Consider the following 144,179-nt stretch of genomic DNA (forward strand, 5'->3'; position numbering starts at 1 on the left):
GGTCCCCTCAAAGGCACATTCTGAGTGACAAACTTCTATCACCATGTTACAAAGATGATAAATTTCACTACTTCATCAAAGCACCCAAGACAGGAGACCTTTGGCACATCTCATGTGCTAAAGAGGAACCCAAGCTCAGGGTACAGTTTCTCTGGTAATTATTCCAATAAGTCACTGGAGTCAATGGTGTCGATGTACTGTAAGCACTCTGTAGGCACAGTGTGGGCACACTGTAGGTGCACTGTAGGCACAGTGTGGGCACACTCTAGTTTTACCAACTGCTCTACATTGATAAAAGGCATAGGGTAAACCCACTAAAACCTCTCAGTCAACCTGGCAGTAGTGATGCATGCTGTTTGCCTTTAATCCCAGCCTTGAAAGGCTGAGACAGGTAGGCCTTTGTAATATTGAGGCCAGCCTGGTCTACAGAGCAAGCTCTAGAACAGCTAGGATTACACAGAAAAACACCTGTCTTGTAAAACAAAACAAAACAAAAGCAGACAATCAAGAACCCCAAAATGTCCCACTCAGAAAAAGAAAGACACAGGGCTATGGCTGTTTCTTAGAGATGGTGGCATTTGGTGGGGCAGGATTGGACTAATGCCACTGTGGAAGGGCAGACATGTTCCGTGCAAGCTAGCTTCAGTAGCTTAGAGGGAATGGCTTTATCCTTTATTCTGGTCCTACAATTCTCCCCTGTCCACTTTTCTCCCAGGAGTCATTGGAGATGGAAATTAGGCAGTGTAGAAACTTGTACGAGAAAAGACGGAGGCTTATGTCTGGTTTAGGCTCATGCTTACAGTATCTTGACCAACACAGAGAGCTTTGTGGGTTTCTGAATTTCTGCTTTCAATCATTCTTTGTGGCTGGAACTGTCCAATAACTTACACCCAAGCTCTTTTACAGGTTCAGTTCTTAGGTCTAATTTATTTTGCACCCTAAGTTTAATGTTCTTCTTGAACACTTTAGGAATGACTATTTTAGAACTACCTAGAGCCATGGGAAAGGATCCCATCACAGACTAGATAAGATTCAGTAAAGACAGAATTTTTTTTAAACTCATTCTATTTAAGAAGTGACAACTTCAGGACCTGGAGAATTAGCTAACTCAGTGACATCCTCGGCCTGGTGACCACACTCCTGAAAGATAGCTGGGCAACAACTCACTTTATAACTAAAGATCAAGTTCTGTTTCTGATGGTCTGCTTATTCCAGAACTCTGTCCTTCTTCAAACTCAAAATATACAAGTCAGGTCATGTTGTGCTCATATCCGCTCAAAAGTACAAGTCTTTCATAATTATCAATTAATTAAGGTTTTGTTCTTTGGTTCATATATTGAGTGGTTGACTCTTCTACTGAATGCTTTCAGTGTCTTTAGGGAGCTGAAAAGTTTGCAAAGGAACAAACCTCAATCACAACCCTCCTTTATCCTCTTAGGTCTAGAGTAGTTAGATTTTACTGCTCATGGTGGTAAAGGTTTTAGACCTTCCAGACATATTTGTTTATCTCTTATGCTCAACTTGGAGGCAAGTGTTGTGTTACTTGAGCTTTTGTTTGCCACCAACTCTACCTGATATGGACTTCCTTGGCAGTGTTAGGATAATTCGGCTTGTTGTTTGACACAACCTGTCCCCAAATTCAATAGACATACAGTACCGTCTGCTCCTCACTCCCCTTACAGTGTTCTGAGGTCCAGTGACTTCTCTCTGTGTCCTTCTGCTCTGTGTCATAACTCAAACCTTCCAGATCCCTCTATCTAATGATTTTCCCATGGGGACACCTCCAGGACAGCCATATTAGCAAGAGAAATTTCATATAAAAATCTTGTGTGGTATCTTCGGGATCAGGAATAGACTTGAGGATCATCTGATCCTATTTTCTAAGGGAAAGGATGTAGTTTTCTTGCATGTCGAGGAAAACAAAAGAGAATGACAGGATTAGAAATGTTTACACATCTCTAACAACTAAGATGCTTAGGCTTCTCCTTGGGTCTCATGCTCCTCGTCTTGGTGTTTCAGATTTCAGGCTTGCTGTTTGACAGGGCAAGCACCACAGTCTTTTCTTTGCCCTCATAATACTGCTTGCCCTTAAGAAACTTTCTTCAAATCCATTGATTACTTTCTGATATGCAGGGAACAGTGTAGATCACATCAGTATGAGGAACTGAACGGACCCTTTATAATTACTGTCTAAATTGCCACCAGGAAATGTTCCAATTTAGCATTGTTCTTAGCCTAAAAACAGAGGGAGTTAAAATTCTGTGATGTATTCAGGCAGAGTACTTGAATGTCTGCCAAAATTTTCATTATAATCCTTATTTGTTGGAAGTTGATATTCTGCCATATTGAGTTTAGCTGTAAATTGGAATATGATGCCTAAATATCACTTTAAGGTTAAAATTTATTATTTCTAAACTACTATGTATGCCATTAGAACACACACACACACACACACACACACACACACACACATACACAGAGAGATACCCAAAGACAGAGACAGAGAGACAGAAAATGAAAGACAGAGAGAAACAGGGAGAGAGAAAGAGAGAGACAGAAAAAAGAGACAGAGAAACAGGGAGAGACAGAGAGAGAGAGAGAGAGAGAGACACACACACACACACACACACACACACAGAGAGAGAGAGAGAGAGAGAGAGAGAGAGAGAGAGAGAGCAAGCACTACAAACACACATTTCTGACAAACTTTTCTCTATAACCCCAGCTAGTGTTCATGACCACAGGGATAGTTCACTATCTTCATGCTCTTGGCCTTCTGGCCTCTTTATAAAAAACTATCTGTACACCTATTTGCTAGTGTTTTAACAAGCATCTACTCAACAGGATGGTGGTATAGCTCAGTGGATAGAGTAATAGTCTGTCATGTGCAAAGCCTATGTTGTGTCACTCATCCTGCAAAATGTGCAACAAACAAACAGACTCTAATACGTATCGGCAGCTATGGTCCATGCTGGAGTTACCTGTCGGGATGGCAGGTAGCTCTCCGCTAAAGCCTATGCTGCAGTTTTACTCAGGTGGCCAGGATTTGAGGCCCAGCTACACAGTGCATTTATAATATTTGAATCCCTTCTCTATGAATAGCTATATTCTTTCAGGAACCACACCAGTACATAACTGAGATGCACTTTGAGTGTTTTCTCAAGGTTATATGTTGCACAATAAGAGTACATCTGGCATGCTCTTTTTCTTCAATTAAATTTCTCTGGTGGATTTCAGAGAGAATTCACATGGCCACAACCCACTCATCTAAGTAGGATGTAACTCCTTGAATCTGTCTGCTTTTTGTCACTCTTATAAGCAGCATGACAATAATCAGCGTGAAGAGAAAAGGGTTTATTTGGCTTACACAGCCCAACCAGAGGTGGCCATGGAGGGAAGGCAGGGTGGGGGCAAAAGCAGAAACCTAGAGGCAGAGATGGAGGCCCAGACCACGGAGTGACAGAGCTCACTGGCTTGTGCTTTAGGCTCATGATCAGCAGCTACTTTTCTTAAACCTATCAGGACCATGTGTCCAAGGAGTTGCCAACCACAGTGAACCGGGCCCTCCCACAGCAATCACTGGTCAACCACACACTCCACAGACTTGCCTGTAAGCCAGTGTGCAGAAAGCACGCCTTAACTGAGGTTCCCTCTTCCCAGATGATCCTAGCTTATGCCCAGTTGCCAACAAGAAAGAAGCAGCCACACTCCTTGCCCTCCAGCAGTTTCACTTTATATTAAATTGTTTGTTTTGCACTGATTTAGCTTTTTATTTTTTTAAGGTAGGGTCTTGCAGTTAGCAAAGGAGAGCCTTGAACCCACAACCTCATTCCAGAGCCTCCTCTGTGTTATACATGAGCGTGCGCTAGCATACTGAGCAAGGTCAGGGTGATTCTGAATGAGAGGAGATTTGTGCTGTTCTTTTCCTGTGCTTGCCAGAGGGAGGCAGAACCCACTTTATCATCCATGGTTGGTTTTTCTCTGATGGTCTCAGCCCTGTGAGGCAGATAATATGTTCTAAATCTGTAAAATAACTTAAAATCTTTCCTTAGAACTTGAATAGATAATTACCTTTGGGTATTAGCTATCAATTTGCTTATCAAACCCAACCCAGCTTAGCACTTAGAGTTCAATAAATATTGATCACACAAAGGAAGGGATGATCTGGTGGAAGGACCACTCTCAGAGATCAACAGAGGTGCAGTAAAAACTTGAGATTCTAAGCATTTTGGAGACTGTCTTTCCCACCCCCTCATTTGAGCTTGAGAAGATGAAGGCTGACTTATTTTCTGTTTTCCCAAACATTCTGTGCACAGTGGTGAGGTCCAGATGGTGTACATAGCTCTCCCTTCATGTTCATACACTGACAGTTCTAGTCAACCAGTGTCCACCAAGCATCCTGTAAGTATCAGATGCTGAGGATAAAGTAGCAGATGCTGCTGTTCTGCCCTAGGAGAGAGCACACTGTGAGTTGGAAGCCACATAGGTGAGGGAATAAAGAAGAAGGGATTATAAACTAAGAGCTTTGAAAAAGGACTCTACAAGAAGACCTGGGAACCTAGTACCCTCAGCCTTGGTACCCTCAAGTAGCTTCTGGGAGGTTGAGACTCTGATATAAAAGTCAAACCAACCAACCAAAAACAGGTGACAGTCAGGTCAAGAAAAGAACAGGAATGCCCCACCAAAACTAACAAACAGAACTGAGGCAGGAGAGTAGAGGCTTTGTGCTAGAAGTAGACCCAGTTACAAGGTAACAGATCTCTAAGTCCAGCTTCCAAAGACCACTCTGAGGTCATGCCCCATGCCTCAGTAGCACATTACCAATAAAATGTGGTGACGAAATTGTTGGTAGTTGTTGAAAACTTCTGTGTGCCATTTCTTTCTTCCATGTAGTCAGCGATTTTGCTGAGAGACTCGGATTGGCCAACTATGATAATGTCATTCGTGAGGAGACTGGCAACTCTGTTGTAGTTCAAAACAACAAATGTTTAAACAATGACATCTGAAGCTTGTAGTGATTTGTGTTTTATTCTTCTAATGATTTGTTTAGCAAATAGCTCACTGGGCGTTTTCTGAATGTCATGTGAATGGCAGAGATCTCCAAAGACTGAGTATTCCTTGGTACTGGCCTGACTTTTTATGCTATTTTAACCCATCCTTTCCCAGAATCACACTACTCAGCCAGCATATGGGAGTTAACTACCCTACCATTTCCTAAGGAACCAGAGACATGTTTTAGGTGCTGTCATCACAAAATGAAAGCACACACTCTTTTATGTTCACATGGCTTTCCACTGCATTTGAAACTTATAACTGGGTATTTAAACAGTCACAAAAGAGCAAGGTCTCTCTCTCTCTCTCTCTCTCTCTCTCTCTCTCTCTCTCTCTCTCTCTCTTTTTAAGAAACTTGAGTCCACCCCCCCAGCTTCTAAAAATGAAGGGACTGCATTAGTCAAGCTATACAAAGTTAACTGAAAGAAACCCAAAGTCTCCTTTAGACATGTTTAAAATGCCTTCCTTGCTTTGAGGTAGTAACAAATGGTGAAATTATATTAAGGAATATGTCCTGAGGCTTAGAGCCACTCTGTAGAGTAAAATGCATTAAACAAAACCTGATAACTGTTGAAAACTGTCCCTTCCCCTTTCCCTGACTCCACAGGATACCCCCATATTCTCACATCCAACAGCCCTTGACAGTAAAAACTGTCTTCTGCCTGAAAGGATCTGGTACTCCTAAGTGGACAGAATTCAGATACCCACAGGGGAATGGCTTCTACGGTCCCTCACAGGCCCGTGTAGACCATATAAAGGACATTTTCCTGGTTCTTTCTTTTTTTTTTTAAAACAATAATGTCCATATGTTTGTTTGGCAAGAAGTCAAGTTTCATTACATACTCCTATTTTTCCACTGTACAACAATTTTACTTACTGACCATTTACATGAGAACTAATTTCTTTGCTATAAGAGCTGCTTATACCAATTTAAGCTCAATATAATAAAAGCAATATTGTTAATACTCCAAACAATGGCTAGACAATTGCAATCTAATAAGGTAACTACACATTGTCAGCCTTTTTCCTTGGCTCATTACCCAAACGTGAAAGGGGATAGAAACATTATCAAATGGCAAAGACTCCTATATAAAGTAAGGTAAATGTACCCAATTCTGATATTGGCAATGATAAGTCTTCCCAGTATAAGATTATACTTAAATTCAGGGAATCACATACATAATAAATGTATCTTAGAAATTATACAGGAAGTAAGCAATATTCTTTCAAATCACAGTGCTAGTTTTCTGGCATACATGTAAAATGGTATTCTTGATTTATTTCCCTATGACTGCAAAACATTTTGCTCACAACACATACTAAAAGATTACATATAAAATTCATCTTCTAAAGTATTAAAAATTCACCAATTTTGCATTAAATGCTGAACTATTTCTTCACATTGATCTATAGGTAATTAGATTATGTTCCATAAACAGCAGGCTGGATTCATGGCCTTGCTTCAATTTCAGTGGGGTCTGGTAATAATCAAAGATGCTTCCATATTAACTTTAGAACGTTTATACTTCAAGTGAAAGGAGTTTTCTGTTTCAAGAATGTCACCTCAGTGTTTCAAATGTTTACATTTTTGCTTACAGATGTAGCCATGAGCAAATACATGGGCTAGCATGGGATTTCATGGTGTGGTTACTCCGGCCTCTGCAAAGTGTCCTGTCAGCAATCTAAAACCATATGTTTGCAGTCAAACCCAATAACATCTAATTAATCTTCTCCTTGGAACATCACTGTCAAAGTGAGTTACAACGCATGCAAGTGAAAGATCATGTGCTATCTAAGATACATGTCCAAAGACAGCGTGAAAACATCTTGTTTTAAAATCATTTTAAGTGACTCTGATTTTTGTTGTATTCATAAAATACAGGGATAAAAAATGAGTAGCTTTAAACATCTGAAGTAAAGTAATCTTCCCTCTCCCTAGAGGCTCCACATACATTATCCTCTGTCTGTTTGTAGTCCTAAGTTAACCTCAGGGGCCATTCCAGGAGAGTGTTCCTCAGCGATGGAAACAGCTCAGACTTTACATGCTGTGTCTTACAAAAAGCTTTATAATTAATAATGATATGTTCGCACATTCCTTGTTGTAGGCTGAGTATTAGATACCCAATAGACACATTTATTAATTCAGCTTTACCTTAAAATAATCTTGGCATGTATATGTATGTGTGTTTGTATATTTGTGTGTTTGGGGAGTACAAGTGTGTACAAATGACCATGTGCATGTGGCAGACAAAGGGCAATCTCAGCTCCTATTCTTCAGATAAAATCCACCTTGTTCTTTTGAGATGGGGACCCTCATTGGCCTGGAGCCAGTGGTGACAAATAGGCTAGGCTGGTTGGCCAGTGACCTTCAGGGATCTGCATATCTCTGTTCCCAATGGCTTCAATTACAAACATAAGCCATGATAGTTGGCTTAGTTCATTTTAAATGTATGTTCTGGAGGACTGAACTTAAGTCCTGGAACCTGCAAGGCAACCTAGTTACTGACAGAGCCATTACTCCCTCCCCACTCAAACTAATCTTAAAGGTTAATATATTGTCTTCACATAATAGAGAATAAGGGACTTAATAGAGAAATAGTTCAGGTCTAAACTAGTGTAAATGTTTACCCCAAAGCCACCATCCTCCTACTGTATGATTTGCTGCTACTGTACTGTTTGCTGCCTTGGTCTCTCTTTGGGGATGTCTACCCTAGCTTCTCCTTTCCTATGTGTGGCAGAACATTCACAAGGGGATCATCATTCCACAGGAATAAGTTTTTCACTCTAGGAAGTGAGCAGCACTGTATTCCCCTCTTTACTTTTTTAAGAGTGGTAAAGTAACACACAGCATAAATCTAAGCATCTTAAACATTTCAGTATATAGTTCAGTAGTTGTAATCATATGTGTAGTGTATGCTTTTCATACTGGAAAATTAAAACTCAGTATCTGTTATGTTTGTATATAAAAATCCACCCCCACCAGAGCTTGTCTGTTGAAGGTAGTTCTCCAACATGAAGATGGGTTCTCAATATAAAGTAAGATGACAGGTTGTCCAGGAATGATCACATCACGAGAGCTTTAATTCATCAATCCACTGATGGGTTTTATGTTTGGTCTTCATTGTCAACCTCCTGTGATTTGGAATGACACATGAGACACACCTCTGGAAGTGTCTATAAGGATGTTTCTAGAGAGGCTTAACAGCACTGGGGAGAACCGCCTTGAATGTGCGGGGTTCCAACCTATGAGCAAGTGATTGAGGATAGAGAAATGGGGAAGGAGAAGGGAGGACAGAATCTGACATCTCCACTGCTCTGCTTCCTGGTACAGTGAACAAGCAGCTGAACATCCCCAAAATGCCTTCCCGACCAGAGTGAGCCTTAAGTCCTCAAACCATGACTGAAGCAAACCTCTCTGTCATTTAATTGCTTTTTCAACCAGTCCAAACTTGAAATTAGTAAAATGGATTCATTATTTAATGAGTCATTGGGGGTGGTGCAGACATTAGAGTCATGTCCTAGTTGGAGGAAATAGATCACCTGGGGAGTCCTTCAAGGGGGGGGTAGATTTTGTCCATAGGTATCTCCTCTCCTCTTTCCCCTCTTTTCTCCCCCTCCTCTTCTTTCCTCATTTATCCCCACTCTATGTTTTTGCCTCCGTCCCTCTGCATCCCCTCCTCTCTCCTGTCTACCTTACCCTGCCATTATATTACCTGCTTTTATGAGTGTGACTACTTTGGTTGTTTCCCAGAGTGGTTGTCTCTTTGTAATTGGATTCATTCACTTATGATAACTAAGTTTTATCCATGTTGGGTGATTTATCAGAATTTCCTTCTTGGCCAATGTTGAAAAATACGTATATACACCTAAAATATAAAATACTGCTTTCTATTCATCTAGTGGATAAATATTTGGGTCATGATGACTGGTATGGCTATGAACATGTGTATACAGGTATTTCTCAAAGACCCTATTTTTAATTTACTCAGATATATACCTGGAAGAACCACCAAACAGTAGAGCAAGTCTACTTTTAGTTGTCTGCAGAACTGTCAGGCTGCTTTCCATAGTGATTCCATTAGTTTGCATCCTGATCAACAGAGCACGGATTCCCACTGCTCTGCAAGTTTGCAACATGTGTGCTATGGAGAGCCTGGGTAAATAGAGAACAATATCTAGTTCTGGAAGGACTGATTATTTAATTAAAATAAGATAGCTACATGCTTGATAGAAAGCAATTACACACTCAAATTAGTAACCGATGCAACCTTTGTCTTTCTGGGAACATATGAATAGTCTATGCATAGTGATGTTCACCATGTAAGGGAAGTGTGCCAGGCTTGTCAAGGCATGGCAGAGAGTCCACAGAGAACTTGATGCAGACAAAACATTAGTCTGGTTGTACTTCCCTAGAGAGCATTTTGCCATATGTTTAAAAAAATAGTGATCATTTCCAATTTTGTATATTAAAACCTTGGGACTACTGTCAATAAAATTAGAACATACACATAGAACATACATAGAACAAAATATCAATAATGGATATTTTTCTTTTATTATAAACTAATCATATATACCCCTAAAAACTGTGGATATATAAATTCACATATATATATGAACAAAGTATAAATGCCTATAATATGTATATTAACATAACAATTTGTATGAATATAGTCATACTTTTTGGCTAATCTCTTGTAATATAAAATACAGATGCTTTTATTTTAGAAAGATTGACTGGGAATATTGTGTATTTTGGTATCTCTACCTGCCTGCACTCTTTGAGTATTTATGTTCCTTGTCACATTCGACAGTGTTTGGTGTGCTCAGTGCCCTCCTTTGTTGTATTTCATACAATCTTCTCCTCTGTCTCCTCAGATGGATATCATTCCCGTGCATGCAAGATATTCACCCATGAAAGACCATTAAGTGTCTCAAGAGGATGATTTATTTAAAATTCCAAGCATTTCAAAATACCTGCAAGAGGGACTCTCTAAAAGTAGGGTTATATTTCCTTCACCATTCCCTGTACAGTAAGTTGTCATTGTCAGTCATTTTATTAGCTCTTTTCAAAGATTTATGTACTTAAATTCTGACAAATATTTTTCAAAGCCATCTGAAATTGACTTTTGAATCAGAGACTATCCTCTGGGATGGCTGAGTCTGGCTTCAGGGTGGGTGTGTTTACCTGTAGAATCCAGTTTTCTAGTTAGAACTTCAGTTTATAAAAATACCTTCCTACGATAATTATAAAAACTCATAGGCATTTAAACTAAGCAAATGTGCACTTAAAAGCATGTCAGGCTCCTAGATAAACTGAGGCACTAAATAGAGTCAAATGAGGTCCATTCAAAGAAGTATTATTACACTTGGCAATTAAAGAGTTTCTGCTAAGCTTTAGCTATAATTATAGTTACTGAGGTCATGAATTAAACTCATACTAACTTGAGTCTTACTTTTGGATATGATTGGAAGCATTATGAGTCATAGGAATATAAGAATAATTGAACCAATATTGATTAGTGAATTAGCTTCACCAAGTCAGTCAATAGCAATAGGAACCTCGTAGGTAGTTAAGAAAGGGAGTGATAGAGACAGTTGTATCTTTCAAATGAACTGTGTTTCAAAATGGACTGTGTATGAAATAGTCCAGGGCACTCCACAAGGGCAAACCTGATAGGTTATCTAGAGGCACTGATAAAGTTATAAACCAGAGGTAAAAGCCACCAAGCATGGAACAGATTTCTCTGAAACATTGAAGCATGACCACCACATGCCATTCCAGGGACTTAAAGTACTGAGGTGACTCATGCATCTCTCTTACCAACCACAAAATGCTCTCACATATGACTTGGTTACAATTTTATTAAATGTGCTTTACATTCACTAATGTATAAAATAATGTATTCAGTAAATGTAAAATGTACTAACATTTTAGTGTTAGAATGTTCACTATGGGAGATGCTGGTGCTTCATAGCTTGCCTATTTTATTCATGAGTTGATGTGATGGTTTGAATGAGAAATGCCCCCCAGAGGCTCAGGTATTTGATCATGTGGTCCACAGCTGGCAGCACTCTTTGGAGAAGCTTAAGACTTATAAGCCTACTGGAGGAAGTATACCACTTGAAAGTGGGTTTTGGGAGTTTGGGGCTCATCCCACTTGCAGTTAACTGTCTGCTTCTCTGCTTCATCTTTGCTGTTGAAGAAATGGTCTTTCAACTTCCTACTTTCTGGCCACTTGCTGCCATGCCACCTACCAAGACAGACTTTTATACCTCTAGGGTTATAAGCCAAAATAAAGTATTTCTTCCATAAGTTACTTTTAGTCATGGAGTTTTATCACAGGAACAGGAAAGTAACAACTACAGTTGGTATTTAGCTACACAACTCTATGGGAAAATATAGAAAACATGTGCTTTGGCTTCTACATCACTTTCTCAGGGAGGGAGAATGGATATAGTTTTTTAATATTTGTGGAGGTCTGAACAGGGATGGCCCCCATAGATAGACTCATATGTTTAAATGATTCACCATTAGGGAGTGCCACAATTGGGAGGTATGGCCTTTTTGGAGTAGATACCACCTTGATGGAGGAGGAAGTGTTACTGTAGAGGTGAGCTTTGAGGGCTCCTATGCTCAAGCTCTGCCAATGTGGAATCTAGTCTCTTCCTGCTACCTTGGGATCAAGAGGTTGAACTCTTGGCTCCTTCAACACCATGTCTACCTGCTTGGTGCCATGTTGACTACCATGATAATAATGGACTAAAACTTTGAAGCTGTAAGCCAGCCTCAATTAAATGTTGTCCTTTATTAAGAGTTGTCTTGGTCATGGTGTCTCTTCACAGCAATGAAACCCTAACTAAGACAATACATGGTCTCTTATTTACAAGTCATTACCTCATACATGTGCTTTTCTTCTCTCAATTTCTCTTTTCTCTCTTTCTTTCTATTTTATTGGGACATAACAGCATTACAAGTCATGGGCTAGTTTTGTGTATATTTTTCTCAGCAAACACTGTTGCTATTACTATATAAACTATATAGAGACTTGCAATATAGAGTCTTTTAGGGTTAATGTTTCTCAACTGTGTAATTTTAGCTCCCTGTAATTAATACTACCTCATTTACCTGGGTGTGGTGATCTAAACCTGTAATCCTAGCACTAAGGAGAGACTTAAACAGGAGGATTTAAACTTCAAGGTCAGTCAGGTATAGAGACACAATCTGGGTCTATAAAAAATAAGTTTACTTATTACTTCGTTTGATTGTTTCTTTTGTATATACTTACCATGGATGCAATTCTATAGCTCTCTCAATTTATGTTCATCATCTGGGTGTACATTGGATACATATTATGGAATCCTGTACACTCCTATTTAGAAAAGCAAGTTAGGGACATCTAAGAATACTTGGTTTCTCTTTGCATTTTCTCAGAATGAAAGCTTGTGGAAGCACACCAAGAGAGCGGGATAGATTCCACGTCACATGTTGTTAGCAGTTGCTGCATTGTTTGTTTTTGGCTTCTCCAGCCAGGAGTGAGTTCCATTAAGTGGGAACCAGGTTTGGGTGCCATGAATAGTGTCTCAGACACCTGCTGGAGGAAGTGACCTAGAACAGATGTACAATAACAGTCCTGGCACAGAATGCAGCAATTTCTAGTATGGTGATTTCTTGAACTAAATGGTCTCATTCTAATGATTCTTAGAGCAACCACCAAAAGTGAAATGGGAATCAATGACCCTATAATGTGAATAGGAAAAACTGAACTATGAACATAAACTAATAAACAATTGTGAACATATGAATTAACTTTTAACTAATTATTTAAGTAAATAATTTAAATATTTTAGCTAAATTCCTAATAAACTATTAAAGCACTTGACTGTTAATTATTGATGTACACAGCCATTATTCAAAATGTCATTGCATGTATCTCAGGGTTTTCAACAACAATTCTGGACAAAAGTTTGGAATAATTCCCTATTCACTCTGATTTATGATAGCATGCCATCCCCCAAAGTTTCATACCGGCTTCAAACTCCATTTGATTGGTATCAGCTGCTGAATGGGATTGTACTTATCAGCATCCTTCAAAGAAAATGTTTTGAGTGATAATCTGTGTTTACCTGGAATAAGGTGGAAGCAGAGTTATGAATTCTGTACTTGGCTGCACAATAATGCTTCCACAAAAATAAACTTTAACCAAAAAATTAGGACTGTATCCCTAGTTCTTATAAAAGAAAGACTAATAGAGAATGAAATAAATCCAATTGTCTAAGTAATCCAGAAAGAAATAATAATGTTGGCATTATCCATGACTGCATGTCTAGTGCTGTCTAGTGTGTGCTACTCATGAGGCAGACACTCAGAACTCCAATTCCTGCCATCCAACTCAATTTGGAGTGAATGCATATTGATATGAAAAAGATAAATATAGAACAAAAAACTTGTCATTTCTTCTCAAAACAAGTGGGTATCAATATCCGTGTCTGAAATATATGAGTTTTGTCACTTGGAGGAGATGACATTCCTGTCAGAAGGTATAATATGCTATTGGGAAAGCTGTAAAGGGGTTTGACATTTCTCAGGAGGGAGAGAAAGAGGCTGCAGGGGCAGGGTGGAAGGCTGGGGTCAAGGAGGAAGAGGAGACTTACTGTGTCCATGTGATGTTACAGGAAAGGCTGAAATGGACAAGGTTCAGATGGTGAAAGGTTTTTGCCAAGAATATGAATGTTTTTCTGAAGGCAGACAGACTGGAAGTGTGCAACACTTGTTAGGTAGTGGCACAGGCCACTAGCTTCGATGGTGTGCCATAGACCAAATAAAAGGAATGGTTGAGAAAGCAGAGGCAAAGGAACCACTGGACCCAGGATACAGGAACCAAAACCATGGGGACAATGAGTGGAGTTTAGAGGTCATAAGAAAAGGTCTCGGTGAAGACCAACATTGCCTGCTAACTTAGACAAAGAAAGCAAGAGAGGAGGGATAAAAGAAGGTATAGAGATGCAATCATGAAAGGACAGTGGAAGCATCTCAAAAGAGAAAGATTCTTCAGAGCAACCTACTAAAGCAGTAACTCTGGACTGCTGGACCATTTTATTTCAGTCTCTACAGACCCACTGGAGTTCAGAATTTACAACGCTAAGAGAAACAAGGAATAAGATTTAAGAATACCTACAAGGACTGTAAACAGGGATTAAAACTGCTTTGATTACACTGGGGCACATGGAGACCAACCCACCTCATCCATCTCACATAAACTTTTAGTCATGCGTTCCATCATGGTAAGTCGCATGGGTGAAACAGTACCACCCGGGGGAACTATATGCGGGTCCCTCCTGTTCAGGACCACTATGCTGCTTTGTACCTCAAGTTTCCACACCTGAGAAGTGATCATCTCTGAATTCCCTTCCAGCAATAAAATACTCTTGGCTTCTATGGCAGAAGTAAGACATTCTTAACCAGTAGCCCTAAAATACACTTGACATTTTATAGCATAATTGAGATGCTAAAATGTCATGTCAGCTACTCTTTGAAATCAATAGATTTTCAATTTGCTGCTTTAAAAAAATTTTCCTGGGCGGCGGCGGCGGCAGCAGCGGCAGCAGTGGCTGCTCCAGCTGAAGGGCCATCAGCAGTGGAACCAAGGCGTCACAGGGACCAGTTAGGCCCTGCGCCCACGACCACTGACCTTCGCTGACCAGCCGGACAGCAAGCAGCTGCAGTTGTGCGGCGCCTTTCCTGCACAGAGGCCACTTCAGAACTCGGCCTCCCACCAGTCAGGAGAGGAGGATCCATCTTGGTTCCGTACTCCAGGAATCGGACAGACTGAGGTACACAAACATAATCCGAGGCCAACACCGCGGTGGTCTGAGCCCGACGGGCGTTGGCCTGCACCCAGGCCCTGGGCGGGTCGGGGGGCCATCGGGGTGCCAACCCAACCAGGAGGTTTTTTGCCCAGGCCTGCGAGCGCGCCGCCGCCATTTTGCCTGCAGGACGACAGAGAGCTCAGGCGGGCAGACCTGTAACAGGCATAGCCTAAGGCTAACAAAGCGGGGGTCCAGGCCCCAAAAGGCACAGGACTGACCCCAAGAACTGGGCGGCTTGGTGGGCCATCTGTGAGTCAACCCGCCCAGGTGATTGTTAGCAAAGCAGACTCTCCCGGCGCTTTCAGGGAGCGCGGGCGCACACGCCCGCCATCCTAGTCACCTGGCAAACCCAATTAACAGTCAAAGCCGTAGGGGAACTTTGCTCGGACCTTGGCCTCCCAGGCTTTTGCCTGGACTCAGGGACTGGGCGGCCAGGCTAACCTTGTGTGCGATAGCCCGGTTGGCAGATCGGCTGCCCAGCGGAGTGAGCGGAACTCAGGGGAGGTCACAGTAGCATACACCGTCGGCACTCCCCTGGGAGTGCACACGGGCTCCATCTGCTCCACAGACACAATCTGGGGCAAGGCCTCAGGCAGAAGCCCTTAGCTCTACTCTCTCCGCTTCCGGATCCAGATCAGTCTGGGCGGCAGCATTACATCTCCAAGTCCTGCAAGTGGCTAGCTGGGCTTCCGGGCGGCCAGCTGGGAGAAGTCAGTGTGCTCCAGTGAATCCAGCGGGGCCCCAGCGGGAGCCTTCGGGTGCCTGCTTTGGGATCTGAACAGCCTGGGCAGCAGCACACTGTCTACAAGCAGTGCAGGAGGTAAGCTGTGCACCAGAGGCCAACTGGGAAGGGGCAGCTTGCACTGGTGAGTCCAGCACTGACAAGATAAACTAACACCAGTGAGATCTAGATGGCAAAAGGCAAACGCAGGAACGTCACTAACAGAAATCAAGGCAATATGGCAACATCTGAACCCAATTCTCCTCTACCAACATGTCCTGGATACCCCATCACACCAGTAAAACAAGATTTGGATTTAAAATCACTGGTCATGATGCTGGTACAGGAACACATGAAGGTCATACATAAAGAAATTCAGGAGACAATGGATCAAAAGGTAGAAGCCCTTGCAAGGGAAACACAAAAATCATTGAAAGAAATCCAGGAGAATACAAAAGCCAACAAGGAGGAAATGCAAAAAACACTTAAAGAAATACAGGAGAACTTTGCTCAACAGGCTGAGGTCATGAAAGACGAAACACAAAAATCTCTTAAAGAAATACAGGAGAACTTTGGTCAACAGGCTGAGCTCATGAAAGAGAAAACACAAAAATCTCTTAAAGAATTACAGGAAAACACAAACATGCAAGTGAAGGAGCTAAGCAAAACCATCCAGGATCTAAAATCAGAAGTAGAAACAACTAAGAAAACTCAAAGGGAGACAACTTTGGAGATAGAAAGCCTTGGGAAGAAATCAGGGGACAGAGATACAAATATCAACAACAGAATACAAGAGATAGAAGAAAGAATCTCAGATGCTGAAGATTCCATAGAAACCATGGACTCAACAGTTAAAGAAAATGCAAAATGCAAAAAGCTTGTAACCCAAAATATCCAGGAAATCCAGGACACAATGAGAAGACCAAACCTAAGGATTATAGGCATAGAGGAGAGTGAAGATTTACAACTTAAAGGGCCAGCAAATATCTTCAATAAAATTATGGAAGAAAACTTCCCTAACCTAAAGAGAGAGATGCCCATGAATATACAAGAAGCCTACAGAACTCCAAACAGACTGGACCAGAACAGAAATACTTCCCGTCACATAATAATCAAAACACCAAATGTTCTAAACAAAGAAAGAATACTAAAGGCAGTAAGAGAAAAAGGCCAAGTAACATATAAAGGAAGACCTATCAGAATCACAGCAGACTTTTCACCTGAGACTATGAAGGCTAGAAGGTCCTGGGCAGATCTCTCATGCAGACTCTAAGAGAACACAAATGCCAACCAAAACTACTATATCCAGCAAAACTCTCAATCACCATAGATGGAGAAACTAAGATATTTCATGACAAAACCAAGTTTACCCAATATCTATCCACAAACCCGGCCCTAAAAAGGATAATAGGAGGACAACACCAATACAAGGAGGGAAACTTCACCCTGGAAAAAGCAAGATAGTAACCTTTCATCAAACCCAAAAGAAGTTAAGCATTCAAATTTAAAAAATAACGTCAAAAATGATAGGAAGTAACAATCACTATTCCTTAATATCTCTTAACATCAATGGACTTAATGCCCCAATAAAAAGACACAGACTAACTGAATGGATACGTAAACAGGACCCTACATTTTGCTGCTTACAGGAAACACACCTCAGGGTCAAAGACAAACACTACCTTAGAGTAAAAGGCTGGAAGACAATTTTACAAGCAAATGGTCTCAGGAAACAAGCTGGAGTAGCCATTTTAATATCAGATAAAATTGACTTTCAACCCAAAGTCATCAAAAGAGACCCTGAGGGACACTTCTTGCTGGTCAAAGGAAAAATACAAAAAGAAGAACTGACAATCCTGAACATCTATGCCCCAAATGTAAGGGCACCCTCTTTTGTAAAAGAAACTTTATTAAAACTAAAAGCACACATTGCACCTAACACAATAATTGTGGGTGACTTCAACACTGCACTTTCCTCAATGGACCGATCAGGAAAACAGAAACTAAACAGGGACACAATGAAACTAATTGAAGCTTTGGACCAATTAGATTTAACAGATATATATAGAACATTCTATCCTAAAACAAAAGAATATACCTTTTTCTCAGCACCTCATGGTACCTTCTCCAAAATCGACCATATAATTGGTCACAAGACAGACCTCAACAAATATAAGAAGATCGAACTAATCCCATGCCTCCTATCTGATCACTATGGAGTAAAAGTGGTCTTCAATAGCAACAGAAACAACAGAAAGCCCACATACACGTGGAAACTGAACAATACTCTACTCAATGATACCTTGGTCAAGGAAGAAATAAAGAAAGAAATTAAAGACTTTTTAGAACACAATGAAAATGAAAACACAACATACCCAAATCTATGGGACACAATGAAAGCAGTGCTAAGAGGAAAACTCATAGCCCTGAGTGCCTCCAAAAAGAAAATGGAGGGAGCATACATTACCAGCTTAATGACACACCTGAAAGCCCTGGAACAAAAAGAAGCTATTTCGCCCAGGAGGAGTAGAAGGCAGGAAATCATCAAACTCAGGGCCGAAATCAATCAAGTAGAAACAAAGAGAACCATACAAAAAATCAACAATACCAGGAGCTGGTTCTTTGAGAAAATCAACAAGATAGATAAACCCTTAGCCAGAATGACCAAAGGGCACAGAGAAAGTATCCAAATTAACAAACTTAGAAATGAAAAGGGAGATATAACAACGGAAACTGAGGAAATCCAAAAAATCATCAGATCCTACTACAAGAGCCTATACTCAACACAACTGGAGAATCTGGAGGAAATGGACAATTTCCTTGACAGATACCAAATACCAAAATTAAATCAGGACCAACTAGACCATCTAAACAGTCCCATAATGCCTAAAGAAATAGAAGGAGTCATAGAAAGTCTTCCAACCAAAAAAAGCACAGGACCAGATGGCTTCAGTGCAGAATTCTACCAGACCTTCAAAGAAGAGTTAACACCAATACTCTTCAAACTATTCCACAAAATAGAAACAGAAGGAACACTACCCAATTCCTTCTACGAAGCCACAATTACGCTGATACCAAAGCCACACAAAGATCCAACAAAGAAAGAGAACTTCAGACCAATTTCCCTTATGAACATCGATGCAAAAATACTCAATAAAATTCTTGCCAACCGAATCCAAGAACACATCAAAACGATCATCCACCATGATCAAGTAGGCTTTATCCCAGGAATGCAGGGTTGGTTCAATATACGGAAATCCATCAATACAATCCACTACATAAACAAACTCAAAGAACAAAACCACATGGTCATTTCATTGGATGCTGAAAAAGCATTTGACAAAATTCAGCATCCCTTCATGCTTAAAGTCTTGGAGAGAACAGGAATTCAAGGCCCATACCTAAACATAGTAAAAGCAATATACAGCAAACCGGTAGCCAGCATCAAACTAAATGGAGAGAAACTTGAAGCAATCCCACTGAAATCAGGGACCAGACAAGGCTGCCCCCTTTCTCCTTATCTTTTCAATATTGTACTTGAGGTACTAGCTCGGGCAATTCGACAACATAAGGAGGTCAAAGGGATACAAATTGGAAAGGAAGAAGTCAAACTATCATTATTTGCAGACGACATGATCGTCTACCTAAGTGACCCAAAGAACTCCACTAGAGAGCTCCTACAGCTGATAAACAACTTCAGCAAAGTGGCAGGTTATAAAGTCAACTCAAGCAAATCAGTGGCCTTCCTATACTCAAAGGATAAGCAGGCTGAGAAAGAAATTAGGGAAATGACCCCCTTCACAATAGCCACAAACAGTATAAAGTATCTTGGGGTGACTCTTACCAAACATGTGAAAGATCTGTATGACAAGAACTTCAAGACTCTGAAGAAGGAAATGGAAGAAGACCTCAAAAAATGGGAAAACCTCCCATGCTCATGGATCGGCAGAATCAATATAGTTAAAATGGCCATTTTGCCTAAAGCACTATACAGATTCAATGCAATACCCATCAAAATCCCAACTCAATTCTTCACAGAGCTAGAAAGAGCAATTATCAAATTCATCTGGAACAACAAAAAACCCAGGATAGCTAAAACTATTCTCAGCAACAAAAGGAAATCTGGGGGAATCAGTATCCCTGACCTCAAGCAATACTACAGAGCAATAGTGTTAAAAACTGCATGGTATTGGTACAGTGACAGACAGGAGGATCAATGGAACAGGATTGAAGAACCAGAAATGAACCCACACACCTATGGCCACTTGATCCTCGACAAAGAGGCTGAAAACATCCAATGGAAAAAAGATAGCCTTTTCAACAAATGGTGCTGGTTCAACTGGAGGTCAGCATGCAGAAGAATGCGAATTGATCCATCCTTGTCTCCTTGTACTAAGCTCAAATCCAAATGGATCAAGGACCTCCACATAAAGCCAGACACTCTGAAGCTAATAGAAAAAAAACTGGGGAAGACCCTTGAGGACATCGGTACAGGGAGAAAGTTTCTGAACAGAACACCAATAGCGTATGCTCTAAGAGCAAGAATTGACAAATGGGACCTCATAAAATTACAAAGTTTCTGTAAGGCAAAGGACACCATCAAGAGGACAAATCGGCAACCAACAAATTGGGAAAAGATCTTCACCAATCCTACATCAGATAGAGGGCTAATATCCAATATATATAAAGAACTCAAGAAGTTAGACTCCAGAAAACCAAACAACCCTATTAAAAAATGGGGTACAGAGTTAAACAAAGAATTCTCACCTGAAGAACTTCGGATGGCGGAGAAGCATCTTAAAAAATGCTCAACTTCATTAGTCATTAGGGAAATGCAAATCAAAACAACCCTAAGATTTCATCTTACACCAGTCAGAATGGCTAAGATTAAAAATTCAGGAGACAGCAGGTGTTGGAGAGGGTGTGGAGAAAGAGGAACACTCCTCCACTGCTGGTGGGGTTGCAAATTGGTACAACCACTCTGGAAATCAGTCTGGCGGTTCCTCCGAAAACTGGGCACCTTACTTCCAGAAGATCCTGCTATACCACTCCTGGGCATATACCCAGAAGACTCCCCACCATGTAATAAGGATACATGTTCTACTATGTTCATAGCAGCCCTATTTGTAATTGCCAGATGCTGGAAAGAACCCAGGTATCCCTCAACAGAAGAGTGGATGCAAAAAATGTGGTATATCTACACAATGGAGTACTATTCAGCCATTAGAAACAATGAATTCATGAAATTCTTAGGCAAATGGATGGAGCTAGAGAATATCATACTAAGTGAGGTAACCCAGACTCAAAAGGTGAATCATGGTATGCACTCACTAATAAGTGGATATTAACCTAGAAAACTGGAATACCCAAAACATAATCCACACATCAAATGAGGTACAAGAAGAAAGGAGGAGTGGCCCCTGGTTCTGGAAAGACTCAGTGAAACAGTATTCAGCAAAACCAGAACGGGGAAGTGGGAAGGGGTGGGTGGGAGGACAGGGGAAGAGAAGGGGGCTTGTGGGACTTTCGGGGAGGGGGGGGCTAGAAAAGGGGAAATCATTTGAAATGTAAATAAATTATATCGAATAATAAAAAAAAATTTTATAATTTAAAAAAAAAATTTTCCTTTTTAACTTACCACAGGTTTATTACTCTTGAAAGTATTGAAGAGGGATGGTTACTTGCTCTTATCTGTTAGAGCTTTCTGTGGAACACCCCTAACATTTTTGTCACATAATTAGAGCATGGAAGGATACCTAATATCCAGGGAGGCTCCATGTCTCCTGAAAACTTGCATCCCAGAGTTTCAATTTCAACAAATCATGGTAGAAGAAAGTAGGCCAAAAACTTCTAGGCCTAACATGCAGGTAGTTAAAACAGTAACTGTATCTTTCTTCTCAGCTGGACATTTGAACGACTGACTAGGAAAATTGGGGTTTGCCTCCAGGAGACTGAAAATGAAAACAAAGTAACTTTCTAATGCTTTAGAATTTCATACATTCATGTAATATGTTTTTATCAAATGTGTACCCAGTTTCCTCCTGTCTACTCCCTTCACTACTTTCCCCTCTTAACAGCATGTACTCTTATTTTAAAATTAGGTACTGGTACAGATGCATTGTAGATGTGTAGGATATGCCTAGAGCATAGGTAGCCTCTCAGGGGCTGCATCCCTGAAGAAAGCTTCATTTCCAACAACTCTCAGTTGCTAATATCCCTCATCCAGGCGTGGAACCACTCCCCATTTGTGCTGGGATTTTTGCTGGCTTGGTTTTAGGAATGCTTGGCTATGAGTTTGCAGACAATGGTCCTTTCATTTCTAGCAAATACTGTTTCACTGCAGATCCCCACTTCTGGATCTTACAGTCTTCCCTCTTCTCTTCTAACAAGATCCCTGAGTCTTGTGGGGAGAGTTATTGTCCGAAGCCTTCTAGAAAAGGCTATGGCAATAGAGTTGTCTGGAGATAGCCAATCATTTTGCGTGGCTGTGATGGGTGAGCTGTGAGATGCAAGGTCCTCAGAGACTTCATCCCAGGATTGCTTCTTGCTGCTGATATACTTTTCCTGTCAGTATTACATAATCTAATGATTCCAGGGCATCAGCCCACTATATTGGCAGATTTCCTACAGATTAACATGAAGATGGACATTCCTAAATTAATGCTGTTAGAGAAATTAATGACTTTATAGCATTCCTGAATTCATTAAGATAATTTTAGGAAGAAATTTTAAGGAGATGATTTTAGTTATTTTGCCAGAAAGATATAATAAAGTTAGAATCAAGAATAGAATCTACCCTCTCCTCATAGAATATTAACTAAAGGCTGCATAATAGGAAATACAATGAACTTCCACAAATATCACTAAGGAGAGAAATAGGCTTGGGACAAATTTGTGACCAGGGAAAAACATTCATTTTAGGTGAGGTCCAAGGATAAAGGCATAGGTGTGTGCTATGATAAAGCAAGGCCATGTGAAACTATTGCTTTAAACTTATAATGAGTTTATAGAATGAAATGCTGCTTTGGCCATTGGCACCAGGGAGCTGAGAGACTCCACAGCCTTCTGTGCATAGTCCACCAGGAGAGAGTGATCGCCCAGCAGCATTTTCACTTCTGAACTCAGAGGTGAGCTCTCCACCTTCTCTCTGGAGGGAAACAGCTAGGAGCATACAGGGCATAAGATCAGTGGAGCAGCTGGACAGAAGTCTTCCCCCCTCCATTTGCACCAGGGAGCAGGGGAACTCCACAGCCTTCTGTGCATAGCCTTCCAGGAGAGAGTGATCTCCCAGCAGTGCTTTCACTTCTGAGCTCAGAGAAGTAAGGACATAGGCTTACAGGCCCACAGGAGGAGCAAACCCCAGCCAGAGACAACAATACCAACTAGCACCAGAGATAGCACCAGAGATGGCAAAAGGCAAGCACAAGAACCCTACCAACAGAAACCAAGGCCACATGGCAACATCAGAACCCAGTTCTCCCACCACAGCAAGTCCCAGATACCCCAACACACTGGAAAAGCAAGAGTTGGATTTAAAATCATATCTAATGATGCTGATAGAGAGCTTCAAGGAAAACTTAAATAATTCCCTTAAAGAAATATAGGAGAACACAATCAATCAAGTGAAGGAACTGAAAAAACACCCAGGATCTAAAAGTGGAAGTAGAAATAATAAAGAAATCACAAAGTAAGACATCTGGAGATAGAAAACCTTGGAAAGAATTCAGGAGTCACAGATGTAAACATCAACAACAGAATACAAGAGATAGAAGAAAGAACCTCAGGTGCTAAAGATACCATAGAAAACATTGACTCAACAGTCAAAGAAAATGCAAAATGCATAAAGCTGGTAACCCAGAACATCCAGGAACTCCAGGACACAATGAGAAGACAAAACCTAAGGATTATAGGTATAGACGGTATAGACAAGAGCAGGGATTTCCAACTTAAAGGGCCAGTAAATATCTTCAACAAAATTATAGAAGAAAACTTCCTTAACCTAGAGAAAGAAATGCCCATGAACATATAAGAAGCCTTCAGAACTCCAAAAAGACTGACCCAGAACAGAAAGTCCTCCCAGCACATAATAATCAAAACACCAAATGCACTAAACAAAGAAAGAATATTAAAAGTAGTAAGGGAAAAAGGGCAAGTAACTTATAAAGGCAGACCTATCAGAATCACACCAGACTTCTCAAGAGACGATGAAAGCTAGAAGATCCTGAGCAGACCTCATTCAGACCCTAAGAGAATACAAATGCCAGCCCAGGCTACTATACACAGCAAAACTCTCAATCATCATAGATGGAGAAACCAAGATATTCCATGATAAAACCAAATTTACACAATATCTGTCCACAAATCCAGCCCTACAAAGGATAATACATGGAAAATGCCAACACAAGGAGGGAAACTACACCCTAGAAAAAGCAAGAAAGTAATCTTCTTCCAACAAACCCAAAAGAAGATACCCACACAAACATAAAAATAACATCAAAAATAACAGGAAGCAACAATCACTATTCCTTAATATCTCTTAACAACATTATACTCAACTCCCCAATAAAAAGACATAGACTAACAGAAATATTTCTCATGTAAATCTTCAATTTCATCAGAAAATGTTTGTAATTCCCCTTTTAATTAATTTAGTAATTTTTTACATCTACCATTTTATCTGCATTATTTCTCATGATAATCTTCAATTTTAATGTCTTTCTATATATTTCCTCTATTTTATCAGAAATGTTTTCAATGTAAATCTTTGCTTTTATCACAAACGTTTCTAATTCCACCTTCAATTAACCTAGAGTTTTTATATCTACCATTTTATATGTAAAATTTTCCATGAAGTAGTCAATTTTAACATGTTTGTCTATATATTTCTTGAATTTTACCAGAAATATTTTCCATGTAATTCCTCAATTTTATCTGAAAATTTTTATAATTCCACCTTCAATCAACTTAGAATTATCTTTATGCCTATCAGTTTATCTGTATAATTTCCATGATCATCTTTAATTTTAACATATTTTTCTATATATTTCTTCAATTTTACTAGAAATATTTTTCATGTAAATCTTCAAGTTTATCAGAAAATGTTTATAATTCCACTTTCAATCAACTTAGGAATACTTTTATGCCTACCATTATTATATCTATATAAAAATTTCCATGATAATCCTCAATTCTAACATGCTGTTCTACATTTTTCTACAATTTTATCAGAAATACTTTCCATGTAAATCTTCAATTCTGTCATAAAATGTTTCTATTTCATATTTCAATTAATTTAGCAGTGTTTTACATGTCTACCACTTTACTCTTTAATTTTCCATTAAAATTGTCAATTTTAACGTGTTTTTCTATGTATCTCTTCCATTTTATCTGAAATATTTTCCATGTAAATCTTTAATTCTTTCATAATGTATTTTTATTTCCCTTTTCAATAAAAAAGTGTATAATAAAAGAAGAAATGCTGCTTTGATAGTAAATTTACTATCAACCTTCTGTAACTCCCCTTTTTATGAAACATTTTATCTATGAAGTAATTTGATAAAGGACTTTTGTCTAAGGATATATAAATTGCCAAAGAGAAGAAATAAAGTGTGGCTTTTGGGCCTCCACTCCGTCTATCAAATGTATATATGTATATGTCTGTCTATATGTATTTACATACATAAGTATGTAGGTATATGTGTATGATAAATATGCATGTGGACTTGTGAAACTGATCAGGCCCAGTCAGAATGTCTCTCTCTCTCTCTCTGTTTGTCTCTCTCTTTGTCTCTCTCTTTCTGTCTCTCTGTCTCTCTGTCTCTCTCTCTGTGTGTGTGTGTGTTCATGCGTGCACTTGACTCTCTTCTTCCATTTCTCTTCTCTCTAGCTCACAAAGAGTTAATGAACTCTGAGCCTCTTGCCCTTCCAGAGAGAAGTCCTTGAGTCAGAGGAAAAAAGGGCCCAGATAACTAAATCTATTTTCTTAATCTCCTGCTATCATCAGGAGTTAGATTGCCAGAAGCCAGCAGCCTTTGGCCATAGAATAGTTAAAGTGTTAAAGAAAAGATAGATTACCAAAAGTAAATACCCCCATTACCAACACCACCCTCGCTGCCTGCCTCAGGTAGCTGTATGAAGCAGGGCTGGACTCCATCAAGTTATGATACAGATGTCGCTGCATTTAGAGCTGAGAACTCAACAGTCTCTCATTCTCTACACGCTGGCTAGTGAAGGCTCTCTGCATTTATCACCATTCATTACTTTTCTGTTGCTGTAATAAATCACCATGACCAAAAGTAACTTATAAAAGAAAAATGTATATTTTGGCTTACAGTTAGTGAAGAAGAGGAGTCTACCATGTTGGTGAATTACAGCAACAAGTGGCAGGCACTGAAACAAAAAAAAACAAAAAAAAAACAAAAAACAAAAAAAACCTCTGAAAGTTTACATCTTCAAACCAGAGATGGTGACCTGAACGTGACTTGAGGCCTTCAGTCTCAAAGCTTACTCCCAGTGAAGTAGCCACTCCAGCAGTATATAAAGTACCACAAACTGTGCCACCACTTGGAGACCAAGTGTTCAAATGCCTGAGACCAAGGGTGACATTTGTTATTCAAACCTCCACAGATACTGCAAAAAAGAAAAAAAAAATACTTCCAGTGAGGTTTGAGAGATGCATTTATCCAGGGGAATAAAGATAATACAGGGAACAGTTTCATGTCATGCCCATTTAATAGATTAATAGATTAATAGATTAATGAGTGGTATCGGGTCCTTGCCTAGGGCCTGTGATCTTGTAAGCCATGGGTTTGTGGCCCACTTCACAGTATCAGGCATGAGTTCTATCTTGCAGAACAGGGCTTAAAACCAGTGAGAAACTGGTTGGTCCTTATCGTGACATCCATTCTGCTCTAGTGTACCAGTGAGCATGGCCTGCGTGCCAGGCCAGTTGTCACTGTGATTTGCAGAGATCAGAGTTGGGTCAGACTTTTTGTCTGTGCCATACATGGAATCTTCTAGTACTCTGAAAGCTATCCAGTGGGGTGAGGCTTTATGTGAATACACGCTTGATTTTTTCCCCAGGCCCTGTCATCAATTATGTGTTCTCTTCAAAATATACAGTCTTACCATCAAGCTCTGGAGACTCATCAAGAGCAACAGCCCTAGTCTACGATGTTTGCTGGGGAGTCAATGGGACGTCACTGATGACAGCTTGGAAAGGGGTGGCCTATCTGAGCTCCATGTGTATGTGTATACATATATGGATTTATATGAATATGACTCTGGGAAGGTTTTCTGGTAGTACGTTTCCATATGACTTCTTCAAAACCCTCTAAAGTAATTTTTCTACCCATACTCCCTCCTCTAACCTATCCTTCCCCACCACCCAAATGATTTCATCTTTCCTGTTTAATTTTTCAACTTTCTTCCTATAACATCTGCATTCTAGTAACTTCCCTTGAAAACTCTACCTATGCTCCCTTACTAGTTACCTAACTCCGGTGTGTACTCCAGTGTAAGCATGCTGAGAGAGAACATGCAGTCTTTATGTTTCAGGTCTGAGGTACCTTATTTAGAAAGATTATTTTCAGCTCCATCGATTTGCCTGTGGTTTTGTTTTTTTTTTTTTTTGAGTTCCATGTTTATTTATAGATGAATAGTATATTGCACACTGCCTGAATTACTTTTCTATTGTTGTGACAATACAGCCTGGCCAAGGCAACTTATAAAACAAAGCATTTAATTTGAGGTCTTACAGTCTAGAGGTTTAGTGTCTATGACCATCAGGTGGGAAGTATGACAGCAGGCTGGCAGGCATGACACTAGAACAGTGGCTGAGAACTTATGTGGACTCCATAGCGTAAGGCAGAGGGGAGGGGAGAGGGAAGGGATGAGGGTTAGGGTGAGGGAGGGGGAAAGAAAGAGAGAAAGAGCAGTAACTAGAGATGGAATGGGCGTTTGAAACCTCAAATCACATCCCCGATGACACACCAAAAGTATCACATGTTCTTACCCCTTCTCAAAATAGATAGATAGATAGATAAATAGATAGATAGATAGATAGATAGATAGATAGATAGATAGATAGATAGATAGATGGATGGATATTTAGAGCCGCTAAACTTGACTATTTGCCTAATGGGCAAAACATGAGCTTATTAGGGACATTTTTGCAGAGAACACGATTTCTTCAATGTTCAACAATCATCACAGAAACATGTTTTTTTATTTCTGATGTGAAAAAAAATATGTGGTTTTTACGATAAATCTACAAGATGTCTACATAGCATCACAAGACTGTAAAAATATTTTATACATCTTTGTAAAAATCTAATCAATGTTACAAATGGAATTTCCTAACCAGTTTCTGGAGAGCTTGAAATATTTGAGGGGAAAGACTAGAGCCCCTGCAGGGGATTAATGAGATTTGAGGGAGCCCCAATGGAGAGCTGTAGTGAGTCTTACATGAATGGTCTTACTGGAATTTTTTCTGTTTTATTTCTGCTTAATGAGGAGAAACCAGGGAGGTGACTATAGACTGAGACAAGAGTCCAAACAGCTGTCCAAGGGTGCTGTTGTTAATTCCCCCTGGAAGGAAGACCTCAGCCTGTGTCACCCAGGGGCCTACCCTTCAGTAAAGGGTATGCATAATCATCCCAGATGGGTATCATTTAATGCTAAAGTATGTAAATTCCTCTAAAATTCTTATTTTAAACATTAAACTCCGGGGTGATAGATTAGTACCATTATAAAAGAGGTAGGATGTCATCCTTTTATGGCTTGGACATGAACTGGCCTTCACCAGATCACATGTTTGAACACTTGGTCCCCAGCTGGAGGTGCTGCTGTGAGAGGTTGTGGTACCCATAGGAGGTAGAGCCTAGCTGGGTATCAAAGGCTAGATTTGACATCAGAGGGTTAAGGAGGCAGGCAGTGAAAGGGGGTAGGGCATTGGTGACTGAGGTCCTGCTGATAGCTGACTGAGGGCCCACTGACAGCAACAGGCGATTTACAGGGTCAGCACTACTAGGAGCAAAACTTAACTATCTGAGGCTGGCAAAAATGCCCAGTGAGAAACTCTGAACTCTTCTAATTCTTAAATATACATACATATAGACAGACATATTCATATATATTTGGATGAATGAGGCAGAGTCACCCAAGCCACCACTTTGTTCCTTCTCTCTGGCTTTTTTGTACCGTCTTAGACAAAGGTTCTATGGAAAATTACCTCATAGATAAAATATTACTTGAAAGTGGAGTTACAGAAGGATGTTAATATTAAGTCCAAAGCTGTGCTTCATTCTATAAGCTCATTATAAGTTCAAAGCAACAGTTTCACGTGGCCTTGCTTTATCATAATGCACACCTGTGACTTTATCCTTGGGCCTGATCTAGAATGAAGATTTTTCCTTGATCACAAATATATCCTAAGCCTATATCTCTTTTTAGTGTAATTGTAGAAGCTCATTGTGTTCCTTATTATGCAGCCTTTACTTCTATGAGGATAGAATAGTATTCTATAAGGAGTGGGCACATTCTATTCTTGATTGTAACTTTATTATATCTTTCTGGCAAAACAACTAAAACCATCTCTTAAAAATTTCTTCCTAAAATTATTTGAATCAAATCAGGAACTATATGAAAAACATTAATTCATCTAAACAGCTTTCATTTACAAAAGTTCATCTTTTTGTTGATCTGCAGAAAATCTGCCCAATAGTGTATCATTAGGCTATGTAATAGTGACAGGAAAGGCATATCAATAGCAAGAAGAAATCCCATGATGAAGTCTCTGAGGTCCCTGATTTTTAGAGTTCACCCACCACAGGGCACACAAAACAGTGAACCATCTCCAGAAAACTCACTTGCAGGCCTTCAGCCTTTCCTAGATGGCTCCTGGCAGCTGAGGAAATAAGTCATACAGGAAGGGCACTGGGGTTTATAACCCAGCTCAGTATATTTTCTTATGCTGGATTTCTTCCTAATCTTCCCAGATAGTAGCAAGCAGCACTGTTCTGTGTAGACAGCCAACAGCTCTTTCTGCCACCATGGATCCCCTACTCACCTCAAGCTGTGAGCCAAAATAAATCCTTCACCCATTAAGTTGTTTCTTGTCAGGTCCAGTAAAGAAACAAGTACCCAATACAACTCCTGGTACTTGCTGTCTCCCCAGTTCTGTGATACAGTAAGGTTCCATCTTGAACCAAGACTCAGGTTTTTATCAGACATTTAATCTGTCTGTGTTTTGATCTTGGACTTTCTAGTCTCTATACCTGTGAAAAGTAAATTCAGTTCTCTATAAATTTCTAGCCTAGGACATTTCGTTATACAGTAGAAATGGACTAATGGCACATACCTAATATTTCATGTGCAAATAGGGGAATTCACACCCCTGTTACCTAGACCAAGAACAACATTTGTAAGCCATCTGGTTTACCTGATAAATATGAGAGCGAGGATATTACACAGTGATCCCAAAGGAAGAGGGTCACCAACTGTGCCCCGTTTGTCATCTGTCATGCCAACCAGAGATCATTCGAAGATGGTACAAGGGGCTTAGCATCTTTAATTTGTCATGTTTCTGAAAGAACAGCCTTGACTGTTTCCTAAGAACTTTGGTCTTTTCAGAGAAAGTTCTGAGATGGACTGTCATGAGAAAGCACAAATGATATGACTGTCTTAGGCAGGGTTTCATTGCTGTGAAGAGACATCATGACCACAGCTACTTTTAAAAAGAAAACATTTAATTGAGCTGGCTTACAGTTTCAGAGGTTCAGTCCATTATCATCATGGTTGGGAATGCATGACTGCATGCATTCAGACATGGTGCTGGAAAAGGAGCTGAGAGGCAACAGGAAGTGGCTTGAGACACACTTCTTCCAACAAGGTCACCTCTACTCCAGCAAGGCTACACCTCCTAATAGTTGCCCTCCCTACAGCCTATGGGGTCCATTTTTATTTAAATCACCACACTAATATTACCTTCTGCCCAAGTTTACAGTGGGGATGAAGCTGAGCCTCTGAAAAGGAAGGAGACTGCATCTCCCACACTTGAATAATTCTTTTAAGCAGCTAAAACCAAGATCAGAATGGAAATATGGTTTGCTTCCTGCCTGGATCTGCTCCAGTGCTCTGTGATCCTGATCTGTCCCTCTCCTCTCAGAATTTAGCTCTCTGAAGGAGAAAGATTATCAGGGACCACAAGGGACAGAAAAAACTTGCATCTGTTAGTAACTGAGGGAATGTTGAGAAAGAGGGAATCTTCATTTTGCCGAGCTTGCTGGGTACAGGTATTTGTTGCATAGCTCCATGGAGTGATGGTATACCCATATTTAATTGCTAGGGTGGAGGTAGGCTTCACAGTCAGGGAGAGGGGAGGATAGGTATGTCTCTCTTGGGTGATTTTACTGCTATTGTTTTGGCTTCTACAGCTAAAGCTAGAAATGCTACTGTGGATTTAAAAGCCTCTATTGAGAATGCATGTAAGCAGCCAAATGGTGTTGCTTGAGAAGACCTAGGTATAGCCAAGTGTTGAGACCCATGTGTCTTCACATCTTCAATGAGTCCTTGAGTCACAAAACCCAGTATCTGAGAAAGTTATCAACTTTCTGACAAAAGGAGGAGGCTTCCTCTCTGAGGTATCCCTTAGAGTTTCCAAGTGTATGTGGGCTTTCTATTATTTTTGTTGTTATTGAAGACCAGCCTTAGTCTATGATGATCTGATGGGATGCATGGGATTATTTCAATCTACTTGTATCTTCTGAGGCCTGTTTTTTGACTGATTATATGGTCAGTTTTGGAGAAGGTCCCATGAGGTGCTGAGAAGGTATATTCTTTCATTTTAGAATAAAATATTTTATAGATACCTGTTGAATCCATTTGGTTTATAACTAACTTCTGTTAGTTTCACTGTATCTCTGTTTAATTTCTGTTTCCATGATCTGTCCATTGATAAGAGTAGGGTGTTGAAGTCTCCCACTATTATTGTGTGAGGTGCAATGTGTGCTTTTGAGCTTTAGTGAAGTTTCTTTTATGAATGTGGGTGTCTTTGCATTTGCAGCATAGATGTTCAGAATTGAGGAGTCTTTTTTGGTGGAATTTTCCTTCAATAAGTATGAAGTGTCCTTCTTTATCTTTTTTGTTAATAGGTTGAAAGTTGATTTTTTTTTATATTAAATCACTACTCCAGCTTGTATCTTCGGACCATTTGCTTAGAAAATTGTTTTACAGCCTTATTGGTCTTTGCCACTGAGGTGGATTTCCTGTATGCAGCAAAATCTTGGGTCCTATTAACATATACAGTCTATTAGTCTATGTCTTTTCATTGGGAGATTGAGTCCACTGATATTGAGATATTAAAGAAAAGTGATTGTTGCTTCCTGTTATTTTTGTTGCTAGAGTTGGATGTTTATGTGGCTATCTTGTTTTTGCTTTTTTAAAAAGATTATTTTCTTGCTTTTTCTTGGGTGTAGTTTCCCTCCTTTTGTTGGAGTTTTTCATTTATCCTTTGTAGGGCTGGATTTGTGGAAAGATACTGTGTTTCATTTTTGTCATGGATTATTTTGTTTTCTCTGTCTATGGTAATTGAGAGTTTTGCTGGGTCTATAGTAGTCTGGGCTGGCATTTGTGTTCTCTTATGGTCTGTAATGACATCTGCCCAGGATCTTCTAGCTTTCATAGTCTCTGGTAAGAAGTCTGGTGTAATTCTTATAGGTCTGCCTTTATAAGTTACTTGACATTTTCCCATTACTGCTTTTAATATTTTTTGTTTTGTGCATTTGGTGTTTTGATTATTATGTGATGGGAAGAATTTCTTTTCTGGTCCAATCTATTTGGAGTTCTGTAGGCTTTTTTGGGGGGGGGGCATCTTTTCTTTAGGTTAGGGAAGTTTTCTTCTATAATTTTGTTGAAGATATTTACTGGCCCTTTAAGTTGGAAATCTTTGATTTCTTCTATACCTGTTATCCTTGGGTTTGGTCTTCTCATTGTGTCCTGGATTTCCTGGATGTTTTGTGCTACACATTTTTTACATTTTTCATTTTCTTTGACTGTTGTGTCAATGTTTTCTATTGTATCTTCTGCATCTGTGATTCTCTCTTCTATCTACTGTATTCTGTTGGTGATGCTTGCACCTATGACTTCTGATCTCTTTCCTAGGTTTTCAATCTCCAGAGTGGTCTCCTTTTGTGATTTCTTTATTGTTTCTACTTTCATTTTTAGATCCTGGATGGTTTTGTTCAATTCCTTCACCTGTTTGGTTGTGTTTTCCTATAATTCTTTAAGGGATTTTTGTGTTTCCTCTTTAAGGGCGTCTACCTGTTTATCTGTGTTCTCCTGTATTTCTCTAAGCGAATTATTTATGTACTTCTTAAAGTCCTCTATCAGCATCATGAGATGTGATTTTAAATCTAAATCTTGCCTTTCAAGTGTGTTGGGGTATCCAGGAATTACTGTTGTGGGAGAACTGTGTTCTGATGATGCCATGTAGCCTTGGTTTCTGTTGGTAAGGTTCTTTTGCTTGCCTTTCACCATTTGGTTATCTCTGGTGTTAGTTGGCCTTGCTGTCTCTGCTTGAAGCTTGTCCCTCCTGTGGGCCTTTAAGCCTGTGTCAATACTCCTCGAGCCAGGGAGTAAGAGTAATCCTCGGAGACCAGCTCTCCCCTGGCAGGACCTGTGCACAGAGGGCTGTGGAACAGCCCCAGCACCTGGGTGAAGATGGTGACTGGGAGGACCCTGTCCCACCTGCTCTATTCTCATGTTCTCTTATATGACGAATCAATATATCAGATCAATGTGAGAGCATAACAGGAGTGTATGTAAGGAAAAAGGAAGATCGCTGAGAGGAAAGTGAGGAGAACTGGAAAGGAAGATGAGGGGGAAGATCAGTGTCACATTGTCATGGGTTCTCTTATATGCACACACAAACACACACACAATATACACACAAACATGCACATAAAAATGAAAGCAGAAAATCAAAACAACACTGAGATTACACCTTACACCAGTCAGAAAGGCTAAGATGAAAAACTCAGGGGACAGCAGATGCTGAAGAGAATGTGGGGGAAAAGGAACACTTCTCCATTGTTGGTGGGATTGCAAGCTGGTAAAACCACTCTGGAAATCAGTTTGGCGATTCCTCAGAAAATCAGACATAGTACTACCTGTGGACCCAGCTATACCCCTCCTGGGCATATACCCAGAAAGTGTACCTACATGTAATAAGGACAAATGTTCCACTATGTTCATAGCTGCCTTATTTATAATAGCCAGAAGCTGGAAAGAACCCAGATGTCCCTCAACAGAGGAATGGAACAGGAACTGTGGTATATATACACAATGGAGTACTATTCAGCTATTAAAAACAATGAATTCATGAAATTCTTAGGCAAATGGATGGAAGTAGAAAGTGTCATCCTGAGCAAGGTAACCCAATCACAAAAAAAACACACATGGTATGCACTCACTAATAAGTGGATGCTAGTCCAAAAGCTCAAAATAAACAATTACAATTCACCCAGCATAGGAAGCTCAAGAAGAAGGAGGACGACGAGAAGTGTGTACCAAAAGGAGCATGCCATGGCTGTCTCCTGATGGGCCCTGCCAGAGCCTTACAAATACAGAGGCAGAAACTAACAACCAACTATTGGACTGAGCTTGGGGTCCCCAACGGAGGATCTGGAGGGTGGTCCAGAGGAGCTGAATGGGTATATAGTCCCATGGGAGGACTTCGGACACCCAGATACCCCAAGATTCCCAGGCACTGAACCATCAACCAAGGGGTACATATGGTTCCAGCCAAAAATGTGGCAGAGGAATGCCTTGTTGGGCATCAGTGGGAGGAGTGGTCTTTGGTCAGGTAAAGGCTCAATAGAGGCCACAACAAATGGACGGGAGGCGGGGCAGTTGGGGGGAAGTTGGAGTGTGTCGAGTAGAGGGGCATATACATGGAGGCAGGGGGTGGGAGGAGGGGTAGGGAATCGTTGGGGAAATTGGGAAAGGTTTTACCATTGGCAATGTAAATGAAGAAGATACTCAACAAAAAAAAAAAAAGAAAGAAAGAAAAAGAAAAATATTATGTTAGGAAAAAAAAAAGAATGAAAGCAGAAGGGTAAGTGGACCAGTAGTAAGAGGTATAGGGAGGTTTATGGAAATGTATAATACACATGTGGGAAAACTCCAAAAGACCTATAAATATACACTCATTTTAAAATACTTAAAAGAGCTTTAAGTGTTTATAACCAGTTATCTGAAACATAATGCACAGCCATTGATCTAATTTAATTCTACCCGCAATAAGATTAAATTATTCATTACAGGACTAGACAGTTTAATAAAAAGTCTTTAAGTCAGTAAATTATTTGTCCATATTTTATTTGTCATTATAACTTGGCAGTAAATAGGATAATCTGTGAACAGATTGGAGAGGGCAAACTCATTTTCACAAATTTGGAAAACCCTTTAGTGTAGGATTCTGTATCACATCATTGGCACTGAGAAAGTGGAAATCAAATGCTACATGAACACTACACTGCACTGGAATGGACAAGATGAAAGTCTGGTGCAGAAGTGGGCATCAGGGGCCACAACACTGCTGACTGGAATGGAAGATGCTAAAGCCACATTGAGAAACAGCTGGGCTATTTCAGGTGATGCTACAACTTGTCACATAGCTCTCCTCCTTAGGATGGATGTTTACATACTTCATAGCAGCCTTATTTATGATAGCCTCACACAGGAAGTCACCCAAATCTGTGGTGCATGGACAAGCACATTTTAGTGTGCCTAATCAATGGCACCTGTGCAGGGACAAAACAAACAGTTGGCATTCACTACATGATGACTTTCAAGACAATCTTGTTGACTGAATGAAAATAGACAGATATGCAATTTCATTTCTATAATATAGGGATGCTGGCTGTTTCAATGATATTAATTTTTGTGAGGATCAAATAAGAAAAATGTTAAATGTAAGACAATGAACAATCAATATACTGGTCAGGTGTCATTCATTCTGCCCATCTGTCTCTTCTGGCAGCTTCATGAGAATCCATGACTTGAGACTCTCCAGCTCAGTTTTGTTCAGCTCATGGTAAACATTTGGAAGACTGTAAAATGTTGTGCTCACTCCTAGAGATTTCAGTTTGGAGTTTGTCTCCTCACCCCAGGCATGAAGAACTAGTTCATCTGCAGTGCCATGGCACTGAAAGAGCTCAGGGAGCGTGCGGTCCCCTTGCTGAAGATCCTAAAGGAAGATGTGAGACAACCCAGTTAGATAATCAATCAGAGAAGACCATGCCTAGTTCATTACAGCTCCCGTATGTAGAGGAAGAGGGTGTGGAGGTGGTACAGAGCGAAGTGTGCATCCTATGCCACTGAGCAGGCCTCTGTGAAGGACATGTAGGTATGTGCTCTGTGTTTCCACCACTGAGGACTCTTCAAAGGCCACACTTCAATGGCCAGTGAAGCATTCCCTCAGGAACCAGACAGAAATTCAAGGACAGACTTCACTGTTCAACTTTTGGTCATGAAGCTGTAACATCAGAGTATTAGCTTTATAATTGATTTTTTGAGTAGACTCACAACAAGCAAGTCTGACTATAGTCTTCTACCTTCTAGCTCGGTATGAAGGGTCATACAGTACTGAGCATATTCTTCCTCTCTAGTTGTCCTTTACATGGCATACTTGCTGAACACCGAGGCCTCCTGGACTTGACATCCCTCATTTGGCCATGAATTTCAGACACTATTAATTTGTATCTACGAGGCACTCCATTTTCTTGCTTAATTATTAATTTCATTTTAGTTTCATTGTATTTGTGTTTCATGTTACATTTGTTTATCTGTTTTTTAAATCTGGAACTTACCTGGTAAACAGCAGATGCTTTATTCAGAAAACCAGAAAGAACAAATACTCCCGCCACATCTGGGTGATTTCTATATGCTAAATGCATCGCCATGCAGGCTCCCATAGAAAATCCGCCTAAAGGAAGCAACACATGTGCTTATCAGAAGAGTATAACACACACACACACACAGTCCCAGGGTACTTCAGAATAAAACAGGTCAGTACCAATCTTTCACAAGCATTTTAAAGACTCTGGAGATATGAAGGAAATATACTCCTAAGAAGAACTTCAATCTCATTTTAGGCTGAAGAGACAACTGGCCATGGCAACTCTTATAAAAGAAAGCATTTAATTGGGGCTCGCTTACAGTTTCACGGCGTTAGTCTGTTATCATCAAGGTGGGGAACATGGTGGCAGGCAGACAAACATGTCGCTGGAGAAGTAGCTGAGAGCCACACTCTAATCCTCAAGCGGAGAGATGGGGACAGGGTGTGGGGGAACATGCCTGGGCCTGGTGTGGACACTTGAAAACTCAAATCCCACTGACAGTCCAGGGATACTGTTCCTCCAACAAGGGCACACCATCCACTTCTCCTTATCCTTTCAAACAGTTCCACTCTGTGGTGACTAAGCCTTCAAACCTATCTGTGGGGGTGATTCTTATTCAAACCACAGGTCTTCAGGTCTCATAGAACACATCCTGTTGTGAATGAATAATGCCAAGACATCAGATGCATTATATAAAGAGACAAACTTAGGAGAGAAATCACATACATCAAGAAAAGTATTTATTGTAATTCAAAATATGAGCCAGAGCATAAATCTGACACAGTTATACTTCTAGTGTCTCCTTAAGTTTGGGTCTTATTTATAGGAGCCCTCGCACCACTCCTGGGATTAACACCATGTTCCTCTCTGTATCAGGTGCTGTGCCATGGGCTCCACCAATAGTCATGTTTCTGCTCTCTTCCCCATAACAGAGCCTAGTAATGTCTGCATTAGGAATGATGGTTAAAAACATTGGTGAGCTAGGTAAAGTATTTTTGGAATATGGTATTATTTTGCAAACTGACAAAACAGAATAAAACAAACTCACCTATACAAGAAAAAAATCATTTACTCACTTAACAATTTTAATTGATCCGAGGGCTGAGATAATTAAGGCAGCCCTTGGTGTTTGGAACAGTCTTAATAGGTGGCCCAGGCTGGCCTGGATCTCATGGTTCTCTTGCCTTAGTCTTTTTAAGTGTAGAATACTGCACTAGTGGCTAGAACTAGGGAAATTAAGACACAGAGACCCTGCTATTCAGGAGCACGACTGAGAAAACGTGTATCACAGATTAGGGATGGTGTGTGGGGAAAGAACAAATAGCTGGTGATACCACACATGGCCGGAGCTCAGAGCTCCGCAAGGGGTCCTAGCCTGTAATGAGAATTGAAATCATCTCATTTGTATCCTATGAGAAATAAGTGAAAGTAAACCACACATTTACAGGCTTTAAAATTACATTCTGGCACAAATTCAGTCTAATTTTCAGCCTACTGCCCTACATCACATCATAAAGTGCTGTCTGAAACCTGTCAGAGACCATCATGTGAATTTATAAGATACTCCCTCTCTACATCAAGACCGAGGCCTGAGGAGACAGGTATGTAAGAGTACCTTTTATTTGCTTGAAGCAACTTTTGTCTCAGGCTTATTGCCTCCATCTGCTAACCTAACCCTAGTCCTGGAAGCTTCTAGCCTCTATACAATCTTATTTAGGCTTAGAATGTTTTCAGCCTCTGAGACTTACTATTGAATAAGCTCACCCTTTCTTTTTCTTTCTAGCTAGCTAGTTCAACTCAGCCGTTCTGGTTCAGACTCCTCCCCCCCCCTCTCTCTCTTTAAAAAGATATATATATATATATATATATATATATAATGTATATGAGTACACAGTAGCTGTCTTCAGACACACCAAAGAGGGCATCAGATCCCATTACAGATGGTTGTGAGCCACCATGTGGTTACTGGGAATTGAACTCAGGACCTCTGGAAAACAGTCAGTGCTCTTAACCTCTGAGCCATCTCACCAGCCCCTCAAACTCCTCTCTAAGCTTATTCAGACTGGCTTCTCTTTGGCCTCTAACTTTTTGCTTGGCTACCAACTAACTCAGTTAATCCATTCTGATCTTTTGGCTCCTTCTCACTCTCTAACTCATTCTGTCTTCACCTGTGTCTAGCTTGTTCTCACTCTACAGCTGGTCTCTACAACTCTCCCAGTAAAACTACCTCCTCCTCTCTCTGTATTACCCCTTAAGTAGCTTCCCTTCCCTTTCTTGTCTCGTGAGAACTGGGCATATCCTGTCAAATCTTCCTCTGATTTGTCACTTTGTCTGCCACTCAATTTGACATCACTTCCAAACATGGTGTTTCCTTCTACAAACTAACTTTACCTTCATTGTTCGTGATTAAAGGTGTGTTGGGCTGAGCCATATCACAACTAGAAACAAGTTTTTTTCTAGTTCACATTCTTGGAGTTTACAATGTAATCAAACATCCAATAGCAACAGGTGGCCTGCTTAAAGGTATGTCCTTAATTTTAGGTATAAAGTAAAGACTTCTGGGATGCAGATCACTGTGACAGAGCCAGTATACTTTCAGTTAGCCTTTGAATATTTCCTTCCACTGGGAAAGGCAACTGCTATTAATTAGGGCCCAGGATTCAAATATATACAAGATGACTAACAGATTGCAAGGTTTAGATTTCTCCTAAAAGGCACAATTTGTAAATAATCATGCATGATAAGAATTAGTATTATGCCTGTAATTTTATTTCTCCAGAAAAAAATGACAGGGGCTCACTGGTAGCACTATAATCTAGAGGTTTAGTGACTAGACCAATGTGGACAAGAGACACCTTAAAGGATAATATATACAGCACCATCCTCGGACACAAGACAACCAAGGAAGGTTCTGGAACACCTTAGTGCAGGAAGAGGGAATTTGCCATCTCAAGACACTTAAGTGTAGCTTGCTTCTATGTGTGAGCCTTCCCAGATGGATGAGCTGGCGGGCTACAGCTGTGTGTCTGTACAATGATGCATCCTCCATGTGTCTCCTTTGGACATATAGAACTCAGTACAGACGAGATCAGTATCCCCAGCAGTTGAACGTGCATGTATACAGAGTGGAATCTCAGACTTATTATTTCATACAACTTTGCTGTGATTCTAGCTTCAGGCCTCTTTCTTCTGAAGTTTCTATGCAGGAGCTACACACAGTAGCTAAGCAAACTTCTCATTTTCATTTGCTGAAACACTAGTCTGCTGGAGGTTACAAACCTCAAGAGGAAGAAGCTGTTCTTTCTTTGTCAGAAACTGAACTGGCTGAGAATCAACAATCAGCTGAGTGACATCTCTGTCCTCCTTTGCATATATTCATTAGCTAGTTTATCTTTAATCATCCAGCCCAGTACAGTGTCTGGCACATGATGTCAACTGAATACTTAAGTTATATTACCAAATCCACTTTTGGTGGTATACCTCTATATTGCCAGCACAGACGAGATGGAGGCAGGATGGTCAGGAGTTCAAGGTCAATCTAGGCTATATGAGATCTGTCTCAGAAACAACCAACCAACCAAAAATGTAGCAATATTTTAGAAACTGATATATTAGCAAATATGTATAAGCTTCTTTTAATATTTTTCTAACTTAAAATTTAAATTAGAATGAGGATTAGATTGAAAATATGAGAACCTTACTTCTAGTCTGCCTGAGACATATCCTACCTAAACGTCTGAATAAATTCATTAAAATCTAGGACTTAATTTCCACGAACGCTGAAGAGCTAGAGCAAATAGCCTAAACCATTTCCATCAGGTTTCTAAACAGCACTATGTGGTAGGTTGGCAGTAAAGATTCAATCTTCAAAGGCTTTCCAAGTTTACATTTTTCATAACTACAAATCCATTCTTCACTGGGGAGGAAGAATCAATATATGTCAGCAGAGAATTACAGCTCTCCCATCCTCATGGATGGATGCTGGGAACTGCCAGTTCTTCTAGCTCTTCCTTTGTCTCTTATCCAGTTATATACATTGTAAAGGCAAACACACTGTTAACCACAAGGTATGCCTCTAAAAGGGATTCTGTGGTGTGTATGTAGGGGATCAAGAGGAGAGACACACTCAGAAACAGTGGGGCGCGCATGCAGCACACACACACACACACACACACACACACACACACACAGAGGGGTGGGGGGAGGAATCTGGTGGTCACGCGAGGCTCAGGAGAAGAGGGAAGAAGACAGGCCATCACACTGACACAGTGGTAATTCAGCCATAGTTGGAGGTTTAACAGTTCCTCTCTAGTAAGGCAATCTTCTTTCACAGGAGGAATCATAATAAATCATACTAAAAACTGTTCCTAGCATTTAATTTCTTGCTGGAATTTATTAAGTGGACCTTTATTAAACATAAAATTCAAAAGCCAGACATTGTACACGCAGCCACTTTTGCTACTGACACTTTAATAAGGTCTTCAGTAGAGAGCATAAGGACTTAGCATTCACTGGAGAAGAAAGATCTCCCTGTGCTTAGACCAGGGCTGGGCACAGCAGGAGCTTCATAAATATTCACTGGGTAAATGAAGTCAATGTAAACTGAAGTTCGAAAAAGATACTTCTGCAAGGAGACAGATTTATTGTCAGGAAATATCATTTTCTGGCAATTTAATTTGACATGACAATAAAGCTTATAAAGATATGTGCATGGTTGAAGCTAGGAGTGGTGGTACTCAGGTGTAACCGAAGCACTCTGGAGGAGTAGACAAGAGAACCGAACCGTGAGCTTCACAGCAACCCAGACAACAGTGCTCACAAAAGGAAAGGAAACCTGAATGTGGGATTATGACTGGACTGTAAAGAAAGATTAAAGATAAAAGAAAAAACAATGAGACTCAGCCCTGGACCACTAGAAAAATCTCATCGCATATGTCTGACTTGAAACACTCTTCTGTCATGAGTTGGATATTTGGGAACCTCAGGTGTTGTGGTAATTCCACACTAAACATTATGGGTTAAGTGCAAACATAATGGTGATTTAAGAAGGATCAGTCTGCCATCAATATACACCAGGGCTACACAGCTGTTCTCTTCTGAGACACTCAAGACCTTGAATTGCATTTCCCCCAATGCAATTTCAACGACAGCTAGAGTAATGAGGAAACCAAATCTTTGTTAATTGTTAGGTAGCTTAAAATTGAACTTAGAGTCATGGTCACTGGTGGCAGCTGAACTTAAACAAGGAAGAAAATCTAACAGTACCAGAGAAAACAACGTTTTAAAAATTGAACTCATTAATTCATTAAAAGATAATCTTGAGCCTAAGATAAGGATCATTAAAAGATAAAGTATAATAAATCAGACAAATAGGACAAAATATGTTTTAAAGTGATTATAAAACCATAAACTTCACACATTAGGCACTTTTGACAGTTCATTTTTATTAAGTAGGAACTCTAGTGAGTTTATGTGGCTTCAGTGTCCTCTGATGAGACTAGTCTGAGAAAGAAAAAGAAAACAAATTGAGAAAGGGTTGAGGTGGGGGTGGGACAAGAGGGGAGAAGAAAAAGAAGAGAAAAAAAGAAAGCACGTAAAGGTTTCCTCTAAGCCTTTAACCCGTGTCTCTAGATCTCACTATGGAGAACATGTGCAGGCTGAAAAGTCCCTAACCCATTTATAGTCCAGTGAGGTCACCATAGCTCCCCATTTGCCAGCTTTGACAACACTGTCACCTTTAGCATGGGGCACTATGAAAAGGAACTTTGTATATTTTCTCTCGAAGAAACTGAACACAAAGGACCAGTTATTTGAGTCAATTTTCCATCTAGGAGTCTAAACTCCAGCCTACAATATACTACTCAGTAGGTAAATAGAAAATAGTAAATTCATTGTAGGGAATGGTTATGGTGGGCATTTATAGTTGCTGGTGAAGTATTTAAAGTAGTAAGAGGTAACAATTTAACATACTTAAGATTAACAAGCTGAATAAAACATGTTAAAAATAATAAACTTGGCTTTATGAACTCTTTGTATAAAATAAAACAGAAACAATCTATAAAAAACTCTATACTGAGAAAATTAACATGTTCTATCTCAAAGCAAATTCCTAAGACAAAACCATGAAGGTTGTTATCAAGGGAACAGATTCTTTTTAGGGCAATAACGTCCCAGCCCCTCTATTTCACTTACATGGCACTCTAGTGCTCTGCAAATGTCCAGAAAGGGCAACTCTCGGTCGCCGTGTCCATTTCTGTACTTCATCCTACAAAGGTTGCAACTTATGACGTTTCCACTCTTCTGCAAAAAAGTGCTAGGACAACAGTCCCAACCTAGCCTTTGGAGGCCTGGTAAGTGTTGCTAAAAGAACCCTGAGTTGTTTTTAATTAGTAAAAATACATCTATTTGCACTTGTATAGAGTGAGCAATGTTATCATTCCATATGTGTGCCCCAGGGATAGCTTGGGGGGGGGGTCAGATTGTGTTGCTAGGCTGCATCCAGTGGATTCCAGATGCCCCTGTTTTAATTTTATTTTAAATCCTATTATGATGTTAACGTAGTAATTACAAGTCATTCTGTAACGTGTTTCCTCCATAGATAAAGCAAATAAAGGACACCAATCCTGAGATTCTCAGTACCCAGTAGGTTTTCAAATTTTGTTTTAACAGCTGAACACCCTCTACATTGGACCCTGCTTTATCTTCTGTGGATCTATAACATAAGTCTTTGCACGGGATTGCAAAACCTATAAAAATTAAGATCTAAATTCACAATTTGATGAACACTTGTTGAGTGACTTTTCGATGTGTAGATGGTGAATTTAATGGCTATATAATATGCAATTTTATGATTGGACCATAATTATTTAACTGTGCCATACACAGTGAGTATATAGGTCACTCATGTGACATACATGTGGTCCTGTAAATACATCCACCACCATACTGAGAAATTTTAATCAAACACATATAGCATCAAAATTCTGGTAAGAGTCAGATTCTATATACATCCTGGATCAAAAATGAACCTAAATTATATCAATATCTTCTCTTAACAAGTTATCACCACCTAGTGGCCACAAACAGATTCTTATCATGGTAGAAAGTTCTTGACTAAATTAAGGGGTGTGGGTTCTAGGTTCCCTTTGTGCTGCTCATAATCTCTGAATTTTAATCCCTTCTCTGGTGAAATGAAAACAATTATATGCTAATTTACTTACTGCAAGGCTCAAGCGGGACAGCCACATTTGGAAGAAATGCTAATGAATGCCTTCCATATGAACAGGAGTGGTGTGTGATGGCTGCTGCGTGCTAAGCTGAAGAGGTACCATCTTCTCTAGACTTTCTCAGTATAACAGTGCGCACTGGCGCCTCTCACTCTCCATTTCTATTTCTCTTAAATAAATAGAAAAGAAACTGGGAAAGACCCTTGAGGACCTGGGCACAGGGGGAAAGTTCCTGAACAGAACACCAATAACTTAGGCTCTAAGATCAAGAATTGACAAATGGGACCTCATAAAATTACAAAGTTTCTGTAAGGCAAAGGCCACCATCAGGACAAATTGGCAACCAGAAAATTGGGAAAAGATCTTCACCAACCCTACATCCAACAGAGGGCTAATATCCAATATATACAAAGAACTCAAGAAGTTAGACCCCAGAAAACCAAATAACCCTATTAAAAAATGGGGTACAGAGCTAAACAAAGAATTTTCACCTGAAGAACTTTGGATGGCTGAGAAGCACCTTAAGAAATGTTCAACATCATTAATCACTAGGGAAATGCAAATCAAAACAACCTTGAGATTTCACCTCACACCAGTCAGAATGGCTAAAATTAAAAACTCAGGAGACAACAGGTATTGGTGAGGACGTGGAGAAAGAGGAACACTTCTCCACTGCTGATGGGATTACAAGCTGGTACAACCACTCTGGAAATCAGTCTGGCGGTTCCTCAGAAAACTGGGCACAAAACCTCAGGAGGACCCTGCTATACCACTCCTGGGCATATACCCAGAGGATTCCCCAACATGTAATAAGGATACATGCTCCACTATGTTCATAGCAGCCCTATTTATAATAGCCAGAAGATGGAAAGAACCCAGATGTCCCTCAACGGAGAAATGGATAAAAAAAAAAATGTGGTATATATACACAATGGAGTACTATTCAGCCATTAGAAACAATGAATTCTTAGACAAATGGATGGAGCTGGAGAACTTCATCCTAAGTGAGGTAACCCAGTCTCAAAAGAATACTCATGGTATGCACTCACTGATAAGCGGATATTAGCCTAGAAGCATGGAATACCCAAGACACAATCCACATATCAAATGATGTCCAAGAAGAAGGAAGGAGTGGCCCAGTGCAGCAGTGTAGGGGAATACCAGAACAGGGAAGTGGGAAGGGGTTGATGGGGGAATGAAGAGGTTTTATAGGACTTTCGGTGAGGGGGGATCCAGGAAAGGGAAAATCATTTGAAATGTAAATAAAGAATATATCAAATAAAAAAAAAACATACAGAAGTCCATGACGTAAACCCGAGAGGTATGGCCTGGTTATGAAATGTGCTATTTTACATACTCAGAGTGAATGTATAAGAACTCCAAAAGGCAGGCAAACTGTTGAGTTGCCTCACAGTACAGGAATTAGAGCTGCTTCTGCTGAGTATATCTGGTCAACTTTCAGAAAGTAACTGGAAAGTTCATAATGATATGCTTGTGTTTCTTCTAAGTTTTATCATAACCTTTATAGACTCATGTGACACATAGATATGCTTTTAGCAAACTATACAAGCAAACTATACACTGTCTTACATTGTTATTTCAACTGATGAGGATCTGTGTCTCCAGAGACCATTCTTGTATTAACTTACCTGTGTCAGATGTGCAACCCCAGCAAAGTTTTACATACTTCTTCCTTTACAGCAGAAGCTTATTAATGTTTCCTATTAAGACAGTAATGTATGTACTTTGCATAAAACTTTGAACATGAATCTTCATAGCCCATTCCACAGTCAGATGTAACCTTCTGTGGAACTATCGTATCTCTTTCTTCTCAATGTTATGGTGTCAGTTCATTGGGCCATGAATCTCCTTATCCGGTTATTTCCTTCCTGCTGTCCTAGTAACCTACATATGTCACTTCCACATTGTGGCTGGCATCCCTCTGCAGTCAACACCCCACCATGGCTGACATCCCTCTGCAGTCAATACCCCATCATATCACCTGGTGACACACAGTCCTAGGGGTGTATACTACACTGCTTCCTTGGGAATGGAACAGGTTTCTCTCTTGTTTACCAAATCCTTGCCATGCTTTAAGATCAGACAGAGGGTTATTTTTCTAGGAAGACATTCTTAACCACTAAGGTCTATTTGCTGCCTCCATCCTATCTGCCGTACATCTTCCACTCATTTCTTAAACAACACGTCTACATTAGCGTGTTTGACTTCAGTTCCTAACTCATTGGAGTTTCTGAGAAATGTTACTGCTCCAATACTTATGTTTTATTAACAACATGGGCATAAACATCTAAATACCATTCCAATACAAGACAGACAACTCCCGAGGATAGATCACATACAACACAAGGACCTATTTCTAAGTAAGTTCAACACAGTAAAATCAGTCAAATGAACACACAGCAAAGGATGGGCCTTTCCTCACCTGCATCAGACCTGAAACAGTATTCTTTACAAAGTATCAAATATTGAAACTATAATCTCAGAGACATGGTCCTATTACACACATCATCTCATAAGTCAGAACCCTGGCCATTGTTATACAGAATAAGGGAACCATTTTATAGTTAGTACTCCCATTTTATTCCCTTTAAATCTAAGAGATTTCCTACTTTACAACTACTTGCTTTGACAACATAACTTTTTTCCCCCATCAATAAAATTTTATTCAACTTGATATCAGATGTATAAATTAAATGAGACAGGATTCTTTTCCAGTTGGCGTTGCAAGACAGGAGAGACAGGAGAGTGTGAAGTGGCACTTTGGTATACCATTTGGCTGTCAGAACTGAAAGCACAGCCCTGGGAGAGCTACCTTGCAGGAAACCCAGCAAGGCCTTAAACAACACTTAAGAACACTGTGTGGAGGGCAGCGAGAGAATGAATGCACTTGAATATCACTGAAGGAATGATTGAATATGTTACAGTTTGTTCACAGTAGAAAATGCAATATAGGCATTGAAAGGAATGCTGATAGGAATACTGTTGATAAAATGAACCCATATAAAAATATCTCCTTGACAATATATGAATGATTGTGTCTATACAGGATATACAAGAATACACCCTTATCTGTAGGTATTGAGACTTGGGAGAAAATTCTTTTAAAAGACACCTTTAATTTTGAATATCCTATTTTCCAACTAAGAACAAATAAATAACTACATAAGAAAAATACTTGGTTTCAGATCTGGAAGTTGAAAGCTCGAGAGACAGTGGTTAAAGGTGGCAACCATCTATAGAAAATGGAATAAGGACTAGCTGGTAAAGTTTAAACCAGAGCTAGGCAGAAGACTTTGCATGATGATATAAGGACACACAGTGAAAGAAGTACATAAACATATAGGCTACAAATATATACATAAGCTGGCTCCACTGTTAAAACTAGAATCAGTTTTTAATATACTCCTAAATTCTTTGATGTCTGTTATCCTAAAGTCAGAAGCAACCTCATTTGAATGAGTTAAGCTATGCAAAGTAAAAAGTCCCAACCTTTACTGAAGAGCACACACAGACACAAGTGAACGCATGTGCACTTGAGCATATTTAATAAAAATTCTTTTGGATCAAAGTGCACACTCATAATTACACACTAAATCCCTCTACCACAAATTTGCAAACAGCACTGAGATGTCAACAGTTGGTGTATACACTCTAACAGACACATTAGAGTAAAGCTAGCAGAAACGTATTTTGTAGTAATTTGTGTATAAATGATCATGGAACAGTGACGATGGCAGAGGGTGGAGAGGCATGTACGCACTGAGGGGACAAGCAAACATCCACAAGGAAGAAATGGTGAGCCATCTCAAGGTCTCTGAGTGGTGGTGACATGCTAGGACGGCCACTAAGGCTTTCCCACCCGAGTGGATGACATGGAGTGCATAGAATCTATCTCAGCAGGAAATGCCAGGTATATTCCTACTTCTAAGTATCTCACTGACATTGGCACATCTGAACTCCATGCTGTAGGGACAATGGTCACTCATGGCACAGGTCTCAGGGTCAGCAGCTCCTCCTTCCCTGAATTCTGTGCTGCCAGTTGGGCTGGTGCCCTTCAGCGCTCAAGTCCATAATCAAGAGGCCGTGGCTGCAGTGTCCACAATGAATGGGCCATGGGTAAGGGTGCCTCGGAGTCGCCCCACACCACATTTTAAATACATGAGAAGCCACAGCTAGCTCAGTGTCTGGAAAAACCATAGCAAAGGCAGACAGGAGTATAATGCTCTGTGCTTCCTGTGTGAGCATTTCTCATGTACATGTGGTCAAGAATCATGTGTGTTTTATGACACCTGACTGTGGAACTGCTATTGTTACCACTGACCAAACAGTGAACCAGGTGATTAAGAAGGACCAACACAGGGTCCTCTCTGCGCTTCTGATTTCACTCTCAAGTGAGGAAAGCGGACTCACTCAAGGTGACCAACCGGCTCACGTTCAAATTCTAACAACGTCCTTCTTCTTTCTCTGTTTTAGATTTTCATAAATTTTATTATTCTATACAAATGTTATGCCTTCATTATAAATTTCAAATTTTATAAATGTATTTTATATATGTATGTATGTATGTGTATATATATATATATATACACGCAACTCTTCCAAAAAAGTTTTTTTTTCTCATAAATTCCATGGAGTCCTGATGAAATACTAATTTAATCAAAGACTGTCTTACAACTATATACAAATTAAGATTTTTAACAAATTTCTCTTTCTGATTCAGGAAATAATAAAAAAATCATTCTATGGAGGGAAAAGAAACTAAAGTCCAGGTAAATCAAATATTAAATGTAAAATAAATTATAAAAAAATAATTTGAATGAATGTTCACTTAAGTTATAGAGAACAAAAGAGAAAAAAGTTATAAAAGGAATAAACTAATAAATTACGAGAAAATCCTTTTCTATTACACTAAAGCAGAACTGGAAGGAAAATAGCAAATTAAATGTAAATTAATGTTAGTTACTAATACTTATTTAAACTTACTTGTGGATAAAAAAAAAAAAAAACACTCAAAACTGGACCCTTCAATACAGATGCAGTAAGAAAGAGTTCTTCAGTCACACTTGGGAGAGGAAAGCAGTCACAGGGAAGGGAGGCAGAGGGAGGGAGGGACCTGGGTGGGAGAGGGGACATAGGGGGAAGGGAGAACATGATCCGGTGTGTGGGGAGGAGGAGGACTGAAGTCCTGAAGGCAGAAAAAATGGAAACAGGCAACCTCACAAGGTAGGAGGAGGGGGACCTTCTAGAATATACTGGAGATCTGATAGACTCTCAGGACTCAAAGGAAGGGACCTTGGATGAAGTGCTCTATAGTGGGGAGGGGGAACTTGTAGAGTTCACTTCCAGTGGAGGGACAGGACATTAGGTGGAGGGATGGTGTTGCCATCTAACAGTCAAAAGTTCTGACCCAGAATTGTTTCTGTCTGAAGGAACTGCAGGGACAAAAAAATGGAGAACATGAGAGAAAGGAAGCCCAAGTTGGGGTCCAGCTCAAGGGGAGGCCTGGGGCCCTGACACTGTTACTGATGCTGTGGTGTGCTTGCAGACAGGAGCCTAGCATGGCTGTCCTCAGAGAGGCCCAAGGAGCAGCTGAAAGAGTCAGATGCAGGTACTAGCACCCAATCAATGGACAGAAGGCGAGGAGCCGAGGACCCCTGTGGTTGAATTGGGGGAAAGCTGGAAGAAGCTAAGAAGAAGGGTGGCCCCATAGGAAGACCAGCAGTCTCAACTGACCTGGACCCCTGAGATCTCTGTCACTGAGCCACCAACCAGGCAGCATACAGCAGCTGGTATGAGGCCCTGACACATATACAGCAGAAGCCTGCCGGGTCTGACCTAAGTGAGAGAAGATGCACCTAACCCTAGAGAGACTTGAGGATCCAGGATGTGGGGAGGGCTGGTGGGGTGGGGGGGTGGGGAACATCCTCTTGGAGATTGGCAGAGTGAGTTATAGGATGGGGAGCAGTCAGGGGTCAGACCGAGAGAGCAGGGGTGGTGGTGGGGACAGGGAGGATGAAATCTGGACTGTAGAAAAAAGAATTAAAGAATAAAAAAAGAAAAAAAAGAGTTCTAATGTAGATGGTGGGATATCTATGAGTATAAATTTTGTGAAGGGATTTTGACAAATATTATGAACTTTTAAAAAAATATTTGGGTTCAATGGAATAATCATGGCCTTTCATTTTTTTTCTTTTATTTTTTTATTTTTTATCGTGGGGCTTTAAATTGAGTAGCAGATCTAGATTCAAAATGTTCCTTGCTTCTCTGACCTTAAGAAAACCCACTATCTTCACGACACTGAGAGATGCCACAGACAGCCCACTGGGCTTAATAGCATGTAGGAAGGGCAGGCAGGTGGTAAACAGGCTGAGATGAGCATTAGATGGGACAAACTCTTCAGCTGATGGCTGCCCCCTCAAGTGTGCAGGGCAGTTTCCAATGTTTCTATGTCCAGAGGCTCTGTATTCTTATTGTACAACCAATTCATCCTAATATTCTCCTCAGAATCCATTACCTAATACTGATAAACTCAAGGACTGGTTCCCATGCTTTGTGTAGAACACATATCTAGCATTATTTTACTCTGTGTATATGGTGCTTTGCCTACATATATGTCTATCACTATGTGCATGCCTAGTGCTCACAAAGGCCAGAAGATGGCACCCACTTCCCTGGAGCTGGAGTGGTTGTAAGCTGCTGTGAGGGTGTGGGGGAACTGATGCCAGGGCCTTTGGAAAAGCTGTCAGTGCTCTTTTAAGCCATGAGCCATCTCTCTAGCTCCATACCTAGTTTGTCACTGCTTTGGACAGATCGTTCCCTAATTCACAGACTAGTCCTAAGAAGATCTACTAGGAAGTCAAGAATGAGGCAAATACTTCATAAGCACCATTTCTCTACTAAATAGTTGCATTATCTCCACTTTACAGATATCACAGATATTTGAGGTAATTATGGGCTGGTCTAGACAGGCATGTCAGACTTCAGTCTGGGACACTTCTGTGTCATCACTATCCAACCACACCACTTAACTTGGCAAAGAACAGCAACAAAACATCACAGTTGGGCAGCTACCTTTTGTTATGGTAGGTCATGTCCAAGACCAAAACAGTATGACCTTTTCCACTTCGTATTCACCATCTGTTTGGGCTGCCTGGACTGTGCCTGGACTGTACAGTGTTAACAGTTAAATTTTAACAACTGACACTCCTCCAGTGTCACTGCCATCCTCCTCTGATCCTCACCTAATGTTTCCATGCACGAGATCTTTACTTCATCTAAATTCCTACAATTACAACTGCTCCAGGCACGGGTTTGCTCATTACTCATCTAGTGAGGGCACGTTTGCTCAGCGCGTACTCGATGCTAGGCTTGGTGATGGATGCTCAGGGCAGGGCAGGGCACTGATGGGGCATAATCCATGACCATTCCCTTTGGATAGCTGTGGGCTGCACTGCACTAGGGTGCCCAGACCAGCCCAGCCCAGCCCCGGAGGATTAGTTACTTCTTAACTTAAAGGAAGAAATCTGTGATAGAGAGCTTGCTTTAGTTATCTGTTTGTCCCTTTAGGCACTGAGAAAATTTCCTGCTACAATGTAAGGACTCAGGGAGACTGAGCTGGTGACTGGATGGCGGGATCCATGACTCCTCCCCGCTCCTTCCTAAGGCTGCAGGTTGAGGGTTGAGTAGCGTTTCTCCCATGTGCCCTCCCCAGGTTTCCTGCTCTTCCACGGTTACCTCTATTAGGGATATCTGTACTTGCTGCCAAGCACAGAAACCCAGAAGAACACAGACAAGGAGTGTGAGGATTAGAAAGGTGGTGATGCTGGGCAGGATGCCAGACCAGTTCTTAAACTTAAGTAGACACCAAAGGCAAAACATAGAAGGGATCTTGTCCACTGTATGACAGGACACTGGTAACTAACTAACTGAATAGCTCAGTACCTCCATGGCTTTAGTGAGTGCCAAGGAATTTTACAGTACTAAAAGTGTTCTTTAGTCTCTGGAAGATTTCTGAGTATATTTTGATGCTATATAGCACATGATGGAGATGTTTAATTTATATTATAATTTCATCATAAAATATAGCTGTTACAAGTTTGTACACTGTGCAACCAACCATTCTGTACAACTGATATTCTACACATCTCACCTTGTATTTGTATATATTTAGAGAAGTAGAAAATTTTGCAGGTTTGTATATTTGATGATTTCAGGCAAAGAAAGTATTCAATATTGAGTTTACATAAAGCTTTAAATGTCCTTGGGAACAAGGATCACAGTGGCATGTGTAACACACATTTATCAATGTCTTGTGACACCTACTTGGAAGACTTTGTGCTCATGAATTTGACAGTACACTCTCATCACATACCCTATTTTTATCATGGTAGCAGCAGTTTAATTTTATATTCATGAGGTCCTAGCTACATGAAAGGAAAACATTTTAATTGCAACAGATAATCTCAGTTAAAAATTAAGGTAGAAAGATATTTATCATTAAAACAACGGCAAACTAGCTGGGATGTGGTGGTATATTCCTATAGCCCAGCCCTTGAGAGCAGAGTGCAGGAGAATTTGGGATTTTGATGTAGTCTTGGCTATATAGGAGTGCCTTGTCTAAAACAAATAAACAAGCCAATAGAGGGTTGTTATTAAAAATGAAAATCAATGAAAGTTTCATGAGCTGTTGTTTATGACTCTAATATTTTTGAAAGCAGCACATGTAGCTTATCCAAAACTGTGAATGGGTCAAGCAGTATTCACGTACCTGTAAACAATGTTACAAATACCACTCAGAAAATATAATTGGAAGAAAATAAAATACATTACCAACATTATAAAGTCCTCACCTATTAATATCCTGCTCTTCTGGATGCCTGTTTTCACTTCGTCATCAATCAATCCAGTGAGCACTTGACACATTCTATCGATGGATTCAAGGTGTTCTGGGCAGTCATTAGATATTTTAAATCTGTCAAACCACACATTGGAGAGCTCTCCCTTCAGAGGAGTATATGGTCTGTTTAAAACAATGTAAAACAGTAAGAGTAGTATTAAACAGTTGCTTTAATTTCTGAAGGATTGGTATACTATTTTTTTCTGAATCTTATAGTAAAGAATTTATATGGAAAATGCCATATACATACTACATTAACATTTTCTAAAGCTGGTTCACTGTCTTTACTTAACTGTCTAATTCGTACACGCATCGACTTCGGGGAGGCGTGCCATGGGTGATGAGGTCAGAGTGTAATCACTAAGCGCCACCATGAAGATTCCAGGGGCAGAACACAGGGCTTCAGTAATGGTGACAAGTGCCCTTCCCTTGGGAGCCACTTCTCTAGGAGGTAGGACAATTACAGTGCTATGAATCTTTGCCCACTCGTGTTCATTAGTACTACATAATAAACTTCATGTTCTGTACACATACTGTGCACGTTGCAAATATTCCAATTATAATGTGGCTAAAGGTTTCAGGTCTAAGTTCTGTGTTAGCAGAGGCTTAGAAAGTGTGTGTGTGTGTGTGTGTGTGTGTGTGTAATGACAATTTTGGAGATGCTTTATTGTGGGTCTACCTGCTCTTCAGCCCATAAGGTCCACAAGCGCAGTGGGAACAGAGAGGACAAGCGGGGATTTTCGGAAGCCCTGTGAGTACTTAGAGTAAATGACCATACAGGACCAGCTATCAGGAGGCAGATCAACTTTACTTAGGGTGAGTCAAGGCTTATCAAGTTTTGGGGGATTAAGAGTAAGAGCATCCAGGCTGGGAAAAGGTCATTGATTGGGGGTTCAGGTACCAAAATGACTCATTAACATGGGGAAGCATTTCAGGGATCCTAGGTGTTGGCTGAGCAGGTTCCTATGAGGAAAAAGGACATTGATTCTGTTATCTAAACAAGGCTATGTGCCATTCCTCATGTAGACATATACATGGAAGCCTAAAATTCCCCAGATAAGGACAGAGAAAGAGAAGACCTGCTATAAGAAGGGAGTTTCGCATATTGTGAGGAGCCCAGAAGACATCCAGTCATGGAGGATTTAGACCTTAATTAGCAGAATTTTCCCATGCTTTGTGGAAATCATAAAACATCTCTGCTAAAACATGGAGAATGAAGGACTGCCTGAGATTAGAGACAGGCAATTTGACCATAGGTGCACTGCCCATTCCTTGAAAAACTCTCATTTTCTCACCTACCAGCAAAATCTGTGGTTTCCTTTATGTACAAAACTGCCACAGATGAGCTACACAGCAACACTGTGATTGACAGGTATCTCAACCAATCACAGCGACTCTTACCTCTTCCACTTCCTTTTTCAGACTCAGCTTCTCAGACTCACTTTCTAAGCCACTTAGATAAAAGTATGAAACTTGTAGCTTAGAGAAGATGTGAAAGGCAGGGACAAAAAGACAACAGCGAAGCGGGATCTGCTTCCTCACTCTCCTCTGAGACCACAAGGGAACGTGCAGCACGCCCAACAGCCTCTCCAGAGTCTGCAACTCACTAAGTAGTGCTGAGGGGCATGGACAAGCCACCACTTTCCCTGATGATGATACCACAGCAGACAAAGGGACAGTCAACCTGGAAGCCTGGTTGCATTGGAAACTTTTCCTGGAAAAACTGAAAGAACCCTAGAAACAAGGAAGATGCTCTGACTAAAATGTAACAAAATCCCATAAACATAACAAAATCCCTTAAATGTAACGAAAGCTCATGCACCCCTCTTAAGCCTATAAACAGAACCATGCAGTAGATGCTGCTTTGGAATGAGCCTTCTTGTATTATGATACATGCAATGAACATCCCTGTCAATGCAGAACACCAAATTTCTCCTCTTTCTGCATGTATAAATAATGTTACCCATATGGGAGTGTGTTACTGTATACTAAGTATATACATACACATTGGTTCAGTTCCCATATATACAACTTTGACTTCTGAGATAATAGATCTGATTTGATTTTTGCTTATTTACTTACCTCTTCCATTTTTTCTATAGTAGCAAACAGTCTTAAACCATTTGGAACTAGACACTCAGTGCTTTTCCACATATATTAAAACATAACCTTTCAACACTACTTTTCTCCTGAGTACTACGGCCTTTCAAAACTAGAACCCACAGTCTAGTTCCCATACGTATGCACTCTTCTCCACAATGTCTCACAGAAATCCATCTGGACAGTCCTCACCTATGCACCTTCTCATTAGTGAATGCTGGATTCCCAAATTCTGTCTAAGTCACTGGGCATTTTGGTCCCTGCCAGCCCTACTGGCTCCCTTCCCTATGCATCAAATAATTATATAAACCAATGCAATGTATTTTATAAGTTAGTGGATATACTCAAATGGGAGCACGCTAGTACCTAGCACCTCCACCAGTACCTGCTTGTACAGATGCTTTAGGGAATGGTAGTTTTCCTTGTGGTAGAATGATGGATTTTTACCATGGAGGCAACTTCAAAACATGTACTAAAGCAAAAACAGTTTTCATTGGTTTAAAATGGAAAACTATACTCAGTTTTAACTTATTAGTTCAAATGCTTTTGACATGGCAACCACCATCTTGGGATCACTTGAGGTGGGGCACTCCCTTTCCTAAGGAGGCACCCCCACCCCCACTTCCCCACTCCCTATTCCCCCCTTCACCTGCAAACCCTTTCAGACAATAGAGTATTCCCATCCATCAGTGCTGGTTAATCTTGCCTATTCTAAATCATCATATCAATGGAAACAATGACTGATACAATTAGCTTCTTTTTTTCTAGCAGGTTTTAAAGTTTTTCTCATTAATTCAGAAGAGCACTTCTATATTATTGGCAAAGACTTGCCTTCTGTTTCAAGTGTTTCTTTTTTCCTAAATATATTTTGCATATTCATATCTACTTAAAGTAGCCTTTAAATTATTTTATAATTTAATTAGAATATGATTACATCATTATAAAGTATTATTTTATCAGATAAAAGAATTCATACTTGAAAGCATTTGAAATATCTTCATTAAAATGTTCACATTCACCTTTTCTGCTGGGGCAGACTCTTGGATGGTCTACTCTAGTAAAGACACCACATCCTGATCCATCCTAGAGAACCTGCTGCACTCAGAGCAGTTGGTAAGAACCACCACAACCCCCACCACCTCCAGAGCCATTGCCCACAAACTGCCACCCCTCCTGAATACCACTCCTCTCCCTCCTCTTCCGTCCCTTCTGCCCCTTCGGCCCGGTTGTTTCTGCTGAGGCAGACTCTTGGCTGGTCTGCTCCAATGAAGATACCATATCCTTATCCATCTTAGAGAACCATCTGCACTCCGAGCAGTTGAGGACCTGCTACACTCTGAGCAGTTGAGGACCTGCTACACTCTGAGCAGTTGAGGACCTGCTACACTCCGAACAGTTGAAGATCTACTGCATTCAGAGTAGTTGAGGATCAACTCTACTCAGAGCAGTTGGACAACATCTTGACTGCTCCACTGAAGATGCAACAGTCTGAAGGCCTCCCAGGAGATCTATTGCAGCCAGGGCAACAGAACAGCAGCTTCTCTGCCCCTCTAAAGAGCCCACAGGCGGAAGGACCCACAGGTTGTCTGCCACAGCAAGGGCCGCAGGGGCTACCAAGAGACCTGAAGTAACCCAGGGACAAAAGAGGCAGACTCCAAACAGTAATGCAGATCAAAAAACACCAGGAATATCCAGATAGTGAAAGGCAAGCACAAGACTTTAAGCAGCAGAAGCCAATATATGTGGGCATCATCAGAAACCAGGTCTCCCACAACAGCAAGCCCTGAATACAACAACACAGCTGAAAATCAGGAAACTGACCTAAAATCCTATCTCATGAGGATAATAGAGTCCTTTAAGAAGGATATCATTAACTCACTGAAAGAAATACAGGAAAACACAGGTAAACAGGTGAGTGAATTGAATAAAGTGATCCAAGACCTAAAAGTGTAAGTAGAAACAATAAAGAAAACACAAATGGAGGCAAACATGGAAAACCTAGGAAAGAGGTCAGGAATTACAGGTGTAAGTATCGCCAACAGAATATAAGAGATTGAAAATCTTCTCAGGTGTAGAGGATACCATAGAAGAGATTGACAGAACTGTCAAAGAAAATTCAAAACATAAAAAACTCCTAACCCAAAGCATCCAAGAAATTCAGGACACAATGAAAAGACCAAATCTAAGAATAATTGGAATAAAGAAGAATGAAGATTCCCAGCTCAAAGGACCTGAAAATGTCTTCAACAAAATCATAGGAAAAAAAAAAAAAAACTTCCTCAACCTAAAGAAAGAGGTGGCCATAAAGGTACAAGATGCCTATAGAAGACCAAATAAATGGGACCAGAAAAGAAAATCCTCTTGTCACATAATAATCAAAACAATAAATGCACAGAACAAAGAAAGAAAATTAAAAGCTACAAGGAAACAGAGCCAAGTAACCAACAGAGGTAGACCTATCAGCATTATACCAGACTTCTCAACAGTGACTATGAAAGCCAGAACAGCCTGGTCAGAGGTCATGCAGACTCTAAGAGAACACCAATGCCAGCCCAGGCTACTATACCCAGAAAAACTCTCAATCAACATAGATGGAGAAACCAAAATATTCTAGAACAAAACCAAATTCAAACAGTATCTATCTACCAATCCAGCCCTACAGAGGATCCTATAAATAAATCTCCAACACAAGGAAGGTACCTATACCAAAGAAAGGACAAGATACTAAGCATCTCACAACAAAGCCAAAAGGAGAGAACCGCAAGCACATAAAGCCACCTACAAAAACAAACATATCAGGAACCAACAGTCATCTCCCTTTAATATCTCTGTATATTAATGGGCTCAACTCACCTATAAAAAGACATAAGCTAACTGACTGGATATACAAACAAGATCCAGCATTTTGCTGCATACAAGAATCACACCTCAATAACAAAGACAGACACTATCTCAGAGAAAAAGGATGGAAAAAAATCTTCCAAGCAAATGGTCTGAGGAAACAAGCAGGAGTTGCCATCCTCATATCCAATAAAACAGACTTTTAACTTTAAAAGTTATCAAGTGTGATGAAAAAGGACACTTCATATTCATCAAGGGGAAAATCCACCAAGAGAAAGTCTCAATTCTGAACATCTATGCCCCAAATGCAAGAGCACCCACATTCATAAAAGAAACTTTACTAAAGCTCAAAACACACATTGACTCCCACACAATAATAAAGGGAGACTTCAACACCACACTCTCACCAATGAACAGGTCATTGAAACAAACTAAACAGAGACACAGTGAAACTAAGAGAGGTTATGAACCAAATGGATTGAACAGATATCTACAGAACATATCACCCTAAAACAAAAGAATACACCGTCTTCTCAGCACTTCATGTAACTTCTCCAAAATCAACCATATAACTGGTCACAAAACAACCCTCAACCAAGACAAGAAGATTGAAATAATACCATGCATACTATCAGATCATGATGGCCTAAAGCTGGCCTTCAATAACAACAAAAGATATAGAAAGCCCACATACACGTGGAAACTCAACAACTCTTTACTTAATGATAACTTGGTCAGGGAAGAAATAAAGAAATTAAAGACTTCCTGGAATTTAATGAAAATGTTGTCACATCATGCCCAAACTTATGGGACACAATGAAAGCAGTGCTAAGAGGAAAGTTCATAGCACTAAGTGCCCTGGTAAAGAAACTGGAGCAATCTTACACTAACAACTTAACAGCACACCTGAGAGCTCTAGAACAAACTCACCCAAGAGGAGTAGATGGCAGGAAATAGTCAAACTCAAGGCTGAAATCAACCAAACAGAAACAAAGAAAACAATACAAAGAATCAAAAAAAAAAAAAAAACAAAAACAAAAAACAAAACAAAACAAAAACCTAGAAGCTGGTTCTTTGAATCAATATAGATAAACCCCTAGCCAAACTAAGTAGAGGGCTAAGAGGCAGTATCCAAATTAACAAAATTTGAAATGAAAAGGGAGACATAACAACAGAAATGGAGGAAATTCAAAAATATTATCAGATTCTACTATAAAATCCTATATTCAACAAAACTGGAAAATCTAGATGAACTGGATGGTTTTCTAGACAGATACCTCACACCAAAGTTAAATCAAGAGCAGGTAAACTATTTAAACAGGCCCATATTGCACAAGGAAATAGAAAAAGTCATTAAAAACTTTCCAACCAAAAACAAAAACAAAAACAAAAAAACAAAACTAAAAAAAGGGCCAGATAGATTTAGTGCAGAATTCTACCAGACCTTCAAAAAAGACCTGATACCAATTTTCCTCAAACTAGTCCATAAAATAAAAAGAGAAGAAACATTACCTAACTCATTCTATGAAGACACAATTACTCTTATACCTACACCACACAAGAACCCAACCAAAAAAAGAGAACTTCAGACTAATCTTGCTTATGAATATCAATGCAAAAATACTCGACAAAATTCTTGCAAACCAAATCCAAGAATACATCAAAACAACCATTCACCAAGATCAAGTAGGCTTCATCTGAGGGATGCAAGGTTGGTTTAATATATGAAAATCAATTAATGTAATCCACTATATAAACAAACTCAAAGAAAAAATCACATGATCATCTTCTTAGATGCAGAAAAAAGCCTTTGACAAAATACAAAATCCCTTTATGTTAAAAGTATTGGAGAGATCAGGAACTCAAGGTCCATACCTAATCATAATAAAAGCAATTTATTGCAAACCAACATCCAATATCAAATTAATGGAGACATACTTGAAGCAATCCCACTGAAATTGGGGACAAGACAAGGATGCCCACTCTCCCCATATCTATTCAATATAGTATTTGAAGTGCTAGCTAGAACAACAAGACAACAAAAAGAGATCAAGGGAATACAAATTGGCAAAAAAGAAATAAAGGGCTTTTTGGTTCGGGGCAGCGGCGGCGGCGGCGGCAGCAGTAGCTGGTCCAGCTGAAGGGCCATCAGCGGTGGAACCAAGGCGACACAGGGTCCAGTTAGGCCCTGCGCCCACGACCACTGACCTTCGCTGACCAGCCGGGCGGCAAGCAGCTGCGGTTCTGCGGAGCCTTTCGCTGCATGGAAGCCACTTCAGAACTCGGCTTCCCGCCAGTCAGGAGAGACTCACCTCCATCTTGATTCCGGGCTCCAGAGATCTGTCAGACTGAGGTACACAAACATAATCCTAGGCCCAACACCGCAGGGGTCTGAGCCTGACGGGCGTTGGCCTGCACCCAGGCCCTGGGCTGTTCGAGTGGCCATCGGGGTGCCAACCCAGCCAGGAGTTTTTTTTTTGCCCTGGCCGGCGCACGCGCCGCCATTTTGCCTACAGGACCCAGAGTGCTCGGGAGGGCAGAGACTGCTAACAAGCGTAGCCTGAGGCTAACAAAACGGGGGTCTAGGCCCCAAAAGGCACAGGACTGACCCCAAGAACTGGGCGGCTTGGTGGGCCATCTGTGTGTCAACCCGCCCAGGAGGTTATTAGCACAACAGACTCTCCCGGTGCTTTCGGGGAGCGCGGACGCGCACGCCCGCCATCCGGGTCACCTGGCGGACCCAAATAACAGTCATAGCCCTAGGGGAACTTTGCTCGGACCTTGGCCTCCCAGGCTTTTGCCTGGACTCAGGGCCTGGGCGACAAGGCTAACCTAGTGTGCGCTAGCACGGTTGGGGAAATCGGCTGCCCAGCGGAGTGAGCGGAACACAGGGGAGGTCACAGCAGCATACACCTGCGGAGCTCCCTGGGGGTGCACACGGGTTCCATCTGGTCCACAGACACAATCTGGGGCAAAGCCTCAGGCAGAAGCCCTCAGGTCAACTCTCTCCGCTTCAGATCAGCCTGGGTGCCCGTACCACATCTCCAGGTCCCTCAAGAGGCTAGTGGGGGCTTCCGGGCGGCCAGCTGGGAGAAGTCGGTGTGCTCCAATAAATCCTGCGGGTCCCAGCGGGAGCCTTCAGGTGCCTGCTTCGGGATCTGAACAGCCTGGACAACAGCACCCTGTCTACAGGCAGTGCAGGGTGTAAGCTGTGCACCAGAGGCCAACGGGGAAGGGGCAGCTTGCACTGGTGAGTCCAGCACTGACAAGACCAAGTAACACCAGTGAGAGCTAGATGGCAAAAGGCAAACGCAGGAACGTCACTAACAGAAATCAAGGCAATATGGCAACATCTGAACCCAATTCTCCTCTACCAGCAAGTCCTGGATACCCCATCACACCAGTAAAACAAGATTTGGATTTAAAATCACTGGTCATGATGCTGGTACAGGAACACATGAAGGACATTCAGGAGAAAATGGATCAAAAGTTAGAAGCCCTTGCAAGGGAAACACAAAAATCATTGAAAGAAATCCAGGAGAATACAAAAGCCAACAAGGAGGAAATGCAAAAAACACTTAAAGAAATACAGGAGAACTTTGCTCAACAGGCTGAGGTCATGAAAGACGAAACACAAAAATCTCTTAAAGAAATACAGGAGAACTTTGGTCAACAGGCTGAGGTCATGAAAGAAAAAACACAAAAATCTCTTAAAGAGTTACAGGAAAGCACAAACAAGCAAGTGAAGGAGCTAAGCAAAACCATCCAGGATCTAAAATCAGAAGTAGAAACAACTAAGAAAACTCAAAAGGAGACAACTTTGGAGATAGAAAGCCTTGGGAAGAAATCAGGGGACAGAGATGCAAATATCAACAACAGAAGACAAGAAATAGAAGAAAGAATCTCAGATGCTGAAGATTCCATAGAAACCATGGACTCAACAGTTAAAGAAAATGCAAAATGCAAAAAGCTTGTAACCCAAAATATCCAGGAAATCCAGGACACAATGAGAAGACCAAACCTAAGGATTATAGGCATAGATAAGAGTGAAGATTTACAACTTAAAGGGCCAGCAAATATCTTCAATAAAATTATGGAAGAAAACTTCCCTAACCTAAAGAGAGAGATGCCCATGAATATACAAGAAGCCTACAGAACTCCAAACAGACTGGACCAGAACAGAAATACTTCCCGTCACATAATAATCAAAACACCAAATGTTCTAAACAAAGAAAGAATATTAAAGGCAGTAAGAGAAAAAGGCCAAGTAACATATAAAGGAAGACCTATCAGAATCACAGCAGACTTTTCACCTGAGACTATGAAGGCTAGAAGGTCCTGGGCAGATCTCATGCAGACTCTAAGAGAACACAAATGCCAACCAAAACTACTATATCCAGCAAAACTCTCAATCACCATAGATGGAGAAACTAAGATATTTCACGACAAAACCAAGTTTACCCAATATCTATCCACAAACCCAGCCCTAAAAAGGATAATAGGAGGACAACACCAATACAAGGAGGGAAACTTCACCCTGAAAAAAGCAAGATAGTAACCTTTCATCAAACCCAAAAGAAGGTAAGCAATCAAATTTAAAAAATAACGTCAAAAATGATAGGAAGTAACAATCACTATTCCTTAATATCTCTTAACATCAATGGACTCAATGCCCCAATAAAAAGACACAGACTAACTGACTGGATACGTAAACAGGACCCTACATTTTGCTGCTTACAGGAAACACACCTCAGGGTCAAAGACAAACACTACCTTAGAGTAAAAGGCTGGAAGACAATTTTACAAGCAAATGGTCTCAGGAAACAAGCTGGAGTAGCCATTTTAATATCAGATAAAATTGACTTTCAACCCAAAGTCATCAAAAGAGACTCTGAGGGACACTTCTTGCTGGTCAAAGGAAAAATACAACAAGAAGAACTGTCAATCCTGAACATCTATGCTCCAAATGCAAGGGCACCCTCTTTCATAAAAGAAACTTTATTAAAACTAAAAGCACACATTGCACCTAACACAATAATTGTGGGTGACTTCAACACTGCACTTTCCTCAATGGACCGATCAGGAAAACAGAAACTAAACAAGGACACAATGAAACTAATTGAAGCTTTGGACCAATTAGATTTAACTGATATATATAGAACATTCTATCCTAAAACAAAAGAATATACCTTTTTTTCAGCACCTCATGGTACCTTCTCCAAAATCGACCATATAATTGGTCACAAGACAGACCTCAACAAATATAAGAAGATAGAACTAATCCCATGCCTCCTATCTGATCACTATGGAATAAAAGTGGTCTTCAATAGCAACAGAAACAACAGAAAACCCACATACACGTGGAAATTGAACAATACTCTACTCAATGATACCTTGATCAAGGAAGAAATAAAGAAAGAAATTAAAGACATTTTAGAACACAATGAAAATGAAAACACAACATACCCAAATCTATGGGACACAATGAAAGCAGTGCTAAGAGGAAAACTCATAGCCCTGAGTGCCTCCAAAAAGAAAATGGAGAGAGCATACATTACCAACTTAATGACACACCTGAAAGCCCTAGAACAAAAAGAAGCTATTTCACCCAGGAGGAGTAGAAGGCAGGAAATCATCAAACTCAGGGCCGAAATCAATCAAGTAGAAACAAAGAGAACCATACAAAAAATCAACAAAACCAGGAGCTGGTTCTTTGAGAAAATCAACAAGATAGATAAACCCTTAGCCAGACTGACCAAAGGGCACAGAGAAAGTATCCAAATTAACAAACTTAGAAATGAGAAGGGAGACATAACAACGGAAACTGAGGAAATCCAAAAAATCATCAGATCCTACTACAAGAGCCTGTACTCAAAACAACTGGAGAATCTGGAGGAAATGGACAATTTCCTTGACAGATACCAAATACCAAAATTAAATCAGGACCAACTAGACCATCTGAACAGTCCCATAAAGCCTAAAGAAATAGAAGGAGTCATAGAAAGTCTTCCAACCAAAAAAAGCACAGGACCAGATGGTTTCAGTGCAGAATTCTACCAGACCTTCAAAGAAGAGTTAACACCAATACTCTTCAAACTATTCCACAAAATAGAAACAGAAGGAACACTACCCAATTCCTTCTACGAAGCCACAATTACGCTGATACCAAAGCCACACAAAGATCCAACAAAGAAAGAGAACTTCAGACCAATTTCCCTTATGAACATCGATGCAAAAATACTCAATAAAATTCTTGCCAACCGAATCCAAGAACACATCAAAACGATCATCCACCATGATCAAGTAGGCTTTATCCCGGGAATGCAGGGTTGGTTCAATATACGGAAATCCATCAATACAATCCACTACATAAACAAACTCAAAGAACAAAACCACATGGTCATTTCATTGGATGCTGAAAAAGCATTTGACAAAATTCAGCATCCCTTCATGCTTAAAGTCTTGGAGAGAACAGGAATTCAAGGCCCATACCTAAACATAGTAAAAGCAATATACAGCAAACCGGTAGCCAGCATCAAACTAAATGGAGAGAAACTTGAAGCAATCCCACTGAAATCAGGGACCAGACAAGGCTGCCCCCTTTCTCCTTATCTTTTCAATATTGTACTTGAGGTACTAGCTTGGGCAATTCGACAACATAAGGAGGTCAAAGGGATACAAATTGGAAAGGAGGAAGTCAAACTATCATTATTTGCAGACGACATGATAGTCTACCTAAGTGACCCAAAAAACTCCACTAGAGAGCTCCTACAGCTGATAAACAACTTCAGCAAAGTGGCAGGTTATAAAATCAACTCAAGCAAATCAGTGGCCTTCCTATACTCAAAGGATAAGCAGGCTGAGAAAGAAATTAGGGAAATGACCCCCTTCACAATAGCCACAAACAGTATAAAGTATCTTGGGGTGACTCTTACCAAACATGCGAAAGATCTGTATGACAAGAACTTCAAGACTCTGAAGAAGGAAATGGAAGAAGACCTCAAAAAATGGGAAAACCTCCCATGCTCATGGATCGGTAGAATCAATATAGTTAAAATGGCCATTTTGCCTAAAGCACTATACAGATTCAATGCAATACCCATCAAAATCCCAACTCAATTCTTCACAGAGTTAGAAAGAGCAATTATCAAATTCATCTGGAACAACAAAAAACCCAGGATAGCTAAAACTATTCTCAGCAACAAAAGAAAATCTGGGGGAATCAGTATCCCTGACCTCAAGCAATACTACAGAGCAATAGTGTTAAAAACTGCATGGTATTGGTACAGTGACAGGCAGGAGGATCAATGGAACAGGATTGAAGATCCAGAAATGAACCCACACACCTATGGCCACTTGATCCTCGACAAAGAGGCTGAAAACATCCAATGGAAAAAAGATAGCCTTTTCAACAAATGGTGCTGGTTCAACTGGAGGTCAGCATGCAGAAGAATGCGAATTGATCCATCCTTGTCTCCTTGTACTAAGCTCAAATCCAAATGGATCAAGGACCTCCACATAAAGCCAGACACTCTGAAGCTAATAGAAAAGAAACTTGAGGACATCGGTACAGGGAGAAAGTTTCTAAACAGAACACCAATAGCGTATGCTCTAAGAGCAAGAATTGACAAATGGGACCTCATAAGGTTACAGAGTTTCTGTAAGGCAAAGGACACCATCAAGAGGACAGATCGGCAACCAACAAATTGGGAAAAGATCTTCACCAATCCTACATCAGATAGAGGGCTAATATCCAATATATATAAAGAACTCAAGAAGTTAGACTCCAGAAAACCGAACAACCCTATTAAAAAATGGGGTACAGAGTTAAACAAAGAATTCTCACCTGAAGAACTTCGGATGGCGGAGAAGCATCTTAAAAAATGCTCAACTTCATTAGTCATTAGGGAAATGCAAATCAAAACAACCCTAAGATTTCATCTTACACCAGTCAGAATGGCTAAGATTAAAAATTCAGGAGACAGCAGGTGTTGGAGAGGGTGCGGAGAAAGAGGAACACTCCTCCACTGCTGGTGGGGTTGCAAATTGGTACAACCACTCTGGAAATCAGTCTGGCGGTTCCTCCGAAAACTGGGCACCTCACTTCCTGAAGATCGTGCTATACCACTCCTGGGCATATACCCAGAGGATTCCCCACCATGTAATAAGGATACATGCTCTACTATGTTCATAGCAGCCCTAGTTATAATTGCCAGATGCTGGAAAGAACCCAGGTATCCCTCAACAGAAGAGTGGATGCAAAAAATGTGGTATATCTACAATGGAGTACTATTCAGCCATTAGAAACAATGAATTCATGAAATTCTTAGGCAAATGGATGGAGCTAGAGAACATCATACTAAGTGAGGTAACCCAGACTCAAAAGGTGAATCATGGTATGCACTCACTAATAAGTGGTTATTAACCTAGAAAACTGGAATACCCAAATCATAATCCACACATCAAATGAGATACAAGAAGAAAGCAGGAGTGGTCCCTGGTTCTGGAAAGACTCAGTGAAACAGTATTTGGCAAAACCAGAACGGGGAACTGGGAAGGGGTGGGAGGGAGGACAGGGGAAGAGAAGGGGGCTTACGGGACTTTTGGGGAGGGGGGGGCTAGAAAAGGGGAAATCATTTGAAATGTAAATAAATTATATCGAATAAAAAAAAGTGACTGATAAAAAAAAAAGAAATAAAGGTATCACTATTTGCAGATAATATGATAGTATACATAAGCGACCCCAAAAATTCTACCAGAGAACTTCTGCAACTGATAAACAACTTCAGCAAAGTAGCCCGATATATAATTAACTCAAATAAATCAGTAGCTTTCCTTTATACAAATAATAATAAATAGGCTGAGAAAGAAATTATGGAAACAACTCCCTTCACAATAGCTACGAATAATATAAAATATCTTGGGGTAACTCTAACCAGACAAGTGTACTACCTGTATGACAATAACTTCAAGTCTCTAAAGAAAGAAATCTAAGATCTCAAAAAATGGAGAGATCTCCCATGCTCAAGGATTAGCAGAATTAGCATAGTAAAAATGGACATCCTACCAAAGGCAATCTATAGATTCAATGTAATCCCCATCAAAATCCCAACACAATTCTTCAAAGACATGGAAAGAACATTTCTCAAATTCATCTGGAAAGGAAAAAAAAGAAGAAGAAAAGAAAAAGAAAAAAAACCAAACCAAACAGAATAGTGAAACAATTAACAATAAAAGAGTGGCTGGAGGAATCACCATCCCTGACCTCAAGCTTTACTACAGAGCAATAGTGATAAAGCATGTATGATATTGGTACAGAGACAGACATGTTGATCAATGGCATAGAACTGAAGACCCAGAAGTAAAACCACACACAGATACTTGATCTTTGACAAAGAAGCCAAAAGTATACAATGGAAAAAAGAAAACATCTTCAATAAATGGTGCTGGTCTAACTGGCTGTTTGTATGTAGAAAAATGAAAATAGACCCGTATTTGTCACCTTGCAGAAAGCTCAAGTCCAAGTGGATCAAGGACCTCAACATAAAACCAGATACACTGAGTCTAATAGAAGAGAAAGTGGGAAAGAGCCTCAAACTCATTGGCACAGGGGAAATTTCATGAACAGAACACCAATTGCTCAGGCTCTAAGATCAAGAATTGATAAATGGGACCTCATAAAACTAGAAAGCTTCTGTAAGGCAAAGGACATAGTCAATAAGACAAATTGGCAACTTATAGATTGGGAAAACAATATTCACTAACTCCACATTTGATAGAGGGCTAATATCCAAAATGTATAAAGAACTCAAGAAACTAATCACCAAAAAAAACCAAACAACCCAATCAAAAAATGGAACTAATCACCAAAACAACCAAACAACCCAATCAAAAAATGGAGTATAGACCTAAACCAAGATTTCACAACTGAGGAATCTCTCATGAGAAGAAAAATCTCATGAGAAGCACCTAAGGAAATGTTCAAAGTCTTAGTGATCAGAGAAGTGCAAATCAAAATGACCCTTAGATTCCACCTTATACCAATCAGAATGGCTAAGATCAAAACCACAGGTGACAGATAACACGTGTTGGAGAGGATGTGGAGAAATTGCTGGTGGGATTGCAAACTGGTGCAATCACTCTGGAAATCAATCTCAGAAAATTGGAAATAGATCTACCTGAAGACCCAGCTATACTACTCCTGGGATTATACCCAAAGGGTGCCCCACCATGCCACAGGGCATGTGTTCCACTATGTTCGTAGCAGCCTTGTTTGTGATAGCCAGAAGCTGGAAACAACCTAGATGTTCCATGACAGAAGAATGGATACAGAAAATGTGGTTCATTTACACAATGGAATACTACTCAGCTATCAAGAATGAGGATGTCCTGAGTTTTGCAGGCAAACAGATGGAACTAGAAAGTATCATCCTGAATGAGGTAACTCAGATCCAAAAGGACATGCATGGTATGTACTCACTAATAAGTGGTTGTTAAGGAAAAAAAGTACAGAATACCCAAGATACAGTCTTCAGTCCACAGAACTAAAAAAGATCAACAAGCTGAAGGGCCCACGTGAGAATGCCTTAGTCCCACCTGGGAGGGAGAAGAAAGCAATCAGAAGTGGGGAGGGAGGGAGGGACCTGGGAGGGAAAGTGGATGGTGGGAGCTAGTGGGGGTGGGGGGAGGAGGATGTGATCTGGTACTGGGTAAGGGAAAAGGACTGAGGCCCTGAGGGCCAGCAGAAAGAATGGAAACAGACAACCTGGGAAGATTGGAGGTTGGGGCCCCTCTAGAATGCACCAGGGACCTGGAAGGTAAGTGACTCTCAGGATCAAGGGAGGAACCTTAGATGAAATGCCCAATAGTAGGGAGAAGGAACTTATAGAGCCTACTTCTGGCAGGAAGACAGGGCATCAAATGAGGGAGAGGGGGCCCATCCCATAGTTACAACTCTGACCTATAACTGTTCCTGTCTGAAAGAATTACAGGGATGGAAATGTAGAGGAGCCTGAGGAAAAGAAGGTCCAGCCACAGGCCCAAAGTAGAGTCCAGCTCAAGAGTAGGCCCCAAGGCCTGTCACTATTACTGAGGCTACAGAGATCTCACAAAATGGACCTAGCATGACTGCACTCCAGAAGATCCAACAAGCATCTGAAAGAGTCAGATGCAGATATTTGCACCCAATCAATGGACAGAAGCAGCTGACCCCTGCTGTTGAATTACAGAAGGCTAAAAGAAGCTGAGGAGAAGGGCAACCCTGTAGGAGGACCAGCAGTCTCAATTAATCTGGACTCCCGAGATCTCTCAAACAGGCAGCATACACCAGCTGATATGAGGCCCCCAATACACATACAGCAGAGGACTGCTAGGTCTGTGTTCATTCAGAGAAGATGCACATAATCCTCAAGTGACTGGAGGCCTCTGTGAGTTTAGGTCAGGTGGGGTGAGGGGTGGGGACATCCACATGGACATAGGGGCGTGGGAAGGAGGTATGGGATGTGGCACAGTCGGAGGAGGGGGGATAAAATATGGAGTGTAAAAAATAATTAATTTTTAAAAAGTTCACATTCTGGATTTCCTGATTTAAATGCCTTTTCCAAGTACACAGGTTATTACACAGAAATAGTCTTATCCAACATAGTCTTATCTTGATAGCCTTGTATTTCTATTTTTCACTTTTCAAAGCTTAAACTTAGTGAAACATTTTCATATGTCACATGACTCAAGTTCAAATTCATTTTATCCAAGACGGACAGGTAACTATGTGGAGAGAGAGGGAGGAGAGATGGGGGAAGATGGAAGGAAGAAGGCACCACTCTTTAACAAATAGAACCTTATTCCTAAGGTACACTTTAAATACAGGAAACGAACTTCTTGTTTAATCTGCTATAAAAGTAAGATTCTGTACTAAGCTCAGGAAAATCTAGAAAAGCATCTCTCCAATAGATCCCAGCATCCTGTAGCTCTGTAAGGGCTCTGCGCATCCGTGCAGTGCCCTGCCTCTCACCACCACCACACTGGATGTCATACTTAATATTCAGCAGCCATTGCTCTTTATTTAGTCAAGAAGTCGTCCAAAACACTTAGAAAGTTTAAAAATACTCATAAATAATTCTCCTTACATATCTTTGGAGATTTTTAATTAATCTGCATTATCATTATCGGAGGTTAATGTTTTAAGAGAAAAGTTTTGGAGGAGAGCAGTCTTCTGTAGCCTGAACCCTCTTGCTTCTCCTCCACTGCCCTCTACCCTCACTTTCTGTGGGAAAGACAGAAGCCCACAGCTCTCCTCTCACTGCACTAAGCCTCCTGACCCCAGAAGCTGCTCTGCTCTGCTCTGCTAAGGAGATAGCTCAGATGCAAGGAGAATGCAGGCAGCATCCAGGCCTTCCTCCTCCCAGAGACCACAAGTCCTCTGCACTTGAAAGCAGGTGCTTTGTTCTCAGTCACTGTCGCACACTGTGAAGTCCCGTTCCCTGAGGCTGAAGTCACAGTGAAGGCCAACTCTAGAGCAGATACCCAGCCCTCACTCTGGAGTTCCAGTCAGACTGTTGACTTCTGCAGCTCCGTCGACTTCTCTCTCTGTTCCCTGCTATTTCTCTCACTGTTTATTTGTCTGTCTAAGCACTTAAATAAGGATGATATCATAGGCTAAAATGTGAATCATTCTGGGAACCCGGCCATTAATGGGAAAAAATGATACTCGCTAACTCTTTCCCTTTGACAATGCCTTGTTTGATTAATCTAGGTAGATGTTCCACCGAGGAGCCCAGTGCAAACCCCCATCGACTCAACTGGATGGTTCGGGTCTCTCATTTCTCTAAGAAAAAAGTTAAAAATTTCTGTTTAAATGGGATCATTAAGATAATTTAATGGGATAAAAAAGACTAGAACTCTTTTTGCTAAGAAAACAATCGAGAGTACATAAATCTCCAAAGATGTTAGAATAACCTTTAAATAAAGCATAAAAGATTGTTTTTTAAACAGCTAAAAGGCTTGGCACATGTGTTATATTCATTCACTTTCTTCCTCAAATAAATCACTTTATTAGCTGGTATAAAAACAGTTCAGACATTACCACAATAAACAAATATGTTCGGCAAAGAACATCTGTGTGGCTCCTCAACCAATCAATCAATCAACCCGTTACACACTGGTGAAGTATTAGACTACAGTGCATGGCCAACACTTTTTTTTTAATAAAAAGGTATTCGATTTAATACCCACTTCTATTTTAATCTGTATCCCCCTAAAGCTATAAGGGCCAAATGATCACCTGCAGCCTTCAGGATAGCAATCTGGCGGTAGTCTCTCTTTGTCCCTGTTTCAGAATTCCCCCAGCATGCTCTAGGCTCAAGTGCCATTGGACCAGCTCTTCAGTGACTCAGGGGCATTATGTGAGATGTCCTCTCCCAACCACGTGCTCCCCACCATTCCCTGTGCTGGCTCTAGGCTCCAGTCAGATGATGTCATCAGTGTCCTCACCCATCCCCGTGCTCCCCATCATTCTGTGCTGAGCTCCCACTGACTATTCAGGTGTCAACTGAAAAGTCACCCTCTAAAGTCCTCTGACTCCTCATTGCTGCTTCTATTCTGCAAGGACTCTGTCTCGCTAATGTCACTGCTCTTCACAGCGTTCATCATTATTAGAGATTATTGGAGATGGCAATTGTTGCCTTTTTAAATTCAGTCTGTACATGAGCAGTGGACCTCTGGCCTCCACATGTACATGGATACAGAGGCATGTGCAAATCCTTGTCTGTCCCTTCCCCTTGTGAACATGCGTAATTTACTGAAAATGATAAGCACCTTTTTTTAGGTGGGAAAATATACAATCAACATGTAGAGGCACACTCAAGTCTGATGGGTTTTAGGACTTTTCAAATTATCAACAGAATTTATATCATAAAAATTATAAATGGACTATAAAACATTATTATTTTTAATGGAAATTCTGTTATTAAATCCAAACTAAGAAAACCTGTGGTTGTAAACACAGTGAAAATATGCCACAGAATAAAAATATTTATTGGGTACTTCCAATTGACGAGTCCAAGTTAACATAATGAAAAATACTATTCTACTTTTCCATTTTAATTAATACAGCAAACTATTGTTTACTTTTATTTAATATGCTCCCAACTAGCTGATTTATAGTTGAGGAAAGGAGCACTTATGAACAAAAGGTTAACTAACGATTTAGTGTAAACACAATGACATGCCACCATCGACTATGCGGAATGGCATAATAAACAACCATTCCCCTGTGAGGCTCTCGGAGGCATTTATGACTATGGAAACTAAAGTCATACCCTGGCTTGATGGTGTTCTTAGCACATGTAATGAAAGACTTGAGAATCATTAAGGGGAAGGGAAACAAACGGGGACCTTGTGATCTGCAGTTCTAAAATTCAGTTAAAGCGGTAAATATTTACTCTAAGATGGGGAAAGTTCTGCGATTTGTATTTAGCCTTCCTACAATCAGGGAACAAGATAATTAAATTAAAATATTAAAAAGCTTAAGTAGGCTGAACAGTGGTGGTTCGAGTCTTTAATCCCAGTACAGGAGGCAAAGGCAGGCAGATTTCTGAGTTCGAGGCCAGCCTGGTCTACAGAGTGAGTTCCAGGACATCCAGGGCTACACAGAGAAACAAACAAAACAACAACAAAAAGCTTAAACAGTGCAAAAATGAGAAACATAGAACATAGAAGAAAAGACAACAGATTTGTAGTCAAGCCTATAAATGCAATGTTACATTAAATATAAATGGTTAAACAAATCACTTAAAAGACAGAAACTGTTAAATAGATTAAACAAAGCCCAATTACATGCTGCCTATAACACATTCTAAATACAATTGATAGACAAGCTAAAGAAAAAAAGATTGTAAGTTTGCTATGAATACTAATCAAACATAAAGTGATGAAAAAATATAAAATAAGTGTAGGAAAGTTGCTGTGCAGTATATGATTATTATACAAACTACACTTTGGGTTGTTACCGGAAGTTAAGCATGATCATTTTGTAAGAAAAAGGTATTTATTAAAGTCCTTTGCTCATGACTCTCAGAACCACTTAAAAATCATTATTGACCATATATAAAATGTAATTTAATGCTATCAGCCACCTTATACTGTCCTGGTATTTTTAAATACTGTAAATTAAAAGTATACATGAAGAGTTACCATGGTAGATAGAGTTCATGAAAAGCCATAAAGTCTCAGTGAGAAGCCAAAGACTGGGATTATTTATATAGGATATCTTATCTGATAGCAATGAAACGAAATTAGAAATCAGCAACTGTAAGACAACTGAAGCAACCCTCAATGCATGAAATCACCAACAGACATCTAATGGCTTCTTGGTTAAGAAGGTCCAGTATTTTGTTTTGGGGGGCAAGGGGAAGTCGAGTTAGGATACCACACAAGCCCTTACCACAGTGACTGACATTTGCTGAGAGGCAAAGGCCTACACTCCTCCTTTGCATCCTGGCTGCCTTCTGCGTTAGCTCTGCAACTGCTAACTTCCTCGGATATCTAGTCTAGGAACAAACTTCCAGGCTACTATATAGCCCAAGACTCCAAGTGGTGGGCTGGGGAGTTGTGTCCCACATAAGCAGGAGTGGTGTCTGTAATCCCAGTGCTGGGGGATGGGAAGAGGTCAGAGATGGGCTGCTAGATCCCTGGGCCTTGTTGGTCTGGCAGATTAGCCAAATTGATGAGTTCCTGGTTTGGTGAGAGACTTAAAAAGGAGAGAGCAGGAGAAAGGTAATTCCCTTTAGCCTCTGGCCTCCATGCTACACACACACACACACACACACACACACACACACACACTCACTCTCAACAATAAAGATAAGACGAACTCCAACGGTAAAACCCAGTATAAGTGCCACAGTGCAGAGACTGCAGGAGAACCCCAGCTAATATCTGGCATCAACTGCTGGTTCTGTGACTAGGCCATCCGATGAGGGATCCAATCCCCAGCAGACAAATCGGGAGCCACACCCAACCTTCAAGTTTTCCCAGGAGAAGCCCCAAGAACAACAGAATGGAATTGAGTCACCACTATCCTACCCTTTTTGAATTCCTAAACCACAAAATTTGTGGCTGTAATAAAAGTATTGCTTCGGGGTGGGGGGGGGGGGGGAGTGGTAATTTGTTACACAAGAATTGCACAGGGAACGCGAAGGTGATAGAAAGCCTTCCAACATAAATAAAACAGAAAAATAAAACATTGTGAGATTTGGCTGGAGTTGTGATAAAATTACTGCTCTAATATAAATAGGAGGGGAAAAGAAAATGGGCAGACATAAATGGAACAGAAAACGAAATGCAAGAGGAAATGGTGGTGGATTGGGGGGGGGGGGAGATGACTTGTAGTGCCAGCCCTCAGGACAGAGACAGAACGGCCAGGGGTTCCAGGCCAGCCTGGGCTACGTGAGACTCCTTGTCCAAACTACAACCATTCAGAGAAAAGAACCAAACCTAAACTGGATCTGAAAATGATTTGTGAACTGGTAACCCTGACAAGTTAAAACACGCAAACACGTACACACACAGGGACACACATACACATGATCATCATCTCATCATCAAAATAACAAAATATTACTATGAGAACTTAAAATACTTGAACAGAAATTCAAACATTAAAAATAAGTATCTTTAAGTCAGACAAATTCCAGCAGATTCAAATCACTGACACTGACTTGAAAATACATAGAAAATCTAAAAACGTGGATTACAAAAGAAAACAAATTCATTGCCAACAACTCACCCAAGAGAACTTGAGGTGCAGGGTGAGTTCTGTAAGTGCTATCAAACATTCAAAGACAATGGAAGAGAGACCCAGAGGGATATGGGCCTCCAAAGACCCAGAGCGACGGACACTTCCAAACACATTTGACGAGGCCAGCACAAACACCACAGACAACCCTGAACATATGACAATAAGGAGTATAAAATACTATTGGTTTAAAGATTGAAAAGCACTGATACAGAATTCAGGTTATAACTGATAATGCGTGAAAACCATTTAGTTTGTAGCAAGAGAAGAAAACAAAAATATTCTTAGAATCATGTCCCTAATGTCTGTCTTATTATTTGATCACTTACTTTTACAATTAGCCTAAAACTCACAATCTTCCCAGTTTCCACAGAAATATCAGCATTCCCTTTTAATTCTCTAGAGACCAACTACAAACAAGCTCTTTTGAAACTTGATGTGCCAGGGTTGGGGAATACCCAGGGGGCCCACCCTCTCAGAAGAGAAGCAGGGAGGACAGGGGAAGGGACTCTGTGAGGGGAAGACTGGGGGCAGCAGCATTTGGAATGCAAATAAAAGAAAGAAAGAAAAAAGAAAGAAAGAAAGAAAGAAAGAAAGAAAGAAAGAAAGAAAGAAAGAAAGAAAGAAAGAAAGAAAAGGGAAAGGAGAGAGAGGGGGAGAGAGAGGAAGAGGGGGGAGGGAAGGGAGGGAAAGGAGAGAGAGAGAGAGAGAGAGAGAGAGAGAGAGAGAGAGAGAGAAAGCATGCAAGAAAAAAAAACAAGACTAGGACATGAGATATCAGACTTGGTTGCCTGACACAAGACAATATTTGTTATGCAAAAAATTAGAAAATAAGACTATGTGGGTGCTTATTTAATATTTATAAAAAGCCGTTTATGGCCTCAAAACTACTTCACTCCTATCATTATAAATTCCATGAAATGCACCTACAGGTTTCCATGCCTCATGTCTATCCTGGTTTACTGATTCAAAGAACCTAAGAGTACTTAACATCCTTTGAAATGTGGAAAGAATGTTATAAAATTCTTTTCCAGGGACTATGAACCCGGGTCAGAGAGACAATCTTGGCCAAAGTTATTAAGGTTGCTTTTGGGGTGTGTGAGGAGGAGAGGGGTGTTTGAAAGATGAGCTATCTATATGCAGACTGACAGGAGGCAGGCTGTGGGCTGGGGCAGGGTCAGTCAGAACAGCTGAGTTATTCCCAGAGCTGAGTGGTCGATCTGCCACCTGGGGGAGCTTGGCCAAGGATGCCAATTTCAAAGTAAAGCATGCAATGTTTACAGGTGGGAGGTGAAGACCCTAATTTAAAATCTCAAATACAGAATTAAAGTTAAAAACATCAAGTTGATGCTGGAAAGGACCCAGGTATCCCTCAACAGAAGAGTGGATGCAAAAAATGTGGTATATCTACACAATGGAGTACTATTCAGCCATTAGAAACAATGAATTCATGAAATTCTTAGGCAAATGGATGGAGCTAGAGAACATCATACTAAGTGAGGTAACCCAGACTCAAAGGGTGAATCATGGTATGCACTCACTAATAAGTGGATATTAACCTAGAAAACTGGAATACCCAAAACATAATCCACACATCAAATGAGGTACAAGAAGAAAGGAGGAGTGGCCCCTTGTTCTGGAAAGACTCAGTGAAGCAGTATTAGGCAAAACCAGAACGGGGAAGTGGGAAGGGGTGGGTGGGAGGACAGGGGAAGAGAAGGGGGCTCACGGGACTTTCGGGGAGTGGGGGGGCTAGAAAAGGGGAAATCATTTGAAATGTAAATAAAAAATATATCGGGGGGAAAAAAAGGAAAAAAAAAACAAAAATCCCATCAAGTTGGCACATGTACATATTTTATCCCATGGAGTTATACTCAGAGGTGAAATTGAGCATTGCATACCTGGAGGGAGCCGTTGGATAAATAATCTTTATGTGCTGGAATGTCAAGTCTTGGTTTAGCACCTGCTTGATCCACTGTCTCTGTCCTTCGCCAGAGTGACCTGACAAAATTACAAAACCCACCATCGTCAGACAAACACCGTCACAACACAGCGCATTTGAAAGTACTTTCCACATCCCAGGCCACTTGAAGACTGGGACAGAGAACCCCAAAAATCCCCACATGCTAAAAAGAGCTGTTCGGATAGCTGAATTAGTTGACCCAGCACACACTATTATTATACATCTGGAGGCAATGTTTATCAATTAGAAAATGATCTTTATGCTGAATTTCAGTTCTCCTTGTTTGTAGTAGATAGAATAACTTCTTCTAGAGTGGATTTCTTTTGAGCTGTTGTTTGACCCTATTCCTTTCTCATCTTACCCTTACAAAAATCCCAATGTGATTTACACCGTTGTAGCTGGCATGACATAATACAATTTTTGTGGTGAAAACAAGTCTTCAAGGAGTGGGTCAGGTGTTTATTGTACTTCAAATTTAAATGTGAAGAAATCAGATTTTAACTCTATTGAAAATATTTACATAACCTAATGTCATGACCCCCCCCCCCCCCAAATAGTGTAAGAAGTGAGGGAAAAAACCTAAGTGGGAGAGGAGGGCGGATGACGAGAGGTGGAGAAGAGTGTCTGCCGGACGACGCTTCTACTTCCTGTGGTTTCTTGTAACCTCAGCAAGATTTGACTGAGCCCCTCATAAAAACATGACAAAGGGAGAAAGCCACCAACACACACAGCATGGCCTTTATCAGCCTTAAAGGTCAGTACGGAGCACAGACATTCACTTAGGAAATCACAAGTATGATGGATGCCAGTGAAGAAAATAATGGAGCTAAGGGACCGATGCGGGAGGCTGAAGCCAGCGACAGAGAAGGCCGTTCACATCAATCACCATAAAAGGCACCGTTCGGCCCCCTCACATGTTGGAAGTAGAAAAAGCTTCAAATACACGTGGTGGCATATGCCCATATATTTTCTACAGCTGGTACACTTTAGGTCAGAATCTAAAGCTTTTTAAATTATTCTTCTTTATTAAATGGGAACTGTTTTTACTTTTTAAGGCTTGGGGGAGAGGGGACAACTGAAAGAATGTTGGAAAACAACATTCATTGATCCATTCGCAAAGTTCACTTCCTTACAAAGCTTGTACACACTATGCACATGTAGGAAATTCCCAAGAAAAAAATTAAAATGACAAAAAAGTACCTTATTCCAAAACCAGGGTAAGACTGAGTAGTTTGTTTATATTTAGATTACCTAGAAGCCAAATACTTCCTGTTCCTGTGACACAAACACATGCTCAAGTCCAATCTGGAGGGCCAGGGCCTTATTCTAGTCTGCCTTCTAATGCTGTAATAAAGCACTGACCCAGATCAGCTAACTGTCCATCACCAAGGGAGGCCAGGAACTTAAGCAGGAAGCACAGAGCACAGCTGATACCGGCTTGTCCCCGTGGCCCATGCTCAACCAGCTTTATACAACTCAGAAGCATATGCCCAGGAGAAGCAATGGCCACAGTGGGCTGGAGCCTCCTAAGCAATCAACCATGGAGACCATTCACCACAGACATAGCCACAGGCCAACCTGAGCTGGGCAATTTCTCAACTGAGACTCTCTTTTCTCAGGTGACTCCTGGTTCCAGGTGACAATAATTAACACAACAGGCCAACTCCTAAAAGATCTTTTATACATCAATGCAGATCCAATTATTCAAGAATAATATACCTGAACATCTGGAAAAAATTAGATGAATTTTTTCCAATGTACAAAGGCAAGTTTTACACTTATACACCACATACACAGTGTGTAAAATACATACAGAATAGATGACTCTGACTTGAGATATTCATTATAGGTTATAAAAATGTCAGTGATTTGAAACAGAAAAATAGGAAGCACTAAGCAAAGTGGTCCAGAGGGGGAAAAAGAACAAATTCTAGCTCTTCCTAAAGACACTGAATTAATTACGAGAAGGAATTACTATGTGGGAATTTTGGATGCTAATCATGGAATGCTCTTGGGTCCTGAATTCTCAGGCAGCTAGCTATGAAGGTGTAAGTCTTTGGCCAAGCCTTTCCCTTTACACAACTTTTATTACTCTATTTCTAAAACGCTACATCACAGTTGAGGGTTTTCCTCCCCCTCCCACCCAGAATATTAATTCCAAGTCAGACATTTGGATTCAAATCCAACTTCACCATTACTTACAACAACAGCAAGTAAACGTTTTTCTAGTCCCGTTTTTTGTTATTGTTGTTGTTTTGGGGTTTTTTTTCCCCCCAAAATGAGGAGAACGTCTCACAACGCCACTGGGAACACTGCAATCCCCTCGTGTTCTAGTAAGACATTCCCTTTAAGCCTCCACGAGCCTTGGCACAATGCCGTGCTCCTGAAAAGCTCTGACAAGCCCTTCATTCGCAATGTCCAAGTTCACGTGTTATTCTTTCCTTACTATTTACTTGGCAATAGCTAGTGCACCATCTTGTGATCTCCTGTCCACTGCTGACTCAAATTAATTGAACTGTTTTTGTTTTTAAATTTAGGTAGGCCCCTTGAGGACACCGGCTGGATCTCATTTCTTAAATTAAAAGATTTTTTTTTTCCCTTTCCTGGGAACTTACCCTGGGCCAACCAAGTACAGTGAATGCAAGGATTAAGGCAGGGATTCTTGTTTTTGTCTCTAAGAGTGCTCCCTAAATGAAGCTGACTTGATACTTACCTCCTCGGAGATTTCATGAGAGGGCAAAAGGGGAAACCAGGGTGGAGGACCATCAAAAAAGACAGGTGGGAGGTGCGTGGGAAACCCACAGGTGATGCCAAGCATAGAGGACATGGTGTAAATGTCCAAATTCACCGAGAGTCAAACTTCTCTATGACACAGGAAAGGCAGACAACAGCTTATGACCCGCCAGAGGGGTGTGTGGTGGAGTGTGTATGTCAGATGACTGGTGGTCCACTCTGAAAGCAGTGGTTAATGCATGTGCCTGGACACTTACACGGACATGTGGTATGCGTGAACTTGGGGTTGGGGTAAGGACCGCGGGAAAAACCATGATATAGACGGAGGGGTCAAGGGCATCGGTGAAGGAAGGGAGAGGATGAAAGTAACTGCTATAGGAAAGAGGACACCCTCGGGGAGGTGGCAGGCTCCTCCCGACCCTCGGCGCTGGCGGCCTCTAGCCCTAGGGAGCTCTGGGGGACCGAGAAGAGGGTGCTTCCCCAGCTGTAGCGAGCGGGGCGGAGACCACAGACTGTAATGCACCTGAGCCGTGCAGGAAGATCAGCGAGGCACTGTGTCTCCGGGCCGGGGACACCACGCAACGTCGCAGGTGCACAGAGGTGGGTGCAGCAGCCATGGCGGAGGAGCGCGGGCTCTGTGCGCAGCCACGCCCCTAGCGTCACGGGGCCGCGCACGCAGGCGAGCGCGCCAGCCTGGGTGTGCGCATGCGCTGCGGCGTCTGGCATCCTGCCCCTAAGTCTGACTTCCCAGTGAACTGCTCTATGTTCTGCTGAAAAATGCATTCCGTAGGTCAGGTTCCTCCGTTATAATGAGTGAGAATAAACCTCTGTCCCAAGAATTTGCTGCAGGTTTTAAACTGCAGTTCTAAAGCTCAGGATCACACCGTTTAGGGAATACTACTGTCTTTAAATTTTTACAGATATAACCCTATTTTATATAACCATCCACTTTGGGGCTTGCACCAGATGTTCGTAGATTTTTGCTCACAAGGTGAACCAGCCATATAATAATTTCTTTGTGTGGTGTGTGTGTGTGTGTGTGTGTGTGTGTGTGTGTGAGAGAGAGAGAGAGAGAGAGAGAGAGAGAGAGAGAGAGAGTCTTTTTCTAATAGTTAACAGACAGATCTAATTTAATGAGCTAGGACTTCGCATTCCTTGGCATGGCTGTTAGCAAAACTGTGGGCAATGATTGGTGGAAATGATTACAAGCTGGAGATGGTTGAGCGTGGCTGAAGGCAGCAGGAAGTAACATGAAAATAAGTGTGGGATTAAATGATCCACAGCTTCAGTTTCCGGGACACATCCCCTCCCTAAAGATAACAAATCAGGCACTAATATAGAGGCTCCTACATCACTATCCGCAGTGGTATTCACAGACAGCAAAAGATAAAACAGCCCCCCATGCCCATCTCCTACATCCTGTCTACAAATGGACAGGATACATGGGATGTGTGTACCAGCAAGTACCATCACTGCTAACAAAGACAGAACTCTGATTCCTGTACAAAATAGACTAGCTTTGGAAACACTATCTTGGTTAAAAGAGCCAGATAGAAAAGGAGAAATTAACTGACTCTATCTGTTTGTCTTATTTAGAGTGAACAACTTTATAAAAGACAGGCAGTAAAAGAAGGCTTTCCTTACCAGGGTTGACCACAACGGCAGGGTGTGTGTGTGTGTGTGTGTGTGTGTGTGTGTGTGAAGGGAAGGGGGATCACTGCAAATCTTCTGTTTAAGGTATTGAAGTCTTTCTGGAAATTGACAGTGGTGATTGTTACCTGAATTGTTGAGTTATTTAGTGCCACGAACTTTACCTTTGAAAAATGGCTACAATAGTCAGTTTTATTGTATTGTTTCACTATAAGTCTAATTAAGTGAAAGGATGTAATTATCTCTTGCATAAATATTAAACATAAACAAAATTTAACAATAGGATTGCAGCCCCAGCAAGTGGCTCTTTTTTCATGCAGAATTGGATAAACCAAACCCTGAGGGAGTTCATGTGGCTAAACTACATGTAATATCTAGTATATTTAAGCAATTACAAATTGTATCTTTTTTTTTTTTTTTTTTTTTTTTTTTTTTTGCCCAGCTCCGGAGTAACAAGCCTGCTTGCTAGCAATTCCTGGTTGCTAAGATTCGCTTGATGCTATCACAGTTTTGTACCAGTGCTGTTGTGGTTATGCCCTATATACCATTATTGCTATTGATTAGCTAGATAAGAGAAGCTGAGCCACAGCCACAGATAGCAAAAGAGAACACCAGCTGTGTTACTGTTTGTTGAGCATTTCTTTAGCTTTCCTCAGGCGTTTTGGTGTTAGCTCCAGCTCTCTTTCTCCAAAGGGATGATAATCAGTCACAACAGGCAAGAAACAGGGACTGGATTCCTACCGGTCGGCCAGGGCTTGGGTTCTTGCTTGGAACTTGATCCTTCCTGGAGTCATGATCACTGTTAGACTGAGACAGACTTCTGAACCTAATCACTGTGGCCCTTCATCTTTCCATGACTTGAATGGGGAGCTATTGTCGCTGTCCCTTTCATCTACAGTTACAGAACAAACAGAGGGGTTTCTATTCCTGTATTTACAGATGCCATCTGGTAGGCACACTGTTGGGGTTGTGTTTCTGTCAGGTCCTGTCTTACTTTGAAATGTAATTAGGTTGCAGGCTGTCTGACTACCCCTTTTAGGACAGATCTTTTGCTCTGCTGCATTGGCGTGGGAATATCCACAGAGGATTTTCGTTGCTACATTCTTTCCCGCCTCCTACAATTTCTTGTTTCTTTGTTGCTGCTCATATGCTTGTAGCCAGTCTGTCCAGTCATACCGTATGATAGCATCAGTGATAGAGCAAAACAGCCAGCAGAGAGCACACAACTAAAGCAAAGAAAAGGAATAAGAAAAACAGACTTCCTCCTTTTTTTTTTTTTTCAAAATTGTTCATGTCTATTGGGATGAAAACATACAAGGTCAAGCTGGGTGTGGTAGCACTCACATTTAATGCCAGCATTGGGGAGGCACAGGCAGTGACTTCTGGGAGCTATGCTCTGGGAGTGATGGGAGATACAGGGTCAGGGTTTAATTTCCTATGCTGTGTTTAGGAAATCTTTAAGGTGAATGTGTTATCTTTACAGAACATGTGAAGACCCCGCCCTTGGAGTGCAGCATCGGATGTTTGAGATGTTGGCAGTTACATGAAATCAGTCACCGCTTTTGTCATTTATGAGCCTGAATTTTTCTTCTCTGTTGGTTGGGATTTTTAATTAATTATTAATTTTTTACTCATTCTTAGTACCGAGTGCATGTATGTGAATAACATGCTGGTGTGTATGTCGCAGTACACATGTGGAGGTTAGAGGACAGCTTTGTGGAATAGGGTCCCTACTTCCACTTGCAAGTGAGTTCCAAGTGAGTCACCCGGCTTGCACAGTGAGGGCCTTAGCCAGTTCAGGCAACTTGCTAATGTGGTTGTCATTTATCTACTGCTGCATTTTGCAAAAACACAAATATGCATAATAAGTAGACATTTCTCAGTAAACCCCAGACATAGGTCACTTAATACATTTTATAAATTGGCAAAGCAAATTCCCTTTATCCATTTATGAAGGAAACTAGAAAAAAACTTAAAGTTCCCAATTCTTATCAGATAATAAGCCATTTTGAATTGAGACTGAGACTTTAATCATTGCCTCCATTCTAGGGGGTTTAAGCTTTAGAGTTTCAGAGTTTCAGCCTTCCACATGCAGAGGTGTGGACTTTCCTTCCTCACCAATGTTGCACTCTCTGGGTGTGCAAGGACCCTTTCTCTTTCAGTCAGCAAGGGCATCATGTCCTGGGCTGGGAGGCTTTGGTAAAGGAACGAGGGAGAGGAGTTGCATACGCAAAGCCTTGGAGTGTAGCTGGGTTTCCTGATTGTTTATTAACAGTTAGAGTGATGAGTGCTGAAGCAATGCCCAGACTCTTGGGGAGGATTGTAAATGAAGTTTTATTCTCCTCTATTAATTGTTGTCTCAGAGTCTTATTGTGTCCAACTGCAAGCTTAGATCTAGTCCTGGAAGGTTCTAGCTTCCACACAATCTAATCTAGGTCTAGAAGGTTTTCAGCCCTTGAGACATATTGCTGAATAAACTTACCCCTTCTAGTTCTTCCTGAACTCTAGCTTCTTTCTTTCTTTCTTTCTTTCTTTCTTTCTTTCTTTCTTTCTTTCTTTCTTTCTTCTTTCTTCTTTCTTTCTTTCTTTCTTTCCTTCTTTCTTTCCTTCTTTCTTTCTTTTGCTTTCTTTCTTTCTTTCTCTTTCTTTCTTTCTTTCTTTCTTTCTTTCTTTCTTTCTTTCTTTCCTTCCTTCCTTCCTTCTTTCATTCTCTCTCTCTCTCTCTCTCCCTTTCTTCTCTGCCTGCACTGCTCTCTTTAAATAGCTTCCCTTTCCTCTATCTTCTCATGAGAGTTGGGCATACCTATTCTGTCAAACCTTTCTCTAATTCGTCACTTTGTCTACCACTCAATTAGACATTACCTTCAAACATGGATGCTTCCTTTTTACCAACTAACTTTACTAATTTTGGAATTAAAGGTGCATACTAAGGGTGTGTCTGTATTCTGGTCAGAGGGATTAAAGGTGTGTGCTAAAGACTGAGCCACACCACAACTAAAAACAGGTTTGTTTTTTTTTTTCAGTAACTAACACAATCTTAGGGTTCACAGTGTGATCAAATATCCTGCAACAGGACAGTAGAAGTTCCCCAGTCAGTGCCCCGGATCAATCAGTGTATAACCTGGGCACCCAAGCCTTGCTCTTCACCTTACTTACCTCAAGCCTCGTCTCTGCCTTTGGAAAGAGGTTCTCCTATTTGGTCATTTCTTAATGAATGCCTCTACGTTACTCCTCTAAGTCTCCCTAAATCCCCAACAATCTCTCTATCCACTGTATTGCCCTATGTGGTCTAGGATTGTTATTTCATCTCTAATGATAACTCTTGGTGGACATTCACATCCAGAGGCAGACTCGGCAGTAACTACTAATCCGGCTCTGTTCCCTTGAGGGAAGGAGTCTCTTCATATAAATCCCTGAAGCGGTAGCATCCCAGAAATTAAATATAAGAAAAGAAAGAAAAATAGAAAGATATGTCACTGTCAGTGCAGGTCAGACTTCCACACTCTGCTGGGCTTGCTTATTGTGTAAGTACATGAATGCTGAAATGGTGGGATGGGAGTAAGGGTTTCTAGTCCCTCATGGGGATGACAGCTCTCTGCCATCAGACAGGCCACTGGGTCTGGCTGGACATGTTCTCTGGCTGCATAATAAGGGAACCAGGCTTAGTAACCTTGCCAAGTCAATGATTTCACGACTGGGAAAAACTCACATGTTCAGCTGTCTCCACTATTCCCATGGTGACATCTAAAGGGTGAAAAGAAGACCATAGAATACATGGCCAATCTAATGGCATCTTTGCTGTTCATTTTATTCTAGCATGAACTACTTTCAGGGGTGTGTGTGTGTGTGTGTGTGTGTGTGTGTGTGTATCGATGACCCCCAGATAGCAGTATATTTGAGGATATGATAGTGGATTTCCTGTATATACAGTTATGATCTCATAACTATATCTTCAGACAATAAAGAAGCTTTGGAAGCTATTGCTGATTCTCAGCAAATCAGTACTGTTCCTCTTTTGAACTATGTTTTAAATAATTTGCTTTATTGTGAAATGGTGTAACATGAGTCTTTAAAAGCAGATAGACATAGATAGACATTCTCAGGCCAGTGAGATGGCTAAGTGCATAAAGGAGCTTTCTGTCAAGACTGTTAATTTCTGTTTGATTCCTGGAACCCATGTGGTGCCCCCTCCCAAAGAAAAGGTCTGCCACAAGTTTTTCTTTACTTCCTACGTGTAACCCCTGGTATGCATGTATCCATACCCACACAGACAAATTAATTAATGTGATAAAATATTTTTTTAAATAGAGCAAGTAGTCTTTGTGTGGATTGAAAATGAATGTAAGGCTATACGTCTAAAATAATCAAAGGAGGGTCTTTGAGAAATATGTATACATTTATATTTATATACGTAGTAACCAAAGGCTGGAAGGAAGCCAAAAGTCCACAGATGAATAAATGAGAATGAGAGTGAGATGTTATTTAGCTTTTAAAAAGGAAGTAAGTCTTGTCACATGCTCTCGTGGGGACAGATTTATAAAGTCATTCACTAGAGGACAGTTTATGCTGTGTGACTCCGAATCTCGGGTATCGGAAGTAATAAAATTGATAGAACACACAGAGCCTTACAAGTCCAAGCTCAGAGTGGAGAGGCTATGAAGTCACTCTCATGGGAAATCCTTCTGTTAAGAAAACATAACAGTGTCTCCAGTGTCTATTCATGTACTTCTGTAACTTTCCTACACACACATGTGACTTTTTGTCTTGCTATTGCTAGTGTCCACTTTATATGAAAAGATCTGTACAGGATTACATTTTTAAAGTAAGCCTTCACAATGCCTCTGCTCACAGGAACGGATGCCAGCTTTCCAAACGTTCTTCAGGAACAGGGCTCGGCTGATCGTCCTTGTTGTGCCCGCAGCTGTCTCCTGCTCTTCTTGCTGCACTATACACCAGCAGTGGGCCAGACATGGCGCCCTGCCTCCCTCTCTTGGCTTTGTCTTCTCACTCTGCCAGCATGACATCCCCTCTGCTTCTTTTTTTTTTTTAAATTTATTTATTTATTTATTTATTTATTTATTTATTTTTATTTACATTGCAAATTATTTCCCCTTTTCTGGGTCCCCACTCCCCGCAAGTCCCATAAACCCTCTTCCATCCCCCTATTCTTCCATCCACCCCTTCCCACTTCCCTGTTCTGGAATTCCCCTATACTCTTGCACTGAGTCTTTCCCGAACCAGGGACCACTCCTCCATTCTTTTTGGACATCATTTAATTTGTGGATTATGTCCTGGGTATTCAAAGTTTCTAGGCTAATATCCACTTATCAGTGAGTGCGTACCATGATTGATCTTTTGAGACTGGGTTACCTCACTTAGTATGATGTTCTCCAGCTCCATCCATTTGTCTAAGAATTTCATGAATTCATTGTTTCTAATGGCTGAGTAGTACTCCATTGTATAAATATACCACATTTTTTGTATCCATTCCTCCGTTGAAGGACATCTAGGTTCTTTCCAGCTTCTGGCTATTACAAATAGGGCTGCTATGAACATAGTGGAGCATGTGTCCTTATTGCATGCTGAAGAATCCTCTGGATATATGCCCAGTAGTGGTATAACAGGGTCCTCAGGAAGTGACATGCCCAGTTTTCTGAGGAACCGCCAGACTGATTTCCAGAGTGGTTGTACCATCTTGCAATCCCACCAGCAGTGGAGGAGTGTTCCTCTTTCTCCACATCCTCACCAACACCTGCTGTCTCCTGAATTTTTGACCTTAGCCATTCTGACTGGTGTGAGGTGAAATCTCAGGGTTGTTTTGATTTGCATTTCCCTAATGATTAATGATGTTGAACATTTCTTAAGGTGTTTCTCAGCTCTCCGAAGTTCTTCATGTGAAAATTCTTTGTTTAGCTCCGTACCCCACTTTTTAATGGGGTTATTTGGATCTCTGGGTTCTACTTTCTTGAGTTCTTTGTATATATTAGATATTAGCCCTCTGTCGGATTTAGGGTTGGAGAAGATTCTTTCCCAGTCTGTTGGCTGACATTTTGTCCTTTTGACGGTGTCCTTTGCCTTACAGAAACTTTGTAGTTTTATGAGGTCCCATTTGTCAATTCTTGACCTTAGAGCATAAGCTATTGGTGTTCTATTCAGGAACTTTTCCCCGGTGCCCATGTCCTCCAGGGTCTTCCCCAGTTTTTTTTTTTTTTCAATTAGTTTCAGTGTGTCAGGTTTTATGTGGAGGTCCTTGATCCATTTGGAGTTAAGCTTGGTACAAGGAGATAAGAATGGATCGATGCGCATTCTTCTGCATGCTGACCTCCAATTGAACCAGCACCATTTGTTGAAAAGACTATCTTTTTTCCACTGGATGCTTTCAGCCCCTTTGTTGAAGACCAAGTAACCATAGGTGTGTTGGTTCATTTCTGGGTCTTCAATCCTATTCCATTGATCCGCTTGTCTGATATTGTACCAATACCATACAGTTTTTATTCCCTCTGCTTCTTGAAACAGGATGTAACTATGCCTCCCTGGTTGCCTTGGGACTTGCTCTGTACACCAGGCTGGTCTTGAACTCACGGAGCTCCACCCACCTCTGACTCCGCCCCCAGCCTTGCCCATTTTCTTTATGGTCTACCTTCTGTACTTGCGTTGGTCCTCTTCTGTTTGTTTACCAACAATGTAGCTATGTGAAAACCAGGTCAGTGTAGCCATGTGAAAGAGTATGGAATGTTTGGTAGACAAGTAGCTGCTAAAGCCTCTGATCCTAACAGCTGCTTCAAAATAAAATGTAAAAAAATAAAATAAAAAAAGAAATGCGCCACGCGATAGGATTTTTTTTACTTTTACCAAATTAATTTTTACCTAGTATAGTGTTTTTATTAATTAATATTAATTAGTAATTAATATTAATTAATTAATATTTGAGAAATTTGGACAATACACCCTGGTAGAAAATCTGAACACCAGCTTTTGGAACCTTAAGTAGTAAGCTCAACTGCTTGTTTCAGTTTGTATCAGTGATGACTTTGAAAAATGAGATCATCTCCTCTCTTCCTTCCCTCCCTGTCCCATCCTCTTTTCTGCCCTTCCCTCCCCTCCCCTGTTCTGTCCTGTCCTCCCCTTCTCTTAGCTCCTCCCCAACTCTTTCCCTCCTCCCCTCCTCTCTCCATCCCCTTCCCTGTCTCTCACATCTCCCATCCTCTCCTCTATCTTCCTCTCTCTCCTCCCAGTTGTCTCTTTTATTCCCCCTCTCTCCTTCCCTTCTCCCTTCCTCTTTTCCTCTTTTCTTTCTCTCTGTGTGTCTGTGTTTGTGTGTCTCTGTGTGTCTGTATTCCTGTGTGTCTCTCTGTGTGTGTATCTGTCTGGGTGGATCTCTCTCTCTCTGTATCTCTGTGTGTGTCTATGTGTAGTGCCTCTGTGTCTGTGTGCGTACGTGTCTCTGTGTGGGTGTGATTTCACAATACAGCCTGGCCTACAATGTCAATGCTCCTCTTTCTAAGCCTGTCTGTTGCTGGGATTGAAGTATGAGTCAATACTCCCTGATTATTTCTGTCTTCTAACAACTTGTATATTCTTATTAGGACTGGTCCAAATGCACATAAATATTTAATGCTAATAAAAACATTGTCTCATGTTTTTCTTGCAAGAAGTGCCATCCCTGAACTACCCTAATATTTCCTGCTCTTAATAATACAATGTCAAGAAGGTCATTTAAAAAGTAGCTTCATTTTCATGAGCATGCAGAATTTAGTTTTCCTAATAGCAACTATGAACTGCAACCATGATTGATTTTAGCTGAAAATAACTTCAGTTTTTACTATGTTATATACAGAACACCCAAAGGACTGCCCATCAATTAGCAGAGACAATAAGATATAAACTTGCTATATAGACCAGGCTGGACTTAAGCTCACAGAGCTTCCACTTGCCTCTGTCTCTGTCTAGAGCAATGGTTCTCAACCTTCCTAATGCTGCAACCCTTTAATACAGTTTCTCATATTGTGGTAATCCCCCAACCATAAAATTGTTTTCATTGCTAGTTTATATCCATAATTTTGTTACTCTATGAGTCATAAGGTAAATATACGTATTTTCCTATGGTTTTAGGTGCCCCCTCTAAAAGGGCTGATTGACCCCCCCCCCAGGGGTCATGATCCACACGTTGAAATCCATTTGTCTAGATCATAGATATGGGATTTGAAATATAAAATACCTATATCATTAAAGGATAAATTATAATTAGTTTTCATTCATTTATATGTTTCTTCTCTATACAAAATAAAGTGTTACTGTGCATTTGATATTTTTAAAGCTGGCTTTCCCTGCAGGAGGGTATCTTACTCACACAGCTCACATGGGCTTTCACATTGCATAGATGGAGCTGAGCAGCGGAACAATGGCCATGGTTATCAAAATTATCATGTATGCTAAGAATTGCCTTGCTGTTCTTGTTGGAGACTGGTTCTGCCAGTCACATGACTAACATCTGGAGGTCCCACGAGGTAATAACTACCAGTAATTTGTGGTGTTCAGAGCAGACATGCTAACAGGAGAGGAAGGATAAATCCCATGTCTTCTCAAACACTCTCAGACTTATGGGCTCATCATTGCCTTTGAAAAGACTGAAGGGTCAATAACTATGTTCATCATCATCAAGCAAACCTGCAGAGGGCACAGAAGTGCTCAGCAGTGGAATCCTGCGGTGATTCTATCCACCCAGGGCAAGGTTTTCAGGTTGGCCCTGGATGCAAACACAGACATGTCTTTCATTCTGACAGTCAGTGCTTTGTGATAAAATGTGCAGAGCACATTTATCTCTCAGGATGTCATTTGAGAGACTTGTTCATTTCTGAACATAGAGGAGAACAATACTGTGATAAAAAATATTCAGCTAGTCTCTGACCCAACCAACACTCACCATCTGAGCTGTGCTCTGCAGACCTCTCTGGCATCTCTGAGAGTGTCTATCAGAGACATCTCTCTGGGGATTTCCCTAACACAGAGTTCACTAATGATGGCATGTTCCCCTTCTGTCCTTATGATCTTCTGTGCATGCCCTGCGGCATTTCAAAGATAGCTGTGAGGGGAAGAAAAGAAGAGAGTGGGACAGAAAATGCCTAGCTGTTTTCTGTCCCATTAACCAGGAGGCAGGGACCCCATGATGAAAATGTTGTGGAAACCAGTGTGGAGGTGCCTCGGAAGATTTAGAATAGAACTACTAAGGCTAGCCAAATGGCTCATGGGTAAAAGTTCTTGCCACCAACTCGGCGACCTGAGTTCAGTTCCAGGAGCTACAGGGTGGCAGGAGAGAACTGATTCCTGCCTGTTGTTCTCTAACCACACCCATCATGGCATGCACTTCACACACACACACATTCACATACCAGCACAGGTACACACACAGGCATATAACACAATAAACAAAATAAAATTAAATAAAGAACCACTATGTGATCAAACTGCTGAGTATATATACCCAAAGGAATCAAAGTTTGTACATAGACACCTGCATGCCCATGTTTGCCACAACAACCAAATCATAGTAGCATCAGGATAGGTGCCCAAGTATAGACACATGTCTGTGTACACATCTGGCACATGCACACAATGGGATATCGAGACGCAATGAGGGATTGAATCACATGGTTTCTAGGGAAATGGATAGAGCTGGAGTTCATCCTGTCAAGTGAAACAAGATAAATTTGGAGAGACAAGTATCATATGTTTTCATTTATAGAGAGCCTGAATAGCTGGAATGAACATTGAAGTAGGCTATTAGGGAAGAAAGGAGACCAGGGGCATGGGCAGGGAAGGTAAGAAGGAGGGGCAGAGAATACGACCGAAGTTTATTTTATGCATGGATGGAAACAATCTGATGAGTTTTAGCATTTTCTTCATTCACTACATATTGTGTTTTTTGTTTTTTTTTTTTTAAAGTAAGAACAAAACCCAGTTTTTCTTCTTTTAACTGGTGGCCTCTCTTGGGGTGAATAAGCTGTCCTTTATGGTCAGTGATTGTGAGGGTCATGTCAGTTACTTTTGAACAGGAAGACAAGATTGTAGTGTGTTTCTATAGCCTTTACTTCCAAGGACACTATTGGTTTTAATTACTGGGTTTTGTTTAGTTTGGTTTAGTTTAGTTTAGATTTGTTTTGTTTTTTACCTCTGGTTGACTAAATCTCTTCCTCACAGATGTCCCTACATTGGCCATTGTGACATGGCTGAGGCTCCTATCTTACACACCTGTCCCCTCACCTCTGCACCCTTCCCCCATGGCCAAAGTCCCCAACAATCTCCCCCAGCAGCCCCCACATGCCGTTGCTTGAGGAAGGAGCTAATGCCCTTCGCACACTTCTCCCCGTTCCTGCTGTTTGCAGTTGAGCCACAGCTCTCTGAGGTCAGTAGAATTGTGTAGCTATGAACATCACCTAATTTCAAATGGGTGGAAATTACCATTACAGTGCTTCAACACTGGCACTTACACAGCATAACCAGTAATGCAAAACATGCCCGTACTTACCATCTCCTAAATGTGGATAGCCCAAGTGTCAAAACATAACTCATTAACCATTCCTTCCAACAGAAAGTTGGGATCTGGCATGAGTGTTCTAGAGATGATGTGGAACCCAGGTAAAGTGGCCTTTCTGTTGTCTCTCAACTGTTCTGTACTTCCACTCTATAACTAACCTTAGTTATCATTACTTGAAGATTGGTTAAATATAAATCAAGTTGGCTAAGCTGTTAGTAGAGTGGGCTGCTTCCCAATTATGTCCTATGCTGTATGTTAAGTTATAGTTGACAAACATGCACTCTTAAAGGACCTCTATTCTTTATAAATGTTTCTTTATGATGTAGAGAGAGCTAAGGGGGAGGCGCTATTCATTGGCGATGGGGCAGTGAGAAGATGGCCCTATGGATGATGGCCCCATACACCCTGTGCATCTGAGCAGCACCAATCTGACTCAAGGAGAATGTGAAGTTGGGAGGATGCTGGGGTTAGTGGTCCCAGGAGGAGATGCAGGAGGATAATAGGGGATGGATATGATCACAATAAATGTATGAAGGAAGAGGTGATGGACACAAATGTTGTAAACAGGAAAAGAAAAAAGAAACTGCATGATGAGAAAAGGATACAATTTTTATTGTCTGCTTAATAGTTGCCGATTGTTACAGACACCGAAATTGTTAAGTTTACTATTTCTAGGGTATTTTCTGCAACATTAAAAATATAGTAGTGAGAATGGGTTTGTTCCTGAGAGGCATCCACCAGGTGCAGGATTTGCATCTCTATTTGAGGAGAACGTGGTCCAGTAAATTAGAGAGATTTAGAGAGATGTTATTAAACAAGAGAGACAATGTCACACAGCTCACGTCACTGTCATCTTCAGTTGCACACTCAAACACCTCTGGGAACTTAACAAGGTTTGTTGTGCAGAGGTTTTTAAATATAATTTGTTATACTCATCCCTCTGGTGATTAGAGTACCTTTTGGAAGTATATATCCCCAATATGGAACAGGAATTATCACAGGATTTGGGCCACCCAAATGGCCCTCTACCCAAATGCTGGTCACATCTTTCAAAATTTCCACTACACATCTCTGGAATATGTATTGTTATGGTACAATGGATATTTGGGAATGCATTGCTTTAAATCCATTGAAAACTTTATTCAATCTATGAAAATATAATCTCCACTGTTCCAATGCTTGGTATTAAGTACTGTTGGTGAGAGACCAGTAGGTATGGAGTTTATACTCAACAGGGAGATAAGTGGTAAGAAAAACCAGCATGGTGGGAATGATAAATACAAAAGGAGGGGACTGGGCAAGTTTTAGAGGTTCTAGGAGAAATAATTTGTTTGTAGCCGTGTAATATCAGAGAAATGTCTGATGCAGTAAACACCACAGTCCTCAGAATCAGTGCTGTAGTAGAAGTTATCAGACTGTGGGGTCCCAGAGAGCAGGGCTGTCCACATCCCCTCTTCCCACTAAAGCTTGGTATTTCTTTATGGCAGTAATACACTCTGTCATATCTCTTTGCCTCTTTTCCTTATTCTGGCTCTATCCCATCTTATCCCAAGCCCAAGAATAAAGCAATCCCCTCTCTGATTAGCTGGTGAGATCTTTCTATGATAATGGGATTGTTCTCTTGGATTTATTAAGCACGTGTGGCTTAGAGATTGTCCACTTGTCCTAGATGTGAGCTGACTGGATGTTGAATGGCTGACTCGTGAGGGACTGAATGTATTACATGGCCATCAGCTAGGAAACATAGCAGCCAAGTCAAACAGCAGGTACTGAGTGTACAACTTCATGTCAATTAAGGAGTGTTCTTAGCATAGTTATTTGAGTGTCGAGAAGCTGAACTCAATGTTCCTTGGAAGGCTCAAGCCCCGTACTTGGATGCCAATATTTAGGTAATTAGAGAGAGATCAGTCACTGTGTAGAAGGGACAGTCCTAGTTCTTCATGGATAAATAGAACATTGTGGCGTGTTTCCAACAATGTTCCTAGAAACGACCCCTCTGAGATTGAAAACAGCACTGAAAAAGTGATTCCATTTTATAAAGGCCTTACCACTCCTGACTACTTATACTATTAGTCCACAAGATGAAAAAAAAAAAAAAAACCCACACCATAGCTCCCTGTGCCTTGTAAGTCTGCTACTGTAGAGACTCTTTCTCACAGTATCTGCATCTCCATGTCTGTAAGTCTGGGCTGGGTTCAAAGACCCTTTGCCAGTTTCTGAGATGCTGTGAGGCAGAACTTTCACTTTTCAGCACTGATTAGCGCAACTCCCCAGCTGTGCAGCGCCACGCCCTGGAGTGCAGCTGAGAGGGAGCTGATATTATATTGGCTTAAATTTTTAGCTTTTATTTGGGAAGTTTTTTTTTTTTAAATTACATTGTGATGCTGTGACTTTGCCATTATATCCTGTATAGCACGGAACAGTAACTCAAGGGAATGATCATTGGTTTATTACATTTGACTCCCTTAAAGAAATGTTAACAGAGAAGAGAGAATGGTGAACTGAAGCAGGAAGTGCATTAACTAATTACCTAATGAGTGAGGTCACTGACTCCAATTCCTGAATATATCAATATATCAATGAGGACCTTGCCTGAAAAATATGTTCAAAGTTGTAAGCCAATAGATAAAAATGCAACAGAGTGAAAATCAGCCAAACTTTTTGACACACTTATCCCTGAAATCGCTTCAGAACTCCATGCCAGTTTTCAAACTGGAAGAGGAAGTTCAAAAGACAAAACAAGACTGATGTCACAGACCTCTGACCTGTCCAGAAAGAAAGTAGTTAAATGGTCACCACGGTGTGATACCTTTCAATAGCTAATGACATGTTCACAATTTTAAGATAGAAATTGAATCCCTCGCTTCTTCTCTGTTTTTAAGCACACCCTAAAATGTGGGACAAAAGGAAGAGGATCTTAAAACATGTGTCAATGTCCAGGGATGTAGGAAAGATATGTTTGGATAACGCTGTGGGTTTGTGTTAAGTGATAGGCTTAATAATCAATGTAGGGTCAGGTTTTCGACCATCTACTCAATGCTAATCACCATGCAACAGAAGAAAGGAGGAAGAGTCTGGAACAAGGCTTGCAAAAGATGCTTAGCTACTTGTCACAACAGTGGGAGTATAGAGCTCTGTGTCAAAACCCTGTGTCCGAAAGTCCATGCTGGCCCTGATAGACCAAAAGGAACTTCCAGTCTGGTCAGAATTAACCAGAATTAGAGTTGATTATCTTGAATGCTGGTTTGCACTTGTGCAATGCACACTAACAGAAATCTTCTAAGGCTTTGTTGAACGTTTTGATTATGGTAGTCATAATCTTTGTCTAGAGCAGTGGCTCTCAACCTTCCTAATGGTGAAGACTCTTTAATACAGTTCTTCATGCTGTGGTAAACCCCAAGCATAAAATCATTTTTGTTGCTACTTCATAACTGTAATTTTGCTACTATTATTAATCAGAATGTAAATATCTGATATACAACCCCTGTGAAAGGGTAGTGACCCACAGGTTGAGAATTACTGGTCTAGACAGAAAGATAAGACACAGGTTGTTAGGTAGATATTTCCCAAGGCATCATTAATTTTAATGCCAAATTAAAATTCTATTCTTTATAAATAAATTTGGAATGTTTAATGAAGCATACAGAAATGTGAGTTCTATATCTTGGCTCGTTTGATAGGTGGAAGAAAGGGTAACCATAAGCAAGAGTGCTGATCTACAGCACTGAGAGGCACGGGTTTGTGTTTGAGCAAAAGACTGGATCTGGAGAGATCAGAAAGAGGCTCACGGGTAACATGTAGCACTTACTCAACAGAAACAAAGAAAGGCTACTTCCCAGCTGGGAGTCCTGTGGAACAAAGTCATTGGTCTCCTTAACTAATCTTTTAGTCTGTACTATACTTGGGAAGACAGAGAAGCAAGCTAAACATTGAAATTCTCTATAAAATCAGGGCTGTTTGTTTTTAATATGGGAGTGACAGGTTCGGGCATCTAATGAGCTAGCTTCTAGAAAATAGAAATATATTTAAGGACAATATACAGGAGCATTGAAAGAAGCTGTGAGGAGAGACTCATTAGAATTCTGCTTCAGTAGACCAGAGGGGAAAGGAGAGGGTGCAGATGGAAACGGTCAAGGAAAGGTAGGACCCAGTGCACCTGGGGAAATTTAGAAATTAGCTGTAAAAGGAATCAAGAGGGCATAGTGCAGGAAAGAAAAGGAAAAGAAAGGAAATAAAAGAAAGGAAAGGAAAGGAAAGGAAAGGAAAGGAAAGGAAAGGAAAGGAAAGGAAAGGAAAGGAAAGGACAATATGGATATAATGCATTAAGTTTTTGATTTATTGTTTCTGCCAAAGAGCAATTGAAAGTGGGAAATGAAAGTTGGAGCCTAAACTAATGGTGGAAATAAAATGTAGCAGTCATTAATCTCAGCTGAAAGGCATTCCTAGGAAGAAAAGCTGCCCAGGGGAACAGTAACAGGTGGAGGAAGGCAGAGGGGTTGAGCTGTCATGAAAGCAGACAGCTGTCTTGAGAAGTGGGAACAGCTGGTAGGTTGCTGTAAGTGGGAGAACTGGGGCCACTTACTGGATTTGGGAGCTGGAAGCAAGGAGAACTAGAGGGCTTTGAAAATTTGATTCAGTACAGCAGTCAGATTGCAACCCTAGATAAAGTCTGTGAGTGAGCAGTGTGCACAGCAAATACAGTTGTGGCTTCAGTGCACATAAACCCAGGAAAGCGGCGAGGCTACCATGTTCATTATTCATCTCACCGCTGGGACAAAATTCTACAGGAAACAAAAATAATGAAGGAAGGATTTATTTTGGCTCCCACTTTGAGGGTACATTCCAACAAAGAAGGAACTTGGTGGCAGGAGCTTGAGGCAGCATTGCATCTATAGTCTGGAGGAATAGAGATAAATGCTTGTGGCTAGATAGCTCCCTCCTTTTTATTCCATTTAGGACCCAAGTCCAGGGACTGATGCCACAGTCCTTCAGAGTGGGTCATCAGTCCTAAAGGTCTCAGTCATTCCTTCACAAAGATTAATCCCTCACAAGATGCCCAGAGACTAACGTAATAAAATCAACCCTGGCAGCTGGGCATGAGGCTTGTCTCCTAGGTGACTCCAGATCTGGTCCAGGTAACAAGAGTTCATGGCCACGGAGAAGAGAGAGACACAACAGTGACAAGGAAGGACTCACAAAGGAGGGAGTGGGAAGTAGGGGTGAAAGCAACAGGGGTCTTCTAAGCTGCAAGGGTTACAAGTGTTTTATAGCTCTTGTATGTATGAGACCAGCATTCAAGAAGCGGAAGTCAAGCTTGGGCTATCTGGGGGGTTTGAGGACAGCTTAGGCTATATAGTAAGATCCTGTCAGTGAGAGATGGCAGATGGCTCTATCATCTATCTACGTATCTATGTATCTATCTGTATGTATGTATGTATCTATCACCATTTATCAATCTACCTATTACATACCTATCATCTATTGATAAATCTACCAGCCTACCTATCTATTGTTCATCTATCGATCTAGCTATCATCTATCATCATTACCTATCTATAAATATATCTACCTACCTATCATCTCTCTATTGATCTACCTCCCTCCCTCCCTAATATCTATCTATCTATCTATCTATCTATTATCTATCTATCATCTATCTGTCATCATCATTATCTATCCATCCATCTATCCATCCATTCATTGTCTTGCCTGAGAAGAAAAGAAATGGAAAAGAGGTTGATGACTTAAGAAAATCAAAGGATTGAAGAAAAAGTAGTCAAGAGAAAGAACCGATACTCCCTAATCATGAGTGCATACAGAAACTGCAATGAAGGTAATCTACATTGTCCTCAAATTCATAATGAAAAGAGAACTCGAACCAGAAGGAATACAGAATTTGTTGTTCCTGTATTGGAGACTGTAAATGTGAATGCTGAGAAGAGGCAAGGTGCTTGGTTTAGATGCAGGGTTGCCATTCCCACAGTCACAACTCTGACCCATAATTGTTATTGTCTGAAAGAACTGTAGGGATGGAAATGGAAAGGAACCTGAGGAAAAGAAGGTCCAGCGACAGGCCCACAGTGGGATCCAGCTCAAGGGGAGGTCCCAAGGCCTGACACTATTACTGAGGCTATGGATCCCTCACAGAAAGGGACCTAGCATGACAGAACTCTGGAAGACCCAACAAGCAGCTGAAAGAGTCAGATGCAGATATCTGCACCCAACCAATGGACAGAAACAGCTGACCCTTTTAGTTCAACAAGGTAGTATTGGGGAAAGGCTGGAGGAGACTGAGGAGGAGGAGGGTTGACCCTATAAGAGGACCAGCAGTCCCAATTAACCTGGACCCCTGATATCTCTCAAACACTACACTACCAACTGGGTAGCATATACCAGCTGATATGAGGCCCCCAACACATATACAGCAGAGGACTGCTCGGTCTGGTCTCAGTAAGAGAAGATGCACCTAATCCTCAAGAGATGGGAGGCACGGGGAGTTTAGAGGTCTGGTGGGGAGGGGGTTGTAGATGGGGACATCTTAGTGGAGACAGGGGGCCAGGGAGGAGGTATGAGATGTGGAACAGTCAGAGAGTGGACCAGGAGGGGAATGGGGTTTGGACTATTATTGTGCTGTGTACTCTCTACAAGGAAAGAATTAAATCAAAAAATGGCAAAGATGCAGGGCTTTCTAAACAGTTCTAAAACAGCTGCTATAATAGTTTCTGAAACAGTTTGGTGTGGAGAAGATATTGAGAGAAGCAGAAGAACAGGAAGTGAGGTTTGAAAAGGGACACAGAGACTCATAGGAGGGAGAGCAAGAGCCGCATTCCAAGGCTTCCTCTGGGAAGGTATGTGTGCTAGGTCAGATTAGCAAGGGCAGGATAGGAGGCTGATCTGTGCTTAACACCAAAGAGGAAGAAGACACTGAAAGAGTCTTCATGAACCATGAGAAAAGACATCTGGATCCAAAGCAAGTGAAGTGACCAATTGCAAAGCTGTGTGCCTCCGTTAAGGGAAACAGATGTATCTCCCTAAGAATAGACAGTAGGAAATGGTCTTATAGAATGACAGTCTTCTACTGTGACCGAGACTGGAACCACGAGGGAACACTGAGCTGGGGATGTCACAAGGTGCGTACTGCTTTTGACAGTTATGTGACAGAAACCCCAGCAGTCATTGCAGTGCTGTGAGGCTCATCAAAAGACTCAGGCAGTGAGGTTAATGGAGACAGCTTCAAGCAAGAGAAGGCAGCATGAAGGTATAGGGAGATGACTCAGTCTTTAAAGTGCTTTCTGGACAAGCATGAGGGTTTGAGTTTGCACCCTCTGCAGCCTTGGAAATTCTAGATACCTGTCATCCCAGCACAAATGTCTACAGCTCAGGGGCCAGCTGTTTCAGCCATCAATAAATTTCTGGTTCAGTGACAGACCTTGACTCAAAAATATAAACATAAAGTGGAGAAATAATTGAGCGAGGAAACATCTGAACTGGACCTCTCTGTCTCTGTCTTTCTCTGTCTCTCTCACACACAAATACACACAAACACACACAAACACATTCATCACACATATATACATACACATATATTGCACATATACACTACATACATGCATGCAAGTATGTGTGTGTGAGAGAAACACACACACACAGAGAGAGAGAGAGAGAGAGAGAGAGAGAGAGAATCTTTTGACTGAAGACTGAAGAAACAAGAGAGCCAAGGAGGGAAGGGCTTCCCCCTGATGCTGCTTGTTTGTGCTATGGGAAAAGATGCCTCGCAGGAAGTCACAGGATGTGTAAAGCACACAGAGTTTCTGTCATGTTTTGTTTAACTACACTTACATGCAGAAAAGCCTTAGGCTGTGGAGTGAGGGTCAGTAGCTGACTTTTTTAAGGCATAGAGAAGACAAGGGTTGGTCCTTTGGAGTAGTGGACTCTGGTGAGCAGATTCTGTGAACAATGGCTGTGCTCCAACCGAACACTTTCAAGAGACGATAATAGGAAAAGACCATTTAATCACACCTTGATTTTTGTTCAGCCACAGCTGTGTGTGAGTAGCAACCACCCTGCAGAGGACGCTGCCTTTGATTGCCAAGCTTAAAAATTTTGAAGGCATTTTTCTTCTTCCTTGTAAGTTAAAAATCAGGGTCTTTTCCTGTGTTTATCCAGGAGAATATACTCAACAGGGTATGCATGGACTTGATGAAAACTGTTAATTAGTTAATGATTCCTGCTTACTCAGGTTTTGGGGAAAATGTGGATGAATGGATATTTTAAATGAAATTTACTATGCAGTAGATTTATAACTGGACCAGACAAGATTGATGAGCAGTTACTAAGAGTAGGGAAGACAATTTCTGAAATAGTTCCTTCATGTAGGAAATATGACAGACATTTATCAATTTTTCCCCTAAAATATTTCCTTTATTTTCACAGAACTAGAACGTGACAGTTTCATTCACAAACCTAGGGACTAGAACCCCGAAAGCCAAGTGTCAGCTGGTCCCTCCTGGCCCCAAAGACCAAGTGTACAGATGCACGTTCTCTCCTTGCACAGGCCATGATGCTACAGGGATTACGCATCACGGCAGTGGCTGCATCTGTAGTCACGTCATACTCTTCTCTGTATCTCGGGTTCTTCCGCATCTCTGCGCCCAAACCTCCGCTTGCTTTTCATAAGGACCCCATTCATCTGATGCAGCTCCTCCTCTAAATCCTAGATCACCTCTACTTGAGATTCCCAATCTGCTTCCATTAGCAAAGACACTGAACCTATCCAAATAGTGACCGATTTGTGGTATTTGGGCATTTGGGAGAGAGGCATCCATTTGAAGGACACGGACAGTATTCAACTCAAAACAAGTGGTGATTAAATGTCTCAGACATGTATTATTTTAATTTGAAAACTGTCAGCCAGACCAGCTGTAAAGAGAAGGGCTTGCTGGAGAGAGAGGCCAAGAAATGTGGAGGCCCCAGGATGTAATACAGGAAGTGGTCTGGCGGGGAGTCCTCCCTTGGGATCTTTGTGTCCCAGAGAGGATTTACCGGATAAACTTGCAGCAAGCTCCTTGGCCTTGTGTGTCTCCACGGTCTCCTGACTTTTTAATAAATGTGAAAGAATAAGCAAGCCACACCCTGAAGGCTAAAGCATAACGTTTCATATTCTAGACAGGACCAAAGAAAGGATGCAATTCATATTCAACTTTCTACTCAAAAGCTGTCCTCCAGTAGCCAATATGGAAGCAGCACATAACACTAGTGCCATAGGCCTGCACGTGCTTGCCGAATCTGCAAAGCCAGCAGGTACACTAGGATTTGGACATTTGTGGGAAATATGGAGCTCAAGTTATCTGTGGCTTCCTGAGTAGAGGAGAGTGTTTTGTCAACATCTGTTTATTTCCAGGCGCTGCCTAGGAAGTCGCTGGACCAGAAAACAGAAAGTTTCACTAAACCCTGGCTCTGAAGTCACGTCCCAGCCACACCTTCGATGAGCGTCCTTATTCTTCCCTAGAAAATTTAGTTGAATGTGATTCTTTAAATTCTTTTATGTGTGTGTGCATGCACATGGGCAATCTTATCCCAGTACATCATGGAGGGGAGAGGACAACCTTCAGGACCGGGTTCTCTCCTTCCACCACCTGGCTCCACGGAGAGGCTTCTGGTCATCTGGTTTGGCAGCAATTACCACTCCCCACTGATTCTTAATCCCAGCGGGGGGAAGTGATTCTTATGAATAATACTAATACATTTGTACACTGTTTATAACTTGTAATCCTCTTAGACATCTCTTAAAACCTCTTCAATAGATCTCCACATAGTTCTAGGCTATAAAATTGGTTTATAAAGATTAAGCAATCAATTTAAATCCATGGTGGCCAGCTTATGGATTCAGTTTAAGTTTTCTGTCCTATATTTCTTGCTTTATGAATCATGAAAAGGGGGAGGTATTAGTGGGCACATACTAATTGTATCTCAGTCTTCAGTGCTATGAAAAAATCAAGCTAAGCATCCAGTATGAGAAGCAGAGTGGTTTCGCAGCCAGAGGCCGGGCAGTTTAGCCCCCACGCCCTCGCCTGATCTGGAAAGAGATGCTCACCGTTCTGACTGTTCACAGAGTGGATCCGCCTCTTCCCACTCAGGTGCTGTTTCAAATGAAGGAGCTCTGAGCTGGAACACACAGATCCTCCTGCCACTCCGTAAGATTCCATTTCCACGAGACCGGCAACTCTGGCTCGTGGAGCAAACATGTTTGCATAACGTGCTGGTTGCCATGTGTTTGGGGGGATGTTCCCATATGCGACTGTTGACACAACAGCGACGTGGCTTTTAAATGTTGAGACTATGAAAATGTAATGTGATTGGACTTGGACAGGGGCCTGAAACAGACCACCCGTTGTATTTATTTTGCTGCCAGGCGGGTCAAACAACTTCACTCATTGAACTTTGAAGCTTCTTGATGGGAATACTTCACATTTTCATTTTAAATACATGCTGGGTTGTACTGACGTATTCATCTTGAGAACTAGATTTTGGTTCATATTTTTTTTTTAACTTTTGTCAATCGGATTTTAATGATTTATTTTGGAACACAATTTGTCCTGTGGAGTTAGGGGAAAGGGACTTGGTTAAAGCTTGCCTTCAGGATTTGTTCAGGCCTCAGAACAGTGATGGATTTTATAGCCCGAGTCAGTTCACCGGCTCTCGTGGCTAGGATATGCGCTGATTTCTTTCTGTTCTTTCATAGAGCCCAGTTCTATGCTCTCTCCATATGTCTGACAGACTGGCATCACACATCAGCGATTAGCCTGGGGTATGGCATGAAATGGGCAGTCAGGAAAGGCTTGCAGAAGATTTTGTGAAGTGTGTGGTCCGTATCAGTAACATAAGTAAAGCTCCTTTCCCAACTGCTCTGTTCTCTTGGTTGCATAGATAGGCACTGCTCAAGTCTTACTGAGACTAAGACAATTGTAAAACACACATGGCATGTCTCATGTAGTGATAACTAGGTGTCACCACCATTATGTAGCTATTATGTGAGTTTCTGTCACTATTACAAACATCTCAGGTCATTATCTTGAAAAAAAAAAGTTTATTTGGCTCACCATTTTGGAAGGTTCACCCATGGTTGCTTGACTTTTTCTTTGGGAGATGTGATGAAGCATAATACCTCATCTCATTGCCAGACAGCAAAACAAGCAAGGCACAATAAACGATAAAATGGCAAATGGAAGGTCCTGTGTTCCTCTTGTCATCTTCCAAGGCCTCTTAGTCACTCACCTAAAGACCTCCACTGAGGCTACACATCTCAAATGTCCCATCATATCTCAGTTACATCACCACGAGGACTAAGTCTTTGGTGGATGGAACCCTGGAAGACAGACAAGACCCTGATGTATGGGAGAAGGGCAAGTGAGTGGGCCATAGTCCTTCCTGTCCCAAGAAGCTGAAGGAAAGCGCTACAGCGGTGGTCCGGGCTATCCTTCTAGGCCAAGCCTAAGAGAGGGATTGCCCTATTGCTCCAGAAATCTCACAAACACCACTCCAGGCCCATCAAGATGACACAGTATAGAGTCACTATTTTCACTTTCCTTCTGTTTTGGTAACTCTTGTATAACTTGATTCAGCACTCACATGTATAAGAAATTCTCAGTTCTGACACTCCAGTCGCCCATGGTGAAGAAAAGCACAATTGACATTTCTCATAAACTGTAATCTTCCTCTTAGGTCCACATGAAATTCTCAATTTGCCTCATGAATCTTCAAATTCAAATCCCAGGGCACTTCAATTTCTGTTCCCTCATACACTGAAACCTCGAGTCCCCTGAGTGACAGTCTTTGCTCATTTCTCAGGTTCCATACATCTTGTTTATAGAGTCAAGAGCTCTCATTTGGAACTTTCCATTTAGGTTCTCTAAGCTGGCAGGCCAATGACCATAAGAATCTACTGATCTCTAATTTTTAGCACTGTGATTAGAAGTATATGACATCACACACTCGTTCAAGGCATTAAAGGCAGATTTGCATGCTTGTGTGCTGTGATGGCTATTTTTTTTTTTGCTTGTCAATTTAACTATATCTGGGATGAACTACAGTCCAGAAATGGAGGGCTCATATAATCTGAATCTTAAGGCAGGAAGAGAGATCCAAGTTTTGATCTGGATCAACACACACACACCTTTAATCCAGATCTTGAGGCATAGTGGCCATGCTTATAAAGATCTATAATGAAAAGGAATTAAAGAAAAGCTTAGGTCCATGTGTCATGGTACATGCCTTTAATCCCAGCACTTAGGAGACACAGACATGCAGATCTCTGAGTTCAAGGTTAGTCTGGTCTACAGATCAAGTTTCATAACAGCCATGAGTAGGCAGAGAAGGAAACCACTGAGAGCAGAAAGCTGCTGAAGATGTAATTGAACAAGGAGACCACACTCCAGCCCCAGAAAACAGAAACTGGCAGCTTCAGCTACATGGTCCAGCTTCATCAAGATATCTTCCTCTGTGACTAGGAAAAGCTGCTGAGGCCAGATATGTGGCAAGGGTGTCCCTGCATGAAGGCCAAGAGAAGCCATCTCATGAAGTAACGAAAGTGAAGCCCGGACTTCATTGGGGACCTCAAGATGTTAGAGATGCCAGAGTTGTGGGATACCTGCCACATGCAAAGCTGCTGACAGGGAATGAAACCAGCCAAAGAAAAGACACGTGCTGCCGTCAGCGAAGTTGGAAGGATCTGAAGAGCATTTTGACATCAGACGTGGAGATACAGAGTTTGGAGTTTGCCCAGATGGTTTTCAGTCTTGCTTCGGTCCACAGTGTTTTCTCACTGTGCTCTCTTCCTTATGTTTGGGAACAGTATTGTATGTCCTGTGCCATGATATGTTGGAAGTATGTAATCTGCTCTTTGATTTTTTTTTTTTTTTTTTAGGGAATTGCAGTTAAGAGATGGCATGAATCTCAAAAGAGGCTTTAATCCTTGGACTTTTAAACATTGTTGAGGCTGTGATAGACTATCAGGACTTTGAAATTAGACTACATGCATTTTGCTACAAGCCTGTGGGGCCAGGGAGTGGAATACGGTGGTTTGAATAGACATGGGCATCACAGACTCGTGAGTTTGAATGCTTGGCCTGTGGAGAGTGGCACTATTAGGAGGTGAGACCTTGTTGGAGGAAGTGTGTGATTGTGGAGGCAGGCTTTGAGGTCTCCTATATATGCTTAAGCTACGCTCAGTATTGAGACAAGTTCCTTCTGCTGATTTCAGATCAAGACACAGAACTCTCAGCTCCTTCTCCAGCACCACGTCTGCTTATATGCCACCATGTTCCCACCACGATAACAATGGACTAAACCTCTGAAACAGTAAGCCAGCCCCAGTTAAATGTTTTCCTTTATAAGGGTTGCCTTGGTCATGGTGTCTCTTTATAGCAATACAACCCTAAGACACATGGCAAGTACTTAATTGACAGGGTTTAGCCCTGAAGTTTCAATTTTTAATAAGCATGCATAAAGCTCTAACTGGCATTCTTGTGATGGGCTTCCAGTAATGTCTTCTTTGACCTTGCTATAAAAAAGTAGATCTGGAAATATAGCTTAAGAGGAGAGTGCCTGCCCCGTATACACAAATTCCTAGCACTTCAGCAAAAGAAAAGAGAAAAAGAACCAGAGATCAAAATAAGTTCTGTAACAGAAGGCAGCTGAGTGATGAGAAGTCTGAGCCTCAGCTTCAGGGTTTCAAGTCCAGGGTACTTTTTGACAGGTGTGTGGGTAGGCCTCAAACAGGCTCTGATTTGACAACTCTTTATTAAAACAAAACAGACAATAACCAAAAGGTTTCTGATGCCATCTTCCCACTGTGGTGTGTCATGTGAATAATATCTACCTGCGCAGTGAAGTATTTTTAATCATATTATACAATATATTTTAAAATTATTTTTTGTAAAAGACAAAGCTAATAACAATAACTTACCAATGTTCTAGAACTCTGTTCTCCCTATTTAGAACTGGGACCTCACAGAATCTAATTTTAATAGGGTGGAATGATTTATGGAGACGGGGACGTAACAGTTCTCAATGATTATAAGTGGAGGACAGTATACTTCCATCCCTGGTGCCTTATTTTCTGCAACACCTTGGGCCAGGAATGTTTACTACATAAAGTGCTCAGGCCTGTTCCTGTAATTTCCTTTGCTGTAATCACACACACAACCCCCTCAACCCCTTACATTTTCCACTCTACTTTGATAAAAAAAAAAAAGAAATAATCAAGACTTTTCTTTGTGAAAAACAGATGGTAGACTTTATGCTATGGATTGAAAAATGACCTTTTTGTTCTTTGTCTACATAGTATACATACCTGGTTCATCTATCTTTAATTCGCGGGAGAGTTGCTGAGTTTCCTTTGGATTGTTCTCATTCAGTGTGCTAATCCTCTGTTTTTACATTTCTTATACAGAAATTACATATGCATCTAAGCCAGGGGATTTTTTTTCTTGTTTTCTTTTCCCTCTGATCTGCAGTGGGAAGCAGAAGGAAAGGAATGCTTTCAGACCCCAGGTCTTGTTTCCAAAGGATTTTTCAGAAGCACCAGGGATGGACTAAAGTTCAGTCATGGAGGAGGTGGTGGGACTGAGCAGAGGACAAAGCAGTGTAAGCAGTTATCCTTACTGATTACAGAGTCAGAGAGGCTGAGATCGGCAGCTGCTGGAGGAAGTCCATGAGGAAGAAACAGAACCAGGAGTGAGTTCTAATGGTCTAACCACCGAGGTGCCAGCCATCTTACTGAGAGAAATGACGCTCTGCAAAGTGATAGATGGCAGAGAACAAACAGCCGGTGGTCATCATGTCGGGCCATTAAACACCTAGTCGTGGATCTTAGGGTACGTTCCCCAAAGCTGACAGAGGGAGGAAATAGAGCAGTCTAGTCCCATGCCATATCTATGATGTGGAGTCAGGCGAGAATAATCAACTTGTAAAAGCAGCCATTAAATCATTTTCTACGCATTCAAACAGACACCAGAGGAAGCCAGGTAGCAATTTTTGTCTCTGTCCCCTTCTCTCTGCACACACAGACTATAGTTGGTAGGGTGTGAACACGATTTCTAACGTGCTTTGCTTAATTCTCTGCATTGTGGCAGAGCAAGCTGAGCAGGTGCAGCCTTTATCCGTACAAAAACAAACAGAGCTGATGGGGTGCCGCTGAGCTTGGACTGCACAAGTGTTACAGCATCAAAGACTTACTTACATTCTCTAAAGCGAAAGTGACAAGAGCAGAGTGAACTATCAAAATAATTCCTCCCAGCTGCGAGATTTGGAGCAAGGCACCGTCAAAGGCAAAGTGTGCCCGGTCCAGTTAAGAGCTCCCTTGTTCTTGATGGAGTCTGAGTATTAAATGAAGACCCAGGATCTCTGGATTTGGGCTCCAGTTGTTTACCATAAAATGAAAGAACCCACAGAGGGTGTTCGTGAGGCTTTTGTGCTTCACGTTATTCTCCCCAAACATGTTGATGAGTTAAGTATAAACGAATCCAAAACATATGGTTCAAATTTCTGTGGAAATCCACAGGGCATATTAAGGGAATTAAAGGGAAACGTGTTAGGCCAAACATATTTAAGAATTTTACAAAACCCAAATCCAGCAAAATATTTGAACATTTTCTAGTGAGCCTGTTCCAGTTTATTCTTCTGTAACAGTGTGTTTTCTCAATTCCTTCACTGTCTCATTTTGATATGCTGTGTGGAGCCCAGATCATTGCAATGTATTACAATGAGGTTACCAATCTAGCTCTTTAATCTCAAGTAATCAAATTCATCACAGAATAATTCAAATATACTTAAAACCTTAGGGAATTTGGACCAATTACAAAGAAGCTAAAATCTGAACTGTTGAGGTTGAAGTTATTCAGTACATTGAATTTAAATCATTTTAAGGGAACATATTCTTTGGATTCATTTATCATTATTTAGTTTTGTTTAAAGCACTTTTCTTACATGCCTAGGGTTGAGGCAGATTTAAAAATAAATAAAGTATGTGGATCATGACTGCACGGAACATGCCCCTGTGTTAAGTTATTATAAAATTGGATGTATGTTATATTTTTAACCACACTTTAATTACATGTAGTACTGTAGGTTTTTTTTTTTCTTGGAGTTGGTTTTCTAAGGTAGGGAAGACTCTATTAGAGGAAATCTGTAGAAATGATGTAAATTACACAGTTAGTATTCATGTAACAGTATATTTCAGAAGATAATCATGTTCACTCTCAAGATATTTGGAAACTATCTTCCCTATAAATCCTTAATTCAGCATTTCTTCTAGTGGTCTTCCACGGGGCAAAGAAAACTGGGTTAACTATGCTTGGTTTGTCATTGGCAATTAAAGGTTTTCTGGTGACTAATTCTAATGTCACTAAAGCCTATAAAGGTGACTCTATACCAAGACTACCTGGGTATAGCTCAGTTGTAGCACATGCTTAGTAAGCACACGTGCCTGAATTAGATCTCCAACACCATGAACAGAAAGGGGGAACTCTGGAGATGCTTCATTTGTAAAGTAATAGCTTCAGGATCATGAAGACGTGAGCTTAGTCCCCAAGATCCTCATAAAAGCTTCGTGATAGCGATGCTCCCCTAGGATCCCAGGGCTTGGAGCGGCAGAAACAAGAGGATCCCAAGGGCTTGCTGGCCAATCAGTCCAGCCAAAATGGTAATCCTAGTGAGAGAGCCTGCCTCAAACACTACCTTAGACAGATAACTGCTACAGTGGATGGGCCACAAAATTAACATATAAAAGTAAGTAGCCTTTCTGTGTACAAATGACAAACACACTAAGAAATAGATCATATATAACATAATCCATTTACAATAGGCCAAAATACTTAACTTGGAATAAATCTAAGAAAGGAAGTTGAAAGACTCTCCAGTGAAAGTTAAAATCTCTGAAGAAATTAAAGAAGACACTAGATTGAAAGAATCAATATCATGAAAATGACTGAACTGCCAAATGTAAGGTATAGATTCAGTGCAATACTAATCAAAATTCTCATGACACTCTTCAAAGGAATATTTTAAAAAAATGGAAGTACAAAAGACCCTGGTTGAGCAATGTTAGACTGTGCAAGAAGAAGAAGAAGCTGTGCTATAGAGCTATGTTACTTGAAGCTACGCTATAGAGCTAAGCTTTGTGGTGGGTGAGAGACCTTCACCGTTCATTCTTCTACATGTAAGTATCCAACTTTCCAAACACCATTCCGTGAAGATACTGTTCTTTATCAATTGTGTATTTTGGCATCTTAAAAGAAAGAAAGAAAGAAAGAAAGAAAGAAAGAAAGAAAGAAAGAAAGAAGAAAGAAAGAAAGAAAGAAAGAAAGAAAGAAAGAAAGAAAGAAAGAAAGAAAGAAAAGAAGAAAGAGAAAAAGAAAAAATCCATAGGTAGCTGTAGTCACACAGGCTTACAAAATAGAATCTTTTATCCTAGTCTATTAATGCATGTGTTTGTTCTGTGCCAAGTTTATTTTGTTACTATATCTCTGTAGTATAATTTGTAAAAATGTATTCTTCAGTCTTCAGCAGTGTTTCTCTTACTGAGGACTGCTTTTCTATTTGGTATCTTTTGTGTATTCACATAGATTTAAGGTTTTTAATTCTGAAACAGCTACAGACAAAAGCAGAAAGTACACCACAAGACATGGGTAAAAGTAAAGACCTTTTGAATAAGATTCTGGTTGCCCAGGAAATATGACCAACAATTGACAAAATGGTGCTTTATGAAATTAAAATGGGTCTGTTTAGCAAAGGAAATAGTCAATTGCATGATACAACAGTCTACTAGATGGAAGGAGATCTTCACTAGCTTTATGAATGGCAGAGAATTTATATGTAGAACATACAAATAACCAAAAATCCAAACCTCAATAAAACAAATATCTCAATAGAAAATAGTCTATGGTACTAAAGTGTTCTCATAGAAGTAACAACAGTTATTAAACACTTATAAAAGGGTTCCACATTTTTACCATGGAAATACAAATTAAAATTACTTTGAGTTTCCCTCTCACACAGGAAGATTTAGCTTATATATTAGTTTCTATATGGCCTCTCCTTCCATCTTTAGCTTTCTGTGGACTTCCCTAAACTCTTACTGCTCCCTGCTCTTTATCTCCCTCTGCCTTTAAGCACTTTCTTCCCAAGTGTGCTCTAGTACCTCCTCCCTTTGGACTTCTGCCCACAAACACGCATATCTCAGCTCCTCTATCACTGTGGTGTGAGCATAGGAGGGGAATTAGCTGGGAAAAAGAAACTGTGTCAGCAGAAGTGCAAGGGGGTTTAGAGGTCACTGGAGGGTGAGTGGATTCACAGTGCATTTCGTACAAGCATGGTGTTGTCCAAACTTACAGATAAGGTGATTTATATACCTTGGGTTTCTATTCTTGCACAAACATCACAACCAAGAAGCAAGTTGGGGAAGAAAGGGTTTATTCAGCTTACACTTCCACATTGCTGTTCATCACCAAAGGAAATCAGGACTGGAACTCAAACAGGTCAGGAAGCAGGAGCTGATGCAGAGGCCATGGAGGGATGTTACGTACTGGTTTGCTTGCTTATAGAATCCAGGACTACCAGCCCAGGGATGGCACCAACCACAATGGGCCCTTCCGCCTTGATCACTAATTGAGAAACTGCCTTACAGCTGGATCTCGTGGAGGCATTTTCTCAATGGAAGCTCCTTTCTCTGTGATAACTCCAGCCTGTGTCAAGTCGACACACAAACCCACCTAGTACACACATGTAAGTTTCTTATACTTTACTCCACACAAGTGTACATTGGCCCAGGATTCCTGGAAGGACCAACTTCCTTTTCATTTCAATACTATATCAAAAGTAACATCATAGATTAATGATATCCATTAGGCAAGGTCCTATGATAGATACAGCTTCTGCATGTGAATCTCTTTAGGTGGCATATGTGGTAATTCAGAGACACAATGGACCAGGACCATTTCTCTGGAAGAAAACCAAGGCTTGGGTAATCTTCGGTGGAAGACTGTGCTGTGAGTAAGGGTCAGCCTAAATAGAGGGTGCTGTTCTAATAGTCCTAGAAAGCAAGACCAAAGGTCACACCAAAGTTTATTATTCTCTAGGTTTCGAGCCTCATGGGGTTTACCTGATTAGGTTGGGGACTTGCTTAGAACTAGCTACCCCTGTTTTTCTTTACTTTTCTCCCTTTTGGAATGGGAACATTAATCCTATGCTTGCTGTCACCACCCTATTTCAGAGTCACTCAATTTGTTTCACTCCACAGGCTCATAGCTGAAGATAAATGTGTCTTAGATGAATCATGCCCTTCTGTTATCCATGTCTAATTGAGGTAATATATAAATGAGAAGCTGGATCCAACATGAGGGTTGAAGTCAGAGCTGGTGAGATGGAATAGATATATTTTGTGCATAAAAAACAGTTGAGTTTTAAGAGACAATGAGGGATTCAAAGAATATGTGTAAATATGCTGCTACCTAGGTTCACAGGCAGGATTGGGATATAACACTAAGGTAATAGGGTTAAAGGTGGGAATAGAATGCAATAAATAGGATATAATGTAATAAAGGAGAGCTGGGAGAGATGTTTTCTTGACTTTCCTTCAGCCTTAGATACAAGAAGACACTATGAACCAGCATTTAGACCTTTGTTAGATAACAGATCTTCTACAATAAACCATCTAGTTCGTAGTATTTTGTTATAGCAAAACAGCTTGACAAGGTCTGACCTTAGTAGGCATCTAGGCAAACTGGTAGTCATAGAAGTATATGTTCTGACTGGTCCATCTCTCTGGAGAGATGATAGTGTCATAGAAACCACTTGTGGGTACCAGCAGCTCGAGTCTGTGCTAGGACAGCGGGGACCAACCAAGGGGCAGCTCTGCAGAGTGACTGGGTGGAGCTCTTTAACTCCCAGTCTGTGGAGAGAATCAGACAAGAGGTTGGATTTTGCTTGTTATTGTTGTCATTATTACTATTGGACAACTGCAGAGAGTGTAGGAGGTGGGGTTGAAAAGTGGTTGGTGAAGTGCCTATGAATTGTTAACTGGGAGCTTTCCAGGGACAGAAATAACCCAGATTCTGTTTTCTATGCCCAGACTGATCATCAGCAGAGAGATGGTTAATGAGGAGAGCAAACCCAAGAGTTCCTGCTTAGAGGCTGCGCGGCTCTTGGAAGACTCGGCAGCAAGGGCGGCTGGGGCAATCAAGCCTATTTAAAATACTCTGAGAACCCAGAGAGAGATAGCACATCCCACATCTCGCTCTCAAAACCAAGGTCCAGTTTCATTCCAGGCAAACATCAGTGAGTTAAATAGGAGTGGTGTGTTGGCAGACTTTCAGGGAGTGATGGGAAGGAAAAACCGAATTTGCTAAATCTCAGTATCAACTGTTTAATTCATTTAATTATGGGCACCAACCTTGTACCAGAACATTAACTGTTCTGTCTTCTTAGAAGAGACTTCAAAGCATGTCAACTGTTTTACTAAGAATATAATCTCATGTCTAGGAAAAAATGATATAAAGCTCTTAGCGTTTTAAAACATAATAACTGATAGATTTTAAAATGTTAATGGCTGGGCTTAATGAACTGATACTTAATTATCTTAACAATTTGTCTTAACTGTGGTGTTATCTGTATTTTGATGCTTATTAAATATTATAATATTTAATATGGTGGTATAAGTAGCAAGAGATTTAGAAACAGAGGCAAGAAGATCATGACTTTAAGGCCAGCCTGAACGGATCTGGGCTGAGGATGTAGCTCAGTTGGGAGAGGCTTGCCTGGCATGTACAGAGCCCTTATTCTTCCCCTAGAACCTCATGAGTGGGCACAGTGGCACTGGCAGTGTCTATAGTCACAGTGCTTGGGAGGTGGAGGCAAGAGTATTACAAGTTCTGCATCATGGGCTAGTGAGTCAGAGGACAGCTGGACTCAAACAGACCCCGTGTTTTCTTTTTTAATGGATGATGAAATTTTATTGAAAATAAGTGTTTTCAAACAATCTATTTTGACCCTGTTTTCCCTTCCCCTGACTCCTCTTTATCCTCCTCCAACTCCTCCCAGACCCTCCCCACCTCTCCACTCACCCAGCTCCATGCCTTCTGTGTCTCTGGAAAACAAAGAAACAGACAAACTATAACAAAGAGAGAGCACAAGAGATACAGAGGAACCCAGTCTTAAATGGTTGTGAGAAAACAGGCCATTTCACAGTGTATTAAAAGTTGCTCACAGGATTTAAAATCAGGGATTTTGAAAAGACATGAGAGTTTATAGGAGCATAGAATCTGCATTCCTTAAGAAGACAGAATATTTCTAAGACCAGAACTCTTCAATTAATGTGTAATAATAAACAAATTTTAAACCTAATTTTCAGTACCTCCAACTGATGAACCTGGTTCAATATTTTATCTTGTTTGCTCAGTTTGAAATGATCAGGTGCTTACTTTATCCCTGGTGACAAAATTTACCTCCAAAGCAAAATCAGTTGTTTAGTCTTTCTTAACGTTAATGAGATGGTCTTTTGCGCTTGAGTGGGACGCTTTTTACTACACTTTACAGAGGTTAATGTGACAAATGAATGCTCGCTTCATCTCCAAGAAACTACAAAAAGAAATTAATTCACAGTCTGGGAGATGGCTCAACCACTTCAGTGCTTACTAAGCCCGAGGGTTTGAGTAAAAGCTAGGCTTAGAGGCAAGCCCTCATAATGCCAGTTCTAGAGGGGGTTAGATGGGTCTCTGCTGACCATTGGCCAGCCACTCCAGCCAAATTGGTGAGATTCAGGTACAGTGAGAGAACCTGGTTCAGAAAAATCAGGCAGAGAGTGATTGAAGAAGATATCCAGTGCTGATTTCTGTTCTCTACACATGTCTGTACATCCTTGCATACTCATAGAGAGAGAAAATCTCTTGGGCATTCTGTGGAAGCATCACCTGTCAATAAAAAGCTGGTGGCCTATTAGCTGAGGCAGGAAATGGAAGGTGGGGCATCTGGCGGAGAGAGATAGGAACTCTGGGAAAGAGTCAGGCTGCAAGACTCACCCTGAACTCTGAAGAAACTGGGCACATGAAACTGGGGAGAGGTAACCAACCATGGGTCAGACAGACTAGAATAAATGCATTGTAAGTTACAAGCTAGTTAGGGAAGGAGCCAAGGCTTAGAGCCTAGGCATTTTTTCATACATAATGAAGTCTCAGGCTATTATTATGGAACAAAGTGGTTGGGTAGCAAAGCTTGTGGCTGTACTCATGTCACACATGCTCTCTCTCTCTCTCTCTCTCTCTCTCTCTCTCTCTCTCTCTGTCTCTCTCCCCCTCTCTGCTTTGAGTATCATAGATAACTCTTCATTACCTTTCTCTCCATAGTTGCATGCCATCTCACACCAGCATAGATTTACATTTCTATAAGAAATGTCTTGTTCCAAGTTCCCACCTCAGCAAATTGTAAATCCACTTCCAGGTAAGACTTTCCTAGCTTCCCTTAGGGTCTCCCCCAACCTGTGCCAGTCAGGTGCAGCCTCCTGTTCTCACAGAGTGTGCTTTTCAAAAATACTTTGAACTGAGATTTCACCAGTTTGCATGCATGTGTCTGCTCATGCAATGGCTATGTAACATAAAGGGTGAGAGAGCAAAGCCCCCAGAGGTCCCCACTCAAGCCAAAGTGCTAAACTCTGTGACCTGGAAACCCTCACAAGCCTCCAGGCCTCTGTGTCTGCACTCCTCAGTTAGGGAACTTATTTCCAGGGAAGAAATGCGTTAGGTTATGCCACAGACTTCAGTTTCTGCTGTCTCTGCTCACCAAGTGCATCTACAAGCTTTAACATCTATTTTAGTGGTATGATGGATATTTTATCTTGTAACTTGTTGCTCTACTGTTGCCTTAAATTATAAATTTAGATTTCTTGTGATATATTTAATGAAGCTCAAAGAGGAAAATTGGTTGTAATAAGATTAGTATTAGAGAAAATAGAGATTTAACTGTAAGACCACAAGTTAGACACACACATAAGACCACAAGTTAGACACACACACACACATACACACAAAAGCATACAGGTGCATGACTCACTCCCATGCAAGTATATTGAGTGTATCTACACTAAACAAAGCAACTAGAAGACTGCCCGCTCTCTCAACCGTGTTCTCTGCTTGCATCCTTCTGGTTTTGAAAATCCTCCCTACTTATGAAGAATAACGTTTACTGCTATTGTGAATTTTTCCTAATCAAACCTGGCATAAGAGACCTAAAAAAGCTTACATCTTAACTAATCTTGTTTTTATTTCCCCTAAAACGTGTGGAATGAGTTTGCCCTATTGTTTTAACGGGTTCTTTTATTTATCCTTTTAAACACCTTTTGTTACACCAGAGTGGTTTAGATACAGTGCCACAGCCTGCCATAAATCCAGTAATGATGTTATCAAGGTCTAAAATGTGTGTTTATCAGTTTCCGGTCCCTTCAATGCAGCTGTTACAGACCAGCTTTCAAGCATTTCTTGTGTTCTCAGAAGCAGATGCCCAGTGCTGGCTTCTTCTTCTTCTTCTTTTTTTTTTTTTTTTTTTTTATTGTTTTCTTTGTATCCATTTCTCCATCGAGGGACATCTGGGTTCTTTCCAGCTTCTGGATATTATAAGTAAGGCTGCTATGAATATAGTGGAGCATGTGTCCTTATTGCATGCCGGGGAATCCTCTGGGTATATGCCCAGGAGTGGTATAACAGGGTCCTCCGGAAGTGTCATGCCCACTTTTCTGAGGAACCACCAGACTGATTTCCAGAGTGGTTGTACCAGCTTGCAATCCTATCAGCAGTGGAGGAGTATTCCTCTTTCTCCACATCCTTGCCAACACCTGTTGTCTCCTGAGTTTTTAATCTTAGCCATTCTGACTGGTGTGAGGTGAAATCTCAGGGTTGCTTTGATTTGCATTTCCCTAATGACTAATGATGTTGAACATTTCTTAAGGTGCATCTCAGCCCTTTGAAATTCTTCAGGTGAAAATTCTTTGTTTAGCTCTGTACCCCATTTTTAATAGGGTAATTTGGCTTTCTGGAGTTTACCTTCTTGAGTTCTTTGTATATATTGGATATTAGCCATCTGTTGGATGTAGGGTTGGTGAAGATCTTTTCCCAATTTATTGGTTGCCATTTTGTCCTTTTGACAGTGTCCTTTGCCTTACAGAAACTTTGTAATTTTATGAGGTCCCATTTGTCAATTCTTGATCTTAGAGCAGGATAACCATCACTGGGTTGTGAGCTAAGATCCCTGACATCTCTCACAATACTGATATTAAATGTCCCCATTCTAGTTAGAACTTAGTGGGCAGAATAGCCTCTGCCTGTGTCCCTCTTCCCAAAGGTATGCAAGTCTCCCTTATGGTTTGGCATTTAGTCCTTTCATTTACTGCTAAAGTGAAAAGTCCTTACTCTGATTCAGTTCATTTTTCACAGATGACACCCCCTGTCCTCTGTGATGGGTGTCTTTATATTTTTGGAGACATCCTGAACATAAATTTTTATAGCTCATTTTTCAGCTGTAGCATAGATACTCCTTTTTTGGTTGGTTTTAATTTGAAACAGTTTTAATTTCTGGGTATTTGCAGTTGAAATAATGTTTCATCTTCTTACAGAAGCTCCCAGAAGCCATCAGGAAGCTGAGTCAGGGTCCCCTGTGCTTCCCCAAGGTCAGTCCGATGACCTATTCACATTTAGGTATGTAGAGATTGTTGTTTTGTTTTGAAAACATCTTTTATTTATCATTGACAGTTCCACACGGGAATCCAAAGTTCCTTGCTCCTATCCACTCTCAACACTTCTTTCACGCTTCCTCCAGACACTCACAACATGTCCCCCATCCCTGTAAACCTAGTAAGTCTAATGAATGCTGCTGGCTGGAAAGTTGAGTGTGCGAGCTCGCCTCAGCTATGAGTATCTGCACAAGATGAAGCTAGTAAGAACACCACTATTTCATGGCATCCCTCCCAACCTCTGTGCCCACAAGCTTTCCTCTCCCTTGGTGTTTCCTGAGCTTGGTGGGTGGAGATGGTGATAAAGACTTTGAGTTTAGGGCTAACCATCCAGCAGCATATTTCAGCACTATTGACTAGTTATTAGCATTAAATGCTGTCCATCGCAAAAGAAGTCTTCCTGGCCAAGGTTGAGGGGAAGATAAGGCTAGAGGTATACACAAATATCTAGACAGAAGTTTGACATGATGTCCAGTTTCCCACCTAGGAAACTCCTGAAAGTTTTACAGATCCAGACATTGATTCCTTCTTATGAAGCAGGCCTCAGATCCAACAGTAAAGTGGTTGGCTCCTCCTTGCTCTACACAACCTTCATGCCACTTTTGAACTAGTAAATACATCTGGCTGGAAAGGTCAATATTGTATCTTGCAGGTCAATATTGTATCAGGTAGGGATGGCTGAAGGGGTACCATCAATGATTTTTCTCTCTCAGTGGCCTGCATAGAACTTGTGGCACTGTGGAAAGTTAGTCAGCAAGTAGGAAGTTTTCAAGCCAATCCTAGCTTGATTTCTTCGTGTCTCATAACCCACGTATGTTGTCTCTATCGATAAAGTCTTACCCTCTTTTTATAGTGGGCAGCCAAGAACAGCAATGGCTCCTGTTGGGTTTCTGTGTCCTGCAACTCTCCCCTATTGCCTATCAGTAACTCACAGTGAAGTAACTTGCCTCTGGCAATGTGATTTTCATTTAATAACCCGTGTCTTATGTCTACTGATACAGGGTACCCATGTTTAAACTCCTTTAGAAAAGAACTCATATTTTTTTTAAATTAACATGCAGAGTAGTAGGTTTCCATCAGTGTTTTTTATATGGCCTTAGTTTGGTAATTCCACTCCAACTCTCTCCTCTTCCCCACATACCCTCACCCCAATTCTCATTTAGCCTTTAACCCTCAATAGTCTTACCACACATGTTCTACTACCTCCTTACCCCCTTCAAGTCTCTTACAGTCATCCCTGACCCCTGACCCCTGACTCCCAGCCCCTCACACTGCCTTGTAGGAATTTTCTTGCTTCATGACCTCTAAGGTCATTCCAACCATGTATATGTATGTATATATGTATGTGTGTGTATATATATACACACACACACATACTATATATATATATATATATATATATATATATACATATATATATATATATATATATATATGGTGAGATAAAGTATATTTCTCCTTTTAATTGTGAATCTTTGGGGAAGCTGTAGAATATTTAGGAAGTTGCGTCTCACTAGAGGGACTCTATCACTGGGGCCAGGACTGGAGTGTGTATAGTCTCACTTACTCCCAGTTAGCTCATGTTGCTTCCTGTAGGCCATTAAGATGTGATCTCTCAGCTTTCTGCTTTGGTTGCCTGCCTGCTGCCATGCTTCCCTAGACATCGAGGAGTCTCCTCTTAACACTTGAAACCCAAACAAAGAAATATTTCCCCATGCTTTGCTTTCAGTCCTATGCTGCAACATCAGGGTGCACAGGAGGACACACTGCAACACATCTCTCACAACACATCCCTTCCTGATATCTTCTGTGTTATTAGATGACCTTTGGCTCATGTAGTCTGTCGCTTTCCCCTCGATATATCTAGGTACCGATGGACTTGTTGATTCTCTCACCCACAGGGGCAGGATCTTAATTTCTATCTTTAATCTTGTCTGTCTGCTCATCACCATTTATCTTCTGGAGCTTCATTTTCTTACTTTCCTTTCTAGCACAAAGCAATCAGACTCATAAGAAGTCAGCAAAACCTTTCCCTTGGGCTAAGCAAGACTTTCCCCAGATTCAGAAAGATAAGGTTGTCCTATGTCCAAGTATAAGTATTTATGAGCAGCTGACTAGTGTGTACAAAAACTAGCAACTGCAGCTTTCTCCTCCCTCATGACTAGCCTCCTATCAAGACTAGCTACCTACCACCACCTTTGCTTTATAGAAGCAATGCAGTGAGATTCTTGGCTATAGTCTTTGGTGGTGTATCTCCATCAGAGTGTGCACAGCCCACCTGACCCTAGCTTTTCTGTGTCTATAGGTCTGTCATCTTTCCTGTCCATCCTTTCTTCATTGCCTCACATTTCTAGACTCATGCTGTGTAGGATGCCGTACTGCCTGCTGCTACCCTCCAGTGTTTGTTACCTGGCTAGATCCCTTCTTTCTACATACTAATATTCCCTATGAATGACCTCATAGTTGGTTAATGATACACATCATCGATGCTCATATAGTCATTCAACAAAGACTTACTGAGCATGAAATAAAGGCTGCACCATGATCTGTGAGAAGCATGTATGTCTAGACTCCCACTTTCTATCTGAATTGAACTTAAAGTCTAACAGAAATTTAAATTAAGTTAACAAGAGGTATCTTTAACAAGAGGAGCACTGTATTCAGCTATGGGCTAAGAAAGAATTCCAGGAGGAGATGGTCCTTGCCAGAAACATGAAAGAGGAAATAAAATGATCAAGAAAAAAACTATGCAATAGAAACTGTTCTGGTAGAGTTTATAGCATACCTAAGGGTCTAAGAAAACTGCAGCATGTGCGGAACCCAGAGGGGTCAGTGTGAAGGTGAGGGCAGCATGTGGGAGAAGGGATGACCGGAGCATTTCTCCAACTGGTTCTTATGGCTCACATCTTTTTAATACCTGAAATGTTCTTTGTTTTTCACATGTTCTCACCTTAGGTTTTATTCCTTGATCACATCATGATTTAGACAGCAAACATCTTACTGTGGACACCACAGAACACAAACCTGGAACTAGCTTTCAGAGAAGGAGCCATTGTTCTCCTTCACCAGAACAATTCCATAAACATCAGATGCATTTATTTGCTCTGTCAAAATGCCTTGGAGTGATGTGCAAGACTGCAGTTATAGTCTCTGGAGGCTGGGCTGGGTGTTTCTGGCCAGAATGTGTAAGGGCAAGGCATTCAAGTAGAGGCAAATACTAAGTCAAAATTAACAGTCATATGAAGGCTCAACCTTAAAGGGTAAGATAGGAGTATCTAGGAATAAAAGACTTGGATATGAGGCCCATGAGTCTTAAACTAGAGCAGGGGATTGGATAAAAGAATGGGGGTGGATTCTGGTTCCACTCCATGCTATGCTGAAGCTTACCCCAGGGACATGTTTAATAGGGTACAGATGGTCTTAGCTGGGAGTGAGGAAAGACCCATTAAGGGTTAAGCTAGTTATTGAAGAGGTCTCAGTGTTTTGGAGGTAAGAATGAAATCTCCCAATGCAGTCTGAGAAGCTCCACGTGTAAGGCATGGCCGAGTAGCAGAAAGCTTTAAAGCTTTACTGAAGATTTCATAGAAATGGTGTTTGAAAGAATGCTGAGAAATGGATGGGGGCATAAATATACACTTTATGAACATCACATCACATGGATGAAATAGATGGATAAATAACTTCTTAGTAGATCAAAGAAGAAATAGCAGCTTGGGATATTACTCATTTTCCAGAGTCCTGAGAAATGTGAGCAAAGCTCTGGGACCCTTGAACTATGAACTACCACATGAACTAACTGCTTGCACACACTTATAATTCCAGCACCCAGGAGGCAGAGGGAAGAGAGTCACAAGGCCAAGGTCATTTTTGGATACACAGTGAGTTTGAGATCAGCTTGAACTATAATATACTCTGTCTCACACCCAACAAAGTGGATATAATAGAAAGTTATAGTGTATATATGTAAGTTATATGATACATACAAAAAGTATGTTGGTACCTTATTAACCTGAGGCTATCCTGGCACCCATAGAGACTAGAGACATTGTTCAGCATATTTAGGGCATACATGGAGTATGTGATACTATCTAGGTTAACACTAGCAAGCTAATGATTCTGATTCACTGCACAGAGCCCAGAAATGGTTACCTTGGGTTAGCTGGTTGTGTTAACAAGATCTCTGAGATGTCAAAGATGGCTCAGATTTCTGTCTAACAGTGAAGATTCGGCTTCATGGCACTCTTTAGAACTGGATAGGATAATACAGTTATATCCCAGTACACCAACCTTCAGACCAATGCTAGGATCTTAGTAGTAAAAAGAAAAGAAAAATAAGAAACAGAAACCCTGGCATAATGATAGAGTTTTAACAAATAAAAGTCACAGAGGTCACCAAGAGGGCTGAATTTTTGGTGGTTATTGTGGAGAATATCCAGTGTATGAAACAAAACCTCAGTAGTTCACAGTCAAAGGTCCCTTGAATCAGCTTAGGTCCAGATCCAGGTTAACAGGTATCAATGGATCCCAGCTAACAGCTTGCTATGCCTCTCCATGACCAGATTCTGCTAGGCTAGTCAGCACCTCAATTCTGATAGACTGGGTATAGTGCTGCCACCCACACTAGTAATTTACAGTAGACAATGCAAGAATATCCAGGATTGCCCAACAACCACCAGATGTGACAAAGTCAAGCCATGCTAAGTTTTTGTGCCAAAAGACAAAGGTAAGGGAAAGAGGGAAGGGATACGACCTAGGTGATGATCATCCACTCAGGGCTATGAATACTGTTCTCTGCCTTAGTCAGTAAGCTTGTCATTCTGGGCTGGGACCTGACTGCACAGTCGTAGACAAACTGCTTCCCTTATGCTGCTCCAACTCCCCAGTCTCTCAGTGTGTCATGATGAGCCATTGTCCTATATCCAGGATATCAGAAGGTACTAGTCGTAGGATACCAAGACTTCCTTCAGGTCCTGCTCTTCTTCTCAATCTTAAAGGGAGTTGACAGAATCCATTTCAAACTCTGGTAAGGTTGACTGACTCCTGAAATTATTTCTTTAGGGTCTGCCTGTGCTGAAAACACCTTGACCAAGAAGAACTTAGAGAAGAAATAGCTTGTTATGGTTTATCATTTCAGAAGAGTCTATAATGGCAGGGGAGGCCAGACAGCAGATATGTGGAGTGGGAAACAAGAGATCACATCCTTATCCACACGCAGGAAAAAGAAAGGGAACTATGAAGGGGTGAGATATTAAACTCTCAAACCCTCACCCCAGTGAGATACTTCCTGCAGCAAGGCTCCACCTCCTGAAGTCTCTATAACTTGACAAAGCCACCATTTGAGAACACCATGGCCAAATATTTGAGCCTGTAGGAGACATTTTTTATTCACACCATGGCTTTTGTAAGTTAGTGACACACAGTGAATGAATTTATATATAGAGAGAAGCTAATGGATCTTATTCCTGGTCTCCTGCCTGAGATAGAGCTGTTTCAGTACATTTCTGAAGCCTCTTTGTTTTGGCATAGGCATCTCCTTCCCTAGGTGGACCAGTTGGGAGTGAGAATCTGGGCATCATTCCAAGAGCAAAGCCTACTTCTGTACTCATCCTCAATGAACTGTCAATCATGTGCATCTCTTAAAGCAGCAGCTCCCTTCTCCAGCAGATTCGGAGAACTCTGTTATCACTGGGGAGAGGAGTATGCCTGATAACACTTTTTACTAGACTTATCACAGTAGCAGCCAGTAGGAGCTGGAGAGAACAGAAATTGTGTAATATCAAGAGCTGGGTATGACAGGAAAAACATTTTAGAAAGGAAAGTGGGCTCCAACTAGTTTGGATTGGGATCATATTCATTCACTCTTGTGGAATCTACAGGATAATTCAGTTACCTGAATGTATCTTTCTTTCATTAATTTTAAATAAAATACCATCCCAGTGTGACTTAGAAGATAGATACTGAAAACATTTTATAATAAAAGATATATTCTAACTTTGGTATCTTTTAAAATTCACAGCCAATAGTTTAGATATTCAGAACAAGCAAAAATTCAGTTTTTACTGAATCGTTTTATTCTTACAAGCAGATTGATCCTGAGAATATTTTATTATAGATATATTGGCATTGCTACATTTTAAACTCACAACCAGAACTTCAAATATTCAGAAGAGGCAAACATTCAATTTTAACTATATTATCTTATCACAACCAGCTGTGGAAAGCCTTTTTTGACTGGAATGACAATAATAAAATTATCTCAGGGGCTCAATGACAATTTATAATTCTCTTCCATTTAATTTAACATTAAGTTCTTATTGTATGTGAAATATATTGTCTGAGGCCTCTGATCCACCATAAAACAAAATGAAATAAATAGAACCTGCCACAGATGATGATTCTTTACTGAGAAGAGTCTACAGTCCTAGAGAGGAGCGGCACCTGCTGAGTGTGGGGCTAAAGGTCCTGCTAGGGCCTATTACCTATTATTAGGACCTATTGTGGTTTGAATAGGAAATGCCCCCCCAGGGTCATGGTTGGAACACTTGCTCTCCAGTGGGTGGTGCTGTTTTGTGGAGGCTGTAGAATCTTTAGAAAACAGGGCCTTGCTGGAAGAAGTAGGCCTCTGAAGTGCAGATCTTCTGTGTGACATTCCTCCTTGCCATTGAGTTGATCTTTCTCCCTGCTTCTTGACTACAGAGACAGTCAAGGTTCTGTGAGAACCTTACTGTCACTATCACAGAGCCTTTGTGCCTTTGCCATCATGAATGACTGTGTCCCCTCCAATGACTATCCAAAACAACCCTCTTCTCTTCTCTCCCAAGTAGCATTGTCAAAGAGTCATACGGCGACAGCATAGCTAATGGAGCAGCCAATGTACTTTTCACCTTTGGCCACACTCCCTATTGCAAATGCTGTCTTGACTTCTACCTCCAGAGTTGCTATTATATAGCTCTGAGAAGTGTGGTTTCCATATTGTGGTCTTAAAGATACTTTCTGCTCAATCCAATGTACACCCAGGCTAAAGTCAAGGTTCATAGTTCCTAGGCATGATACCTAAGAGAAATCAGAAGATAGATAAAGTAGGTATCATATCTTTCTAATCATCCATCCATGTATCCACCCATCCAGCCATCCATGTATCTACCCATCTATCCATCCATCCATCCATCCATCCACCCATCCATCCACACACCCATCCACGCACCCATCCATCCATCCATCCATCCATCCATCCATCCATCCATCCATCCACGTACCCATCCACCCCATCCATCCATCCATCCATCCATCCATCCATCCATCCATCCACACACCCATTCATCCATCCATCCATCCATCCATCTATCCATCCATCCATACAACCATCCATCCATCCACGCACCCATCCATCCATATATCCATCCATCCATCCATCCATCCATCCATCCATCCATCCATCCATCTGCCCAACAAATAACATATTTGCTTTACTGTTTAGTGGAGTAATAGGATCTAAGTCAAATAAAGGATAAAACGATAATGGAGATTTCTCTCTTTTGTCTTTTCAGCACACAAGCAAATGCCACTGCTTTGATCTCATTTGATTTTCTCAACAGCAAGATGTGGGATGACTGAAAACCAGAAGGGCCATTTAATTTTCAGGAAGCTGATAGTGAGGTTGTGAGGTTGCTCTGAGTGTGAGGGAGCTCTGCTACCAGGGCTTCACTCTGCAGATTCGGCTCTTTTTCAGTAGCTCTTCTTATTCTTGGGAAAAGTCAAGAAATGCAAAATTCCTTGGACTTGAGTCAAGAGAGAGAGAGAGAGAGAGAGAGAGAGAGAGAGAGAGAGAGAGAGAGAGAGAGAGAAGATCTGGAAAAAAAGAATGATGTAAGGCTGTATACTTGGGTGGAGGTCAAAGGAAACTCTGGGGAGTCAGTGGCCAACGAGCAAGCAGAAGGGTTTGCTGGGCCATGCTACCATGACTCCGCAATAACAGTAAGCACTTGGGAAAGGCAGCAGGTCATGCTGAAAACAACACATTCTGAGAAATGATGACAGATCCATTGATTTGCAACTTGGATGGCGATTGCGAAAATGAACAAAGAAGGCTGCTGCAAGGAATGATGTGCAGAGAGAAGCTTCTTAAGATGCACACTCAGGCCTGGCGTATCGAAGGCCATGCTCTGCTTTAAGAGTAAACAAAAGGATCTGAGACCCAGCTGTCAGTTGCGTGCACTTTGCACAAATCATTTAAACGTTGTGTTTATGAGTCAAGGGATACTTCTGCTCAATAGGGTGTAGATTAGCTTTGTTTTGTAAAGCTTGTTTGTGTCATAAAATAATCAGGCTCCTTAAAAAAATCGAGGCTGCAGAGTCATGCTCCATCATTCATCCAGGCAGAACCCAAATTAAAATCAGAAACATGTGTGTGGGGGAGGAGCCATGGCCGCACATTTAGCTGTTCTCCCTCATGGATTCCTATGGAGAGGAATGCAATGAGAAAACTGACACAAACATACACTCCAGGAAAATGTAGTACCTTGTGGTAGAATATAATTATTTTCTCTGAGTCTTTTCTGTAACTATTATAACGAGGTGATAATGGAAGCTAGGACTTCTTATCTGAGAGAGTTAGTTATCATGGAGTGAACCTATGAAAGCGCTTCTCTACCTCTTCCTGCACAAGTCCCTGTCCTCAAGTCCATACGGAAGGTGAGCTATTACAACGTGGATGGTATCTGGAAGAAGCTTGGTTTAATTTTCTTTTCCTGAATTTAGTACTTAATTTAATAACTTTGATGTCTGTCTGTCTGTGGGCCTCCTTCTATATGTGTATCCTAAGTGCTGTGGTGCCCTCAGAGGGCAAAAGAGGGGATCGGGATCCCTGCTGCTAGGGTTACAGGCATTTGTGAGTCATCACCTGGGTGGACACTGAGACCAAACTCTGGTCCTCTACTGCTGAACCATCTCTACAGCCCAAAATACACTTTCTTAATGACTTTTTGTCTGGAGAAGTTTTCCAGTTCTACTTGGTAAGTGTCTATTTTCTTTGTGGAAGATAGTTGAAGATTGTTACATATCTGGGGTACTAATTCTTGTTCATATATTTTATTTGCAAATAGTTTCTCCTAGTGTATGGCTTGTCTTTTTACACACTAATGCCTCTTGAGAAATATAAAATCTATTTTTTGGTAAGTGTGTATATTATTTTTATTTTATAGGTAAAGATTTTGATGCCAGAGTTCAAAGATGCCCCGTGGATTCGTCCTCATGGGAGAAGAGCTGTTGAGGATTAGTGAGTTCCGGTTGCATGGTTCCGGACTGGTGAGTACTAGGTTGATTCATGGTGCAACACTGAGCTAGAACAGCATGAAAAGCACAACAGTCTATATCATACAGATTCCCAGGAGAACTGAAGATTTCATGTGTACAACAGTATCACCTATGGCTGTCCATTAGGAATTCCTAGGGCATTTCAGCCAAACACCAGTGCTTGGAATCTATCCTGAGATAAATTAAACATGTCTTAGGATGGATCACAGAGAGTAGAATTTTAAATTTCTTTCAATGGTTCACATACAGGACAAGAATTGAGCTTCCATAAGTGGGAGCAAGGAAATAAGGGGAACATTTTGTCTTTATGTCAGGAATTTTCAGCCCAGTTTCCTTGTGTCTGCCTTTGAGGCAGCCATGAGATGCATCTAGAGACAGCTGCTCTAAGCCCTTGGCTTCACTGTGGTGGGGAATGGACAAAGGAACGAACACCCTGTTCTTTCAGTATGCTGTGCAAGAAAGCGGTGGCTCCCCAGAAAAGGGCTCTCCTGGTTGGGTCAGAGCTGAGAAGGCTGGAGAAAGTGTAACTGCCACAATTCTTCCAGATTTTAAGAAGATAGGAAACTCACAGGACACAATTATAAGGAAAAGGCATCCAATAGCTGACTGCCTAAAGAAGCAGAAGATCTTTGAGTTGGCTAGTAACAAATTTTAAAAAACCAGCTCAAGAAAGCTCCATGACAGACAGCCATAATCAGACCATTAACAGGGGAAACCGACAATACAAAGACCTGAGGACTGTCCAAGAAGAACTGAAGAAACTCAGAAGCTAAACAGCATAATCTCTGTAAGGCGTTCAACAGAAAGCTCTGAACACTCACTTCGTTAGCTAGCTTTTGCACCGTTGTGACAGAATCCCAGAGTGAACCGATATAAGCCATGGGATGAATGTGATGGGATTCATGCAGGTGGGAGCGTGTGGAAGCTAGACAACTCTGTGTGGTGAGGGGACCAGGAAGCAGAGATAAATGCTTGAGACTCAGTTACCCCCCATCAGTGTGTGTATGTGTGTATGTGTGTGTGTGTGTGGGTGTGTGTGTGTGTGCGCGCGCGCATGTCTGTTTTGCTGTATATGTACTTGTATGTGGAGGTCAGCTAGCCTGTGCGTGTATTTATGGAGGCCCCATGGCTGACCTTGGGTGTTCTCCTCTCTTGCCTTCCATCTTATTTTTTTCAGGTTGCTCATTGAATCACCAGACCCTTTCATTTGTACACATTGTACACATTGTACTCCATTTCATTTGGCTAGCATGGCTGGCCATTGGGCCATCAAGCTCGATCTGACACCACTGCCTGGCACTAGAGTTACAGGTGTACATGCTATCCCTCCTGGCTGATATGTATGTGCTGGAGATCTTCATGTTTGTGTAGTGGACAGTTCACCTACTGGGCCATCTCTCTATCCCCCATAAATTTTAGTAGATTTTAAATTGGCTATGTTCCATTCTTGAATCTATCTCGTTATGTCTGTCTTCCAGTCTTATTTAATACTCTTAGCTGATATGAAAATAATTATCATGTTTTAAAATTATACATCCTCACTGTTAATAGGATGTAAAAATACAAATTATACATCCATACTATAGTGCATTTTTGATATACTTGTCTTGCTTATTGCTTTCTTTCTGAATTCCATATTTTCTAATCATTATCTTTAAATTCGTTGATACTTGAAAACAGATAATGTTATTTAAAGATATTTGGATTTTTCTAATCCTTTTGTGTATATTTGCATTTTTGGGTCACCTGATGATAATATTCTTTAGGCAAATCTTGACCAAAAGGCAAACAATACACAGCATGTTTGCCTCTGTTCAAAAGAGAATCCCTCTACACTGTTCCCTGCTGCATGATGCCCTGATTCCACACACACCTCATGAGACTAAGAAAACCCTTGACTCCTGTCCCACAGCCAACACTCTTATGAATAAAGTCATGTCCTGCACATTACTTTATCCACACATAATATTAAATTGCTCTGCTTGTTTGATGTGCAGGGCTCATTAATTTTTAAAAAAATATCAATGGACTCATGAATTTATGTTCAAGTGGAACTTTGATATGGGGGATTATGTTTTTAGTACTGTTTTATTCAGTTTGATTCACTTATTTTTCAGACCTGACTCATTTGTAAGAATGAACCATAGGTATGTTCTCTGCCATGTTTGTGTGGTTTGGGGAGAAAAGAAGTGCTGGTCTCAAATGGTGGGTTAGGAGATAGCTTATATTTTCCTACGTTGAAAGGAGCTACAGTATACTAGGACACTCCAGGAAAACAAGTTCACTGATCTCAGTATGTATTAACTTTGAGGAACATTTTAACATCCAACTTCATCTCTTCCATATACATGGGGTTTTACCAGTTTAATCAATTTGCACCTTGAATCAGTTTCACAAGATTTTTTAATTAATTCTTTTACAAGTAAAAAATCTCAAGTTTATTGAATGTTACTGATTTTTATCAAATTGTTAGTGTGTGTGTGTGTGTGTGAATGTTTGCTTATATGTGTGTGTGTGTGTGTGTGTGTGTGTGTGTGTGTGAATGTTCACTTCTTTGGGGGCATGTGTACCCATGTGCTATGTACAGAGGCCTCAGATTGATATCTATAACATTTTGGTTGTTTGTCCTTCTATCTTATCCTGTTAGCCAGTGTTTCCCAGTCAAATGCAGTGCTGTATGATAGAGCTGGTCTTCCTGGACCACATGCTCCTGCTTTCTGAAGCTGAAATTACAGGCAGGCTGCCACAACAACCCAGAATCTGCAAACTGGAGATCCCAACTCTATAGGTTTATGTATGTGAGTCCAGTGCCTGTGCAGGCCAAAAGAGGATGACAGATCCCCTCAAACTGGGGTTACAGGAGCTTGTGAGCTCCCTGATAACACAGGAGCCAGAAACTAAATGCTTGTCCTTTGCAATCTCTCCTAACCCTTCTGCCTTTCTCTGGCCTCTCTCATTGTATTCTGACTCACAGGTATTATCAAATGGGCAATAGATTTCTGCTGGACTACAGAACTCCGGGAATCCATGTTTACACTTGAGTAGCATGCAGGTTTATGTTCCCAGGTTACCCCAGAAGTTTTTCTTGCCTGGAGAGTAAGAGATTTCCACCAACCTATGTGTATGAGCGGACCCAATTAACAGTCATAGCCCTAGGGGAACTTTGCTCGGACCTTGGCCTCCCAGGCTTTTGCCTGGACTCAGGGACTGGGCGGCCAGGCTAACCTTGTGTGCGACAGCCCGGTTGGCGGATCGGCTGCCCAACGGAGTGAGCGGAACACAGGGGAGGTCACAGCAGCATACACCGTCGGCACTCCCTGGGGGTGCACACGGGCTCCATCTGGTCCAAAGACACAATCTGGGGCAAGGCCTCAGGCGGAAGCCCTCAGCTCCACTCTCTCCACTTCCGGATCCAGATCAGCCTGGGCGGCAGCACCACATCTCCAAGTCCTGCAAGTGGCTAGCTGGGCTTCCGGGCGGCCAGCTGGGAGAAGTCAGTGTGCTCCAGTGAATCCAGCAGGCCCCAGCGGGAGCCTTCGGGTGCCTGCTTTGGGATCTGAACAGCCTGGGCAGCAGCACCCTGTCTACAAGCAGTGCAGGAGGTAAGCTGTGCACCAGAGGCCAACTGGGAAGGGGCAGCTTGCACTGGTGAGTCCAGCACTGACAAGACAAACTAACACCAGTGAGAACTAGATGGCAAAAGGCAAACGCAGGAACGTCACTAACAGAAATCAAGGCAATATGGCAACATCTGAACCCAATTCTCCTCTACCAACATGTCCTGGATACCCCATCACACCAGTAAAACAAGATTTGGATTTAAAATCACTGGTCATGATGCTGGTACAGGAACACATGAAGGACATGCTTAAAGAAATTCAGGAGAAAATGGATCAAAAGTTAGAAGCCCTTGCAAGGGAAACACAAAAATCATTGAAAGAAATCCAGGAGAATACAAAAGCCAACAAGGAGGAAATGCAAAAAACACTTAAAGAAATACAGGAGAACTTTGGTCAACAGGCTGAGGTCATGAAAGACAAAACACAAAAATCTCTTAAAGAAATACAGGAGAACTTTGGTCAACAGGCTGAGGTCATGAAAGAGGAAACACAAAAATCTCTTAAAGAATTACAGGAAAACACAAACATGCAAGTGAAGGAGCTAAGCAAAACCATCCAGGATCTAAAATCAGAAGTAGAAACAACTAAGAAAACTCAAAGGGAGACAACTTTGGAGATAGAAAGCCTTGGGAAGAAATCAGGGGACAGAGATGCAAATATCAACAACTTTGTGGACATTCTTTATCATTCCCATTTATTAGATAAGCAAATTGTTAGGGCCTTAAACATCCCAGCCATTTCCCTAATGTACCCCAGCTTGGAGGGAGTGGAGTCAGAATTCCAGGCATCCTCATGTGCATCCCAAGCCACCAGCATCCACCCTTTCCCATACTCCATTGAGGTTGTGAGACACGGTCTTTCTACATAGCCATGGATGGCCTAGAACTCACTATGTAGACCAGGCTGGCCTTGAACTCCTAGAGGTCCACTTGCCTTTGCCTGCCAGAGGCTGGGATTAACGCCATGCACTGCCACTCCCTGCATCCCACGGATAAATTTAAAGCTTTCTTCCTCATTCTGCTATTCTGCGAGCTGACAGGTTAAATGTAGACTGCCAAGTGGAGCTAAAGAGTAACTTAGGTACTGAGAGGTCAGCGTCCAGATGCTACAAATGTTCATGACTTCTTGAATTTGGGTTTAGAAACAGTATATAGCTGGTATATACTACGAGATGGATTTAGAAACACATGGCCTCTTACTCACCCAGCCTCCTCCAGCTCCACAGCTTTACCACATGTGTTTTGGCAGCATGATCTACTGTCACACAGAGAGGCCGGTGACTTGACGCCTTTCATCATCTCTCTGGCCCAACAGAGGGGTTCTTTGAGGTCACGGACGGCTTTCCGTACTGAAGGCTTATTGAAAGTCTGTGTGCTCATGCTCATTAAGTAACTTCTAGAAACCTTGGCAGAGTAAGTGGATAAAAGGCTGGACTTACAGTCAGCAGGGCTTCGAATACACATACACAGGTCTCATAATATATGTGACAGTGGACTTACTTAAATCACCCAATTAACTTTTGTAGCCCTGTATAAATATAACAAAGTAGCTATAGAAATGAAAGATGTTTTAAGGTTAAATTGGACTCCACTGAACTTGCAGAATCAGAGGTAAGTCAATGCCTCAGCTTACATGATTTTTACAGAGAGCGGTTTTAAAGGCAAAAATCCTGAAAAGATTGAATCTATTTCTGCCCCCATTTTTCTTAATTATAATCATGAGAAACCCACTGCTTTTTAGAATCTATTCATTTGCCTTGGAAAAATGGGATTCTCTGTTGACCCAGGGAGTTTATTCTACCCATAATGCAATGGGCATTCTTGGAGCTCTTAACTCATTTGGTCTCAAACCACCCCTCCCCCACACAAAGTGTTTCTTGTTCCATCTTTCTTTCTTTCTTTCTTTCTTTCTTTCTTTCTTTCTTTCTTTCTTTCTTTCTTTCTTTCTTTCTTTCTTTCTTTCTTTCTTTCTTTCTTTTTCTTTGCCACTAGCGGAAGATGCTGTTGTCTTGTGTGGTACATTCATGTGAAAGTGAGAAAGACCTGGGTGGCACTGTGGGAGACTGAGGGTAGGCAAGTACCAAGTGGATCTTACTCCTCTCCCCTTGCTGACTGTGACTATGACTGAGCATCAGTGGTCCAACCTCTGTGAGAAGAAACAGCCCAGCTTTCACAAATGACAGTCAGGTATGTAAATTAAATCAAACTCTTCTCTGTCGACGGGGATTTGTTTCTTGAGATGCAGAGAATGAGAACACAGAATTAAGAGAGAGGGAGAGAGAGTGTGTGTTAATTTTAGCTGTCACACAGGGATTGAATTATTTTGGCAGGGGCACTGGTGTTTGGTATTTTCCAAGTGGCTGGAAGACGACAACAAAGAGACTCACCATGAATATGTGTTGTAGAAACACAAGACATGTTGTAGGAATGACCGAGGATGGTCCACTGGGACTGAAAGGAATAATATATTATCCCAGTGAATCCTGCTGCTATTAATTCAGAGATAAATTGTAGGACGTTGCTTACCTATCTTAAAACATAGAAAGGTCCAATAGAGGGACAAAGAGTAAGTGTGTGAAAGAGAGATTGGAAGTGATCTTCCTTCTAATTTTTAGAAATTGGGCTCTATCCAGTAGATGTATATAAAATATATTCAATACTCTTAACCTCAGAGAAAACTATATTGAGAGTCTATCTCACACCAGTCAGGATGGCTAGTGACAAGTGACAACAAATGCTGGGAAATATAAAAACCAAACACAACGTGAGAAGCAGAACACAGCACCGGCTTTGGGGACTACTGGTATATAAGCCTTGGCAACTGCCACGCCAGGTGGGATAATTAAGCATTTGGCTCTGACAGCTGTAAAGCACCTCACAGGAAGGACCTGGACAAGCCCTTCCTTTTCCTTAATCTGCGTTTTCCCTGCTTGCTGTCCACCAACCATTTAGTGTATCACAAACACTAGTTAATAGTAAAATTATTTTTAAAACACTACAATTTGGATATTTTCCTGACTGCATTGTACTTTTTCCCAAGTCTATTTTATTAGATATGTTGAAACAACTTAATTCTACAAATAAGAAAAATACATATAGTTCGTTTGAACCACAGCCAATTCTTGGTTTTCTGCTGATTTGCTACTTCTTATATGTTACACTACAGGATAGATCATCAGATTTAGGGTCAGGTAGCCTCCATCCTGAATCTTATTAGCTCTGGGAGAACGTGAAGGAATGTAACAATTTGTGACTCTTTATTTAATCTAGAAGACAGGAAATGTACCTCACAGGATTGTAATAAGAATTAAATTAGACAAAGTACATGGAAATCCCTTGTGAAATGGGCTGCCATCCTCTCCTTCTTGGGATTATCCAGATGTTTAGTGGGCTCCACTGACTTGCCTGCTCATGTGTATTCTATAAACATCTTGCATTTAGTGACACCAGTTCCCAAAGCCAAAAGGATATGGAAGTCCCATGACAGAAAATTAAACAGCCCAAGCTGGATTCTCCCACCCCAGCTTCATGCTGTGATTCTCAAAATGATTTTTAGGGGAAATGCCAGAAACAGAGCCATAAACTGCCCAGGAGACATGCTATAAACACGGAACGGCACCAGGCATATGTCAGGGCAGGTGATCAAAATGCAGAGAAGATGAGAGCGGAAACCTCTGCAATTCCAGATGGTCTCCATCTAAGGAGAGCTGGATACGGGTGATAAGTGACTCGGGGAAGCCATGGTGGACATGTGTGAGTCTTCTCTGAGGACTGACGCTGCGCAGGTGCTGGGTCTGGCCGGGACACCACACCTGTCTTTGTAATAAGGCGTGCAGTGCTGTTCTGCCCTTTATCAGAATTTTTGACGGGTTCTGCAGCCATTGCCTCTGTGGCTTCCAGAGAAGATGTTAAACCCATTTTGGAGAAGGAAATCTTAGAAACTGGTGATCAGGTAAATGTTTGGGAGTGGCAGAATGGGCTAGGAAAGAACAAAGAAGCTCTCATTTTGCTTTATAAATAATACAGTGCATAACTTGTTCCAAGTTTTACTAAAGCACTCTATGTTTACACTTGGACCCCAAAGTTAATATTTATAAAGCTCCTACTATACATGAGGCAATATGCAAAGCTCTCTCTCTCTCTTTCTCATATATATAATATATATTATATATATGAATACGTAGTGAATATATATGAATATATAATGAATATATATGTATATATGAATTCATAGATAAAAATGAATATAATAGAGTCTCTGTATATGAAAAATTTGCATTTAAGGGATAGGAAGATATTTATACATAAAGTGGATAAAGTATTAGAACTGTGTGATAAACACATTGGTTGAGCACAAAAGAAGAGGTGTCATGGTATAACTGTTGGAGGTATCACAGGCTGAATGTCCTGGAATAGTTAAGTGGGTTTCTATAGAATAAGGAAAGAAATAACAGTCCAGATAGGGTAGCTTGAGTAACTGTATGCACATGAAGGTTTATGTCAATTTATAAACTCTCAAGTAGCTTGGGATTAACAAGGGGTCTGGACTGGTTGGGTAATGAAGCATATGTATATGACTGAAAGGATGGTTATAAAAAGAATCAGAGATAAAATCGATTACATAAAAGCAGGTGGCGGGGTGGGGGGGAGGGTCATTGTGGGATACCCTTGAAATGATGATGAGGGATTTGTTTTCAGGTAATTTGGAGGAGGTGGAGACCCTGGCAAGAATGTGAACTTAATCCCAGTGAAAGTGTGGACAGTAGATGAAGACTGGAAAGCTGGAGGATTTGAGAGGACATTGAAGACCATCAGCTGCAGCAGAACTTTGAAGCAGGTAGTAAACTGCAAATTGTCTCTTGGGCTGGAGCATGGCTCAGTGGTAGAGCATGATTCTAATGGGTGACTGAGTGGACAGTGGTATCCTTAACTAGAAGATGACCCAAACATAGGCAGTCAGTTTAAGATGAGAATGAAGAACTTAAGGGAACTTTTTTTGTTCCTTTGGCATGTGATATCTCCATGAAGATACTATCAGGAAGTTGAAAAGGCCCAAGACTTTGCCAATTCCAATATTCCAAGTAGATTCTGAGCTCAGAGTGCACATGAAGGACCACACGCGCCATGCTGCAGATGCACAGGCTGTAAATCAAGCTAAAAACTGTTTAATACTATACAGGCTAATCCCCTCATGTCAAGTATGCTTTTCCAACAGTCTTGAAGGCAAGTGAGTCCGTGCTAAAATGTGTGGATGGCTTTGGTAAAGTCCCTCTCCTTTCTCTTTTCTTGCCAAGCCTCATACAAGGAAAAACCAACCTGTGTGATCAGGCATGTCATAATCTCAAGGTCCATCTGTATCCCTCTTCTCACTAACAGTCACCCTTAGGACATGGGCATGCACCACCCACAGCAAGAGTATATTCTCAAATTCCAGAAGTAACCCAAACCTGAAAGTAGACTCAACCAGAAAGATTTGAATAACTGATCCAGAAGTCCCGAGTGTGATATAGATGGGCTAACACTGGCTCCAGGCAGTTATGTTCTAGGGTGTGGACAGGCAACTTGTCCTGTGAATGTAATGTGGAACGAAGCATAAGTAAATCCTTGGAAATCCACAAAATCATTCTTTTCTTCTGATCTAGAAGTACTATTGAGAAAACACTCCTAGAAGACTTTGAAAGTCACGTGTACCTATGAATAAATGAAATAAAGAACCCATCTTACTTAGGGTTTCTATTGCTGTGAAGAGACACCATGACTACTGCAACTCTTATAGAGGACAACATTTAATTGAGGCTCAGTTTCAGAGGTTGAGTCCATTATCATCATGGCAGGAAACATGTCAGCAGGCAGGCAAACACGGTGTTGGAGAGGTATCTGAGAGTTCGACATCCAGATCAGCAGACAACAGGAAGAGAATGACTCTGGGACTGGCTAGAACATTTAAAACCCCAAAGTCTACCTTTAGTGACAGAGTTTCCACAATAAGGTCACACATCTTAATAGTGCTACTCTCTATGAGCCTTTGGGGGTCATTTTTATTTAAACCACCAGAGAACATATCAAAAAATCAGAGGGAGAAGGCAATAGTGGATGCTCTACAGAACAAGGTGATACAGAACCAAAGGATGGACCTGGGGGACAAACAAAACAAACAAACAAAACAATGACAAAAACAAAAACCCAGAAAACAAAACAAACAAAAAACAAAACAAAGTCAGAAAATGCAGCACACTGTTCCCTCTATTTGATAAAGCAGAGGGCAGCCAGAGGAAGTGTTTCCAAAGCATCAGAACCAAGGAAAGTTTAAGATTCTGAGAGAGGAGCAGAGAATCAGATTATCTCGTTGAATTATCTCGATGCATTTTTTGAACTCTTAGAATCAGAGATTCATTTCAGACAGGGAAATTAACCAGCCATCAAATGTTAATTTGTAAACATGACAAGATATTAGAAAGCCAAGTCAGAGCCAGAAAGATTGACTTATTTTTCTATGCAAAACACAGCTGCGCCCACTGCCACTCGTGCACTTTAACGGCTTCTAAGAAGATATGGCATGTGTTGTTTTTGGCCAGTGCCTGGAGCGGGCTTTCTGAGAGCTGTATGCATCAGTGCCCGTGCCACAAGCCAGCCAACATGGTTTCAGATCCTGAGAATTCACATCGATGTCATATACAGTGGTGAGGATTCTTTTTTTTTTTTTTTTTTGAACAAGTCTTCAAGACAAAATTTATTCTTATATTAATGATAAAAAATATTCATAGTTGTCATTAGATGGATTCTGTCATCTTTTTACCAATTAATTTAAAAACAGCCTTACATAACTTACATGTTCTGTATTTTCCATCTAGTTTTCACATCTAGTTTGGTCCTTGCTTTCACCAAAGGCCCACAGTGCTACTCAGTATCTGACTCCATCTCGTCTTGCTTTATTTTCGGCAAAACCAGAACGGGGAAGTGGGAAGGGGTGGGTAGGAGGACAGGGGAAGAGAAGGGGACTTACGGGACTTTCAGGGAGTGGGGGGCTAGAAAAGGGGAAATCATTTGAAATGTAAATAAAAAATATATCGAATAAAAAAAATACAGAGTGGTGAGGATTCTTAACTCCAATGCAACCACGCCAGCAGAAGGAAAACAAAGACTGGGGAATCTGGAAATTCACTGGCTTACGCCTTATATAGTAGCAAAAAAACAAAACAAAACAAAAAGAAAAAAATGAAGACAGAGAAAGACAAATTTCCAGTTGTCTCTGACCTCTAGTGTATCTGGGGTGGGAGGTCCCAGAGCTAAGGATGTTAGCAGGCACATGTGGCTTCCCTAATTCTCTGTCAAACCGGGGAAAGCACTCTGTGCATCAGGCTGGATCTCATCATTTATCTTACACACGTTAGAGGTTTTATACTTCAACGCTCTGGAAACCACTTTTTATCAAGCATTGTCTTTCTGGGAATGGTGAGGAAGGTGAGCCTTCCCCCTCTCCCCAGACATGGTTTCTCTTCCCACCCCTTCCCATTTTAATGCTCTTTCTGAAGGCTCCAAAGGGTCTACTCTGCACAGTCAGAAAATATTTGAGCTAGATAATCTCCAAGCTCCAATGCAAACACACCCTCCTCTGAGGCAGGTGCCCCTTTGGCCCTGGAGTGGCTCTTGAGTAGGCCTTTGAAGCCAGGCCTTGTGTTTGGATTAGTGGTAGGAAGAGGGAAGATATTTAAGACAGGAAGAGAGGCATAATAAAAGACATAGTGAGAGGAATAATCCCGCTTCCTTGGCAGAGGATGTGTGGAGTAATAAAGAGCTCTTTTTGACTGAACCCTACGGACAGTAAGGCAGAGCTGTGGGAATCGAGGGCTCTTTCTTTTCCTATGAGACAAGTGTTTTTCCTGGAGACCTCACATAACTTAAAAAGCAAATAATTCAGAACAAATTTTTTCCAAAGTCAGGGAATTCATTTTTGGGACTTTTCAATTTACAGTTATTTTAGTGTATATTTTATTTGCTTTGAAGTCCCTTTGTGCATGCGTGCACGTGTGTGTGTGTGTGTGTGTGTGTGTGTGTGTCCAATTAGTTTGCTCAAGGGCTCATTCCAACATGAAACCGTGAGTATTGGAGTATCGGTGGTTGGTTGTCCTCCAGTGTGCTGTGTTGTCACACGGACTCCAAAGTGGTTACTTTGGAGTTTGAGTCTCAACGTAGCTGCAGCACCTCAAAACAAACTGGCATGTCACTGTGGGAGTGTGTGGGCAACAGATGAGCCATGAAAGTAGCAGTGTTCATTTGGGTCACAAAACCAAAAGTCCCTTCCTGGAACTCAGCTGTTGACAAGAGAGCGTCTGAGTTTTATCCATCCAGTGCTCTCCGGGGAGCAGTAGCATAAACGTGGTTCTCAGTTCACTCTCCTGTCAAAGTACGCCATTTTGGAGGAATTCAATGAATTGGATTTCTCTCATTTGTTCAAAGTAGGCATGGACATTTCTTTAACCCCACAGTTTCAAGCTGGTCTGAATTTAGACTCACTTCTACACGTTATTGAACTGGTTTGAGGATGACAAATGGGCCTTACTGATCTCTGTAGCCTTCAAGACATCTTTGCACCTCTCCAGAAATATAGCGAAATATTGCTCATTGGATTGTTTGTAGGATTATAAAGGAATTTCATAATTTGGGTGCTCAGGAGCTGTTAGCACACTAAACATAAGTGAGATGCTCATTATTAAGTCTTGGTAATTTCTTCACTGGGGGTGGTCTTTGCTAGCCTTACCACTGTTATGTCTGCATCATAAAAACTTAAGGATTAAATGTGAAGTGACTTAGGAGATGGGTGAGCCTTGGACCAGGGACATGACCTAATAATACTCAAAAAAAACTAACATTTTTGGGCTCAGTGCAGCTGCTCTGACATACAGAGGAGAATGTATGGGGTCACAGGTAAGGACAGCCAAGAAGAAAGGTAAACCACAGTGTAGAAATGAGGATGCTAAAGCCTGGTGAGTCTCACAGCTCCATCATGCTGTGCCAAGAGTCTAGGTGAAGAGTGGAAAACTCGAATCAATCATCGGGATGTTTCAAAGCATCCAGATGTGCAGTGTCATCAGCATCATCACTAGCAGGTTTGTGGGGGTCAGGCAGATATCAGTCTTTCCACACTCCCCTTCCCCTCAAACGTTTATATCCAGTTGAGGCCATCTTGAAATCAGGCTTCTATGACTGTAAGTCATGAATGAACTCTGTGTGCTGAGCTGAAGATGACAGAAGAAAGAATCCTCCTTTCTGCCAGAGAGGCCCTGACAGCAATCCAGGAGCCTCAGCTTCTTAGAGTCTGCAAATAGTAGCAGAGTTTCTGCTTCAGAAATAACCAAATCACTCATTTTCAAAAATGAATTTTACCTGGTTCTTTTAATCCAATGATCTGAAACAGAAACAAACACATGAAATGGGTTTTAATCAGTAATATAAAGGCCTCAAAAATATAGGAAGGCAACTGTAAATGAACAGGCTGATCTGGACGGCTCCATGTAGACCTATAATGTGCTATTTAAAAACAAGTCTATAGATCAAGCTGAAGACAGAATGGAAGGAAATACCATCAGAAATGAGACCATAGAGTCTCCTTTTAGCAACCTGCTTCCTTGTTTAACTCTTTCCCTAAGACTACAGGCTATGACTTTACATGTCCCTTCTGATATGCAATAGACTGTTTATCTTGGCAAAAATAGGCATCTTGAATGAAGAGTAAGAGAAAGGGCAAAGACCCTTAGTCTTTAGTTTGGCTGCTAGGACACCATTGATCAGAACTTATTTTCAGATCAGTGTTTAGAATCCTAAGCCAGGCTAAGTAACAGGCAGTTGATGGGAAATATGGATTAGGTTTTTAGGCTGGGCTCAGCAGCACTGGAGAGAATGTGTGAATGAAGCAGAGATAAAGCAAAAATTAAGACCACTGACATTGAGAGTTCTAAGGGCCTCAGCTGCAGAAGAACTCAAAGCCATGGGGTCAACATCAGAAAGAGGTCTGTTTAGAGAACTCACTGATGTTCTGGGCTTAAATAATTAGGTAACTCTCCTAGCTTTATTCTTTTCTTCCTTCTTCTATTTCAGGGGGAACACAAAACCAACATTCTGTCCTGATGGGGCTAACATTTCAGAGGGGGATTCAGGCAGCATACACACAAGAAATGAAGACACCTAATGTGCATGCATGCACATGTGTTCAAGCCCTGGTATTCTCATGTGTGATTACAGGTACAGGAATGCCATAGTGCTTGCGTGGAAGACAGGGAACAACATTCAGATCTTCCCTAACCATGTTGTTTGAGAGGGTTTCTCTGTTGATCACATCTGGGGATGCCAGGCTACCTCCTCTGCAAGCCTCCAGGGTCTCTCCTCTCTCTGCCTCCTATCTCACTGGTATTACAGCTGTGAGCTATTGTGCCCAGGTTTACATGGGTTTAATGACTGAGCATTCTCACCATTTACAATGTATCTCATTTTTATAAATTCACAAGAAGTAATCAAGGAGGTGTAGGAAAGGAAGAGTAGTGGGACATGCTCCCAGAAAAGTGACAATTATTTTAGGAAATGCTAGGTAAATACATTGGTGGATATGACCTAGATTGCTGTCTGGGGAATCATTCAGGCAGCCAACAGCCAGGGTAAACTTCCAAGTATGAAATGGGCAATTCTAGGCATAGAAAGGAAAGCCATCTTAATGATGGCACCTAACAACTGAGATATGTTATAAGCCCTAGTTTTTGATTGAACAGTGACTCTCTAGATCTGAATATCCACAAGCAAGGATGTCAAAATCCCCAAACACTAATAAGAAGGAAAAGGAAAGATGTGGTCATCTCCATCAGTGTATCTTGTCTATGAGTACTGAACGACCACCCTAGATGCATAAGTACATGTTAATCAAGAGTTCTATACAAAATATTTATGGAGATAGACATTTAAGTATATTGATTTGATAATTACATAGTGTGTATATGTATTATAACATGGTACCCTATAAACATATACAATTAAAATAGTAAGTTTAAAAATCCGTAAACTTGAAAAAAACTAAACATAATACTAAAGGTAAAAAAATCAATCTCCGTTTTGATTCAGAGGTAGAAGAAATGCTATATTTTTAAACTTCAGGGCAAACAGGTGAAGGCATGAGAATGTCAAGCTAATGTGTCAAATAAATAAATAAACTTTACTTTTAATTGAAAATATAATTTGCATATTATGAAATTGACCCGTTACACTTCAGTGGTTCTTACATATTTATAAAACTGTACAATTATCGTTCACATTTCATCTGAAAATGCTTCTTTTATCTCAGAATTGAACTCCTTCTCCATCAGTAAACTGTAGTCTATCATGTTCCCAGATCTGCTCCTGGTGACCACCTTTTTTGAGGCTGTGTGTCTGTCTTTCCAAGACAATGCCTGTGATCGTAATCATACATTATTTGATCTGCCACAAGTGGCTTCTTTTGCTTAGCATAGTGTTTTTAAAGTCATGTGGACTTTGTGTAGACATATCACTACTTAAGTTTTTGGCCTGGACTTAGATTGTCATGTGGATGTACAGTATATGGATGTTTGAGTAGTTTCATTTTCTGACTCGGATGCAGAGTACTGATGTCAAAATGTGCACAAGAGGTTTTGCCTGACACTCGTTATCATTATCATGGTTATGTTCCTAGGAGTGGGATTGCTAGGGTGTTGTATTTATTTGTTTGTTTGTTTGTTTGTTAGTTCGTTATGAGATACTGTGTAGCCCTGGATGGCATCAAACTTGTTATTTAGACCAGGCTGGCATGAGAACTCCTAAAGGCCCACTTGTCTCTGCTTCCAGAGTCCAGGAGCTAAAGTCATGTGCTGCCAAGGCTGGCCAGAATTTTGAGATTGTAAGGAAACTTTATGTTCACTTCTTAAAGAAGGATAAATTATTCCTCAATGAAGCTGTAACACTGGCATTCTGACTATCACTGTGTGCACACCAAAACTCTTATATTCTCTTTAAGCCTTGCTAGTTTTCTTTCTTGTCATCCGATTACAGTTATACTAGCAAGTGTGACCTGATGTGACAGATTGTGGGTTTTGTTTTCTATTATGTGGGGAAGGGGATCAGTGACTCCCACAAACACAGCCTGGCCTCCAACTCACTGTTTAGCCAAGGCTGACCCTGGACTCCTTAGCCTCCTATCTCCAGTTCCTGAGTTCTGAGATTATACCACCACATCTGGTTTGCATTTTGGTAATGATTAATGATATTGTACGTGATTTCATGTATTTGGTGGTCATTTGTGTTTCTTCTCTGGAGAAAAGTCTATAAAATCCTTTGCTACTTTTTGAATTGGGATAGTATTGTTTTTATTAATATATCATAACATTTCTTGATATGTTTTGATTGAACTCTTATTAGATATATGATCTGCTTTGAATGATATCAATGTTTTATGGTTGCACTGGCTAGATTCATTTTTGTTTGTTGGTAGTGCTATGGAATATACCAGGAACTCAAGTACTCCCTGGCAGTAATTATCATTTATTGTTATAACTATTGTTTTGATTGTGGGTTTTATTTTGTTTGGTATAAGATTTTGGCATGTAACACACTGGCCTTGGACCCCCAATCCTCCTTCCTCTGCCTCCTGAGTACTGAGGTACTGTGTGTGCCTCAGCAAACCTGGCAGCTACTATGTTTGAATAAGTGTTCAGGTTGGAAGATCCTTTAGGCTGGCAGAGCACAACCCTGGCAATCCCTCTGGACCAGCGGGTTCTGGATTGGTCCATTCTTAGCCTGAATTAGGTATCATTCCTATCTCGCTTGTTGTCATTGGCCTGAACTGGTCATAACTATCCCAGGCAATGGGAGCAACCAAAATTGAACATGAAGAGAGACACTCAGTTATTCCTAGGGTTCTTGAGGAAGTAAGGCAGACCATGAAAGTGTGAGGGGGAGGAGAGGCTAGGACAGTTGAGCAGGGAACAGTGATGAACAATGTTTTATTTGTAATTTTACCTAGAATCTGGCTTTGACCTGTCTTTGAGCATAAGTTGGATGTGTTACCACTGTTCACTTCTGTTCCACAGTCAAATATGTGGTGAAGTGAACCTACTGGAGTGATCCCTTCATCCACGGAAATTCAAAGCCATAGGTTATATAACTGATGAACAAAAGCCTTATGCCTATAAGGACAGAGAGGTAATGAACCTTCCATTTATATCTTCTCATTATAGATTAATAAAGGAGAATACAGATATTCAAAGAGGCAAAGCTACCATAACTACAGCCAGACCTGCTCAGCGTGGGCTTTGATCTGTTAATGACAATCTGTTTGGAGCATCAAACTAGAAAGGGGCAGGGAAGGAAGGACAGGATTAGGAATTTAAGTCTTTGAAGTGTTTGCCCTGTGAAAGCCATCTGCAAAACTGTAGCCTGGGTCCCTATCCAATCAAATCAGACATAATCTCAATTTACTTAAAGAGACTCTGAAGCTGGTAGCTAACTTTACAGATGGCGCTCTGTAGAAGATAAGTCTCCCCACAGGTAGGAATCTAAAGCCAGTGAGTATTGTTAAAATGCTATTTTAAAGTAAACACTACTATTGAGAAATTAAAAACAAAAAAACAAAACAAAGCCACTAAGCCAGTGTTGCGCTCAGGGTCAGCCCGCTCCAGTCACCCCGTGCACAGGGGTGGCGGCGCCTTGCCCTGAGAGACATCGCTTCACCAGCCCCGAACTGAAGATGAAAGATGAGGGCACACTTCATTGTACATACGAGTGGTGTCCTCCGCCTGCTAATGAGGCACAGGCTGATGGTGATTTGTTCCTGGAAGGAGAAAGCGTGCTACCATGTGCAATTAAAGTACATTGAAATCATCTAAGCACACAAGCTTATTTCTGCACCCAGCCTTAGGAAAGGGGAAACTTCCTCACCTGGAACACATAATACTACAATGGATGGTGGTGACTCTGCTGACCTGTTACCTGATACTTTGTGTGTTCTTTAAAGGGCCAACAGGCAGGGAACATTCCAGCATCTCAGGGTTTTCAGCTTGGTTTGCCTTCACTGGTGACACAGCCTGTTTGAACTGTTCTCTCTGTTTGCTATTTGTCCAGTGTGGAATTCTGCAGGGGTAGCCATGTGTAACCTAACATAAATATTTATGTCTGTATAGTATAGATATATTTACTGTATAGTGTGTGTATGTATGGTATAATTGCTGTTGTAATGTGTGATCTAAGCTTAGAATAAAAGAACCTATTTCTTCAGCCAGCTATCTGGAGACTTTGGGACTACTTGACAAATATTGCCAATAAAACCAACATAGCTTGTGAACTGAGTGTTATTTAATAAATCTAGGCACTGTGAAAAGATACAAATGTGTCTATGTTTATAAGACAGTGTGCTCACAGCACTTCACCCAGAACTCTCCTTTTCAGAGATTGTGATAAAGCTCTATTGACTTCGTAAAACAGATAAAGAAATTGGAGTGAGAAATACAAGATATTGACTCAGCACAGCCAGAGATCAAGATGTTCCCTGGAGTCTTTTTGTGTGATCATGTCCCATAGCCAAGTTCAGTTATCCAAGAGGAGCAAGTGATTAGCCAGTTCATTTTTTTTTTCAGATGAACTTTGGCATGCAGCAAAATGAATGTGGAAGACATACGGCTGGGTCCTGTGGCCAAAGTCAGAATTGGAAATTGTTCCCTTCCAGGTCGTTGGCCATCTAGCTTGAGGGCCCCTGGCCGGCTGGAGGTTTGTCCTCTCTCTGTCCTGTGTTCAGCTTAACATTCCTTTGGCTCTTTCTGAATCAGTGAATAATATCTGTCTTTACGGCTGAGAGAAATTTGTCATTTTGAGATTGGTAATATGTCAGCGGCTCCATGCCCCACCTACAGCACTCGCTAGCTGTGGGGACTGCAGGGAACAGGCGCTGTGCCTATCTCGGTGTCCACAGGAGACAACCTCCTCCCTAATCCCCCCTCATCTCTGCAAAGGCCTTCTCCGAGATGAGAGCTGGGCTGCACGGTTATTTATGGGACGCTAACTTTCACTCATTTCCAAGGCACAACAAAGCCTTCTTCTCTGGGTTAGTTCTTTATTTATGCCAGTGTTACAGTACTTCATTATTGCCACAGGGGGAACCGTCGGCTTAATTTTGCTTCGGAGACACTGCTG

The 144,179-nt window shown here is 41.1% G+C and overlaps 1 protein-coding gene across 1 annotated transcript; it reads right to left on the minus strand.

Annotated features, from left to right (window-relative positions):
- Positions 1–35,002: 35,002 nt before the first annotated feature.
- On the minus strand, positions 35,003–79,768 carry Lyplal1 (lysophospholipase like 1). The gene is made up of 5 exons (XM_052200962.1): positions 79,639–79,768; positions 76,321–76,420; positions 52,640–52,809; positions 36,514–36,629; positions 35,003–35,891 (listed from the first exon to the last, which is right to left on the minus strand). Exons 1-5 carry the CDS (start codon positions 79,730–79,732, stop codon positions 35,652–35,654), a joined length of 720 nt encoding a protein of 239 aa, XP_052056922.1. The 5' UTR covers positions 79,733–79,768; the 3' UTR covers positions 35,003–35,651.
- Positions 79,769–144,179: the final 64,411 nt, after the last annotated feature.

This window comes from Apodemus sylvaticus, chromosome 12, assembly GCF_947179515.1.
Source record: "Apodemus sylvaticus chromosome 12, mApoSyl1.1, whole genome shotgun sequence".
Taxonomy (NCBI): Eukaryota; Metazoa; Chordata; class Mammalia; order Rodentia; family Muridae; genus Apodemus; species Apodemus sylvaticus.

Excerpts from the sequence above, each read along its gene's own strand:
- Lyplal1 (XM_052200962.1), bottom strand. The coding sequence starts at position 79,732 with ATGGCTGCTGCACCCACCTCTGTGCACCTGCGACGTTGCGTGGTGTCC. Across the intron at positions 76,421-79,638 it reads GATCTTCCTGCACGGCTCAG|GTCACTCTGGCGAAGGACAG; the intron begins GTGCATTACAGT and ends TAATTTTGTCAG. Across the intron at positions 36,630-52,639 it reads GAAGAGCAGGATATTAATAG|GCGGATTTTCTATGGGAGCC; the intron begins GTGAGGACTTTA and ends TGCTTCCTTTAG.